The sequence below is a fragment of the Meles meles genome, chromosome 6 (genome assembly GCF_922984935.1).
Source record: "Meles meles chromosome 6, mMelMel3.1 paternal haplotype, whole genome shotgun sequence".
Lineage (NCBI taxonomy): Eukaryota > Metazoa > Chordata > Mammalia > Carnivora > Mustelidae > Meles > Meles meles.
Genome location: NC_060071.1, coordinates 91288330 through 91432508, shown reverse-complemented (window position 1 = coordinate 91432508; position 144179 = coordinate 91288330).

The window sequence follows — 144179 nt, the reverse complement described above, 5'->3', positions numbered from 1 at the left end:
TAAAGATCAGGATATTGTGCAAAATTTGGGGTGCAGAAAATGATGATATGCAGTCAGAGAATCAGGCCAAATCCAATCTTTGTTTTTGTTGTGAAAAAAATTATTTGTAATGGAGATATTTATTTATTTATTTCTGCTTTCTTTATGTAGAAAGTTAAAGTTAAAAGGATAGCCCTCGGGGCGCCTGGGTGGCTCAGTGGGTTAAAGCCTCTGCCTTTGGCTCGGGTCATGATCCCAGGGTCCTGGGATTGAGCCTCACGTTGGGCTCGCTGCTCGGCCAGGAGCCTGCTTCCTCCTCTCTCTCTCTCTCTCTCTGCCCGCCTCTCTGCCTACTTGTGATCTCTGTCTGATAAATAAATAAATAAATAATCTTTAAAAAAAAAAAAAAGCATAGCCCTCAGAATGGCTACTCAGTGATCTGTATAACCCTTGGTGAAGTTGATCTGGTCCATCAAGGAAAGGTGGACTAGCTGACTTAAAAGAAAACTTACGTGTTTTGTTTTGTTTTCTTTTGTTTTTATACCATAGTCCAGTCTGGCCCTGAATCTTACAGGATGAGAAACTAGATTTTGTTCACACTAGTGCTCAGAGGTGGATTGACAGTAACCGACATTGCAAGATGATGGTGTGAACCCAGAACACTTACATTTGGAAGGCCAGCTTATCTTTCTCCAGAACAAGAATTATGTGGAAAATAAAATTATAATCATAATGCCAATTTCTTAATTAATAATGATTAATAGCTATTATACGGACCAAAAAATTCCTTAAAATTTTTAATTCTCTCTCTAGTGGAGGAAAGGCATTGGAAGCCAATTAATTATTTATATTAGTTGGGGTACAGGTTAATATATTGCCTCATAAGATCTGTCCAAAATCCAGGAATAGTAAAGAATAAAACCAAATCACTAAAATAGTAAGAGTTTATTGTGCACAAAAGAACAGTTCACCAATTGGGAGTCTTCCAAAGCAGAGGTGAAGTTCAGAGACATGACGTTATAAGATGGCTTATGAAGTGAAATTGAGGAAGTTATTTAAACTTTATAATGATTGATTATTACAGTGTGGGTTTCCAGATGGCAGGGATCTAGTTAAAAGTGATTATTTTACACCACTTCAGGATGATAACTGAAGTTTTTATTTTATGATTATCAGAGGCATTTACAAGAAGTAATCTAAGTTTAGTTTCATTTATGTTCATGAAAGAATCTGGATTTAGCTTTGTTTACATGGCTTGAATGGCTTTATCTCCTTGAGGGATTTTCAAGTGCCGATCTCCATTTTATTTTATTTTAACAGACCCCAGAATACCATGGCTTTCAAATAATGATCCGGGACACAGAGGCTACCCAGCTCCAACAGGCCATCTAGGATCCAGAGTCTGTCTGTGGTAGCATTCCGTTATCTCTTGGTGCTGCTTTTATCCACTGTTTGGAGCTTCTCAAACCATCTATGTCCTCCAGCCTCAAGCAAGAAATAGGATGGCGGGGAGAGGTGAGGGTTACCTCTTTATTTTAAAACATGACCAGAAATTTCACATGGTACTCTGCTCATGTCCCATTGCCCTGAACATTATGACAAGATCACCCCTAGTTGCACAAGTAGCTAGAAAATGTAGTCTTTAAGGAGGTGGCCATGTGTCCTGCTAAAACTTGGATGTAGAGCCGAAGTGAGGGTTCTGTCATTAAAAGAACAGTTAGCAGTCTGTCAGAGTATGGTGTCTGAACAAGCCGGTGGAGCTGAATTAAATGCTTAGTAGAATCAGCTATCATAGGTTAGTAGAATCAGCTATAATAGGTTAGAGTACTCAGTCTCCTTCTTTCCTCATAGGCCTGTGAAGACTCCTTTGACAGGAAATGAGTATAATATAAAAACATCAGTAATGGTAATTGTACCCGCCACTTGAGGTTATTATGGGGATTAATCCTCAGGTCTCAGATATACCTCTAGAAAATCTTCCAGGGACCTCTTCCTTCTTTAGGTTCCTTATAGCACCTTGTATACTTTTTCAATCATAATATCCATCACGCACCTTTAAAATCACTTTTTTGTCTACCTCTGCCATTAGACTACTAAGCCCTGTAAGAACAGGGATTTTGTTTGTTTACTCTTTTTTTTTAGATTTTATTTATTTATTTGACAGACCGAGATAACAAGTAGGCAGAGAGGCAGGCAGAGAGAGAGGAGAAAGCAGGCTCCCTGCAGAGCAGAAAGCCCGATGCGGGGCTCAATCCCAGGACCCTGGGATCATGACCTGAGCTGAAGGCAGAGGCCACTGAGCCACCCAGGTGCCCCTGTTTGTTTACTCTTGTACCCTAGCTCAGTGCTTGACACATTATATAGACTCAAGCATTAGTTAGCCAACTGAATCACCGACTGAAATACTAGCCTGGTCCACTAAGGTGCTTGCAGGGGAAGGGGAGACACATTCCTGAGCAGCCAGAGACAGCAGAAGGGCCCAAGATACACGTTAGAGAGAATAGGATGCTGAACGTTTTTCAAAGAGTACAACACACCCACTTCACAAACTTGATCAGCAGCACCATGAATGTAAATAAGTTTAAAGAAAGAAGAGAATCTTCAAGCTGATTCAAATTAGGAAGAATCAGAAAATCGTTGGGCTCAGTAAGCCATCACAGCTGATTTGCGTAGGTGACCCCAGTTCTTTTACTGAGAGCAGACTGAAGGCTAGTTTTATCCCCTCCCTCATCACCTCAGGAAATTCTGGCTCTAGGTGAGCCCCACCACAATTCTAGGAAGAGCTTTGCAATCTTTTCCTTGGGTTTATGAATTATGCAAGACAATCTTAGGATGGGCATCTGAATGGCTGTGTGTCACTCGAGCAGACTGGTTTTGCATCTTCAAGGAGGGAAAATATGACTGTGAACTGTATTCATAAATATTCAGGAGACACTTTGCTGTGGAGTCTGGCTGGCATGGCTGTGGCTTGGCATATGGGCGGTCAGGTATAAAACGAGTGATAGGACACCCGTAGTGGTTATTGCCGTGCTGTTCAGTATTTTATAAAGTTCCTTGCCCCTCAGAGTTCTTAGAGAGGTGAGAGGTCCCACAGACATATTTTCCCATCCCCTTCTCCAACATCAAATAGAACTCCGAGTTTTGAAGAGAAGATTGCAGTTTTATCCCATCCTCTCAGAAACTTCCCATGGGGAGAAATTAACAGGGAGGCAGATTTCAGGGAAACATATGGAGATTCTTACCACCCCTGGAGCTGTCTAAAATGAGAGTAAACTAACTGTCTCATAAATACTGAAATTTGTTTCACTTTCAGCCGGAGAGAAGAAATTAAATCTCAATTTTCAGCAGTGATTTGGGATGGACAGGACGTGAAGACCTCTAAGTTCTATTCTGATTATCCAGTTCTATGATGTAACTTTTTCTTGATGACTCAGAATGATTGTACTGTACAATGATGCAGTGAGGTCCCCAGGGTCTGTGGGGTGAGTTCAGCTGTAGTTTCCTACAATGCGTTGCTCCAGGCCGCTGTGCTTTTGTCCTTGGTTTGTATCTATCCCCAAACCTGTCCATCCCCCAGACCAGTCAGCTAACACACTGCCTATCATCTCATCTGAGCTGAAACCTTTGGCAGACAAGAAGCAAATCTACTTTTGGTACATAAGACAAGGCTTTTTCTTAAAAATTCCATTCAATGACACTTTGGTGATATACGATGAAGATTTGGTGAATGAATGATGAGTGATTTCTTAGGAAAGAATGCTGCTCTCTATTTACTACTGTTGAGAAAGAATCTCTGCCCCAGGCATTCACTCAAAACCCAACCACAAAGATTTCTTGACCTTCTCTGAGGAAAACACCTTGCGTTCTTGCTGTAGCTGGAAATTTCAACTGTTGTTACCCTGTCTTCCAAATGCTTACTGATCAGTGAAGCCTCTATTTAAATATTATCTCCTGTGTGAAGCCTTCCCCAGGCATTATTAATTACTTCTCTTACACTCTTTTTAGAATTTTATATATTTTTTTATTATTTACCTTTAACATTTTATCATAATTATTTGATCCTGTTTATTTCCCTGGTTAACTCTGAGATTCTTGAGTATAGAGTATCCTAACCCACCCCTGTGTGATGCCTGGCATATCGTAGATGCTAGGTAGACCCTGGTAGCTGGATAACTGAGTGAGGCAAATTAATGTGTCCTCCTCCAGCAGAGAAAAACACATGGATTTAAGGCATTGATCTCAAGAGGCATTTTTGCCTACTTTCTAATTCCTAATTTTGTTTTAGATCTAAAAATCTGATGTCTGAAATAATGGGTCATACTGTACTATAGTGAGGGTACTTGGAGATACACACACACCCCCTCAAGAACTTCTGTTCAGGGTGCCTGGGTGGCTCAGTGGGTTAAAGCCTCTGCCTTCAGCTCAGGTCATGATCCCAGGGTCCTGGGATCGAGCCCCACATCAGGCTCTCTGCTTGGCGGGGAGCCTGCTTCCTTCTCTCTCTCTGCCTGCCTCTCTGCCTACTTGTGATCTCTCTCTGTCAAATAAATAAATAATATCTTTTAAAAAAAAAGAACTTCTGTTCAATTTTAAATCTTTTATATTTTGACGTATTTTGATAAAACATTTACTATTGCTTTAAGAATCAAATTTCTATAAGATAAATGTGTTGTAACAAAAGCCAATTCTATTACTTTATTTGAAACGACCGTAGATTTGTACAAGGTGCAGTCTAGAGAGAACTTCATGCTTCAAATTTGAAAGAATATGCAACTATAGAAGAGACTCATCCACAGTGTAATGGGTTGTTGGGCCCATTATGATGTGGACCACCACGTGCACCTGCAATCAGGGATGCAGAGACTGTCTCTTCCTGTCATCAAAGCATTTCTAATACAATGGCCTAAAAGCATCCAAAGCCTCAGTTCTTGAAAGACAGGTATGAGTTGGATTGTGTATAGACTTTGATAATGATAAAAAAATGAGAGAATAGGAGCTTAAAAATAATTATTTCTATTAATTAATGGCGTCTGCTTCCATGTAATCAATGTAGCTGTTTGACTGTGAGTTTCTACCATTTTCCTGCCTTACTGATTCACTGCTGGGAATTTTTTGAAACTTGAAGTATTGCTGGCAGTTCTTTCTCAGTGGGTAGGAGAAGCAGATAGAAGTAGCTTTTCGCCATCATCTCGCCCACCCTGGCTCATGCCTCCACCACCTCTGCCGTTTTCCTCAGCCAAGAAAGTTCTGCCCTCTGGACCTTCTCTTAGTATCTGAGGACACTCGTTATTGAAGAGTGATTCCATGTCACTTAGGCCAATTTGACAAGAAAGAATTTGACAAGAAAACAGAACTTTATATAAGCTACTCATTCCTAACCATGGATTTATAACAACACAAGAAATTTCCACTTATATCAGAGAATTGTTTTCAAAACAAAAACCATTAAAATTTGGTCTGTTCTTTTTAAATTAAACTTTTAGAACATAATTTAGAAAAAGGAATAGTGGCTTTTTGGATAAGAACAAGACAATTCTAAAGATACTTAAATACTTGTACAGCAACAATCAATGTTCTATAAGAAAAGGAACTTCTTACCACCTTGCCTTTGAGTAATCTCAAGTCATTTGAGATGGAAAGATAATACATTGTATAGATTAAAGATAGTATTTTAAACTTTTTAATTTGTGAAATGATTTATTAGAAAATTTGTAAATCGATTCATTTGGAATAATTTTTTTCCAATTAGATAATGTTTTACATGGGCTTGATCCACAGATCTACCCACAGAAAAAATGTTAAAGCTGTAGATGAATCCCACTAGGGACCCAAGTACTGCCAACATTATGATCCCCTTACACATGTTCATGATAATGTTGCCTTTTTTAAGTGACGTGAAATTTATCTACTTTCAACAATCAAAATAACCCTGTAAATTTTCCGACTGAAAATATTTTAGATATCCAAAGGAAAGATGGTTTCTTTTCATTTTTGTGGCACAGCTGTGCTGATGTCTTCAGTAGGGGCTTAGTCAGTCTATGGCGTGATCAAGCACTGAGCACTCATACATAACAATGTGTTAGATAAAAATGACGTGGATGGAACTAGAGCGTATCATGCTTAGTGAAATAAGTCAATCGGAGAAAGACAACTATCATATGATCTCCCTGATATGAGGACATGGAGAAGCAACATGGGGGGGGAGGGGGATAGGAGAAGAATAAATGAAACAAGATGGGATTGGGAGGGAGACAAACCATAAATGACTCTTAATCTCACAAAACAAACTGGGGGTTGCTGGGGGGAGGTGGGATTGGGAGAGGGGGAGCGGGCTATGGACATTGGGGAGGGGAGGCGAACCATAAGAGACTATGGACTCTGAAAAACAACCTGAGGGTTTTGAAGGGTCAGGGGTGGGAGGTTGGGGGAACAGGTGGTGGGTGATGGGGAGGGCACGTTTTGCATGGAGCACTGGGTGTTGTGCAAAAAGAATGAATACTGTTACGCTGAAAAAATTAATAAAAGGGGGAAAAAAAAAAAAAAAAATGGATTCTCAGTTGCACATTGGGATGCCTGGTGCATCTCTCCTTCACAATGTGAGACAAGGTCTGTTCCAGACTGTGGCCTTGCACATTCCTGAAGGTTCAAGTTCTTGGCTGTATTCCACTGACTTGGAACAGGGGCACCCCAGGGAGAGGATCCGAGGGGAGATGAGAAGCAGCCCTGCCATGGGGAGAGAATGGCAAAACCCGGAAGGATGGGGTCCGATCTCTTTTTACACACAGAACAGCCAGACCCTCTAAAGCTCCTTGTTGAGTATTTTTCAGAGATGGCATATTAGAGAGGTTTTCTCTTCCTTAATATTTTCCAGTTTCCCCCATGGCCCATCTCTCAAATCATGTATTTTCCTTGGTCGCCAATAGGTATTAAGCCAAGGTAGAGAAGAAGGAGCAGTAGAAGGAGAGAAGAAGTGAAATTGGGAGAGGATGTCAGACTGAATGCAGAGTCTATAGCAGGAGGCAAGGAGAATGTTTTGTGATGGTGGAAAAAGAAGTCCCTGGAAAATAAGAGAGAATAAGTGAGAGGACTAGGTGATCAGAGATTACCTCTATGAGTACTGCTAGAGTAACTCTCCCTCTATTATGCAAGGATTAAAGATCAAGGACCATATTCTTAGTACTTAAATGAAGTGGTGATCATGCATGTTGCATATCTGGGTGAGGGTTGACGTCTTTTATCCTGGATACACTAAACTAGAAGCTGTGGGATATCGTGCCAGGAACAGCTGCATCCCAAAGTCAATTCCTAGTCCTAACCCCACTGGACTTATCGGTACCCTGGGACACAAATGATCATTCTTGCAATACTTTGCAATACTTTGTTCACTTTGCTTCCAGTATACTTCACGTCCTGGGCGTCCTCCTATCCTACTAGCTGCACTTCTCAGTCTCATTTGTTAGTGGTGGGAATACTCAGTTCCTGAACATCTTACCTATTCATTCACTCTGCTGGTACTTCTGTTCAGTCTTGGGCTGATGACACCCAAATGTCATCAAAATGTCAAAAAAATATTTTTTTGTCTATCCAAATAGCCTATACCTCTTTGAACTTCAGCCCGTTACATCCAGCTAGCGACTCAACAGTTGCACTTGGCTATCTAAATAGCATCTCGAATCTCACCAAAACTGAGCTCCTGGTCACTCTATACACACCTAAAGCCTCCAATTCTAGCAGATGTCCTCATTTCAGTGAATGCCAACTGCATTTCTATTAGGCTATGCTAGGTGATGCTGCAAATTGAGTATTTTGCTGGATTCCAATAACAAAATTTGTTTCTGCTGCATATCATCAGTAGATCTCTTCGGATATAATCCACATTGGCTTTGCTCCAGAAACCAAACTAGCAGAGCAGCCTTTAGCTGGAGCCTTCCTGGCTTTGTAGCTGAGGAGAAAGTGACACGCATGCCAAACTCTAGCCCTCAAAACTCCTGCTTACTTATTATCGGTCACACAAGTCACATGGCCTCCCAGTTTCAATCAGAGGTGTGGTATTCTTCCACAGGAAGGAACTCTGCATTGAAGGAAACAGAAATACTTGGTAAACGGTAGAACAACCTGCGGCACCACTCCACCAGTCCCATAGTTAATCCCGCTAAAACTTGTGGCTCTTCTCTTTTTTTATGTCTAATCCATCAATAAATTAACCAGTCAACAAACCATTTATCAGTCCCAGAATTCTGGCTCAAACCACCATTTCCAGTTTCCTTATTGGTCTCCCTGCTTCTGCCTTGTTGTTCTAGTCTGTTCTCCATGTAGCGTCCAAAAGGGATCATTTTAAACCCAAGTCAGATCATTTTAAACCCAAGTCAGATCCTATAGGACAATAACATATAGAATATAGAATAATGTCTGGGCGTCTGCTCAAATCCTTCCACTAGATCTCCAACTCACTCAGAGTAAAAGCTACAATCATTTGAATAGCCTTTCAAATCTTCCCAAAATATGATCTTCCCATCCATATTGCCACTTTGACTCCATTGCCCTCTGCATCCTCTCTGCCTTACTCTTCCAACCACATGGACTCTTCTACCTTCAAATATACTAAGTACATTCCAGCCCCAGGACCTTTGTAGTTGCCATTTCCTCTTCCTGGAACTCACATCTCCCAGATATCCACATGACTCACTCCCTCCTCTTCTTCAGGTGCTCACTCATATGTCACTTTCTCAGTGAGTCTGTACCTGGCCAAGTTACTTAGAATTTCATCCCCAACCCCTTACCATGGCTCTCCTACTTTCCCTTTTTGCTTTACTTGTGTCCCTAGCACTCAGACCCATGTAACTTTTCGGTGAATTTTTATTATCTCACTCCACTAGAATACACAGTCCTTGACTGCATGGATTTTTGTCTGTTATATTCATTACTATAAGGACAATAACATATAGAATAATGTCTAGGCCAGTTGGCACTTCAAAAATATTTATTTAATGAATAAATTAATAAATGACACAAGCCATAGAAAGATTTGAGGAACTCAAACATAAAAAAGCAGGACATAAAGGAAATGCAAACACCTTAAAAAAGATGTAACTTAAAAGTCTGGAGAAAAATATGGTAAACTATAAATATTGAACAGTCTCTCTCTCGCTCACACACACACACACGAGAAACTTTGGGATATCTGCAGCAGACATTCACTGGACTAATGGTTAAGATACCTGAGAGTTAGCCTCAGCCTTGCCCACTAACACTCTGTCTGATTTTGTTTAAGTCTCTGGTTCATTATCAGTGTATTGGGGGGTTGGACAAAATTGTACCATCTCTAAGAGCTCTTATCACTCTTCCACAAGAGGGCTTCCTATTTCTTGGTTGAGCCAACAGAGTTTTGCTAGATAATTAAGCAGTCCATAGGCAATGATTTCAAAATGGAGTAGAATGGACTCAGCAACTGGACAGTGGATCCCATTATGAGTCTTTGAAAGGAGGCAAAATCCTAACCTGTAGCTGCAGAGCCCCCTGCAGATGTCAAACTGCTATTTCCCTATTTAATAATTTCTACATGTAAAGTCTTATCCTTATTCTATATATATATATATATATATATATATATATATATAACAGCAGCACAATGAAGCAATCTTATTCAAAATGGATTTAAGCAAATAGTCACAATACCCCTAATATGACCACTAGATTCATTCACTAGAGTACTTGGCAACTGCTTTATGCCAATTCCAAAAAAAAAAAAAAAAAATCCTACTCTGGAGATCATTGCACAACTCCAGTATAGTCCAAAATCTTTATTATAAGCTCACCACCTTTTATGAATCACAAAACCCCTCTGAAATTCAAACGAGAATGAGGCATGAGGATGGCTTGCTTTTCTGATGAAATATTATTTCCGTGTTAGCTATGGAAGCTAACATTAATGGAGCATTTCTTTTGTGTAGATTCCATGTCAGCCAGAACCTAATGGACCTCGTGAGATAGGCAGACATTATTTTTACTTCTATTTTGTACATAAGTATTTGAGTCACTTGTTATAAGCAAGTGGCAGAGCTGGGATTTTACCCAAGTCCCTGTGACTAAATATAATTATACAACAGAGAGAAGAAATGCTGGTCATTTTCTTCAGTTCATTTCTTGGTTTGCCCACTGATGTTCCATAGCAAGTAGGCTTCTTAGCCCTCAGAACCTTGGAGCCTGACTCTGCCCCACCCTGCCTCTGGCATGCCCTCTAACTGTAGACTTGAGATGTTGCTGAATGACGAATGGGCAGTCATTAACTAGTGCGGGCTCCTTAATGATCCATCTCCATTCTCTATTACCTTTTGAGGTACAAAAGTCAATAAAATGTATTCTTCCTTTCCAGAGAGGCTGTGAGAAATTGCGATCCCTTCATTCTCACAGATTCATAGGAAATCCCTGCCATTTGAAGCAGTTTCCACCAGAGTGGAAATTGGGGTCTCTTGAGTCCCCTTGGGGTACTCAAGACCCTTGGGGTCTCTTGAGTACCCTTCCGGTACTCCTCTGATTCTTAGGTCAAGAAAGATCTGTTCAAAGGACTCACTTTTATTACAAATACAAAACACACTACCTGGTTTTGAGACTGGTCTGTGTGACTGAGTCCTGATGTTGGTGCGTTAGCAGCCGAGGGGAGACTTCAGATTGGTGAAAGTAAACCTGAGGGTGAACACAGCACAGAGACCTCTGGCACTATCAATTGTCGCACTCAAATAATGTCAAAGCTGTTCATAAACTGTATTTATAATGTTTAATTCAACATACCTCAGTAAACAAATATAACTAAAATTTAACTATGAAAATCTTTATATTTAAAAATCTAAAAGTATGTTTCCTTATTTAATGGTAAGACATATGAGTCATCTCGTACAAAATTAGTCATGACTGAAAGACTAGCTTTGAATAATTATATTCATGACAAAAATAATGATATTACCATAATATAAATCTGCTCAGTAAAGGGCATGTATTCACATAATTTTATAGAGCAGGGAAATCAATGGTTCAGTAGATGTTTCTCAGCTGCTCCCTCAGAACAGGAATATTATTTTTCTTAAATAACTTCAACATTAGAAGATTCAGACCAATGATAACCTTTCACTTTGAATTTTGCTCCCAGGGAAAAAAATCTCTCGACATACATTATTTACGTTACCTCAGACATTCAGACATACTTTTACTTTACATTAACTATGGTTAATACAAATTTCTGCCAAGTTCAGATTGAGATCACTGCTTGCTTTGATGATTTTCATTGTTTATGTTAAAGGATCATACTAATTTTCGGTAAAATGTTGACATTTGGTCACATCATTCTTATTTGCAGTGGTTTCATATAATAATGTGTAAGTTACTAATATTAACAGTTTACCCATTTTTAAAGTTTAATTAGAATACCATGGGATGTACATAAGATATGAAAACACACTAAAGCACGCATATACAGTGTTGTGATTTTGGAGTCAGAAAAACCTGTATAAAAATCCATTAGACAACACCAATTTGCTGCATGAACACATAGAGCCTGGTAGTCATTGTAAAATATAAACACTGGTCTCACATCTCTAGGGCACAGAGTAAGGTCAACTGTCAATGAGGTCACTACAGGTCCTCTTGCTCAGAATCCTTTTCATGACAAGAATTTTAGGAGGACTCTCTTCCTCCTTTACCAAGTCATTTTCTATTGGTCTTCTAACCTCTTTTTGAGCCTATTTCGGCACCAACAGTACAGTAATACTGATGAAATGTGAAGAGATTTTGTGTCTTTCTGCTTGAAATCCATCCATCTATTCACCCACATATCTAGTTAGTCTTTATCATATTATCTTTGGCCATTTCAGTGGTTTGATTTATCATTCAGCTGCATAGTTTGATATTATTTAATATCTTATATATTCAAGGAGAAGTACAATTCATAAGATAAGGAGAGAATTAAAAATTAAAAAGACATTTTTCCATTCTTTACAATTTAAAGAAAAATTATATTGGATGAGAAAGCCTGCACCTGCATTAATCATTTTGTGATGTTTCAAGTTTTTAGATCTAGATATAACTATCTAAAATTAAATAAGTCCATGCCTGCATCACCATTTTTTAAAAATACAACACAAATCATTTCAAAATGGACCTTTTGCCCATCATGTACTAGTAATTCTGGCTTTATCATTTTATAAGAAGTCCACATATGATGAGATATTCTTGTAGTAGTGCTGACATGGACACAGATGCTTAATGTTTGTTAGATTGTCCATGCACTTGTTTGTCACTACAAAAGGCTATGCTGGAGTCTCTAGTATGATCTTTATTCTCTCATTCCAGTGTTAAGAGGCTTGCTCATATGTCCTAGACCTAGTCTAAAGGGAGCCAGGACCCTGGCTTGCCAAAAATCACTAAAAGGAAGCATATGCTTTGGATTTCAACATATAATGCCAAGCAAATTTAGAGAACAATGCACTAAAAACTATTTTGCACTGTGATAATATTTAAAAAAGAAAATAAGAAAAAATACAACCTTTAGAGCAATCAGATTCTCATATCCTCAGTGCACTTAAAACATACATAAAAATTAATTTATTCTCTTATTCTTTTCACCAAAGAAGCTGTTTCCAGGAAGTTATTTATTTTACCATAAACTCCAACAAAATATGCAGACTTTAAACAAGCCAGTAATTTTTACTTAAGAAACATAAGGCTGAATTCTGGAGAAGGAGCCCAGAGCATATTCCCCAGGATAGAGCTTAGTTTCCTTCTACCCAGCTGATATCAAGAACGGGTCCAAGGCCCCCTGATGGGCACTGTTATGGAGATGGGTCTTCCCTCTTTCCATGCTCTTCTTTCTTCCTCAGTAACATTACTCACCCCACTTGCTGCAGGATCCTGCTAGGATAGTATCACATAGATTCAGATGCAAACAACTCACCAAAGAGTTGAATTTCTTGAGTTTGCCAGAGATGTGCCCCTTAATAAGAGAACATAAATCTTAAATAAAAACAGAGCTTTTCAAACATAGTAAACTCCCAGAAACATCTGGAATCCTTGTGAAAAATACACGCTCCTAAACCTCTCTCGAAGATTTTGATTGAGCAGAACTTGGGTGGGGTCAAGGAACTCAGGTGACTGAAAATTCACCAAACTCTGAACACATTGACCTAAAGAATGACTCTTTTAATTGTAGACTTCAGGCTTCACTGAGTAAATCAAAGGTTTTTTCTGACAAAGCTGTTATCAGGTTGTGGTGATGGTTTTAAAATTGTTTCCTCCGGGGAATCTGGGAACTAGACTAGCATGTTTTGCAATTTCAGTACAAAATAACTACAACTGATCATCTGGCTTTCAAAAGATCTGGCTTCCAGTTTCCTACTTTAGCCAGTTTTGTAATCAGCAGATAATAAATGGTGGACCTTTCACAGAAAGCTAGTAAGTTCCTGCCCCCTTAAAATTAAATGTAGCTATGAGCATTAAAATAACTTCTATTTAAGACCATTTTATATACCAGTTAGAAGCTAGCCCCTGGTGTTTAATAAAACATTTCAAAAGAAACCTGTGCTGGAATTGAACATCTTAATTTCCAAAATAGAGAATAAGGATGGAAATAAAAATGATGATTATAGAAGCAAATTGAGTGTGACATAGAACAGTGTAGAGTCAGGAAATAATAGTTGGGAAGGATTTTTACTAAAGAACTTTGGCTTATTTTCCTGTTCTGAAATTTGGGACAATGGATTTAACCTTCATGTTGTGAATTGTAGGTGACAGAGTGACGTTCCCTTCAACATTCATCAAATATTAAATGAGTTTGGCCTTGTGTGAGACCCAGGGAGTTGTGTATAAGAGGACTATTCCATTTTGCATTCATAGTTTTAAGAACTTTAAAGAAATAAGTGGTAAAGAAAATCCAAAAATGGCATGTCATTATTTCTTTTGTTTACATGTTCCAAGAAATTTAGAATTAGAAAACACGTCCCATTCAACTCTCCTACAAGAGAAATAGCTTACTTAGTAGGATTGTGCAGTTTTATTATTATTATTGTTGTTTTATGAGCATAAACTTCATCATGGGAATAAAATAACATGCAGATTGTTCTTTAATATAACAAAAGATGTATTTGTTCTGAACTGGCTGCCAATTAACTGTGAGCCTGGGCAAGTGGCTTTGCCTCTCTAGATTATAGCTTCCTTGTCTGTGAAAAGAAACGGTCAGATTAAACAATTTTTAATATCCCTTTTGGCTATAACATGATGTAAAAGAGTATCTTGACCTGACTCCTGGTATGGTCAGGATGGTTGGGGCGCTTGGGAGGTTCAGTCAATTAAGCATCTACCTTTAGCTCAGGTCCTGATCTCAGGGTCCTGGTATGGGGCCGGGCATCAGGCTCCCTACTCAGTGGGGAGTCTGATTCTCCCTCTCTCCCTGATGCTCCCGCATGCTGCGTGCACACATGCTCTCACTTTCTCTCTCTCTCTCAAATAAACAAATAAAATCTTAAAGGAAGAAAAGATGGTCAGCAGTGAGTGTGATTTATAGAAGTTGTATGAAGAAGAGTTTATGCATCAGACCCAAATGCACTACATTACCTGGCTGGGTAACATTTTACAACAGCTTGAGGAGCAATGGCAAACACTTTGCAGCACTCGACTTAGCTCATTTAAACCTCACAACAAAATTAGAAAGTAGATGCTGTTAATATTGCCCTTTCCATTTTATAGACAAAGACTTTGAAGCGCAGAGAGATTATGCAGCAAGCCCCGAGTCACCAGCTAGTAAGTGGCATCGCTAAGATTTGGATTCAGACAGCCAGTTTCTAGAGAACGTGTGCTCTTACCCTCTATTCTGGATCACGTCTCTGCTAGATTGTATGAAGAACACGTGTAGATCTCATTGCTAAAGCTGCGTTGAGAGTGTGCTACGGCTGGGACTGGCTGAGATATTGATGTGGGATCAATACCTTTACTGAGAAGATAAACCAGGGTTACTAATCAGATCTGAAGAACTAGAAGTGCAAAGTCTCTTACAGTAAACCAAACTGACAGTTACACGGGGCACGGCCATACTGCGGCCAAACAGCTGTCAGGGGCCCTGTCCAGCCTGTGAATAGTGAGGCGCTGATCCCTCCAACCAGTTCTGATGTGGCCTCCAGTCTCATATCCCTCCAGGGTCCCGAATACATGGCTGCATTTGTAAAATAGACCAAGACCATGGAAAATGCTGTCACTCTGACTAACTTATAAACCAAACACACTACGTCTATGATTACTTTTTTACTTTTTTCGAAGGCTCAGGCTAATTTTTGTAACAGCATTGACAGTGAGTAGCCCAGTGTTGGGCTCACTTCTTGGAATTCTTTTCATGTTTCACTATGAAATAAATATATTTGAGGCTTACTTTTGGATTCTGTGTGTCCATATTTAATGCTAAGGGTCTCTCTCTTTTTTCCAATGATTTTCATTAGGAATGAGTGTTCAATTTTACTAAATATTCTTTTTGGCAGTTATCAATATTGATATATCTTTTTCTTTATTACATTAATATTAATATTTAATGAGCATTTCTATTATGGAGCCATACTTACATTTCACAACAGACCATGTAGGGCTGCTTTAAAATACACAATAAAGAATATTATTATAGTTTTGTAAATACAAAAAAAATTAACTTAATCCTACCAAACAAAATTGTACTAAGCTACAGTACAGCAGAAACTAATGAGGCAATTTTAGAATCATCTGGAAAAGGAATATCAGTACATACCCCTTTCTTCCTCTGTCACAGGTTCATTTCTCAGTAAGTTATCTCCCTAATCACCAACTGTACCTAAATCCAAAATAAAATAAAATGAAAAGATTTGCTCTTCGGAGACCTTAACTAACAGATTAGACCTTAACTAATCAGATTAGAAGGTTGCCTCTATACACGGGAAGATTCAAGATGTAAAAAGAGACAGCTCATAAGTATAAAGGCTCATTTTTTAAGAGAGATTAGACTGGTGTAAAGGAGAAAACTAGGTTCCCCTCAGTTTAGCATTATGTTTTTTGTGAAATGAATTCTTTTCTTAACACTCCTTTGCTCCCAGAAAACAGGTGAAATACGGAAGCTGTTGGCTCTGGGCAAGATTTAAGTTTTCATCAGGGCCCCTGGGTGGCTGGCTCAGTTGGTTAAGCGTCTGCCTTCGGCTCATGTCATGATCCGGGGGTCCTGGGATCGATCCCCTCATTGGGCTCTCTGCTCAGCGGGGAGCCTGCTTCTGCCTCCTCTGCTGTCCCCCTGCTTGTGATCACCTTCACCCTCTCTCCTGCTCTCTGTCAAATAAATATATAAAATCTTTTTTAAAATACTGGATTCTTATCTTATCTTTTCTTTTTATGGTTTCCAGAGCCTGGACACAGCAAATAGCAGAATGGGGGTACTTGCTTTCTTTACGGAAGATTAAGTGATTTTTAATGATTTAGAAGTTGGAATGCTTCCCCTGAGAACTCCAGTCCTGGTTGTAAGACAAGCTGTACCTCCTTCATAAAGAGAGAGCAGAGCGCTCAGCTCAAAAATACAGGTTTAGGACTTAGAAGACTGGTTCTGCCACTAACTAGCTATGGGACTTCAGGTAAGTCACCTAACCTCTCAAAGCCCTCAGTGTCTTCATCTGTTAAACGGAGATAATAATAACGCACCCCAGGGTGAGGCAGAAAATGTGAAGTACCTAGCTCCATGCCTAGTACATAGTAAAGTACTCAGTAAATGTTAGCTAGATATATACACATAGTCACGCATACATTATGAAATATTTGCAAAGCTTCAATAAACAACCAGAAATGTCTTGCTGAGTTCTCTTGTTCCAAGGATACAGTCAGCTTAGTGCCGGGAGACACAAGATTAGGTTGTAAAGCCAACTCTCCCAGCTCATCCAACCACTGTGGGCCAAGCACAACAGAACCTAAAAGCTTCAACGCCAGAAGAATGATTCTTGTTATGAAGATTTGCCAAAGGGCATATCCTCCCCGGTGAACCTTTATAGTACAGAGGTCTCCCTCATAGGAGAACCCGATTTCTTTCTGGTTTAGAAACCAATTAGAAATCTTTGCCACAAGAAAGAGCACATAGAAAGGGAGGAGAAAAAAAATGCAAATATTCTGCCCCCACCAAAATTCAAATATTACTATATTTAAAATGAAGTGTTGATCTAATCATTAACTGATGGAATTAAGTATTATCGCTAAGCTATGCACTGATAAAATTAAATATTGATAAAAAATGATTCCAAGAATTAATTTCACTGACGGGTGACAGACTAGGAAGGCAGCCTGGTCTGTGGTGGACTTCATTCTTGGTTTCACCTTTCTGAGTCTGGAAAATTCTCGTTGTGAGACCTCAGGAAAGGCATCCATGTCCTTAGGCCTACTTTGCCTCCACCTGTGAGAACTGGATGGAGAGAGGCAAAATCTCCCCGGCAGGTCTAGAATTCTCAGATTCCAAGTCCTGCAGGGTCATCCCACGGGGCAGCTTCAGACAGGAAGTTCCTTTGAAGCTGTGCAAGTCAGCTGACCAGACTCTCGGAGAGCCAGAATGAGCCCTGAGGACATCAGCTGGCTTTGAGGCTATGGCTATGGCTCTGGCCATGTTCCCTGCCCCTTGGTGCACTCATCCAGAGGGAAGAGGTGACCAAATTCCTTCCCAGGGATCCTGTGAGTCTTTGCATTTCCACATGGATGGCCCAAAGTGCTTGCCTTTGGAAAAAAAAAATTGCAGTTAGGTTCCATTTGGAAATGCCAAATTAGAATTAAAATGAATATTAAGAACCAGCATCTGTGAATCTTTTCTTAATGGATGTATAACTGGGTTGAAAGTTTCTGGCACATTTAGACTGCGTACTAAGTCACCCGACCATCTGGCTGGAGGACAGTTACGCAAAGAGCTGCTCCCCACCTGGGCACGCAGAGCATTTATATTAACATCCTGCTGGGAAGGCGCATACATAAACAGAGACTAGGATGGGTCCAAGGTCAAAAGTCAAAGAGATTTGAAAAACACTTGGGTTGTGAGAACAATAGCATAAAACTTGTTTCCAGTGAAAATTATGCTTGCAAATCAGCAAGGTTGAGGTAAAGAGAAGTCAAACAGCTGCAACAGCTGCGGGAGGAAGGTACGTAGAGTAGATCTCGGTAAGAGTCTTTAGTGTGGACTTAGCAGCATAACTATACTCATAATTTAACTGTCCTTTCAAAAACCCATCTCCCTGCAGAACTGCGGGTAAGAGATGACTTTGAAAATGTTCCTGATACCGGACAGGATCCTATTAACATGGCTGGTCACCATCGCTTGGGTTCTGTTTTTTTGTCAGTTGCCCTTTTGAAAATGTCTGTTTGCCTAAAAAACGTAGCCCTTGATATATAGTCCTCATATATTGTGTTTCAGAGATAACTCACACATTTACGTTTGATTACTTTTCCTTAATTAAATATAGATTTCCACAGCTCCCAGGTGTCTGGAATAAATCCGATAAAAACAAGATTCCCCACCCCCTTGTGCCAGGCTGAGCGCAGGCCAGCTTTGCATTGCTTATATTAGCAGGACAAGCTGCTGGAAGGTAGCCTTCCCTACCACACACCCAGTCTGTGCATGGGGAAGCCCCTCCTTCTGTGATTTCCTCCCCTTGCTCACTGATTCCTTTAACAGGAAACATAAGTAGACGTATGACTTAAATTCAGGTATCCTTGGGAGAGGGGATGTGTTCAATGGAATTCTAAGGTTCAAAGGGCCGGAGAACTAATCCCCTCTTCCATGCTTCCTAGAAGAGATTTTAACCTTTGTTGAGTATTTCTAGATCATCCTAAAAATGAAACAACAACAACAAAAAGCTAACTTCCCAGAATACTAGAAATGTGAGAGGTTGTGTTCAACTTTTTGATATTTCAGAGTCCATGAGTAGGTGGATGCCCTCTGTCACGGTCTCAGCTCCTATACCTTCTGGGAACACAGATTCCTGTCAGCTTCCAGGCTGTGGCTCAACCCACATGCCGCTCAACAGAACAGCTACTAATTATATGATCACCTGCGAATGCCAGGCATGGTTTTTTTTAATCATTCCTCACACATTGTCTCATTTAATCTTTATAACACCTCTGCAAGGAAGGAATGAAGGAATATTTCCTATTTTAAAAACAAGGAAAATGAAGCTGTGTTTGTCTGGGGTTTCCAAGAAATAGATACCTATTGGGATTCAAACTTGAAGGATCTTATTAGGGAAGATGCCTGCATGAGAGGAAATAGGAGGGGAGAGGGGATGTTGGAAGAGGTGCCAGACCGTGAGTCAAATCTGCCCTTGGGTGAAGGAGAGAGGGAGAAAGCATCCCGGAGCTCTGTGGTGTCTAAAAAAATTTCCCCAACTTCATCAGAGAGTCCTTGAGCTAAGAATCGTCGCCCAGGGAGTTCCTTGAGTCAAGCTCGCTAAGGTGTCCCTTCATCTCCCAGGGATGGGTCTGTGCGAGGAGCCCTGTGACAGATTTCAGTGGCTGGGGCTCTGAGTCCATCCTTCTCCCTGAGGTAGGAAGTCTACAGGCTCTTTCTCATGACTCCCCAGTAGATTCAATCAGCCTACTTTGCTCTGGATCTTACAGCCAGCTGCTGGCAGAGGACTAAGACTTGGCAGTCTAGGCCCTATCCCCTCACATCCAGACAAGTCTGATTTGAAGTCTAAAGGTGCCCACCCTGGGCTCAGACCTCTTCCATGTTCTCCGACTCACCCCAGCTTGCAAAGGCATGCCAAATGCAGCTGTAGGGCCCCAGGGGGCCAGAGTGAGCCCCTGTCAGAGGCTGCATTTTGCTACCCAGAGCACTGCTCTCCCACCGCTTCAATAATTTGTTATAAAACAAACAAAGTCACTGGGGGAATTGCTGCCAGTGGATAATGGCCTCCTGCTTTGCAATTAAGTGCTGACATTCAGCTTTGCCTCACCAGCCACGGTATATTGCTGCTTCCTGTCCCAATGTTCTCACCCAAGAGCGTTTTCTGCTAATCAAATTTATTATCCTATATAGCAGATCTCGACGTTCGTTTCTTTTTCAGCTTGGTGGTAAAGGCTTAGAGAACATAATTTTTAAGCTACCTGTTCTTTTTAGCCCAGCATTCATGTGGTCCACAAAGAAACACAAATAGGTTTAAGTATTAAAGCACAAAAGCTCCAAAAGTTAATGTTGGTAAGAAATCGGGATTCAGTCCTAGGGATTCAGGCACAAGACAGGCTATTCGAGTGGATAAGGAAGTGGAGACTCGTGAAAGTCCTTTTAATACCATGCTGAAACTATTCCCTACTGACCACTTGGCTCAGGTTCAAGTTCATAAACCGTACCTGGGCAATGACCTGTGGGATGCATTTCAGGATCTCCCCATTCAGACCTAACAGCGTCTTCTGGTTCTACAGTCAGGTTTCAATTCTTTTATCAGGAAAGGGTATTTCACGTTCCACCTATATTTCCCTGGTAGGTTCAGATCATTAACATACTAGTTACTCAAGAGTTGTGGCTGCTTCCTCAGCAGCCCAGGGGCTGAGAACTGCTCCCAGCTCTGAAAACCACACACGTCTTCCCCTGGGAAGAAGGGATAGATGGCATGCAGTACTTCCCACAGTTAGAGTGGTGTTTGAAGTGCCTGTCCAAGAGTGAGGACGATGAGTTTCTGAGGTCTCCGTTCCCTCATCTGTTACCTGAGGGCAGTGAACTAGGTGATCACATGAACCTTTTAGAGTCTGTGATGCTGTGAGAGCCAGGAGGTCTTAAGAAAGCTTCTATTTTCCTTCATTTCTCCACATCAGTTCCCTTTCCCCTAGTAACAGTCCTTCCTCACGGCTCCCCCTTTCTCTACTTGTTTTGGGTCCAGCCCTGGCATCTGCTATCCCCAGTCTACCATCACCCTTTCCTACCCCACCTTCTCATGCCACCCTCTTTTCCTCTTTCTCGCTTTGCTACCTTATAAACCAAATTCACCTCCACCCACCAGCCTGCCCCGGAGATCCATTTTGTTATTGCTTTCTGTCTTCTTTGCCAGAGCAAAACATAAGAAATTTGCTGTACAATTAAATGCAAACAAGCTGAGAAACTTAACAGGTTATGTTATATTCACGCTAAATTAGAAAAGCAAAGAGACTTCTTTCCTGAGCACAGGGGAGAAGTCCGTGTGTGGCAGAGTAGGGGATGAGGAGGAAAGGAACAGTCATTCACTGAGTGTCAAGGTGTCAAGTAATGCCAGGAAATACATGAGGCGTTCTGCTCTTTAATAAATTATTATATTGTTCTCTTAGATTTCAAAAACAACTTGTACCTCTTACACCACGCAAACACAATCAGATGTATAAAATAAGTTCTACTGTAGCCTCACTCTCCCCCACCTCCCTCTTTTCCTAAGATCAACCACAATGATTTCGTTATGTATTGATTTAACAAATATTTACTGAGTGTTACCCTCCATCAGGCCCTTTTATGATGTAGGTGTTTTGTTTTTTTGTTTTTGTTTTTCTTCTTCTTCTTTTTTTTTTTTTTCCCGGTATGAACTAAACAGACAAAAACCTGCTTTCCTGGAGCTTACATTCTAGTGGAGGAAGACAAGCAATTCAAAACTAAGTAAAATGAATTTTATATCAGAGACGATAAGTGCTATGTACAAAAGTAGAACAGGGAAGGGGATAAAGGGGCTAAGACAGGGGTCTGGGGCAGGTGAACAATTGTGAGTAATAACATCAGGAAACACCTTGCTGAGAACACCCTGAATGAATATAGAAAGTTAGTGTAGTAAGTAAATATATCTTTCTCTAATTTTCTCTGTGCTCATACAAACATTCCAGCTATAAATGCACACATATGGTTTGTCTGAATGCTTCTTACATAATGGAATTGTATTACACATATTACTTTGCAACTTGTTTTTTCCACCAAAAAGTAAATTATTTTGTATATATCAATACATATAGATCTAGTTCGTTCTTTTTAATAACTACATACTTTTCCGTAGTACGTGTGTACTATAATATACACAAAGGTTCCTCTATTGATGGAATTCCAATTATTTGTTTTCCACATTCTGTTTTATTCTCTTTGGAAATAAAAGTAATGCTGTAAGGTTTTCTAGGCTTTATTTGTTCATGCCAAAGTTCTAGATATTTTAAATATTCTTTTATTAGGAACAATTTAACCAGAGCTAGGTTTATTATTTCTTTTTCAAGAAGCAAAGAAGCAGAATTTCAGAATTGTTAAGTTGGTCTGCACTTGGCTGTTTAGCTATTAAGTGGAAAAACAAAGATTTCACCTCAAGACAGTATGGTGTCAAAAATACCATACTGTTTCCAAAACCACACCGCATCTCAGAGCTGAGAACGGAGCAGCAGTATCATCCCCAGGAGAGTGGGAAGAGCAAAAGCAAAAGAGTTAGTTTTTCATAGCACTGAATTTATTCAACGTAAGAACTGCCATTTATTTTGAGATTATGTCCTTCCCGTGTTTTTGGCATTAAATTCACTTGCTTTAATGAAATAAGGTGATAGCAGATGGTGGATGATACTGTCAAATGAGTTTACTTGGAAAAGAAAAACTTCTCAATCTTAGTTCGAATCCCCAAATATACCTACTTTAATGTTTCATGAACCCCTGGAATCACTGGAGTAGAGTATGGTATGAAATTTTCCTGGTCTACACAGCCCCACCTGACCTATGCCTCTGCCTCTAGACCTCAAGACACAATTTCCAAATTGTGGAAACTGAGATTATAATACTTCTCAACTCCTTACATGTAGAGTGTTTTTATTTTGCTTAAAGATAAGCTTGTGCCTATCCACAGATAATACTGGGAAATAAAAGATTCAATCAAACCCTTTGGAGGACAATGAAATTTCCAAGTTTGGGAGAAAATTGAAGCTGAGTAACATTTGGAGTCAAAGACTAAGCAACTCAAGTTTTAAATAATAATGTTGAAAACATTTATTGAGAGTTTATTTTATTGTCAAATGTATATTCTGTTCAATGTTTAGAAAACTTTCTCCTTATCTAATCATTTGACTGAGCTAAGATTTTGTGAACTATATATTTTTGAACTTGACTTTTAGTATTAGATAAAATATTGACCCTTGTGGTATATGGTATCCCTAAACTGAAGGAAACATCTCTTCAATAATTTTAGAAATCAGAGTCACACACAAGCTCAGAGAGATGAATTCTCAAAGTGAGAGTATTTGAAATTGAGATGTGAAATAAAGAAAGCATAAGAAAAAACAATTTCTTGTCCACAATAGCCAAACAATGGAAAGAGCCTAGATGTCCATCAACAGATGAATGGATAAAGAAGATATGGTTATTAATGGAATACTATACAGCCATCAAAATGCCTGAATCTTGCCATTTGCAATAAAGTGGATGGAACTGGAGGGTATTGTGCCAAGTGAAATAAGTCAATCAGAGAAAGACAATTATCATATGATCTCTCTGATATGAGGAATTTGAGAGGCAAAGTGGGAGGTTTTGGGGGGTAGGGAGGGAAAAAATGAAAACAAGTTGGGATCAGAAGGGAGACAAACCATAAAAGACTCGATCTCAGGAAACAAACTGAGGGTTGCTGGAGGGGAGGGAGGAGTTGGAGGGATGGGGTCGCTGGATGATGGACATTGGGGAGGGTGTGTGCTATGATGAGTGCTGTGAATTATGTAAGATTGATGATTCATGGACCTTTACTCCTGAAACAAATAATACATTATATTTTAATAAAAAAAATTTCTAAGGAACTAACCTAAGACAGTCCAATATGGTATAAAGTAGCCCAATAAAAAGATTATTTTTCATGTACATATAATAAAATAATACAGTGCTAGAAAAGAGGAGATATTTCTAGTAATCTATACTTAACTACGTAATCTCTTACTGGCAGAACAGTTAGATCCCATATTAATCTAGCATCTATTTTAACCAAGTGCACATGAAAAAACTACTCTGGACTTCCTGCTCTCTGTTGATTTGTTCTTTACTAGATGGAAAGTGTGGAGTTTAAGGATCACACCTTCCATTCGGTTTCATCAAATTAATGAATTTCTCTAGGAAAACGTCGAAGGATGTTTAAAGTCTGAAACAAAACAAAACAAAAGCCTTGATAAGAAGTGAATGTGAATCCAAAGTGACAATGTCTTTGAAACGCACGTGTAATTTCCCCAGAGCAGAAAGGAACCTAGAGTGCCTGCTTATGAGTAATTGCAATTATGTAATTGCAATTAATTACTCATTAATTATGAGTAATTGCAAGAAAGAAAATATCTAAACAAAGGATTCTGTAGGCAGCCTAGGCCCTGAGCGTTATAGTCCTAATCTTCTCTGTTGGGTGGAGTCAGCAATGTGGGCCAACTCTGCCACGGTCAGGCCTAGAGTCACTAAAGAATCAAAAAGCTAACTGAAGCAAAAAGGAAGGCATTAATATTGAAGGCAGTTTCTAGAAGCTCCAGGTGTTGTCATCGCTACTGTAAAATTAACACTGCTGTCTCAGAAGTACCACGATGGCTAGATTTAGCCCATGCACAGAGCACAAACAAAAAGCCCAACTTTGGCATTTTGCAAACATTTTATAACTAGAAAAACAAAAATAAAGAATGTAATAGCTTTAATCTTGGGATATTTAACATTGGAAAAATAAGAGTTCTGTTTCTGAAAATACTTTCTAGGTTTTCTTTACATTAAGACTCTGCCATAGGCCTTGTTTGGAAAATGGGAAATAAACTTGCCTTACTTTTTTTTTAGGGGTTCAGTTTTGTGTGCTAACGTGTTACTTTTCCTGTTATAAATCTGTTATGGTAGAGATGTCTGTTATTCCAAAAATAACCATGCAACTTGGTAGCTACTTACAGAGCAAGACTTAAGAGTATAGAGAAAATGAAATTAGAAGCAGATTTAATTTCATATGTGCTTAGGTAGAAACACTCTAAGTTTAAAGAAAAAGCTATGACTTCACCATGGATAGCAGAAGATAAAGTTTAAATCCTACGCTTCCCATTTGCCATGAAAGTCCTCATAAATCTCTGGAAATTCAATAGATGTTGCCAGAAATTTTCAACCTGCCTCAAGAAATATTCATAAGCAAGAAGACCCCTCTTAGGCTCGTCAAAAAGCTCTTAGGATCTGCATATGGTAGGTTCTCCATTTACCAGGTGCAGTCAATTTCTCTACTCCCACTGCAAATAAATAGTTGTACCTGCTTCTCTGTTCTCGTTGCTTAGTACAGATTATGTGGCCCACAACTTCTAATTGAAAGTATAATATGTCTTTATAATTTCTTTAGGTCGTTTCAATCGCTCAGTAATTGGTACTTTTACATAATCATGAAATTTGATCAACACAGGTAATGCTAACTGACGTCAGTAGAAAAAGTGGGGACCGGAAAAACTCCATGTTTACAGTGGGAAAACTACACAACAATGTTAACTACCTGTCTTTTAGAATGTCAGCCACCCTAAATCCATAGTTTTGAGGCTTTGGTGTGCATCTGGATCACTAGAGAAATTATTAAAGCTATGAATGTCAGGAACCCATAGATGCTGGTTCACATTAAGAGTGGGGCCAGGATTCCAGATTTTTCAAGATTTGTAGGTGTTTCTGATGAAAAATTGAGAAATGCTTATTTATTTATTTATTAATTTTTTATTTTTAAAGATTTTGTTTATTTGTCAGAGAGGGAGACAAAGACAGAGAGCAAACACAAGCAGGGGAATGACAGGCAGAGGGAGAAGCAGGCTCTCCACTGATCAAGGAGCCCCATGTGAAACTCAATTCCAGGACCCAGGATCATGACCTGAGCCAAAGGCAGATGCTTAACTGACTGAGCCACCCAGGCATCCCTGCTTTTCTAAATAATAGGTAGTGACTTACTTCATGAATTCCTTTCCAGAAAACAAAATGTACTCTCAAAATGGCATTTTTCCCCCTTCAGGAATTGAGTGCTTTCAAGACTCATTATTGCTTTTAAAAACTAAACAAAACTCTCCCCCCCTCCAGAAAAAAATTTTAAATAAAAGATCTATGTAACTCCATGTCTCTTCGTGTGACAATGCAGAGGAATACATATATAGAGACTTTTCTACCCATCACATAATTTAATTTAAAATAGCTAGGAATATCAAAGAGGAAATGAAGAGCAAAGCAAACACACACCAACATAAAATTATACACTTAATTAAAATAAAAATCAAATACAAAATAAACCATGTCCTCTCTTACGGTTTATTCTTTTAAAAGTAACAACAATGGGATTGCATTTAGGAGAAAAACAGACTTGGATTGAACTATAGAGCAAGGGTGGCTTTGTCCAGGGGCATGAAATTCCAAGCTTTCTTCGACATAGTCTGTCTTTACTCTTGTTTCAGGCAAAGCTCTTATTTGCCTTCCAGATCAATGCTGGGTTGCTAAGAGAAGATATTTGTGCTCATACACCGATCTTTCTTTACAGTTTCCTTTATACTTTTGCAGAAGTGGGCATTGTTGCAAACATTTATTAGGATCTAATTTCATAACATATACTAGACAAACATTCTATTCTGTTTAATTAATTCACCTCTGAGTCTACAGGTTAGCTAATTAAGAGAGGAATCTGTCAAAGTATTAACGGTTGGCATTAGTGGTACCCAGTTTTCCAACTGTATGCTGGGTTGCATGCACAATTTACCCTTCAATAAGAACCAGTTTCCTTTCCTTGAAAAAAATCTTTTCTGGTGGCATCTTTTTTTTTTTTTTTAACTTCTCAGCAACAGCTTTGTTGTCTTAAAATAACATCCAAGAAGAGTATAGATGTAAATGCATGAATTCAAAGACAAATCTCATGGGAATATGTAAAAGCTCTGAAAATTGCATGCAACTAAAATAGGAGAGGAAAAAAAATAAGCTCTTCTTGATTTCTCTTTTCTTCAGCAGCATTATTGTATACACATTAGAATGGGGCTTTTGTGTTTAAATTGACAGGCTGGTGTTTCAAGCCAAACCCGTGAAACACTGTCAGTGACAAAACCTCCTTCTTCATTGATAAAATGGTAGAATCTGAACAATGACTTGCCTTTTCAGTTGGTGTTGTGGAGCTAGCCCTTATCTTCTGAAGAACTCCATGTGATTTTAAATCTTTATTTCACTCATTAACCTATAGACGGTTTGTGTGTTTGTTTTGGTAAAATATAAGAACATAAAATTTAACCACACAGTTCAATGGCATTAAGTACATTCACGTTGTTGCGCCATCATCACCATCTGTCTCCAGGCTTTTCTTTCCTCAAACTGAATTTCCGTAGCCATCAAAAAATAACTCCTGTTCTCCCCTCCCCACAGCCATTGGCAGCCACCATTGTACTTTCTGTCTCTCTGAACACTGCAGGTTCCTCCTGTATGTGAAATCACACACTATTTGTACTTAGTGTCTGATTCCTGCCACTTAGCTTAATGTCTTCAACGTTCATCCATGGTGTAGCATGAGTAAGAATTTCACTTCCTTTTAAGGTTGAATAAGATTTCATTACAGGTATATACTACATTTTGCTTATTCACTCACCCATCAGTGGATATTTGAATTATTTCCACAGTTGGCTATTGTAAATAATGCTGCTATGAACACTATTGTACAGTTATCTCTTCAGTTCTCTGCCTTCAATTATTTTAGGTATGTACATAGGCGAATTGCTGAATCTTATGATAGTTATACGTTTAATTTTTTTAGGAACCATCATACTGTTTTCCTTAGCCATGGCACCATTTTACATTCCTTCTAACAATGCATGAGGGCTCTGATTTTTCCACATCCTCAACAACTTTTATTATCCCCCATTTTGTTTTGTTTTGTTTTGTTTCATTTCAATACTAGCCTGATATCATAATCAGTGTGAAACAATATCTCATGTTTTTGATGTGTATTTTCCTAATGATTAGTAACATTGAACATCTTTTCTTATACATATTGGTCATCTGTGTATCTTCTTTGGAGAAATATCTATTCAGTACTTCACTCATTTTCAATAGGGTTGTTTGGTATTTTGTTGTTGAGTTGTAACTCTTTATAAATCTGAGTATTAATACCTTATCAGACAGGTAGATTCTTCGCAAATATTTTCTCCCATTCTGTGGGTTGTCTCTTCACTCTGCTAATATTGCACTTTGATGTACAAAATTTTTGAATTTTGATGAATCCACTTACTATTTTTTCTTTGGTTGTCGGTGCTTTCAGGGTCATATTTCAAGAAATCACTGCCAAATCCAATGTCATAAAACATTCCCCCATGTCTTCTACTAACAGTTGTATAGTTTTTAACACACTATAATGTTTATATATAGTATAAGTCAAAGACCCAAATTCATTCTTTTGCATGTAGTTATACAGGTCCCATCACCATTTGTGGACAGACTATTTTTTCCCCTCATTGACTGGTCTTTAACACCGTTGTCAAAAATCATTTAATTGTATACGCGAGGGTTTATTTCTGGGCTTGTTCTATTCCATTAGTTTATATGTCTATCTTTTTGCCAGTCCCATACTGTTTTGACTACTATAGGTTTGTCATAAGTTTTAAAATTAGGAAATGTGAGACTTTCAACTTTGCACTTCTTTTTCAAGATTGTTTTGGCAATCTGGAGTCCCTTGAGATTCCATACGAATTATAGGATGGATTTTTTTTTTTTTTTTTCAAAAAAAAAGTTACTGAGATTTTGGTAGATATTGCATTAAATTTACCAGTGACTTTGGGTATCATTGACATTTTAACAATATCAAATCTTCCAATCCATAAACATGGATATCTTTTCATTTATTTGTGACTTGTTTTTATTCAGCTTAAATGAGCAATTCACTAGTTACCAAAATGCAGCTCTCTTATGTTGAAGATCTTGTTCCAAAAAACACAGGACATGCTACACCAGATAAAGGTTCAGGAGACAGAGAAGAAAATGAATAAATAAATAAGTGAAGACTAACCTGTTGATGAGCAACAGAATCACATTTCTTTCCTATAACCCACAGCTAGTCTTAAGCAACCTCTGTTTTATAACTTTCCTTCACCTATAAATATAACAAAACTGATGCAGCTTAATTTCAGTGTGTGGATGCACTGAAAATATTGATTTGTGACCACAGTTCTTTTCTTATAAACTGCAGGAGGCTTGCCCTACCACAATCCAGTTTAGCAAGTGGCCCTAAGGATATACCAACACAGCCTTGGAAATCTGAAAAAAAATCATATGTATCTAAAACAATTTATATATATATAAAACAACTCTTGTCCTTCCAGAGTTTAAAGTTTAACCTTAGAGGTAGAGAAATTAAGACAGGCATACAGGGGCGCCTGGGTGGCTCAGTGTGTTAAAGCCTCTGCCTTGTCCTGGGATCAAGCCCCGCATCAGGCTCTCTGCTCAGCGGGGGGCCTGCTTCCTCCTCTCTCTCTGCCTGCTTCTCTGTGATCTTTGTCTAATAAATAAATAAAATCTTAAAAAAAAAAGACAGGCATACATTCAGAGGTTTGTTTGTATTTAAGTAATAACATGTTTCAGTAATAAAAACCTAAACAGCATGGTGATATCCATGAGCTAATTCTATCATTTTTCACCTTTATCCTTACCTCTATTTAACTTTACCTCTGTTAAATCCTATTTTAGAAAATAAGTCTGTGGTAGTTTTAGATTATTACATAAAAAATCTAATAAAAGACTGTAATTTGGTTTTGTAATTTCTCCTTCTTCTTCTTCTTCTTCTTCTTCTTCTTCTTCTTCCTCTTCCTCCTCTTCCTCCTCTTCTTCCTCTTCTTCCTCTTCTTCTTCTCCTTCTTCTTCTTCTTCTTCTTCTTCTTCTTCTTCTTCTTCTTCTTCTTCTTCTTCTTCTTCTTCTTCTTCTTCTTCTTCTTCTTCTTCTTTTTTTTTTCCTCCTGAGAGCTGATAGTCTGATAGACTTGGGATTTGTGTCAGTCATTTTGTTGTTACTGTTGTTAGTCTCCGGACTGGAAATGAAAATACATTGTATACAGGTACATAATATAGTGGTCCTGAACTTTAAAGTAATTGCTTTTAGCTGTCTTTTATACATTTTACCTCTAATATACATGTAAACTAAGTTATTAAGATTTTAAAAATGCAAAACTACTTCTGGAAGATCCTTACATGCTTCAAATAGTTTTGTGTTGATTAACATAGAGGCCATTATTGAGCTGCCTTTGGGGGAAATGTTGCCAACTAAGTATATTTGCTGCTGGATCCCTACATTCATGAATAGCCTGCCACTGTCCATAATTTGACACTTGGAATTGAGTAAATCAATTACTTTTTTATAGTTCATGATATTTTAAAATCATTTTTGATGCCTGAGATTTCAAAAGCCATATAAAACTAAAGCATATGTCCTTTCAAAATCCTAGCAATCTGTCATTTAATTGACTTGCTTGTGTTTTTTTAATAGCAAAGAGCAAAAATGACTAAGATGATTTGAGAGTTCTCTGTAGTATATCACAATATTTTCTAACATTTAACAGGTATGACTTTATGAATAGTTTAGGACAATGTATAGCTTTTAACTTCAGTTTTTCTTAGCTTGTGTAATTAAAGTATGGAGCTGGTGCATAATTTAATGATGGTCCTCCCCACCACCAGCCACCACCTCCCCAGAATATCAAATGGATGACTAAATTCTTTAACACAGTGAACATTTGGTCTATAAATGTATGTCTAGAAACTAAATTCTCATGAGATTATATACAAGTCGATGTGTGTTTTAGAGGAAATCTGAATACTATAGCTGGTTTTATGATAAGGTTACAGTCAATTCTCTCAAGCTTAAAATCATGAGGGAGGTTTCAGGAGGATGCCCAATAGGAATAGCCCTCAAATTCTCTAAATCAGCCCACTGTAAGAAGCACATAGTTTGGGCCTGGGACTAAACTGCTTTCTCTAAACATAAGATTTAGTATAGTGCCCTGAGTCCAGTAAACCTAAAATCATGATATGATGGAGTTCTTTCTTTCTTTCTAATTTTTTTATAAACATATTATGTATTATTAGCCCCAAGGGTACGGGTCTGTGAATCATCAGGTTTACACACTTCACAGCACTCACCATAGCACATACCTTCCCCAATGTCCATAACTCACCACCCTCTCCCTACCCCCCTACCCCCAGCAAACCTCAGTTTGTTTTGTGAGATTAAGAGTCTCTTATGGTTTGTCTCCCTCCCAATCCCATCTTGTTTCATTTATACCTTTGCTACCCTCCAAACCCCCCACGTTGCATCTCCACTTCCTCATATCAGGGAGATCATATGATAGTTGTCTTTCTCCAATTGACTTATTTCGCTAAGCACAATACCCTCTAGTTCCATCCATGTTGTCGCAAATGGCAAGATTTCATTTCTTTTGATGGCTGCATAGTATTCCATTGTATATGTATACCACCTCTTCTTTATCCATTCATCTGTTGGTGGACATCTAGGTTCTTTCCATAGTTAGGCTATTGTGGACATTGCTGCTATAAACATTCGAGAATTTGAAGGCTAAACATGTGCCCCTTCAGATCACTACATTTGTATCTTTAGGGTAAAGACCCAGTAGTGCGGTTGCTGGGTCATAGGGTAGCTCTATTTTTAAGGAACCTCCATGCTGTTTTCCAGAGTGGTTGCACCAGCTTGCATTCCCATCAACAGGGTAGGAGGGTTCCCCTTTCTCCGCATCCTCGCCAGCATCTCTCATTTCCTGACTTGTTAATTTTAGCCATTCTGACTGGTGTGAGGTGATATCTCATTGTGGTTTTGATTTGTATTTCCCTGATGCCGAGTGATGTGGAGCACTTTTTCATGTGTCTGTTGGCCATCTGAATGTCTTCTTTGCAGAAATGTCTGTTCATGTCCTCTGCCCATTTCTTGATTGGATTATTTGTTCCTTGGGTGTTGAGTTTGATAAATTCTTTATAGATTTTGGATACTAGCCCTTTATCTGATATGTCATTTGCAAATATATTCTCCCATTCTGTCAGTTGTCTTTTGGTTTTGTTAACTGTTTCCTTTGCTGTGCAAAAGCTTTTGATCTTGATGAAGTCCCACTAGTTCATTTTTGCCCTTGCTTCCCTTGCCTTTGGTGATGTTCCTAGGAAGAAGTTGCTGTGGCTGAGGTCGAAGAGGTTGCTGCCTGTGTTCTCCTCAAGGATTTTGATGGATTCCTTTCTCACATTGAGGTCCTTCATCCATTTTGAGTCTATTTTCATGTGTGGTGTAAGGAAATGATCCAGTTTCATTTTTCTGCATGTGGCTATCCAATTTTCCCAACACTATTTGTTGAAGAGGCTGTCTTTTTTCCATTGGACATTCTTTCCTGCTTTGTCAAAGATTAGTTGACCATAGAGTTGAAGGTCTATTTCTGGGCTCTCCATTCTGTTGCATTGATCTATGTGTCTGTTTTTGTGCCAGTACTGAGTTCTTTCTTTCTATCCTTTAACAAAATTCAACCCATCAAATGTGTTAGTGTTCATTATGTTAGGTAAATGCCTAGCACCAAGGTAAGATGGATGGCATACAGTCTACCATCAATGGGCTCACAATTTACTGAAAGAGAAGGGCACAGAAATAAATCAACTATAAACATGCTGTAAGAGAAGGAGGTGGAAAGCGCTTCAGGTACCCAGCTAAAATAGCAACGGATTCTATCATCACCCCCCTCATCACTACCAACATCACTATCCATGCTTTATATTTAAGAATAAAACCCATCTGAAGTATTAAAAAATTAGAAGGTAATTTTTAGCTTTTCCAATACTTACAATGTGAAGGCTGCATGATGCTTGATGTTTAATATTCCAGTGTGTGTAAAACTTTATGTGGCCCTGAGCACTCTCTCACACACCTTTTGATGAATGATACTGGTGGATGATATGGTTATGACAATGGTTAGTGAGTTTAAGTGACTAGAGCACCATTTAATACTATAATCTCATGTTAGTGAATGTCATGTACTCTGAACAATGCACCATTACACAGACTATTCAACCTGACAAACTGAAAAATCTGACTGAAAAATTATGACTGTTCTTCATTTCAGATTTTTCCCTATGAAAGTAGTATGGTAAATATTCACCAACCATCTCCAGATACTACATTTTTAGCAACTGAAGTTTAAAGTTCAAGTTATTGCCCTGAAGGAAGTTTGATTCCATTTTGACTCAATGATTTTTCAGAGTTCAATTTTGGATTTCTCATTATTTCACTTTTCCTTCAAGTCAACTCCCCACCTCCCAACAGCAACCTGCTGCTGTACCTCCAAGTGGAAGAATTAGATTGGGGATCATTTCAGAGCCTACCATTATCACTCAGGATTAACTGAGAAGCTTTTACAATGGTGTGAAATAATATTTCAAATCTCTCCTTGTCACCCTCTATTATCGTGATCCTAACTACTGTAGAAAACGACATTTCTCAATTTGATCAGGGAAGAGAGAATATGAGACTAGAGGCAGATTAAGAGTCAGGTAAGTAGATTTAGACCATCATAAGTGGGTGGTATAGTAGTTAGCATTTATCAAACAGAAAATAGGTGCCAGGCACTGTGGGCAGGTTGTATATAACACATATTATGCTAAAAAATCTCATGAGGTTAGAATTTTTATCTATATTTTAATGTAAGATGAAAATTGAATCTCAGAAAGTCACTAAGCTATTAAGTAACCAATACCTGTATTCAAACGCAATGGGAATATTGAATGAATGGCAAGTTCAAAATAGAGGACATGGGATGTGACCGCATTAGAAGTCTGGATCCAAACTTCAGAGAATACAATACTAAAGTAAGAAACTGCGTTCAAGTAGGTGCATTGAAGGTGAGAAGGGAAGGCACATAACAGTCACAGCCCTCTATCCAGATCTCTGACTCCTCTTTAAAACAAAATATGTAAAGATGCTAAGTTAAAGGAGTCAGGAACAGTGATAAAAAGCAATAATGGTAGTTCAATATTCTAATGAGACAAGAATGGAAGATTACCTTACATAATCTAGAAGTAGGGAGACATTTATTAGCTTGGAAACAACCTGCCATTCATTGGGAACTGTTATAAAAGCCTAAAGAGAATGAACAGGCAAAAGAAGGGAGGATTTGTTCCCTTCCTGCCTGCCTATTTGAGCTTCAACATCAATCTGTCACCTCCTGCCCTTGGACTGGGATTTACACCATTAGCTCCCGTGGTTCCCAGCCCTTTGGACTTGGACTGGGATTATATCTCTAGCTTTTCTAGGTCACCAGTTTGCACACAGCAGATTGTGGAACTTCTCAGCCTCCATAATCACATAAGAAGTTTCTCATAATAAATCTCTTCACATATATATTTTATATATGAAGATATATACATCATATAAATTAAGATAGATAGAATATAAATATGAAGATATGTATGTCATACATACGAAGATGATAGATTGATAGATGATAGATTTTATTGGCTCACTAGATAAGTAGATAGATAGTCAATAGATGATAGATAGATAGATATCCTGTTGATTCTATTTCTCTGGAGAGCACTGACTAATACAACTTTGGTTATTTTTCTCTTGAATTCCTCAAGTGACTCATTTTTAAATGCTGACAGTCTCTACCCTACAGTGTTGTGAAAATTAAATATATACAAATTTATTTATTTAATTGTTCAGTCACTCATGTTTGTGGTTAACAAATATTTATTAAGCCCTAATTGTGTGTCAGATGCTGTGCTCAACACAGGTAAAGATACAACTCTAAAACAGTATGGATCTGGACAACCTTTCTATTTCCACCACCACTGTAATTCTTTATCTCAATTTCTAAATGATAACCATCCTTTCTTAACTGGTTTTCCTGCCTTCCATAGCTTTACTTCCTTCCCCTCAACCATTTCCAAATTTCTGATGCCAAAATGCCAGCCATATAATTCCCTAGCTTAAACCGTTTAATTCCTTGGTACAACATTTAAAATTATCCACAATCTCTCTCCAATCTCCTTTTCCAATTTTATTTCTTTACTATAATAAAATTGGGACTCCAGTTAAATTACACATGTCTTCCAAATATGTTCCAAGCATTCTGGCCTCATATCTTACACTATTTTCTCTGCTTGGAGTGTCCTCCTCTAGATCTGAATGTCCAAATCTGTCCATCTGTTACATGAAATAGTTCCCAATTTCTCCATCTCTTAAGTAAGTTATTCCTCTCTAAACTATAACATTTCATCTATGTTTCTCTTTTACAGACATGTTTGTACATGTCTCGGTTTTTTTTTTCTTGAACACAAGTTTCTTTTCTAATTAAACATCTTATTTTGAGATCATTGTAGGTTCAAACAGAGTTGCAAGAAACAATACAAAAGGATCCTGTTGACCTTTTACATAGTTTCCCAGTGGTAGCATCTTGCAAAACTATAGTGCAAAATCACAAAAAGAATATTGACATTGATATAGTCAAGACATAGAACATTTCCATCATTGCAAGGATACTTCAGGCTTCCCTTTTATAGCCACACTCACGTCCCTCCTGCTCTCACCCCCTTCTTAGCCCCTTGAAACCACTCATTTGTTTTCCATTTCTATAATTTTGTCATTTTGAAAACACCATATGAATGGAACCATATGACATGTAACCTTCTGTGATTGACTTTCTTGATTCAATATAATTCTCTGGGTATTCACCAAAATTGTTGTATGTATCAACAGTTCATTCCTTTTTATTGTTGGATAATGGTCTCATGGAATGGATGCATCATGATTTATCTAATCAGTCACTCATTGAAGAATACCGAGGTGGTTTCCCATATTAGTTGGATAAAGCTGCTATAAACATTCATGCACAGGTTTTTGTATGACCATAATTCATCATTTCTTTGGGATAAATGTCCAGAAGTGTAATTTCTGGTTGTAAAATAGTAGGATGTTTCACATTTTAAGAGATGATAAAATGTTTGCCATAGTGACTGTACCATTTTATATTCCCAGCAACAAGTATGAATGATCCAGTTTCTCTGCATCCTCACCAGTATTGGATATCATTGTTATTTTTTATTTTAACCATTCTGATAGGTGTGTAGTGATATCTTATTGTATGTATAATTTGAATTTTCCTGATGGCCACTTATGTTGATGGTATTTTCATGTGTTTACTTGCTTAAGTTTCTTGAGGAATTTGTAATTGCAAACCTTGAGGAGAGAAGCTTATGTTTTATAATCTGCGAAGTTCAATAAATTGTTGCTGAATCCATAAATGAAATCTCAGAAAAACTTAAGAAGTTCTAGGTGAGAAAATGAAGCATAAAGAAGTTGGATTGCTTGCCAACTGGTCTACCTATGGTAGAGTTAAGAGGTCTCAGTTCTTGTGTCTTAAGAATGGTGTTCTATCCTTACACCACCTGTTACTCCCTTCTGTGTTAAATCCAAAGGACTGTTAACTGCCTTTAACTTTCCTGATTCTCAGCAGCATCCCAGGTGGTCAACCATGCACAGCTTCCTGAAACACTATTCCTTTGCCCTTGGCAACACTATAGTCCCCAGGTTTTCTTATCTTTCTGGTTACTCCTGTTTGTCTCTTTTATAGATGTATATTCTCCACTGGGACTTTTTTTTTTTAAGATTTATTTATTTGAGAGAGAATGAGTGAGAGAGAGCATGAGAGAGGAGAAGGTCAGAGGGAGAAGCAGACTCCCCAAAGAGCTGAGAGCCCGATGCGGGACTCGATCCTGGAAGTCCAGGATCATGACCTGAGCCGAAGGCAGTCACCCAACCAACTAAGCCACCCCGGTGCCCTCCACTGGGACTTCTTTTTTTTTTTTTTTTAAAGATTTCATCTATTTGATATATATATAGAGAGATCACAAGTAGATAGAGAGGCAAGTAGAGAGAGAGGGGGAAGCAGGCTCCCCGCTGAGCAGAGAGCCCGATGTGGGGCTCCATCCCAGGACCCTGAGATCGTGACCCGAGCCGAAGGCAGAGGCTTAACCCACTGAGCCACCCAGGCGCTCCTCCACTGGGACTTCTTAAGGAGTAGTCATCAGTCTCTTTATCTGTCTTCCTCATAATTCCTCCTTGAGTGCTCTCATCCATGCCATGACTGTGAGTACCTCCCTATCAGTATATCTAACTCACTTCCTGACATCTCCATCAGCATGTCTCAAAGGCACCTTAGAACCAATGCATCTAAAACTTAACTCATTTTCCCCAAGCCTCGTTCTCTTTCAGTGCTTTTTGAAAGCAGTAAATGGAATCACCATCTGTTTTGCACTTAGGAAAAGAAGCCATCCTAGGATTTTAAGAAGCATAAGGGAGGTATCAGATTTAGATTTCAAAAAGTCCATTCTAGCTTCAGTGTGGCAAACAAATTGCAGAGGTAGATGGGGTCTTGTGAGTCTCACCAGTGTATTGTGCTCAAGACACTACAGAGCATCTGCACTGGTTTTCTGTCTGCTATCATAGTCTTGTACTTTCTTTGCAGCAATTAGCTCTGACTTTGCCTCCAGATCTCGACTTACTCTCCAATTTTCTGAGGAACACCTTTGACCTTGCTAAATCAAATCCTCTTATTATCACCCTGGCTGTGGTTATAAAATTTGTCATAGTTATTTGTGTGGTCACCTGTTTAAATTCTACCTCCAAAAAAAAGTTTACCTTCCATTAAAAAAAGACTATGCCTTCTTTTGTTCATACTATATCCTGAGCACCTAGCAACATACATATTGAAGGTTATTCATGAATATTTTTTGGAAAAACTGAAAGATTAATAAATGAATTCTGTGGAGAAACAGAGGTACACCGTAAGCTTCTAGGACATGCCCTGGGTCAATATACATTTCTACAATGAAAATGTAATATTTATTTGATGCTTGTAATGATTAACCAGACATACAGATTCTAAATCAAAGAAAGATTCAGTACAGCTTCATTTATTTTACAGACTTTGGATTGTTTGCATGTTCTAGGCATTTCTGAGTAAGTGTAGTGCATGACATATTAATATATTTTTAAGTATTTTCAAATTTGAAATGGAAATAAAGACATCGTCTGTAATTTTGAGCAAATATTGTCAACTTATCTTCAAAATACCTCAAATTCAACCACGTCTTTCTCCCTCCTATGCCACTCTTTTAATCCAAGCCACTATTTTCTCTTACCTGGACTTTCAGTTGAATTCACTGATCATTGTGGGGCATCTGGGTGGTGCAGTTGGTTAAGCATCCAGCTCTTAGTTTCAGCTCAGGTTGTGATCTCAGGGTCACGGGATTGACCCCCATCTCAGGCTCTGGACTCAGCATCGTGTCTGCTTATGATTCTCTGCCCAGCACCACCCCACCCCCCGGCTCACTCTCTCTCTCTCTCAAATAAATAAATAAATCTTTTTTAAAATGCATTTATGGGGCACTTGGGTGGCTCAGTGGCTTAGGCCTCTGCCTTCGGCTCAGGTTACGATCCCAGGGTCCTGGGATCGAGCCCCACATAGGATCTCTGCTTGGTGGGGAGCCTGCTTCCCCCTCTCTCTCTCTGCCTCCCTCCTCTCTGCCTACTTGTGATTTCTCTCTGTCAAATAGATAAATAAAATCTTTAAAAATAAATAAATAAAATTAAAAAAATAAAAATGAATTTACTTTTCATTCTGTTTTCATTTTAATTTCTCTGCAAATCTAGATCCCACTCAGCGGCTAGAAAGTTCTTTTTAGGATATAGATCAGGTTTATATCTTCCTGTTCTCCACTGAATAATCGTTTCCTGTGCAGGTCTTCTATTGCTGCATAATAGATCTTCTTAAACTTAGAGGATGAAATAGCAACCATTTTATTATGTTCATGAATGTGTAGGTCAGGAAATTGTACAAGGCACAATGAAGATTGTTCATCTCTGCTTTTCAGTACGGCTCAGCTGGGGTCATTTGAGTGGCTAATGGTGGCTAGAACAGCTCTAGTAGAGCCGTATGTCGGAGGCCATGCTTCTTCTGATGTCTGGGAGACTGGATTAACCCAAATGATTCCTCACTCACGTCTGGCAGCTAGGATGCACTGGACAGGACAAGAAGGGCTGACTGTACATCTCCCTATGTCAGACCACTTTCATGGCAGCTGATAGATTTCAAGGTGTCTGGGCAGAAGCTACAAAGCTTCTTAAGATCTTGTCATGGCCCAGAATATTACTTCTGCCACATTCTATTAGTTAAACACGTCACCACAGCCAGCCCAGATCCTAGGGGAAGGGAATTAGACCACCCTCCAATGGAAGGAATAGCAAATAATTTTTGGCCATTTTTAATGGTCTGCATTTCTCATATTACTTGGTGTCCTTACTTATCAAGGCCGTTTGAAGCCCTTCATAGTGAGTTTCTTGCTTTTTCTCCAATCTCATCATCCATGAATCTCCCCTTTGTTATCATTCTTTCTGGTCCTCAAATTTACCTATCATATTCCTATCTGGAGCCTTTTCATTTGCTGTTCCTCTGCCTGGAATTCTTTTCCTCTGTTTACTCTCTGCTTCCTTTAAGTGTCTGCATATATGTTGTCATCTTAAGAGAGGTCATTTTTGACCACGTTAAGTCATACTTAACGTTAAGTCATACTCCATTCTCTTACTCTTCTTCATTTCTCTGCATTGCACCTACCTATTATATAATATACTTATACTTGCTTTTCAGTATATTGTGTGTCTCAATTCCTGGAGTGTAAGTTCCAGAAGCAGAAACATTTTCTTTTTTATCTCTGTAGGCCCAGGGCTTAAAATAGTGCCTGGTACTTACTAGGTTCTCAACAAATGCTTATCTCATGAAATAAATGAGTAACTTTTAAAACCATCTGGAACCATGATTAATAACATCCTATCTCCATAAGAATATATACTGAGATATCATTTAGTTATTATACTTTGCTTGTATCTGAGACTATAAGGGAGGGAAAACCTCCTCTCTAAAGAGGCCGCTTGAGCTGACATAGATTCAGAACTGGTTCTCATTGAGAACACATGTTCTGATTCTTACCGGGTTCATGGAGGAAATGTAAAATGCAAGCTAATTAAGACAAATTTAAAGATAAAGAGTATGTTTTAAAAGGATTAAATATCCTAAGGCTGGATTACACATGATCTTAACCAAGAAAGGGAGTTTACGTGACAGGAAAATCACTAATGATATGAGCCACTCCTGCAAAAGGCATAGCTCTAAGAAGCAGGCTGGGTGATTATTAAAGAGTGTTCTTCAGAATGTGATTCTAAAATAGAATTAGGGTGCTGATTTTTAGAATGATTTATAATTGTGACTCATCTTATTGGCTATTATTATTGCTTTTTAAATAACTACTTACATAGACTAGTAATTATTTTGTGCAAGATCTGTGGTAAAGAAATTTGACTCACTTTCATTTATTATTTACTTCTTTGTAAGCGTTTTCTATATTACAAAACCACCTCCAAAAGAGTTATTGAGCAATAATTATTTGGGTCTTCTATGTAACCCTGTATTAATATTGGGAAGGCAATATTCTGTTTCCATCCAGTTGGAAAAACCCTGTGTCATTAATCTGCATGATATATTTAGACCACATTGAGACTGACCAGTCAGGAAATTGTTTATATAAATTCTTTGGTCTCTTGCCTAAAGAAAGAGATCAAATTGATTATCTGTGTATCGTATTATACTGCACTGGGGAGAGAGAGCTTCCAAAAATATATAGGCTATTAAATGCTGGGGTTACTTGCAATTGATGATTTCTAATGCTGATAATATTAATAGAACAGATACATCCAAGTCATTGTACCATGCTTAGAATAAAATCTTAAAGCTTTCCACCACAAACCAGTGTCTTGCAAAGTATAGTCTTTGCATCGTCTGCTCAGAATTACCTGGAGTGCTTGTTTAAAATGTCCAACTCAGATGTACTGAATCAGAATTTCTGCAGGTGTGACCCATACATTTACACTTTGATCAGTGCATACACACACACATACACTAGATACTTATGTACAGTAACAAACACTTTAAATTATGTACTTTAAAAACCATTATTATTATCCCAATGTAGCAGAAATGGGAAGTTATGTTCAAATGATAAGAGAGTAAAGATGAGCTAAAAAAAAAAATAATCATTAATGTCTACCATCTCTTCTCTTTTCATGAAAATCTTTGACTATGTCCCTGTTCCAGGACCTAACAACAAAAGACACAGTAAGTTCCCAGAAGCAGGGAGAGAATAAGAAAATGTACAGTTTATGGATCTTTGATGTCTAGTAGGACAATGCCCCTAGCCAGGTTGCAAATCTAAGACAAGGTAGAGGACAGTACAATGTGGCAGTTACAACTCTTGACTTTAATAGTCACAGTGATTTGAATTACCCTGATTTTGTCACTTGATAGCCTTTCTGCTTCCTCTTTTGTACTTCCTAACCCATTTTTCTATACCGCAGTCAGCCTGATCTTTTAAAATATAAATAGGATAAAAATCATTATTCCCGCTTATACAATCTTGATATTTTCTTATTTCTCTTAAAATAAAAACTAAATTCTTTTCTGTTCTTAACAAGACCTACTTCACGATCTGGTTCCTGTTTATTTCTTCAATCGCATCTAAAACATTTTCTCTTTGAGCTCTCTATCTTCAACTCACACCAACCTATATTTTATTCCTAGAAAATGCCAAGCTCTTTCCTGCCTTAGGAACTTTTCCTATTTCTTCTGCCTGAAATGCTCTGCTCTGACTCTTTGTGTCGATTTTGCCTTTTTATCCTTGTTTCAGCCTGAACACTGCCTTCTTAGACAAATCTTCGCTTCTCACACTATATAAGTAGGTACCCCCACCTGAGAAAATATATTTTCTACAATTTTAGTAGAATGTAATATAAAATGATCAGCTCTGGAACCAGAACACCTGCACTTAAAACATACTAAATCCTGGGGTGCCTGGGTGGCTCAGTGGGTTAAAGCCTCTGCCTTCGGCTCAGGTCATGATCCTGGGGTCCTGGGATCGAGCCCCACATCGGGCTCTCTGCTCCGCAGGGAGCCTGCTTCCTCCTCTCTCTCTGCCTGCCTCTCTGCCTAGTTGTGATTTCTCTCTGTCAAATAAATAAAATATTTTTAAAAAAAAACGTACTAAATCCTAACTTCTAACTAACTATGGCTATTATTACTATTTTATTATTATTGCTAATGTTTCACAATATATCCTCAGCTTATATTTGCATATTAATTACTTAATTTTTTTACCTTTTACTCTTTTAGTGTCAGCTTTCTTAACCGTAATAAGCTACATAACCTCACATTCTGGCTCACGTGTGTTCATCACTCTAAACCCTATTCATGGCCAAAGACCTCACAGAGGCTCTCAAAATACGTATTAATGGAAGGAGTGAATGAAAGGAAGGACCTAAGTGGTAGCTTTTCTTGTTGGATTACTATAGCACTTTTCATATATTTAATTGTGCTTGAAGTTCTACCTAACCCCACATGGGCTCCTTAAAGAAAGGAATAGTGCCTTAGTCATCTGAGACACCCAGATTCTTGGGCAAATGGTTACTTCATCAGTGTCCAGTATATTGAATTGTTTAAAGAATAAGGAAGCAAGAGGGTTGCAGCCAGCAAGAAGAGGGTTGTCCTTTTACCCACATGTAAAGCCCAATTACCTTTGGTTACACATAAAATCAGGCAAGTAGAAAAATGAGGAGATGAAAAGATGGCACGCACAAAAATATACAAATGTGGGCCATTTTACAAACTGAGGTACTTGGTATTATGAGTAGATCCAGTCAGAGAAGGGAGGGGGCACCTGCACTGAAGTTGATAATTGGGGGATTCCACCGAAGGATAAAAAGGAGTAAACTCATCAAGAGATAATGGTGTAACAAATTTAAATAAATATTAAGTGAGAATGTGAGCAAATATTTGATACTATATAGAAACATTTTTTTGCACCTGAGTCTTATGTACAAAATGGAGGTTTAAGAAATTTCAGTAGAAAGAAATAGCTTTCATGAATGAAAAATTTTATTTCAAGTATATGGATGCTTTTATTTTATTATATATATTCTAAAGAGAATCATATAATTTTTCACAGCAATTTTCTACTGTACTGTAACAAATTTTGAGAAGACTGAACTTCCTTCATATTCTGAACACTTACATAAGCTTGCATCCGTTATCAGCCTATACGTTGAGTTCTTTAGTGCACAGAAGTGTTCAAAAGTATTGGTTGAATAGTCAGACAAACTTGAATTGATTCCTTGCTTCGACATATGTTAACTGGTCAGTTTAGGTAAATTACTTAAAATTCCTAAACCACGGGCTCTCAATTTATAAAATTATGCTGGTCTTTATTTATGGGATTATAGTAAGAATTTAAAATAATGCATACACAAATTAGCTTATATGTATATGGAAATCTGTGTAGATAAATAAACTTTTTTCTATAAAAAAAAAAAGAGAGATAATGGTGAGTCAGAGGGAGAGCATATGCAAATGATACCGGAAGAAAGCCCTGAAGGAAACAAAAGAAGGTTGGCAGGCCTTGAGGGAAATAGTTTCCCAAGAAATCTAGGTATATGGGGATGGGCCCCAATTTTGGAGGACCCTGAGGCTATGTTAAAGTTTTTGGTTTCGAAATTAAAAACAAAGATACTTCAAGAATGCTTTAGGGGGAAAGTGAGTGGGGTAAGGTGGTGAAAGGGAAGATGGATAACTTTGCATTTCAGAAAAGGTCTCTTGAGGCACCTGGATGGCTTAGGCGCTAGGCATCTGCCCTCCGCTCAGGTCATGATCCAAGGATCTTGGGATGGAACCCCACATCGGAGCTCCCTGCTCAGTGGGAAACCTGCTTCTCCCACTCCCCCTGTCCACTCCCTCTCCTTATGTTCCCTCTCTCTCTGTGTCTTTGTCAAATAAATAAATAAAATAAAAGATCTTTGAATGATCTGTTATTAGATACATGGTTTTCAAAAATGGAGCTGGTTCTGACTTGAGATCCTGAAAAGTCATCGCCCTTAAATGAGCCCTTAAAAGAGCCTCCTCTCTACTTGGACCACAAGCTCTTCCGCCTTGCTTTCAGCTCTCTGAACTGGCTTAGCTCTCTCCAGGCCTGTTTCATAACCTCAAATTCTTCACTCACTTAGACGGGTCTCCTGATGTCTTCCTATGTCCCCAAAGTCCCCACAAAGACTGCCCAGATTCCCGACATCCACTCACCATGCAAGACCCAGCATAGTTTTTAGGTCCATCTTGTTCTTATTTGTGCATGTGTCATTTTTATCTGTCAAATCCTAGAACTAATACCATGAAAATAAAATGTAACCTCACATAATAATTTCACACACTGCTTAATTCTGCCATGTAGGTTCCTTCTATCTTCCCAACATCTATGTTATTACCTCCTCCAGGGAGGGAATGGATCATAGACTGCTTTTTAGTCTGTTGCAGTTCTCACATTTCCATGAAAATGGTTAAGTATTCAAGACATCCTTGAAGAGGCTTTGATTGGATGTTTACAGTCCTCTACTAGTACTAGAAGGTAGTTGGGGAAGACTTGATAGCAAAAATGGAAATAATCTGGAAGATTTGTATAAGGAGGTGAATGCTACTGGGGGTTAACATGGGACAAAATGTGAGTTTAAAAACTTAGTTGAGAAACCAAAAAAAGGAAAAAGTTTGGGGCAAGAAAATTTGAATGTAAGTTTAATCCATATTTTTAAGTTTTGAAAAAAACAATTTCTTCTTCACACAAAAGTTGTAGGGACAGTTCAGACAGTCCCCATTACCCTTCACTCAACTTTCCCTTTGAGACTGTGCAAATATACAGTTTGTCTTCAAACTTCCATCCACTACTTTTAGCATCCGTCTGTGGACTCTGTAACAATTATGTTTGCCTAATGACGATCTTCTATTTTTCTCATTCCTTCTGTATTTATTGATCGGAATTCTTCCGGAAGGACCGTTCCCTTCTCTCCCACTTTCTTCCTCATTGTCAATGAAAGAAGCTACCATTGATGAGAACCATTACTCCCAACAATTTATAGTCTGCTTTTCCGTGAGGCACTATCGTATTATTCTAGACTCTTAGAGATCTACTGTTAAAATCAATTCTCAGTCATGGTCAGATCAAATACTCTCAGGTGACAGGACAAGGTCTTATAACTTGCTTTGTGGATGACAAGCATGCTGTGGTACTTACAGGGACTTAATCAGTGTTTACAGATGATATCTGACAAGCAGGCACTGAGTGTAATGTGAAATGTAAATTAAATAGCAGAGAAGTATTTAGAATTAGTGTATAACGTCTGAGTGACCTTTCTCGGGTGTAATCACTTGGAGGGGCAAATGATATCATTTCCCTCATGCTGCAATGCTAATAATGGGCTTACTTGTGAAAATATGCTTTTACTCTTTTCAAATTTAATGTCCATACTGTTTTTATGTTTGTTGAATTATGAATCAATGAATAAGTCAAATGTTTGATCTCTTTATAAAACGATACCTTGTGTTGTGCATTTAAATTTTCAGTAGACTTTTTCTTATACCATTGCCAAACAGCATTCTAAGGGATACAACAGTATTGCTGTCTTCATTTTACAGATGAGAAATCAGGTATGGTAATTAATTGAATTGCCTGAATTTAGGCTCCTTGCTCCTTCCAGTAGGCCATTATATGAACTCTTCTTTATTTTTAGTCTCTAACTCATTGACTCAACAATTTTAATGGACAGTCTGCATAACAGTTTAATTTGTCCCTAAGCATTTGTGCCTAATAGGATTGTGCTTTACCACTAAAGGTTGTCATGATGAAGGTCAAGCTAGTTTTGTTCCTCACCACCAAGTGGTAAGAACCCAGATCCCCAAAGTCTTTTGGGGTTTGTAAGTGTCCTTTGTCCTCGAAGGGAAGCATGTTTACATGGACACAGGCATCTCCTGTCTGGGGTGTTCTCTGGATGATGTGTTGGCTGCTGTTGAGGAATGTTCTCATCCTAATCAAATAATTGTTAGCTTTTGCCTGTAGTGTGTGGATCTGAGGTGCTTATGGGAGTGGACAATTAACCATCAGTGTACACTGACTGCTGTCTTCAATTTCATTCCTCTCTTTTATCATTTCCCTTCTGACTTCTAGTCTGACAGGAGTGGTGAAATAGGGACATTTATCTCTTACTCTTGGGATTTTGTCCAAAATATTTTGATTTACCATAAAGCCTTTCCATTCCCTCAGAATATAAGCTTTCAAACTCAAAGTTAGAAAAAGACTCCTCTTCTTCTACCTTCTTGATTTGTGCTATCATTTTTTTTTTCACCTGAAGAAATAAGAACAGAATGATCTGGCTGCCAAACAGAGGAAAGGATCAAAATTTCAGAAAAAAACTGGAGGGGAATTTGCAAATATTTCATAAGCATTAGTTCTTCAAACACTACTATTGGCTTTCTGAATGATGAACCAGGAGAGATGACACCACCCAAAATAGAATAGATTACCTGCTATGTTGGACGATATTGAAAGGAATTGTACAACTCTGAAGAAAAGATCTGAAATAAAATGATGAGATGTGCATATAAAACTAAGCAAGTAAAATATAAGGTAATTAGTAACTATAGCAATACGAAAGTTGTATAAGGGAGAGTATTTCATCATAAGTGCTGTGTAGCTCAGCCATGAACAATATTTACATAGTAATGTGGATGTAATCCCTGAATATTAATTAAGCCAAAGCTGTGATATACATCAAATGACAGGTTGGGGAGTATAGGTTATGAGAGGGAGAGGCAAAAAGCAATGAGAAGTCTAAACCCTTGGGTCCTAAACCCTGATCCTTATTAGCACATTAGTAGAAAATTATGTGTGTACAAAGAATATGATACTGTGGACTCAATTGTGTCTTCCCAAAATTCATCTGTTGGAAGGAAACCTATCACTCAATGGGGCTGTATTTTGGAGATAAGGTATATGAAGAGTTGATAAAGTTTAAATGAGGTTGTAAGTATGAACTCTGATGTGAGGGGACTGGTGCCCTTATATAAAGAGAAAGAAACACCAAGTTCTTTGTCTACCATACGAGGACACAGAGAGAATCTCCTATCTGCAAACCAGGAAGAGAGTTCTCACTAGAAACCAGCCTTGCTGGACCTTGACCTTGGACTTTCCAGCTTCCAGTACTATAAGAAAATAAATATCTGGTGTTTAAGCAACATAGTCTGTGGTGTTTTATGGCAACTACAGATGGCATTTCATTTAAAACTCCTATCAGTGCCATGAGGTATCACAATCTCTAATTTACAGATGAGGAAACCAAGGCATTCAGAACTTGCCCAGATCATGTGGTGTTTAAATGGTGCTGCAGGGAGTAAAATGCAGTTTTTTTGACTTACAGTCAGCAGCTCCTATTCACCACAGAAGAGTCCTCTTATTTATTACAGTGCAGCTCATTTGTTAGCTTCTACTATGGGAAGCCTAATGGAAACATAAAATGATTGAGCTGGAGAAAGACTTTGGAGATTATGTAGTCCGACAAAGGAAGTGAAGCCCTGAGAGATCAAGTAATTGGCTCAAGATCACACAGCAAGTTCACAGAAAAGCTGGGCTTGAAATTCCACTTGACTTTAGTGTTCTTTAATTTTGACACACTCATATTTCAGTTACATTTTTAAAAAATGTACAAATTATTCCCTCCTAAGATTAAATCTATGTAGCTATTATGCAGGTCACAAATTTTATCTTCCAAAATAGAGGTTGCCCTTTAAAATTCCAATGGGATCTGCTTTCTGATGCCCTCTGATTAACCACACAGCACATAATGACCAATGTTTGTTTCAATCTTTTTTTTTTTAACATGATCAAACCTACTTCTTTTATATATGACTCTCTAACAGGACTTCGTTTGTTCAGGGGCTAAGGGCTTCCACATCTCTTGTTTCTATGCTAATTAAGATGTTGGTTTCTTCAGTCTTTGGATATGTGCAACAGGAGATTAGAGTTGCGTCTGCTTCCTAGATATCAGCAAAAATGGATCACAGTGCTGCCAGGAGACTTCCATTAGAGTCATAAATCTTCGAAATACTGTGCATTTTTCGGAGGATGAAGCCTGATATTTGGAAAGCAGTACAGTAATTTTCTGCTGACAGATACCCCACCAGGATGATAAAAGAAACGGTCTCAAGTGGGGAGCTACAGAGGACGCTCAACATCAGCCAAGTAAGAGACGCTTTTTGAAAATAATTGTTCTCCCTCTACAAAGCGGTATACATGTTTCTTAATAATATTATTTTATTTTCCTTTTCAAATTTAGTTCTGGTGCTCCATTTTGCAGAATATCAGAATTAAATTGAAAATGACAAAGAAGAGAACCATTTTTCCCTTCTTGCAACACAGCATGTTCAGTAGCTTGGGGATTCCAGACATGTTTTTTTAAATAGCAGAAGGAATTAAACTCAATAAGTAATGAGTTAAAACACGTCATATAAATTCATTTTTCTGTGATACTCTCTATGCAGTGGAATAGATGATACAAAACTGTGATATTAGTAGAGGAGCTGAAAGGTAACATTGATTCACTGCATGCTGCCAAGATTTAGATGAACCTTTGACTAGAAACAGCTTGAAGACATTGGCTTTTTTTTTTCCTAGTGTCTAGAATAAAACTGGGGCTTTAAAAAATCATTTCACAATATCGTTAAGTATTTACTCAGGTCTGAATTGTGCTTATTTTTTAGTTTATGTTTTAGAAATAATCAAACATAATTATATGATAATTCCTAGTAACACTACCCATGGGAAGCTGGTTATTAAACTATTTCATTATTCGAAATGCAATGTTTTTCTCTACTCAGGAGAATACAACAGAACAGGAAAGGTAGTAAGAAATAAGATAGCAGAGGGAAGAGAGAAATGGCAACCCTCTGTGCACATCATAATAAATTGGGGGGCTTTAAAAAAGCACAGGTGCCCCCCACTCTACCTTGAGATTCTGATTCATTTGCTCTGGTTTGGGGCTAGGCACGAATCTCGCTTAGCCTAGGTTGAAAACCATTGTGATAAGAGAATAAAGAAGCACACGTGAGAGCATATGCCGTACCTCAGTACTCTCAGCAGAATCACAGCGAATGGACATTCCTCTTTTCTGGAGGTTGACATTCTAGGTACATGGTGTCCTACACTTAGAGACTGATATTCTTGGATTTGGACAAGAAACTATTGGCCCTGCCCTCTGCTTGTTTTGTGAGCCCCAGTAAGTTACTTAACGTTTGGTGCCTCGATTTTCTCATCTGCAGAATGGGACTGATACCAGGTCACCCATATGATAAAATGAGATAATCCACGTAAAATGTTTAACTCCTAACAGCAAATTTTCAGTCTGTGTTACCTGAAGGCTCCCCTGGGAGAAAGTACTGAGATCATTTCTTTGCCTTTTCAGCACTTCTCAGCAGAGGTATTTATAAAGCAGCAACAGACAACCCCACCAAACCATGCTACATATTTTATAGGATTAGGAAAGACAAGCAAGTAGAAGGGTCATCTAATTACAACCGTACTCAGACTGCAACAGGATCCATCACATGGGACAGCGCCTTGGCTGCCAGGGTAAGAAGCATGGATGGTGCAAAACACTCTCTCTAGGAAAGCAAGCAAGCAAGCAAGCAGCTGGCGTAGATGTGTGTATGGCATTGTTGCTGTTGTTTAAATTAAAGAAAGTTGATTAGATATACAGGCTGAAAGGAAAGAGCCAAGAAAGAGGCAAGGGGAAACTACGGGCGAAGGAGGAGTATTTGACAGAGCGAGAACCTTAAGTGGCAGGAACTCATGTGGCAGGATCAGCCTGGAACACAGCAGAGGACAGTCTCACTTTGGTGGAAGGAAAGGGCACTGGGACGTGTAAAAGCAGATAAACACTAGGCGATGCAGGAGAGTGAGCCGAGCCAGTTCTCCCTTGATGGTCCTTATTTTCTCTGTGAAATATGAGCTGAGGTCATTGGCAGAGGTTGAAGAGGGAGGACGAGAGGAAGGGAGTGGAGAGTTTTCAATAGCTTTAGGGAGGTCCCAAGAGCACCGAGGTATCCCTCACTGCAGTAAGTCATTTAGATGGTATTCTTGATTTGTCTTCTTGGCAGATTCTTGAAAATTTGCAGCCATTTGGAGATAATTAGTTTTCCAAATAGATCCCACTCTGGGAGAACCAATATTGCATTCTTTTAAGGCAGGCTTTTATAAATAGCAATAAAACATTCTGCCATCTAACCATAAAGAAGAGACCTACATAAAGTCCTCCCTTCATTGAAAAGAGAGATGTTATCTTCCAAAACTGTGCTGCAAATATCATTCCCTCCAATACATTGGGTGTTCCTCCTAAATAACAGTCTTTTGGTGGGGGAAACAGAGGTTAAAAGATGCAGTTTTTAAACCAAGGAGATTTTTATTTCTATTTCTAAACAATTAACCTTGTTTTTCTTTGGGAGATGCAGATAAGATGGCTTTAACTAAAAAACAACAACAACAAAAACTATACAGAGGTGCCTGGGTGGCTCCATTGGTCCGGTGAGCGTCCAACTCTTGATTTCCATTCAGGTCATGATCTCAGGATTGTGAGATTGATCCCGGGGTTGGACTCTCCCCTCAGCTGGGAGTTTCTTGAGATTCTCTCCCTCCCTCTTCCGCTGCCCGGAACCCTGCTTCTTGCCATGCTCTCTCTCTTAAATAAATAAATCTTTAAAAAATTTTTAAAGAGCTACACAGTAAATCCAAAAAGAGAAGTCAAAAATGTAAATACGTATGCTAAAAGCCAATCACCTTTCCTATTTTTTTGACTTAACCGATAGACCCCCCCCAAAACATGTATTCTATGTTGTCTGAACTAATGAATAAAAGGTCAGAGAGCTGAGTATAGATAATGAAAAGAAGCATAAAAACAATTGAGAGAGATGAGGCAAGCATTGGAGCAAACCACTTTGCAGATGGAATTTATGCTGAAGGCCATACGCAGGCCAGAACTGGAAATACTGTTGAAAGCTTAAAAGGTACAGTGATAAGGAAACATAGCAAAGGCCATGAAGCAGCTCTTCGGGGGTCTAATCACATGTTTCTGAGAGGATTAGAGCTTCCACAAACACAGCCCGGCTTCAGAGCAAGGCAAAAGCAAAATGAAAGCATTTGCCTCCAAAAGAAAGCAGAGACCCACTTGATCTGGAAAAAGAGAATTATAATGTAAAAAAAAATAATAACTTTTTATAAATCGGTACTCAGTGTATCTCTTCATGTCATTATATAATTCAGTTCATGAAATATTTAAGGTATGTGAGCCTAGACCATGAAAATATGTAGAAGGTATACATATATCCACACGCGTAGATGTTATCAACTTCTTCCTTTGTCTGTTGTTTCATTCAAAGCATCTATAGGTAATAATCTACAGTAGATCGAGTTGTTCAAAAATATGGGATTGTAGGTCCTCACTGGCCAGCTGTCAGGTTTGGCCATATGACCTGCTCTGTTCAGTGAAATGTGAGCAGAAGTGGTATGTGTCTGTGCAGAAAGAAGTTAACATAACAGGCCTGAGGCTGCTAGACTAGGAAAGACTTGCTTGCAAGATCGGCCCTTGGGTAGTGTCAGGGAGCTTGGTTTGGGGAAAGTTCCTGTCATTCTCTGAGAAGACCACACAAACAACGTGGCTTATGCTGAGACCATGTTTTCCTTTGGGGAATCCAGAAGTGTGGTACACACTAGGCAGCGGGTGCCTACGTGACCATCCCCCCCCCAAAAAAAACCCTGGGTGCTGCATCTCTAATGAATTTCCCTGGTAAATAACACTGCACACACAGCGTCACAATTTGTTGCTGAAGGAATTAAATATATCTAGTGTGGCTCCAGTGGGAGAGCACTTTCAGAAGTTTGCACCTTGTTTCCTCCACACTTTGCCCCCTGAACCTTTTCCTTAGCTGATTTTGCCTCATCTTCCTGTGCAGCTCTGTAACTATATGCTTCAGTCCTATGAGTCCTTCCAGGGAATTACCAAATCAAGGGGTGATCGTGGGGACCCGAGACACAGTGTCACTTTTAGTTGTTTTTCCTCTCTCATGACAAGTGACAATGCTCTACCTGGAGGCTGCTTTGTCTTCTGGGTCTCAGACTGAAGATGATATGATAAAGCCATAGCCAACCTGAAGTTGCTTCATATGAGCCAAACAAACAACAACAACAACAACAAAAAGCTCAGAGATGATAAGCCGTAAGATTTTGGGGTTTCCATTACCATAGCAAAGCCTAACCTTTTCTGATGTATTTATGATCGTGTCCTGGAAGTCATATATATATATAACCAATATCAAGTGAAATAAGATGCTTATAATTCTCTCATGCTCTCCAAATCTTGTTTCACTTGACATTGGCCATCTCAAAACCCTATGAAGTACGGCAGCCAGGTGACAATATTTCTATGCTAGAGACTATCTAGGGGCCCTTATCTTTCCCCCCAATTCACATGACATTAGATAAATAAACCCAACATGAAGCACGGTTCCCAGCAGTGGCCCACACAGGAAGTAGAAGGACAGTGAATTAGTCACCACAACTTGGAACACTCAACAGTTACTCCTTCCATTTGAAGTTCTTATTCATGGTTACTGTGGGTTTTTTGTATTGTTGTTGTTTTCTGTCCATAGCACCTTTATTGGTTTCCGGCTGTCCATTGGTTTAACCTGCACTGGCTGATAATAGTGTCTCTGAGATAATCTCATAGGACCAGAGAATTAGGTATGATTTGTGCCACATAGCCCATCTTTTAAATCATACTGAATCTAACATAACCTTCAAAATTGGTAAAACTCAACTTATTAATTCTCTATTACCTGAAAACAAATCCTGTACCACTTCAAAATAAACTGGCTTGGAACAGCAATAATACTTATTATCTCAAACTGTTTCAGTCGGTCAGAAATTCCGGAGTATCTTAGTTGAGGGCTCTGTCTCAGGACTTCTTACTGGTTTGCCATCAAGATTTGGACCAAGGCTGCAGACATCTTCAGGCTTCACTGGGCCTGAAGAACCTCCTTTTATGGTGGCTTGTTTAAGGGGGCCAAGTTAGTGCCATCTCTTGCAAAGAGGTCTTAGTTTCTCACCACACGTGTTCTGTTGAGGGACTGCTTGAGTATCCTCATGACATGGCAAATGGCTTCCTCCACGGTGAAGGATCCAAAAGAAAGCAAGAAGAACCTACAATGCATCCCATGACTTTGTCCTGGAAGTCACACACCATCACTTCTGCCCTATTTTATTCATTAGAAGTGTGTTCCTAAGTTCACATTCAAGAGGAGAGAAATTAGGCTCCCAAGTTTTGAGAAGAGGCATGCCAAAGAATCTGTTAGCGTATTTTAAGAACACCACATCCATATAGGTCATAATTATTGCTGTTTATAAACATGTTCGGCTCTCCCTGACTCTGAGAAGATGGTGTGGACATTTACCTTTATTGCTCCTTATGATGGGTGGGGCCATGTGGCTACATCTGGCTGGTGAATCGTGAGTGGACTAGTCATTAAATACTTTGGAAAATTGGAGATTTATATGGAAAAAGGAAAGAAGACATCCTGCTCTATGTCATCCACACACAAAATGCCAATGAATTAAATAAGTAAAGAAGAAAACCAGCAATATGAAAATTTTCAAAGAAAAGTTACAATAATTTAGTACATTGAAGAAGGCAGGAATTTCTTAAGGTCCAAAAAAATATAGAGGTGAAATTTCTCTTCAGCAGAAGATATAACCAACAGGGTGAAAGGTAAGACACAAATTTGGAGGAGACATGCATAACCCATGTAATTAGCAAAGAATCTGGGGTGTATACAGAAGTGAACAGAAACCATAACAAAGAGAGTAATAAAGCAATAAAAAATAAGTAGATAGCACATACAATAAGACAAGTCACAGAAGAGGAGAGGCGTGATGCTCTATGTCGCAGATAGAGCAGGGTAACGCAAGCTAAACTTCAATGAGCTACCACTTCACATTTGTCAGACAGGCTAAAATTAATAAATCTGAGAGCATAAATTCTCAGCCAGGTAGAGGAGTTGCTGGTGTGAATGTAGATTGGGACAAGCACCTTGGAGAACAACAGAACAAGACCCAATAAACTCAGAGCCGTAAATAGTCTATGATCCAGAAATTCCACTTCTGATTCCATGTTTTTTACCTCGAAGAAGTACAAGGGCCATGTGTGTAAACGTGCCATGTTGATAAAATCCCCCCCAAAAAATAATGAGTGAAAAGGCAATTTGCAAAAGACGTTCATCATATCATTTATATAAATTTTAAAACATGTCAAACAATGCCAGATAGTGTTACTGAATAAATTCAAATGTAAAAAGGGTAAGAAAACCTGTATGTAGTTCAAGGTTGACGTTTCTCCTGGGAGAAAGAATAAGCCAAATGACTGGGGAGTGGAAGAGGGATGGTTTGCTCTACTTGGCACACTTTTTCTATTTTCTCTAAAGAGATTTGAGCAGATATAGCAAAACGTTTCCATCTGCTCAATATTCATTGTGAATGCTTGTTATTGTCATTTGCCATATTTGTCAATGTGTTTGGAGACTTTCAAAGTTGAACACCAAAGTTTTATTTTAAGAAAACCACTAGACTAGATTTTCTCAATCTCCTATTATATTAAAATCTGTGATTCTTATAGGGAGAGGGGTAATCCCTAAATTATGACAAGTGATTCATAAAATACTGGGCTTTTTAAATTAACCTACATTAGTGACGACTGTCAGGTGGATTCCATAGACTCACAGATGCCTGTGGCCCAGGAAAGTTCTTGGCCACCCAAAGTTTTGTCACTTACAAGATAATACCCTTATGTTAGTTGTGGAAAATAACATTCAAATCAGCTATCTGTAACTTTTTTTTTTTAAGATTTTATTTATTTGACAGAGATCACAAGTAGGCAGAGAGGAGGGCAGAGAGAAAGAGAGAGAGAGAGGAGGAAGCAGGCTCCCTGCTGAGCAGAGAGCCCGATGTGGGACTCCATCCCAGGACCCCTGGGATCATGACCCAAGCCAAAGGCAGAGGCTTTAACCCACCCAGGAGCCACCCAGGCGCCCCCTCTCTGTAACTTCTTAAAAGAACTGAAATGGTTTGACAAAACAGCTGATAAAATAAAAAGTCTTTTTCAAAGGAGGTACATTTAAAACCTTCAATTCCCTCTTTCCCACAAAACCAATCCAATCGCATTTGAACTATTAGGAATGAAAAATGCATTATAAATCTCCATTATCTCCTAACTTCCTCAAGAAGGTTTTGGAGAGAGTGGGAAACATGTGAATTATACTTTAATTATAACTGTCACTTCCCGGACACAGCTGGATTACAAAGAGCTGTGAAATTGCTCAATTTTTAAAAAGAAAAAAAAATTCAATAGTTCTAGTTTTGCTGACAAGAGAAAGGTCCAACTTTCTCTCATAGGAAAGAATTTTTAACCACATTTTAGGCTGGATGGGACTGAATAGTATAGATAAGCATCCAATCTTCCAGATGCTTATCCTGAATAAATCTCCAAAGTTTGAAGGGATCGCCTGGGAGCTAATCTTTTCAGCTTTGAGCTTGAGTCAGCCAATAATAACAATAAAACAGAGAGCTGATCCATTTCCCAGTTTTTCTCCCTGTTATAATACCAAGAGCCACACTAATTTAAGCTTCAGTGTTTCTGCATTGAGTGTGATTGTGTACGTGTGAGTGGGTGTGGGCCTGTGTGTGGATATGTACACCTTTGTCCAAAAAACACACTCTTCATCCAAGGGTACAGTATTGTTGTCTCTCAGTAGCAGAGGTTTGCAAGTCTCCTAAATAAGGACCGTGTTTTGGATCTGGGCTAAATAATGAAGGAATAAATTACTAAATTATCCTAGTCATAAACAGTCCATTCTAATGAGTCCAAACTTCATGATAATTTTTTAAAATCACTTTCTTCTATTTGCCTGTCATTCATTTATTCAATAATAAATCAATATTTACTGAGTCCCTGCCCTGAGCAGATTCTATATACGAGGCATTTCATAGTCAAGCAACTATGGGACTATAAAGCAACATGTCATTTCCTGTTTTCCATATCAATTAAATTGCAGGAAAATTAAGTCACAGATTTCTCAGTGAAAGATATGATTTCAGACATATATTTTCTGATCTGTGGAAATGGTGATAACTCTCCATCACTGTAGTCAATGTGCAGCCAGTAACTCAGCAAAATTAGAGTGAATGTGACAACAAGAGAAAATCAAAATGATTTGTAAAGCAAGAATTCATCACATTTTCAGGGAAAACCACACAGTATCCTGAAATGAAAGCCATTAGAGGGAAAATGTATTTCATTAGCCTGGTTTTCTAAGGACGGTTAGGTTATAAAACCAGTTGGCCTTGTTTTAATCCTTTCCTCCACCCTCTGCCGTATATCCTCATGTTATTACAGAAGTTTCATGATTGCCTTGGAATCTTTATGAGAAGGGAGAAAAAGAAAACTCAAAACATTTTCTGGAATATCGTTTGACGGAACGGACTATATTTGACCCTTCACTTCCTTCCCCTTAGAAATTTCAGCAGAAACCCAAACCTTCACTTACCTCATAAACATACTGTATACAGTTACACACAGTGAGCGTGTGAGTCCATACACGGTACAGTTATACACATCCATACACAGGACAATATGATGATATTAATTCTCAGACTGTCACCACACTCATGCGACAAACTGTGGAAGACTAAACATTTATGTGTGTCTGTGTGGGTATGCATGTGTGTTAGGACGGCTGTACGCATGCATGTAGAGAGAGACAGAGAGAGAAAGAGAAACAGAAAGACAAGACTAGGGGAACAATTTGAAATAATACAAAACAACAATCCTTTGTGGATTAGTTGGATCTGGTGAAAATAACGGTAGAAATTGGGAGGTAAAAAGAGAAAGAGCAGGAAATGACTAGTTTTTAAATAAATGAACTGAACTGACAAAGAATTGATAGAGCTGGGAAGAGTTGTAATACTACTACTAAGGAAGCTGTAAATCTATGAGTAAAGTGGTCAAGGAGGCGATCTTGACACACTGTTTGGAATGACAGCACCGTCAATGGATGTCCTGGAGGCTCGCTGTTTCTCCCAGGGTCAAAGGTACTTTGCAGAGCTACCTGAAGCCTATAAAGTGCTGTGTTTTCGAACTCTAATATCAGAACACTAAAAGAAAGAAAATCCTGCATCTGCAAGTTAAAAGGGCATGCATATCCTGGTGGAATCAACAATATGCAGAATCATGACTACTGCAACACAGTTTGGTAAAATTATTAACCTCTAAGTTTGAGAAGGCACTGCCATCCGTGCCAAAAATAAAGCTGCCAAAGGATGACTATAAACAGGTCGGTGTTGGATTACTAATAAGAACTTTCCTATTCAGATAGCAGGGGAAATATTATCTATGTGTATGTGTATTTATATGTGTGAGGGAAATATCGAAAGAACGTGCACTGTATTCTTTTAGTGGTGTTGTAGCAGTGATCTTTGGGATTTGGAGATGATCCCATGATTTTATTGTTGCTTATGTTATTTCCTAGTTTTTCAGCAATGTGTATATTGATTTGTAGTAATAAAATGTTATTAAAATGAGAATAAAATAGCAAAAGCATAAAAAAAAATGGATAAGAAGATAGTGGTTGGGGCACCTGGATGGCTCAGTCAGTTGAGCATCCAACTCTTGGTTTCAGCACAGGTCATGCTCTCAGGGGTTGTGGGATCGAGTCCCACATCAGGCTCTGTGTTCAGTGGGGAGTCTCCTTGAGGATCTTTCCTACTACCCCTCTTGTGCTCACTTTCTCTCAGACAATTTATAAAATCTTAAAAAAAAGAAAAGAAAAGAAGACAGGGGAACAGACTCTAAAAGACACAGGAAAATATATAAATAAAATAGATTGGTTTTTTTGAGATTAATTTATTTGTTTAAAAGAACAAGAGAGAGAGAGAGAGAGAGAGCAAGAGCGAGCATGTGAGTGGGGCAGAGGTAGAGGAAGAGGGGGAAAGAGAATCCTAAAGCAGACTCCTTGCTGAGTGTGGAGCCTGACGTGAGCCCTATTCCAGGATCCTGGGATCATCACCTGAGTCAGAATCGGCCACTTGGCCAACTGAGCTACCCATGCACCCCGAAAATAGTTTGATTTTATTTTATTTTTTTTTAAAGATTTTTATTTATTTATTTGACACAGAGAGAGATCACAAGTAGGCAGAGAGGCAGGTAGAGAGAGGAGGAAGCAGGCTCCCCGCGGAGCAGAGAGCCCGACGCGGGGCTCGATCCCAGGACCCTGAGATCATGACCTGAGCCGAAGGCAGCGGCTTAATCCACTGAGCCACCCAGGCGCCCCAATAGTTTGATTTTAAATGCAACAGACACCCATGTGTTTTGAGGGGAAAACAAATAATTGGAGAAGTCATTTAAAATGAATGACAGTAGTGGCACCTGGGTGGCTCAGTGGGTCAAAGCCGCTGCCTTCCACTCAGGTCATGATCTCAGGGTCCTGGGATCGAGCCTCACATTGAGCTCTCTGCTCAGCAGGGAGCCTGCTTCCCTCTCTCTCTCTCTGCCTGCCTCTCTGCCTACTTGTGATCTCTGTCTGTCAAATAAATGAACAAAATCTTTAAATATATATATATATGGGGGGCGCCTGGGTGGCTCAGTGGGTTAAAGCCTCTGCCTTCAGCTCAGGTCGCAATCCTGGGAACGAGCCCTGCATCGGGCTCTCTGCTTGGCAGGGAGCCTGCTTCCCCCTCTTTCTCTGCCTGTCTCTCTGCCTACTTATGATCTCTCTGTCAAATAAATAAATAAAATCTTTTAAAATATATATATATATATATATGAATGACAATAAACATCAAGGCATTCTGAAAACAGATCTGATAAATACAGCTATAAATAAATTACAAATGCAGAATATAATGATTCCAGTATTTGAAGTAAAATAGAAGGCTGTAATTTAACAAAATTCAGGAAGTGCATTCCAGAAGATAGGAGAAAAAAGATTGATATTTCTTCATCTTCCATAGGATAGAGGTAATAGTGTCTATCTATGGATGATAAAATATTAAGAACTTTGAGATATTTAAATGTACAAATATATCACAAGGAAAAGCAAAACATTAAAAATATGGTGAATCAAGGAAAGGTTGATAATATTACCAAATTACTGTAGAAAATTATGATAATTATAACACTACTAATCAGAGTTTTTGGAATATAGCTAAAGCAATGTTCAGTGGAAGTTTATACTATGTTATTCAAGAAAAAGTATTAAAAATAAGTGAATAAAATGAAAAAAATGAATGTGGAACACAAAAGTGTCCTAGGAAAAGTGTTTTAGTAAAAATTAAGTAAAGATAAAAATTACTTCAATGAAATAAATAAAATAAGAGTCATAATCAACAGAGACAAGAGGGGCTTCTAGGAGGAATGGAGAAAACAATGGACAATGGATAAACTGCCAACAACTCTGATAAAGAAAAAGGAAGAAAGCACAAATTTGCAGAATTAAAAATAAAAAATTGAAGAATAATGATTAGCAGAAAATATTTTATAAAGCTCTCCACTTAAATTTGAAATATCTGGATAAAATACATATTTTAGAAAAAAATACTACAAAAATTAATTCCAGAAAGCTAAAATCAAGCAATTACATATAAGAGTATGATTAGATTCTGATAAGAGTCTGTTAAGAACTTGCCCTCTAATGAAAAACAGAATGTTTTAAAAACAAAAAAGCTGGGGCGCCTGAGTGGCTTAGTGGGTTAAGCTGCTGCCTTCGGCTCGAGTCATGATCCCAGAGTCCTGGGATTGAGCCCTGCATCGGGCTCTCTTCTCAGTGGGGAGCCTGCTTCTCTCTCTGTCTCTCCCTGCCACTATGCCTGCTTGTGCTCTCTCACTCTCTCCCTGACAAATAAATAAAGTCTTTTTAAAAATTAAAAAAATAAATAAAAATAAGAAAACAGAACATATCTGTATGGGACAAATAAATTTCAGTGTCATTTATGTTGTTCCAGACTATAGCAAGTGAAATAAAGTCTCCAAGTACTTTTTTTTTTAAACTAATGTTGTACCTTAGTAGGCAACATTTTTTTTTTAAAGATTTTATTTATTTACTCATGAAAGACAGAGAAAGAGAGAGGCAGAGGGAGAAGCAGACTCCCCAGCGGGCAAGGAGCCTGACATGGGACTCCATTCCAGGACCCTGGGATCATGACCTGAGCCTAAGGCAGATGCTTAACTATCTGAGCCACCCAGGAGCCCTCCAAGTACTTTTCTTAAAGCAGCATAATGTTGTCACCCAAACTTAACAAGGATAGCCCACAAAAAGAAACACAGACCAATCTCATTTATAATGAACAACGAAAATATTCTAAATAAAACAGCAAGTACATTTCACTGGTACTTTTAAAGATCAGTATACCATAAGTAGGGTTTATTCAGAAATATAAACATGATTGATAGAAACCAAAAATAGGAAACCAATTAATATAATTAACCATTATAGTAAAACAAAAAATGATACATCAACCCTATAGATAACAAAAAGTAGTACTTAGTAAAATTCAAAAATTCCTGACTAAATCTGGAAGATACTTCTTCACAATTGGTATATATTTGATAACAGATATTTATTAAAAGCCTGTCAATAAACAGTCTTAATGGTTAAACATCAACAGTTCAAGAACAAGGTGAAACAATTCTTTAAATGTTTTATTCATATTGTTCTGAAAGTATCAATCAATTACCTAAGGAAAAAAATGAGAGTTTTAAAGGAAAGGAGTAACAAAATTATGTACAGATGATATGATTATATATCTGGAAAACCCTGAAAAATCAAAGGAAAGAAAGAAGGAAGGAAACCACAAAAAAATTTGTCAGTTAGCTATTACAAAATTGGTATTCTAGGGGTGCCTCGGTGGCTCAATCGGTTAAGCATCTGCCTTCAACTCAGGTCATGATCCCAAAGTCCTGGGACTGAGCCCCACATCAGGGGGTCTTTGCTCAGCAGAGAGCTGCTTCTCCCTCAGCCTCTGCCTGCCACTCCCCCTGCCTGTGTTCTCTCTCTCTGTCAAATAAATAAATAAAACCTTAAAAAATAAGTGCGTGGCTAAAATAGAAAAAAAATTGGCTAAAATAGAAAAAAATGGTATTCTAAAAGTCCAGTCACTTTTCTATATAAAGATGCTATTTACCAACACCAACACTCATGCACACATAACACTCACATACATCCTAGTAATAAACAAAAAGTGAGGATAGAACCTCAAAATTTTCATAAAAACATAAAAATAGGAACTAATGGACATATATGCCATTTATAGGATTAAGAATATTGAAAGTAAACATCTCTATTTCCTATAAATTAACCTAAATATTTGGTGTGATATCATTAAGAATAACAACATTTTTTGATAAAGAGATAAACTATTTTTAAAGTTTAATTGCTGGAGGACTTTTTGCTAAGTAAAATATGCCAGGCACAAAAGAAAAGTATTGCATGGTCTCGCTTATATGTGGATTCTGAAAACATTGGTTCATAAGAGAGAGTAGAACGATGGTTACCAGAGACAAGGAAGAGGGGAAAAGAGAGATGATGGCCATCGGGTACAAAGTTGTAGTTGTATAGAATGAGTAATTTTTTAGAGATCCAATGTGCAGCATGGTGACTTTAGTTTAAAATACAGTGTGATAAGGGCACCTGGGCGGCCAGTTGGTTAAGCAACTGACTCTTGATTTTGGCTCAGGTCATGATCTCAGGGTCTTGAGATGAGCCCCAAGTCAGTCTCTGCTCTGAGTGTGGAGCCTCCCTGAGATTCTCTCTCCCTCGGCCCTTCCCCCTGCTCTCATTCTCTCAAAACAAAACAAAAAAAAAAAGGTAAATAATTTAAAATACTGTTTTATATACCAGAAATTTGCTAATCAGGTGCTTTCATCACACACACACACACACACACACACACACACACACACACACAGAGGCACATAAAAATGGTATCTGTGAAGGAATGGATATGCTAATTAGTTTAATTGTAGTGATCATTTCACTGTGTTTATGTAGATCAAAACATTATGTTGTCTACCTTCAATATATATAGTTTGTCTTTTTAAAATTGAATTGTATTTAAAAACAAAGTTTAATTGAAAAACATAAAAATGTGAGAATATCCAGAAAATTCTGAAATAAAATTGTAATAGGGGAGGAGGAGAAGAAGAAGGCCTCGGTAGCCAGAATATAGAGTGGTTACAAAAAGTCCAGAAATATATACAAGTAGATATGACAATTCACTATACGAATAAAGGTGGGAATAGGAGAGATTATGCAATAGATTTTGATGGGACAATCATCTACTTAAACTAAGAACAAAGCTGAATTTTTCCTTCTCTCCTTATAGGAAAATAAATTCCAACTGAACTAAACATTAAAGGAAAAAAATAATGAAAGCATAACCACAATAAAGAATATATCCCAAATTTTCAAAATCCTGAATTTGAACAACTTTTTATAAATTAAGATTAGAAAATCCAGAAACCATAAGAGAATATGTTGGTAAATCATTCTTCATGTAAAGCTAGAACTTCTGTGTGGTTAAAACCAAGTAATGTAAACAGAGAGACGAAAAGCCAAAACACAAACTGGAGAACATTTGCAATATATATAAAAGTAAAACACTATTTTCTTTAAAATATAAAACTCGGGGCACCTGGGTGGCTCAGTGGGTTAAAGCCTCTGCCTTCGGCTCAGGTCATGATCCCAGGGTCCTGGGATCGAGCCCCACATTGGACTCTCTGCTCAGCAGGGAGCCTGCTTCCTCCTCTCTCTCTACCTGCCTCTCTGCCTACTTGTGCTATCTGTCAAATAAATAAATAAAATCTTTAAAATATATATATATATATATATATATATATATATATATAACTCTCCTAAAAATCAATAAAGAAAAATACCCAAAATCCTCTGAAAGATATAACTTTAATAAGCATTTCACTGAAAAATAAACACATATGGCTTATATGCAGGTAGAAGGATGCTCAATCCCTCTCATAAATAAATGCAAATGAAAGCAAAATAAAGATAACAATCTTTAGCTGCCAGATTAGCAATAGTTTGATAGTATACAGTCTTGGCAAGGTTGTGAGGAAAAAGGCATTATCACACCCTGGCAATGGGTGTACACATTGTCATAACTTCCTCAGACGGCAATGTGATGGTATCTATAAAAAGTCAAAATGTGCACATCCTCCAACTCAGAAATTTGGTCTTGAGGAATTTATTCTACAGACAGACTTGCACATGTGTGCAACTGTGTGAAAGTACCAAAAAAATGTTTTGAAGCCTGTATATATAATATATATATACACATGTATATATATAATATACACACACATATACATATACACATATGTATATGCATATATGTGTATATGCGCATATATATGTATATACACATATGTGTGTGTATGTGTGTGTGTGTGTGTGTGTATATACACATATATATATATATATATAAAATCACTGGGAGCAACCTAAGTACTAAAATCGTTAGAAGGTTAAGTGGGCATGAGCCCTAAGTGTCTACTGCCTGATCTAATATCTGGGTGGTTCCACCACTTACTAGCTCTGTGGCCTTCAACAAGCTCCTAACCCATCTGCCTCAGTTTCCCAATCTGTAAAGTGGTGCTAAAAGGAGTATCTATTTCACAGGGTTGTTAGGATTATGTGAGTTAACACATATAGAGTACATAGTGTTGTTATGTACATTAAAGTATATATACAGGTATTCTTTATATATACATATATGTATACAGACACAATCATAATATTATTAAATTATTTTTAAGACAGTTTAAATTCATTGCTGATATGGAAAAATCTCCAGGATATACTGTTATACTCAGAAAATAAGCTAAAGAACAGAGTGGATCCTATGCTCCTATATATGTCCAAAAATGTATGTTTTACATAAAACTCCAAAAGGATCTATCCTCAAATAGATCCCACAGACGGTTCCTATACTCAAGTCCATCTTAGTGTTCAAGTTACTTGCCCTTCCTTGGTCTTTCATTGTTATACACAATTAAAAGGCTAACTATTTACAAATACCCTCTAAATGAGCCATTAAAGTTTATGAAAAGTTGAAAACATTTTAAATTATACTACTACTCTATAATTCTGTTATCACTCAGTTCTTTTCAATGGGGAAATGAAGACGAATAGGACAGCCAGGCCATAGCACCTGTATTCATTTTCTTTCGCTGAGTAACAAATGACCACAAACTTAAAACAACACACTTTTATTATCTTGCAGTTCCCATAGGTCAGGATTCGGAGCACAGCTTAACTGGGTGCTCTGATCAGGACCTCATAAGTCTGCAGTGAAGGTGCCCACTAACTGTATTCTCTCCTGGAGCATGGGTTTCTTCTCCAAGCTCTTAGGTTGTTGGGAAAACATCTGTCCTGTAGTTGTATGATTAAAGTCTTGTGAGCAGTTGGCTATAGACTGCTCTCAGCTCCTAGAGGACAACCTTGTTCCTTGCCACAAGTCTCCTCCATTGACCATCCCACAATAGTCAGCTTACTTTTTTTAGGCTAGCCAGAAAACCTCTCACTCTGACATGCTGAGGAGTTTTAAATAACAGCACATATCCCAACACCTTTGCCATATAATGTAACTTACCCAAGGGAGAGGCATCCCTTTGCCATACTCTATTGGCCTGAAGTAACAACACGTCCATCCTGCATTCAAAGGGAAAGGTTCTACATGGGTGTGATTGATGCCTTGAGGTCATCTTAGTGTAGATCTGCCACAGCATCCTACCTGAGAAGTCAATCAGGAAAGTTGGAGAGTTATTATTGGGAAATTCTTGGTGTTTTTTTTAAATGTTATTCCTTCAAATGCCAACATTCGAGAAGATGGCAGCCACCTGTCCAGAGATAGGGTTGGGAGATCATAGCCAAGGGCATAGGTGCTTCCAGGCCACAGGGTCTCCTTATCCCTTCCTCATCTCCTTTGCAGCCCCCTCTAGAGGCTCTTCTTTCCCCAGTCAATGAATTTATCTGACAGAGATCAGAATTATCAAATTCAGCTGAGCCCTGGAAGATTTAATTAGTTGCCTTCCGGGAGTAAGTATCTGTTTTTGCTTAGAAGTTGGTAAAATAATTATAATAATAATAATTATTATTATTATTATAATTAAATTCACTTTCTGTTGGAAATTATTATATGCTTGTTAATAATCTGTATTTATTTATAAGTATAATTTAAATATCTACATAGCTTACACTTAAGAACTACAGATGTTAAAAAAGGCTACGCATTTCAATAGAGATATAAAGGAAATACACACTGGTTTCAGTGAATGAAAACACTTCCATAATTGGCTTTTATTTTGGTTTCTACAGGACTGAGCAAAGTCTGAGAGGAAAGGGATCTTGAAGGCCTCAGAGCCTCTGAGGTCAGAATATCCATCTCTATGAATGTGGATCACTATTCAGTTACTTAGATCTGTCATTTGAACAAAACGACTGCACTACTTACAAATGAAGTTGACATTTGAGTGAAACTCCAAATAAAGCTATTAGCCTGTACCCAATTCTCTTAAAATAATCCTTAAATCTAATCCAAGTGCTAGGGTTGCCTGTTCCTGGGTGGTAGGTAAATAAATGGAAGCACAGTGCCTGAAAATGACCATTTACAGTGATTTTCTCCACAGATTCCTCCTCTGTTTTTTTTTTTTTTTTTACCTGAGTTAAAAGTCAATTCTTCCCCATTAGTCCTTTGACCTTAACCTCACCGAGTCTCAGGTTACTTACCTGTAAAATAGGGGTAATTGTACAACCTAGAAAGTTCTCCAAACTTAAAGAGATACTGCATGCAACTGTTCTTAACATCACGTCTTGTGTACAGTAAATGCCCATTAAGTGATAGCTATTGTTGATAACACTACATAGAAAAAATGATTCAGTCAGAATCTTGCATGGACAAGTCTCTACTATCCCATTAAGAAGAGATAGATAGATAGATAGATAGATAGATAGATCGATCGATCGATCTAGATAGATAGTCTCCTTAGATATATATAGATATCTCATATATATATATAATATATATAAAATCTTTGTGCGTTTGGGTGGGGGATGGAGCTTGAATTTTGAAGTACAAAATGACATAATGCTGATAGGTCTGAACGTTTCCCTATGTGCTAAAATTATGTTACTCTTCTTTAATTCAGCCTCCTCTTACATTAAATGTTACCAAATAAGAGCAGTTTGATTTGCTATTTTCTCAATCCCATTTTGCACAGTTTGAGTTCCTCTAAAGGTCTGTGTATCTTGAAGTCTTTCTTTTTCTCGGTTTTTCAGCTCAGTCTCAGTCTCTCCCCCAGCCTCCCTCTCTCTTTGTCTCTCTTTCTCTCTCCCTCTCCCCACAGCACCTCTCTGGAGCTGAATGGCATCAACTCCACACCCTCATCTCCCTCAGCCCCTGTGGATTTGATCATCTCATTATTGAAATACAGTGTCCTTTGTTCACATCTATGGCAGATATTAACATTTTTATTGGAAACCAAAGTAATTCACTTACTCTGTGAATTCTCCTCTGCTGTAACTGACAGAGGAGACCCTCTCGCCAAGTGCAGTCATTTTAGAGGCTTTATTACTTTCAAGAGGAAAAGGGTCCAGGTTAAAATGAGGTTAACAGCTTTGCTGAAGGGCAGGATTCTATATACAAGAAAGTCTTTCCCTCCCTAACATAACCCCGTGTTGAACTCTGTGATCTCACTCCACAGAACCGTCTGACAAGGCGTTCAACGCACTCACAGCAGCAAAACCCCAGATCTGAACTCCTGGTGCCTGAGAGCAACCGTTCTTGGGACCAAATCAGAAAGTCCCCCATTGTATGCACAGTGTCCAGGGCAATAACCAGTATTGTGCTTTTTTCAGCTGGATATTTTTGGACCCTAGGAGTAATCGGGAAAACCACATCCTAGGTCGTTATCAAAATTAAAGGGCCCAATTGCAGCATTATCTACTAGGATTCTGGGAGCAAACAAATCACTGCTTGGCCTTCTAGGAGCCTCCACAGACTCCCCTTGGAGGCTTCCCGGCCCTATTGGTCTGAATTAAATTGAGGCAAAGACACCCTCAATATTATCACTAATTTAAGGGATGTACATTTGATGAAATGACCCTGGACATGTGGGAGATGCCTGGATATTAGGCTTGTCTCAGGGTCCTACATCTCACACGAGCTAAGGTAATTTGAAACACCTCAAGAAACCTTTCTTCTTCTCAATACCCTCCTTAATCTAGCAAGAAGAGTGACCTGGAATTCAGAAGACCCAGGTTTTAATGTTGCCAGATCACTGCCTGGCTTTGAACTCTTCTGAAACTCAAGGGCTTCAATGAGGGATATAATGGGTATTAGAATGCCCAACCAATCTAGTTGAGTTTCAGCATATGAGCAAAATGGGGACAACCTGTTACAGCCATATCTTCCAGTCCTCTCCCCAAAGTCCTATTCAGGATCCATAAATCTCTTAAAGGCCAGATCAGCTCAGAGACTTCTCAGCACGATTCTATCAGGCATACCTGTGCACCCCAGGGAGCACAAGCAAGGACTTCTGAGCCTTACCATATGGAAAAGGGGACCAGAGCCTGGCCAAGTTCTCAACAGATGCCTAAAAGTCATCTGGTGCTGGTGGTCCAGGAGGAATTTATGGAGAGAGAGAGAGAGAGAGAAGGTAGGTCATGATTAGAATAGTCTCTTCTTTCTCTTGTCTCTCCTCTATTCCTGCAGACAAATATAAACCACCATCCTGGTCTTTGAAATTACAAAGTTAAGACATCCCAGGTAATTTCTTTTAAATCTGGGCTCTTGAACTTAGATAAGGTAAATGTACATATGGCTTTTTCATAAGATGATGAGTTATTCTAAAAATAAACATGAGCTAGAAGATGTGAGGGATCCAGGAAAAAGATTAGACTTTTTTCTAAAGGAAATCTACCAGACATGCAGACACTGGAGGCATCAGTATCAGAGTTCAAGCTTCAGAGAGGCCTTAGTTCTGGAATGAGACTTAATCCTAATGGAAGTTTAGGCTGTGAGGCGAAACTGCTTCTCTGGCAGCCTACAGTAACTGTGGCTATTTTATGTGTTTGCTGATTAATAAACATATCAGAAGAACCTACATCTCTTATTCTAGTTCCTTTCATAGAAGTGTACATATCAACCCTGATGGGGCAGTCTAACAGGGATGGTCCCCAGAGCTCTCATACTCACAAAATGGATTCTACTCTTTATCTCTCCCACCACGTACCTTTTCCTCTTAATCCCCTCAAACCCTATTGCGTTCTTTAGAGTTTACTGATCTCTAGCATATCTCCAACTGTCCCAATGAAAAAATAAGTAAATAAAAATAGGAGAAATCATTAACTTTTCCTCAATCTCACGTTCCCAAATACAATCACTCATCAGATCCTGATGATTTGAACGCCAAAACATATCTTGATTTCACATCCACTTCTCTTCAGCTATGCTTGTATCTATTTTAGTTAATGCTACAATCATTCCTGACTTTGCTTTTTTGAATCTAGACTGCTGTGGTGTGTAAACTGCCCTGTTATATTTTGTATCACTGAGACAGAAAAAAAAAAGATACCAGTTAATCGAACACATGCTGCTAATGGTAAGGTGAACCCAGGCTTCAGAGATAATAATATATGAAAAATGTATGTTTTAAAATTAATATAATACAGTACTTTCCGACCTCTTAATAGCTCTCTCTGTGTCTATTCCTGCCCTCTGCCATTTGATTCACATTCCATCTAGAATGTTTTTTCAATAATAGTATCATGGCAATGTCTCCCTGTTGACAGCACTTCAACCCGTTTCCCACACATTCACGACCAAGCCCAGCAGCACTGGTGTAACATCCAAGGCTCTGCTGGTTTCTCCAGCTCTTGAGATTCTTCTCTTTCTCTGAGTTCCAGCCATGCAGCACTCCCTCCAAGTTCTGAAAACACAGAAACGCAGTCCTGTCCAAACTTCAGATCTTTGTACATACTCTTCCCTCTGCGGCAACGATCTTCTCACTCTTTAAACCTCCATTCAAACTTCACGTCTCAGCTAGCTCAAAAGTCATTTCCTCCAAAAGCTTCTCCTGATTTCCAGAACAGGCCTAGGAGTCTCCCATGTGTCCCCAGAACACCCTGTGCTTAACACACATTGCACCCCATGAGATGGCCTCTGTGTCAGTTTGTGTCTCCCTCCAGACCACAGAGTCCTTGAGACCAGAGACCGGGTCTTGGACACTAGCACATCCCCCAAGTTTCTCACATGGTCCCTGACATCTAAATGTTTGTATAGAATTGACAGTGCATGAGGAACCAATGAGACGTTGCCAGCCAAACAATTACACCAGCCATAGGATTTTTCTTAAAAGAATTCACAGTGGATTAGCTATCTACCACCTGAACCAAACCCCAAATCTCCATCACAAGGTTCTCGCCAATGGATTCAATATGTTGTGAATTACAGTCCTATCCCAGCTAGAGTTAGAGGCTGTGGTGTCTGTAGGGAGACGAGCTTCAAGTTGCAGAGATAAAATTAATACGATTAGGAAGCCAGTTTAAAAACAAAACAGTTACAAAGAAAAGCCATGCAGGGCCAGTCTAGAAATACCTAGCTGTGTGTGGCAGGTACAGCTCATTGCTGGTGCTCAGAAGAGAGACACACCAGGCAAACTAGAAATCACAGGATTCTTTGAGGGAATTAAACTTGAATAATCTCTAGAAGCTCTTCATGTGTATTATTTCATCCAAATTTCACACCTACCCATTGTGGTATTGTCATTACCACTATCATACAGAAGAAGAAATAAAGATAAAGGCAGATAGACAAAGATGATAGACAGGCTTTTAAAGAAAATATGAACACAATGAGATAGAAATAGAAAGAGACCCAAATGGAAATTATAGAGCTGAAAAATATAGTGTCATAAACAACAAACTCTCTAGATAGGATTAAAAGAGATGAACACTGCAGGAAAGAAAAATCGGTGAACCTGATGACATAGCAATATACATTTACATTATCCAATGTGAAGCTTAGGGAGCAAAGTGCCTGGGAAAAAAAATGAACACGGGCCTCAGTGATAATACAAAGCAGTCTAAAATACAAGTCAATGAGTCCCAGAAGGAGAGGAGAGAGAGGGGAGCATAAAAATATTTGACTAAACAAAGTTTAAAGTTTTCTTTTTAAAGATCTTATTTATTTATCTGAGAGAGAGAGAGAGAGAATATGAGTAGATGAGTAGATGGAGGGACAGAGGGAGAATGAGAGGGAGGAGAGGCAGACTCTGTTGAGCATGGAGCCTGACATGGGGCTTGATCCAGATCCCAAGATCATGACTTAAAGCTGAAGTCAGATGCTTAACTGACTAAGCCACCCATGTGCCCAAGGTTTAAGGTTTTCTAAATGTGATGAAAATTATAAATATACAGACTCAATATACTCGAACTAAAAAGAGTGTAACACAAACAGAACCATACTAGTATACCAATATCAACTTGATGAAAATCAGTGATGAAGATAATATCCTTAAAGTACTCATAAGGCAAAAAACCCCATATGGCATATAAGAAAAACAAGGAATTGCTATAGATTTCCCATCAGAAATAATGCAAGTGATTGGACACTAGAAAAACATCTTCAGAGTTTCAAAAGTAAACATTGTTCAACCTGGAGTTCTATATCCAGCAAAAAGATCCTTGGAAAATAAAGATGAAATAAAGACATTTTCAGACGACAAATGTTGAAAGGAATTTATCACCAACAGACCTATTTGAAAAAAAAAAGGTAAAAGATTTCTCAGGCAGTGCATGCCAAGAAGTGATTGTAATGATAGGTCATGGAATTTAAGTTGGGTAAGGGAAGGAGGAATGTCAAAGGGACAATGTAAAGAGGGTAATTAGTAGATTGGTTATCTAGATGGTGTCATGAGAGTGTTGAAACTGAAGTTCTAGAGGAAATGAGGTAAAAATAAAACAGGACTATCAAAAAATAGAATGTGGGAAATTAGAAATATTAAAGGATTTGTAGTTATTGGTAATTATGAGGTTCAAAGTAAGGACCAGAGGGTTGGAATTTCTGTTGAACATGGCTGTTTGGAGAAATGATATGAAACAGAGATCTAACCACAAAGATGCAATTTTAGCCACCAGGACAGAAAAAGTATCTGAATCTTTTTTTCCTGCTGGTACTTGTTTCTGGCCATGATCTCATAGCTGATATCTACTCACTGTCTCAGGTTCAAGAGCAGTGGTAGGCCGCCTTGAGTTCTGACTTTACGGTAAATACTTTAGAGTGAGTGATGTGTTTGACAAAGTAATATAAGAAAAGAATCACATATCATCTATTGAAGAACTGTTAAAATTAAAAAAAAAAATTTCAGAGGGGGTGGGACAAGAGAGGGAAGCAGCCTTTAAAAGCTCTATGGGGGAAATTGCAGCTCATTCAGACCCATAGACTGTCATCCCAGCAAAACCTTGGCCAACCATTCAAACATCCTGTCACTAAGGACATGCTTTCATTTCGACTAAGTGGTGCAGAGTGACTCCTCTTCAGCTGCAGGTCACTGTGACTTTTTGCTGAGAAATTGATGGATTGCAAACACTGGCTGAAACAGGCAAATGCCAGGCTCAGATATAACTCTGTGGACTGTTGCAGAAATTCTCCGTTTTCAGAGTAATAGCCTTAGACTTCCTCAGGATTTTTGTATATTTTTTTTCCTAAGATAAATAACCACATTATTAAGGAAGAACAGGGAAATCAGTAGTGGCGTGAGGAGAGGGAAGAATGGGATGACTAGAGAATCTAAGAATGGATTTCAAATTAATTGTGTTCAAATTGTGTTCATCCATTATTCCAAGACTATGATTCTAATCCTTCTGAAAAAAGATTTTTTTTAACCACCAAGACAGAGTAAACTGAAAACACGACAGATGGACCTCTTTTCTGTAGCTCACGATTAGTTCCTCCTAAAAGTGATCAGTCTAAATTCTATCCTCTGTTCTAGAGTTTGCTCAAGTTTAGTTCCCTCAGGGAGTGATATGACTATTCCAGCTTGCCCTGGTGTGTCTCTCTTCTGAGCACCAGCAATGAGCTGTACCTGCCACACACAGCTAGGTATTTCTAGACTGGCCCTGCATGGCTTTTCTTTGTAACTGTTTTGTTTTTAAACTGGCTTCCTAATCGTATTAATTTTATCTCTGCAACTTGAAGCTCGTCTCCCTACAGACACCACAGCCTCTAACTCTAGCTGGGATAGGACTGTAATTCACAACATATTGAATCCATTGGCGAGAACCTTGTGATGGAGATTTGGGGTTTGGTTCAGGTGGTAGATAGCTAATCCACTGTGAATTCTTTTAAGAAAAATCCTATGGCTGGTGTAATTGTTTGGCTGGCAACGTCTCATTGGTTCCTCATGCACTGTCAATTCTATACAAACATTTAGATGTCAGGGACCATGTGAGAAACTTGGGGGATGTGCTAGTGTCCAAGACCCGGTCTCTGGTCTCAAGGACTCTGTGGTCTGGAGGGAGACACAAACTGACACAGAGGCCATCTCATGGGGTGCAATGTGTGTTAAGCACAGGGTGTTCTGGGGACACATGGGAGACTCCTAGGCCTGTTCTGGAAATCAGGAGAAGCTTTTGGAGGAAATGACTTTTGAGCTAGCTGAGACGTGAAGTTTGAATGGAGGTTTAAAGAGTGAGAAGATCGTTGCCGCAGAGGGAAGAGTATGTACAAAGATCTGAAGTTTGGACAGGACTGCGTTTCTGTGTTTTCAGAACTTGGAGGGAGTGCTGCATGGCTGGAACTCAGAGAAAGAGAAGAATCTCAAGAGCTGGAGAAACCAGCAGAGCCTTGGATGTTACACCAGTGCTGCTGGGCTTGGTCGTGAATGTGTGGGAAACGGGTTGAAGTGCTGTCAACAGGGAGACAAAAATGTAGCCAAAAAATCAGGCATCTTTGTCTCATTTCTCTGGTGCCTAGAACAGTGTCTAGAACAAAGCTTGCTCGTAATGAAATTGTTGAATGAATAAACAAAAGAATGAATGTATTCATATGTCAATAACAAACATGGAAACTTCCAGTATCATTGCCAAGACAAAGGCGATTTTAAGCATATGGCATATCGCTGTATTGTTGTACAATTTTTATCCCATTCTCCTTCAATCTTCCCAGAGGTTTCAGCTCATTTACCACCATTTGGCTCACATTGATCTGTTCAAAGCATTCTCTTATCCACATATTTGAAAACACGTACTCCTTCTGTTTTGGAACAAAACCAAAAATTAAACGACCAATTGGTAATATTAGAGATGGTTTCATCATTATCCATAGACATAGGTGTATTTTGTCTTAATGGCCAATATAATTGTCTTCACAGACTCCTGTGGAGCACTCTGCATACTGCCCAAAGTATAACCTACTTAGAAGTTCTTAACAGAGTGCCTTAATCTGGGGTCTTAAGGAAATAATACATTCCTAAGAACACCAGTACCTTATTTTGGGTGTGTATCACTTCTTATCACTTGTTACCTTAAAATGTATGCTGCTTTGAGTAGAGTGAGTTCCCTGACCAGGGGTTCGTCTTTCTCCTCCTTGTGTTATTAATCTCCATCATAATTCAGGGTGTATCGTAGATGCCCCGTGCATGTTTGTTAAATGAATATTAAACTATCAAAATTCATTTGCTGAAGGCCCTCTGAGGGAGGAATCTCATTCAGGAGGCAGGACACACCCATAAAAAAATATGAAGTAGCAAAGCCTGGAGATAAGGAGTCTATCCCCAGAGTGCTTAAACTGTCCCAGTTAGCTGTACTGTGCAGGGCCCCAGGATACAATGACAATTTTAGGAAGAAAGGTAAAATATCAGAAGTGGGTTTTCCACTTATGTATACTGTGAATATGCTAAAGAAAAGAATATATTTGCAATGTTGAATTAAGGGAAAAACAGAATCATCTAAAAATGTGTTTTACTTTTTCCTATTTCTTACCTAAGGCAGTTTCCTAAAATTTGTTAACCACACAACAGAAGAGGTATGTGAAGCAAATGCTAAGGCATTCATTACTATTTAGCCGAAGTCTAAAAAGCATTATTATGAGTATATTTACAGTATTTTTCAAAGAAAGGTGGCTTTTAAACTCTTTTTTGTGTTTTATCATAAAATCTCTCGACAGCATCTCTCTAGAAAGAATTAGGGACAAGGATTCAGAAGATTGAATGGTAGGCACAGTTCTACCTTTAAATAGCTATGTGAGGGGCGCCTGGGTGGCACAGTGGGTTAAAGCCTCTGCCTTCGGCTCAGGTCATGATCTCAGGGTCCTGGGATCGAGCCCCGCATCAGGCTCTCCGCTTGGCGGGGAGCCTGCTTCCTCCTCTCTCTCTGCCTGCCTCTCTCTCTGCCTGCCTCTCTGCCTGCTTGTGATCTCTCTCTCTGTCAAATAAATAAAATCTTTAAAAAAATAATAATAAAATAAATAAATAAATAAATAAATAAATAAATAGCTATGTGATTTGGGTTATGTCACTTTACTAAGGGTTTTGGTTTCCTAGCTTTAAAATGAAGGCATGTTCTGAGATAATTACTGAGTTTCTTCCAGGGACTAAATTCCACGACAGCCTTTCTAGAGGTCCACAATTTACAACTGTAAAGCAAGTCACAAATAGAATTCTTTAAGAGTCAAACTCCAGGTGAAAGACCTCTCGATTCATTCTGTCTTTAAGGATTCTGTTCCTTCTCCATGTAATCAAAAGTGAGATCAGCCCAAGGGATATCCAAGAACAATGCATCATCAGTGCTATGATTAAGCGGAGAAAGCCCCCAGAGCTGACTGGCTGTTGTATAAATCACAAATTAAAACTTTGTTGTGGATGACATTCGTAGTCCAAGAATAGCCTTCTCCCATAGGATGTTCCTGGTGATTACTATCAGCTCACACCGAAAAAGAGACATGTCTATTCTAGGTCACATTGGTTGTATCCGTCAGTTCCTGGCTGCAAGCAAGAGAAGGAAACTCAGCTATATCTAAACAAAGAGGTCAGGAGGATATTGGCAGCTCCCGAGGCCAGGCTTGGAGAGCAGGCAGAAACCCAAAGAGGCCTTGAGGTTGTGTAGCTTGAGCCACAAAGGATTCATGTCCTACCGCAGAAAAAATTTGTTCCTCGGGCCCTACTTGTGACCCCTCTGACTCCAAACTTTCTTCCTACCTTGACTCACTCACAGAAACACTGTAGGAGCTAGGGCCTCCTTACTCCTGGCTGAAGCAGGGATTTGGTGCTTCAGATTAGAGGCCAGAGCAGGACTCTGAAGTCAGGCAACACCCACCCTTCCCAGGCCAGGAGCAGTAGAAAAGTCTGTGAAAGGGACATGTGTGCCTAATAAGTGTGTGTTGGGGGCAGGGGGAAAAGAGTGAGTGCTCAATAGTAAAAAAAGAAAAAGGAAAAAGAAAACAAAACAAAAAAAGCAGATCTCCATATATTGTTCAAAATATTAATAAAAGAAAGCAAATTATATATGCATATTTGTTGTTTAGTGGATTAAGTGGAATGTAATAATCACAGATTAAAAGCCATTGCGAATATTTTAATATGATCTGCAAATTTTTTACCTTTTAATTCCATAGGTAAACATGAATAAATTCTTTCAGTAAAAATTCAAATGTTACTTAAATATATAGAGTAAAAATTTTAAATATTTTATACCTCTCAATCCAGCTTTTAAACTTTTACACCCCCGAATCTAGCTTTTTCCTAAAGGTAACTATCACCTTCCATTTGTTGTTAAATTTTCTGGAACTTCTTCTATTCATTTACAGATCTATATAAAGGAAAAGATAACATTGCATAATACATTTATACACAAACACGAATGTGAAATAATATATTGCATATGTAGGTATGCAATGTGTTTTTTTCTACTTAAAATATGTAGTGAAGACCTTTTCAGATAAATCCCCACAGACCTACCTTACTCTTAACTGTTATTTAGCATTACATTGTCTGTTATTCAGCATATTCAACTACTAAATTCATTCCAAACTGTTAATTCAAATGTGAGCAAAGCACTAAACCGTTGTTTTAAAGCACTTAGCAGGGTGTGTGTGTGTACTTTCCTTTCCTTTAAAATGAAGCATTATATGGGGCACAGGTTGAAACAATACTGTATTTATCCAAGTAAAGTCAACATTTCTCTCCTGCAGGAAGGAGGGAAAAACGATTCATATTGAAATCTGCTCATAGCTTGAACCAGTTGGATGATTTTAGCTGTAAGTAACAGAGATCCAACAACAACAAAAAAAATGGATAAAGCAATTAGGGTGCTTGTTGCCTCACAGGAACAGAGTGATATCAACAGGGTTCCGTCTTTCTCACCTCCCTCCTCGGAACATTGACTCTTTTCTGCCATGGGAACATGTCTGCAGCAGTTCTACGGTTTTCATCCTTGTGCAACAACATTGAAATCCATTTAAAAAGCACAAGCCACTGTTTTATTATTTTTTTTTAAGATTAAGGAAACATTTCCCAAAAGCCCCCAAATAAACTGTCATTTGAATTTAATTGGCCAAGACTGTGTCATATGTTCACACTTGCAGGCAACACAGCAAAAGGAATAGAATGACCACAACTGGCTTACACTAGAAAACATGGGCCGCCCCACCCCTTTGCAGCTGAAAAAGAGCTTATGAAACATGGCCACCCCATACCTGAAAGAACGCTGGGTTTCATTAGCAAGGGAAGAGTTGAGGTAGAGAAGATGACTGTGCTGTAAGCGAACAACGATGTCCCCACCACAAGCTTCCCTAGAAGAATTCACGACGCACACAAGTCAGGGTCTTTGGAAAGCCTAAGTCATTAGTAGGCCAAGTAAGTAATGTCTCCTGTCCTGAACATCAGGGCTGCAGAGTTAACAGGACAGTGAGGAGGTGGGAACTCAAAGACCCACTTCAAACAACAGCTCCAGACCAGGGAGCAGAAGTTCCGGCTTTGCCCATCCCACCCTTCGTCATTCCCTCCTCATCTCTCCCACTGCAAAAACAACTGTGAGACAGAATCCTGGAGGGTGAAAACAGATGTTCTCTCCGAAACAGCAGCTTAGCAGTTCAGTCTAAGGGAAACATATGTCTGTATATATGCAATGTGTACACATACGTCTATGTTCATGTATGTGGGTGTGATTTTTTTTAAGGCCGTATTGTTCAAGATTTTATTTATTTATTTATTTATTTATTTAGAGGGGGAGAGAGCATGTGCATGTGTGAGCAGGGGGAGGGGCAAAGGGAAAGGGAGAGAGAGAATCTCCAGCAGACAGTGTGGGGCAGGGAGCCCAGGCAGAGCTCGATCTCATGACTCTGAGATCATGACCTAAGCCAAAATCAAGAGTCCAGCACTTAACCAACTGAGCCACCCAGGTGCTCCTGAGGTTTTTATATTAAAAGTTAAATGAGTGGTAGGATTAAGTAGGAATGAACACTGGGTGTTGCACGTAAGTGATGAGTCACTGAATCCTACAACTGACAGTAGTAGTATGTTAACTGTATGTTAGCTAACTAGAATAAAAATAAAACCTTGGAACGGAAAAAAAAAAGAAAAATAATAAAAAATTCAGAAAATAGAGGCAAACAAGAAGGAAAAATTTTAAATTACCCCAAATCTTTCAGCCAGAAAGAAGTACTGTTGATATAGGATTATACCATTTTATATTTAAAAACTCTTTCTCACGTCAATGTTTGTTTATCCCATCAAGGAAAATTAATTCAAAACACAGATTTTTCTGTTGCCACAGACTCACTTCTCAGTATCATTCCTAAAACTCACCAATAAAAATGTTGAAGTGTCAAAAAAAAAAAAAAAGTTGAAGTGTCTGCTTTTGCAAAACTTGTGTGCAAATTTCATCACAATGCGATGGAAGCAACCAAGCAAAATAAAACGAAACACAAATGATTCCTCCGTAAATAGCAGTTCTGGCAACACTACTCTAGCACTGTGCTAGCAGGTTATTATGAAATGCACGATAATATAAGTTCTGACTCACCAAATTTTATCACCCAATCTATAAGGATCTGAGCCTTTCCCAAAGCAGCTATATCTCTAACCCAGATGTTCTACTGGCGTTCTTTCTTCCTGGGCCTCTCCAGTAGTGACTGGCACCTTCTCTCTACCCGATTTTTGTGCCAGCCCACGACCAACCAGCAGCAACGCGACATTAAACAGGAATGATACCCAGCAGCACTGTTGGAAAATGGAAATGAGAGTCTTCATTAATTTAGAAAATCCAGGACTGCATATGAACATTTTCTGCAATAATTTCTCTCCCTGATTAAGTCAATAACTAAACCAGTACTCACAGCCATATTATCCAGACCATTTGCTTTGATCATTTCCTCTGGTTAAAAGCAAGCATTTGTTCTTTCACTCTCAGGCTCTTAAAAGTAAAGAGACAAGTTTAGATCAAAAACGAGTAATGCTCAGTCCTCACAGAAATCCAGAAGACAATTCCCCATGTTTCGACTGAGTGGCCCTGAGCCGGCACATACATGCTAATAGCGTTTTGGAAAGACAACGGACAATGCTGCAGAAAGAGGCTTTGGCCAAGTTACAACATAGATGTAGTGCCACTGTATACGCTGTGCTGACTGCTGGCATCTGTTCATGGACCGTGTCCTTGCCAAAGCTATACCATGAGAGTATTTTTAATAAGGACATATAGACACGGTGCCCTGAAGTCAAAATATTTTATCTCCTAATAAACACAACCTCATGGATCATTTTGACAATTAAAAAAGAGAGAGAGAGAGAGATTTGGGGGTAGAGTTAGGAAAACTCACTTTACCGAAGTTCAAATAGCGAAGTACTTTTTTAAATTCTCTCTACCGGGGCGCCTGGGTGGCTCAGTTGGTTAAGTCTGCCTTCGGCTCAGGTCATGATCTCAGGGTCCTGCGATCAAGTCCTGAATTAGGTGCCCTGCTCTGCAGGGAGTCTGCTTCTCCCTCTGCCTCTGCCTTTCTCCCTCACTCATGTTCTCGCTCATGTTCTCCCTCATTTTCTCTCTCTCTCTCGCAAATAAATAAAATCTTTAAAAATGAAAATTTTAAAAATTCTCTATACCACAATCTACTGCCACAGTATTAAGACTAATAAATGGCAATAAAGTCTAGTGTTGTTGACCATAAAAGAAGCTTCTAAATTACAGTTTGAATAATAATTACACATGTGTTTATGTATATGGAGCTGCCCTTCGTGTCACATTTGATATCTAATATTATGGAGTTGCCTATAATTCATGCTTCCCAGCAAGGCAGGTCTTTTTATGTCAGAAACCAAATGTAAGATGGCTTCTTCTTAAATGTCCACATGCTCCTTGGCACCTAAGTTTAAATTGTGTATTATTCTTGTGTGATTCAACAATCTGATTATTTTTTGATAGAAATTTAACGTAAATGGCACCTGGGTATATTTAGAGTGGCCTATAGCTAGAGTCCAACTATCATAGACAACATGCTGGCATTTGCTTGGAGAAGATATAATTTTCTTTCTTTTTTTTTTAAGATTTTATTTATTTATTTGACAGACAGAGATCACAAGTAGGCAGAGAGGCAGGCAGAGAGAGAGGAGGAAGCAGGCTCCCTGCTGAGCAGAGAGCCCGATGCGGGGCTTGATCCCAGGACCCTGAGATCATGACCTGAGCTGAAGGCAGAGGCTTTAACCTACTGAGCCACCCAGGCGCCCCGAAGATATAATTTTCTAAAGGCAGGGATCAGCCGTAGCAGGTCACTAAGAACTGCTCAGGAAGTCAGTGATTCCTGGAAGATATAACTGGTGTCTTAACACCCTGGAAGTTTTCCCAGACTACTTGGCTAAAAGAGATAAAGCCCAGTTTATGCCCTTGCTCAGATGTATTTCTTTGCTGATCATGGAAAATGGGAGCAAGGGAGGATAGTGCTTTGGATTTGATTTTGCAGGGGGCAGAGCAACTCTCTATCCACTCAGTCGGTCATCCAACAAATACTCACTGGGCATTTACTATGTACCCAGCATTGTATTAGAAGCTAGATATAATGATGGTGAGGCAAAACAAATATTCTCATATGTTCATGAAGCATAAGGTTTAATGGATAAGGTCAACATTAAGCAAATAATCATACAAATAAATACGAAATTGTCACTATGATAAATGCTGCCCATGAAAAGTGTATAGTATTTTCAGGGCTCAGAGGAAGGATATTTGGCACAGCTAAGGAAGTAAGGGAAAGCTTCTCTGGAGAAGAAACAATTGAGATAAAGTCTGAAAAGTAAGTGAAAATTATTAAGTGAAGGAGGAGGGAGCTCATTCCCTACATGAGGAACAAATGTGAGGCGGCCCCAGACAGAAGGAACACACATGCGTGGAGGACTGGCAGACCAGGGTGGCTGAAGCAGAGAAAAGGAAGACAGGCTCTTGTAAGATGAGCCTCAAGAGGGAGAAGGAGGTAGGAAGGTACAAGACCTTGTTTACCAGATTAAGGGCTCATATGTTAGCCATGTAGACAAAATTAGGGCAAACATAACTTTGGAAAGAGGTAATGGATGCTTATCAAAGGGATTAAAGTAAACACATTGACTTCCTAGTATTATGTACAAGGAACAACACGGAAGTCTGAAGAAGACACCAAAGGAATACAACAATCCATACCCAGAACCCAGAAGCAGCCCGGCTAAGATTAGGGAATCTGCCCCATGTTGTAGAAGAACATCTTCACACGATACAACGATTTACTGGAGGAAAAGGTCATGCAAGATGACAAGAGGGAATGGAATCTGGGAAAAACTTCATGGGAAAAAGCTGACAGTCAATACAATTTCTGCAAGTAGAAATGAAGGGTTGTGGGATAGGTATTCTTGACAAAAGCGTCAATGTGAACAAAAACCAAACTCCCAAAGTGGCCGATGCTGGCTATCTTCAGAGGAAACAGTAGAAATTTCAGTTAAGTTGTGATACAGGTCATGTATGGAGATGGTGCAACACAGTGATGTCTTACATTTAAATAATGCTCTACACTTTTACTAAAGTCTCTGATTTACAATCTATAAATCTCCAAAACTAAATACTATGAGAGAGATAGGGAAGCTTTAGCAATTATTCCCACTTCATTTAAATCTAGAGAGGGTAAATAATTTGTCCAAGAACATACAATTAGCAAATGACTGACCCAGGATTAAAACACAGATCACTCAAGTTTCTACTCATTTAGGATTCACAAATTTCAGTCATTTAGAATCCACCTTTATTTTTTGCCACATCTGCATATCGCTTTACTGCTATATACTTAACTGTTTCTCTTTCAATTAACTTCACTTTTTCCTTAAAAAAATTTTTTTAAGGAAACCTTATGTCACTCCCTAAAACGGAAAACCAGTATCATTTGGCACAAATGTAATGGTAACCATAAACATAAATGCTTTTAAGAACAGAACAATTCTAGATACTATAGTCTTTAAAAGAGCCTGAGAGGGGCACCTGGGTGGCTCAGTCGGTTAAAGGTCTGCCTTTGGCTCAGGCCATGATCTCAGGGTCCTGGGATCCAACCCCATGTCAGGCTCCCTGCTCGGCCGGAGTCTGGTTCTCCCTCTGCCCCTCTACCCTGTTTGTGCTCTTTCTCTCTCAAGTAAATAGGTAAAATCTTTAAAAATAAAATAAAAGAGCCTGAAACATCAACATTTCTTTGTTAAGAAGAGAGATTAGCAAGTATTACAAAGGTGTTAAGAAAACATGCTGGTGAGGATATGGAGAAATGGAAACATTTCAAATGCTCCTGGTGGGTGGGAGTATAAATTGGGACAACCGCTTTGGGTAGCAATTAGGCAATGTTTATATACTATATAAATATATATATGTGTGTATGTGTGTGTATGTGTGTGTGTGTATATGTGTATGTATATATATGTGTGTGTGTGTATATATATGTATATAGTAAACATATATACTGCAAACAGTATATATTTATATTTACTTATTTATACGCATTATTTTGAGTACAGAAATTCTACTTCTAGATATATGCCCTAGAGCAGGGATCAGTAAACTCTTCTCTGTAAAGGTCCAGATGGTAAATATTTTAAACGTTGCAGGCCATACATTCTCTGGAGGAACAACTCATCTCTGCGTGGTAATGCAAAGAACAGTAATTGATAATATATAAACAAATGAGCATGGCTGAACTCCAACAAAACCTTATTTATAGACACTAAAATTTGATTTTCTTGTAGTTTTAAGGACTGAATCATTTTTAAAGCTTTTTTAAAATTATGAAATGTCAAACACATGAAGAAAAATGTAAAAATATTAATATGAATACACATGCCCACACCCAGATTTTTAATACTTACTGGGTTGGTTTTGCCAAAAAAGTAAATCTCTAGAAGAAGGTGATGAATCTGTGGTACAAAAAAATAAAAATAAAACACTGAGAGTATTTTGTGTGGAAGTTTTCAATATCCAGTGTTTTTAGAAATGTCATTGACTTTTGGTACACATATGAAATATGTAAATAACTTTTATAATAAAATAGCTGGGAGGTTTAAAGAAAATAGGCAACAGGGTTCCTTGAAAAGTTAGTGCTATACAATAAATGAGTATAACTATTACTAAAAGGCAGTGACATTTTGAAATGTTCCAATACTTGGTGTTAGTTGTTGAATATTTATGGAAATTACTGCCTGTCTTTTGTCAAAACAAAACAGAATTTCCTTTTTCTCCTTTTATCTCCTCTATCACAATAGCAGGACTCCAGTTTTTGATGAAATTTCATTCATATTTTAATCATTTGGAAGTATCAACAGCTGAAACTTTTTAAAATATTGAATGTTGTTTGTTTGTACTTGATACATAATTATGTATGGCAAAGATGACAGTAAAAATATGTCTAACAAATATCAAGGGCTTACAATATGCCAACAGTGTGTTCAGTATTTTAAAAATAAGATCTCGTATAATCCTTGTTTAACCCTGTTACGTACATTTATTACTGTCTCTGTTTTGCACATGGGGACGATGGAAAGAGCTCAATGTGACGGTAATGTAGATGGGCCCAAAATGTGAAGTTAGGGTGTAGGGTGGCTTGGAGTTTAAAATGAGTCCTTGTTAGTCCAGCGGGAGTCCTTGTCTTTAGTCACTCTGCAAGTACACTGTCTCAAAAAATGAAAAACATCTGTAAGTCAAATTCTGTCATACGAAGCAAGGAAACATCAAATTTTATTTTAACATTTCTCAAAATAAATCGGCCCTTACTAGATTTTCGAAACCCTTTGGGTCATAAACACTCCATTATAATATGTTTTATCGTAATAAGATCTAAGTATTCGCCACAATTCAATTTCACAGCTCTAACTGCACACTTGGAATGTTCGCATGTTAAATTATACTAAGCAGGAGGGCTAAGACAATTTAGTATACTCCTGACTGCCATGCACTTGCTAGAACTTAAGGAGATTCTCTTTAAGAAAACACTGTCTCTGAATGCACATCTCAGGAGACCTAGGATGCCCCCAGTAAAGAGGGTGCTGTTTCCGGTATTCGCAGAACGCTTCAGCAACTGACCAGTGTCTGGTCATGTGCTCTTGCTTGCCCAGCACAGAAAGCGCTAGCAGTCTCTGTGAGAGGTCCGGCTGCCACTATTATGTTACTAACAGGTAAATAGGTGTCAGGCTGAGTCAGCACAATTCCACAGATTATAGACCGGCGAGTCCGGAACTTGGCTTGCTGTCTTTGCTTCTCACCTGAGATACCTGGTCAATGATCTAGTAAGAACAAATGGTCCACTGTGTAGTCAACTATTTTGTGGTATTACAACCCTAAAATTGCAGCAGCTTACAACATTTACTCTTTTACATAAAGGAGGCAGGTCAGCTGCAGAAGTGTTGATGACATAAAGAACCAGGTAGGATTACTTAGGTAGAGCTGGGTCCACCAGGCCAGCTCTGTGGGTCCACTCCTCTCAGAATCCAGACTGAGGAAGCAGCCAGACATAGGGCGTGGTGTTCTTACAGTGAAGGGCAGACAGTCAAGGGGAAATGGAGACATCACACAAGCTCGTTTAAAGCCTCTGCTCAGACATGACTTAACTAATATCCCATGTATTGCACCAACTAAAGCAAGTCACAATACCACGGTCAAAGTTAAGGGGGAAAGGAAGTATACTTCACCTATAGAGAAGATACTGAGAAAATTGTGGCCATGAGAAAGCATGCAAAAATTCTTTAGTGGGAGGAAGGTAACAATTGGGAACAATAGTTCAATTTACCATAGCAGGAAAAACATCAAAGAAGAAGGTGAGGGGAGATATATATATATAAATATATGGTATCTACATGGCACACTTGGAATGTTCACATATATATATATATGCCATACAGACACAATATAGACACATACATATATTTACATTCACCTATACAATTTATAAAAATTATAGTATCTAATTTTTACTAGTAGAAAAATCAATTTTTCTAAAATTACATCCATCACCTTTATAATATTTGGGGGGAAATCTCAAAGCCCCTTCATCTTACATTTCCACATGGAGGGACTTCCAGCATTTCTCAACCTCCTCATTCACTCCTTCTAGGACTGGCAATAATAGGAGCATTTAGAAGTGTCTGGGAATTCACGATGCAGATCGTCTGGGCTCTCTCCGTAGCTCCTCTGCTTAGTAGGAGAGTACGCTCTGATGTATCCTCTTTCATGAGGAAAGAGGTCTGACCTGCCCAGCTGTGCCAGTGACTAGATGGATGGATTTTATCCAGAAGGAATCTAGCAAGCCTACGGTGACCCCATAGGTAGTTATATCTTCTGCCCAACTGTTACTAGTAATTCAAGATCCATCTATCTGACTTCTATGTTCATTTCTCAGTTGGTTCCACCTTAGGCAGGGAAGGAGAGTGGTCTTTATTGATCCCCCTCCAAACTCTAGTAATAATAAGAGCAATAATAATAATATAAATATTTATTAAGTACCTACAGCTTAAATATAGGATCTCATCTAATTATCACAATAAGCCTAAAATTGTTAAGTTTACTCTATAGTTGAAGAAACCCAGCCTCAGAAGAGCTGTGTGATCCTCCCAAGGTCACATAGCTAATAAATAGACAGACTGAGTTGCAACAGCAGCTTTATTGGAAGCCAACACGGAGGAGCTCTATCCCAACCCAGACTGCTTCCACGCATTGTAAAGGTGGGGGAGGAGAGCACAAGAGGCATGAAAAGGCAGAACTTCTGGTATGTCAGGTATTTTTATTTTCTTGGTTTATCTTTCAGCAAATTGTACTCTTAATAATTTAGACATGTTTTAATGTAGAGCTTTATCATCTTCTTGTGAATTTCAGTAATTTACTAAGATAGCTTGAATTTTGTTCGAAGACAACAGTAAGATAGGGTTTAATTCAAATAAATTAGTGCAAACATTTATAAATATCTCTATTTTGATATGAAGATATTACTAGTACAGAGAGGGGTAATGACCTCTCTGTGAATTTTTGTCCAAGACCTGGACCTTACAATGTTTTCTATCATGCTTAGGTTCTTCCGTGACTGACTGTTTTCAAATTGTGATAATTGGAGGTGTGACTTCTATCTATATAATTATACAACTCGTGGATTTAGCCAGAGTTAGGGTAAAATAATTTTCACCAGTGACAGATAGTGGGATTTTTATTCTTTATCTGATATTTTGATATTTACCTGATCTTTTAGAAAGGATATTTATGTAACTTTTTAGGCTTCCTGGTTTTAATTTTGATGACAATATGATATCATGTCTCTTTTTCTTTAAACCCTGGGATTAATAAAACGTATTCCTAGAGACTTCCCACTCACATAAGTGTTATTATCTCAAAATCTTGATATAGGGAAACACCACAGACCTCAATTCCTTTTGCCCTTTTCTCTGTGTTACTTGTCAAACCGTTATTGGAAATGAGCCTCTGACCTTTTTTTCTCCCACACAATTTCTAATAAAGATGCTGCCACACGGCCGTATCCTAGTAACTAGGTTTTACACTGAGAAAAACGATTAAGAAAGAGTCCAAGATAGGGCTGGTTTCGAACATCAGCAAAGGTAATTTGCTAGTCTTGCTCTCTTTTTCAATTTCCTTAATTTAGATGAGTAACTCATCTAAGCTTAATGTTCTTTCTGATAAAAATACTGTCCTATGGACCCAAATTAGTATATTTGCTTTTGATTACCTTGCAGAACTATTTGCTCTCTTTTCTAAAAAGCTCAATAATTCATATAAGGCTCAGAGGAATAAAATCACTATGTGTGGCTGAAAAAAAATCCCAACTCCCCTGCTGGGGTTAAATGGCAGGCTTCAAAGAATTTTTTAAATAAATAATCAAGAAAGATTCTCCATCTTGCCTCTGAACTACCGCATAAGCAGTTCCTTAGTCCTCCGACTTTGCAGAGACGCGGAGCAACAGTAGTTTCACAAGCAGGTAGCGCCCATCACAAACGCCTGGTCTTCCACCGAGGGCAGACCTCCAGCAGGCCTCCGTGGGACTGGAGTCCTCAACTTACAATGTGGGGGCTTGCTTTTATACTCCTGAAGTCGGAGAGTACAAAATGTACTCTTTCCAAGCAGATGTGAGCAGAAGAGAGGCAAGAACATGCAAGCGGGGCGCCTGGGTGGCTCAGTGGGTTAAAGCCTCTGGGATCCTCAGAGTCCTGGGATCTAGCCCCGCATCAGGCAGTCTGCTCAGCAGGGAGCCTGCTTCCTCCTCCTCTCTCTCTCTGCCTGCCTCTCTGTCTGTCAAATAAATAAATAAATACATCTTAAAAAAAAAAAAAAAAAGAAAGGAAGGAAGAACGTGCAGGCACCGTAGAGAAGAGCCCTCTCTGCTCTTTGAACTGTCTGCGGGGCACAAGAGGAGAAGCGCGGTAGGCGAGCCCTGGATGGGCGGGTCGCTGTGTTAGGAGATGGCACTTTTTGCTTCCCAGGTCACAGAGGAAGCCAGGCACCTCAACCCAACCCTCGCTTCTTCCCAGCCTGAGCCTGGTATGCCTCTGGGATCAGGAAAGCCATATTCAGGCAGAATGCCGGTAGCTTTTGGTTGTGAACACAAAAGCAGTTTTCCTGAAACCGCTCTTCTCTCCTGTCTGCTGCGCTTACCTAAACTTGGACCCTTGTGATGGCGACTCACTGGGCTGGCAGGTCTGTGGGTCGGATCCCACGTGCAGCTGGATTCACTCATCATGAGAATCACACTTCTCCAAGAGAGTCTTCACTGTAACGAGCCTAAAGAGATTTCTCAGAAATGTTGAGTCTGGCCTAGAGGTCTACTTTTCAGTGCTTTGGTAGTGCTTGTTCTTCGTCTCAGTGAAATCAGCCTATCTCGCACCAAAGGGACCGTGGACCCCGCGTTGGCCAGTATTTTAGCTACAGTGGGGTTCCTTACCTAAATGGTTCAGACATCTGCTTCTGTTCTTTCTTCCTTTACTGCAAAAGGGCTCCATATGTCTTGTTTTAGCACAGTATGCTTGCAGCCACAGCAGATTAAACAATGCCAATTGAGAACCATATGGCAAAATATGAAAATCCAAATCAAATTTATATCCCTGTAATGCAAGATTTCTTGAATTTTAGTTTCTCACACCCCATCATTATGTGATATCTGCATTCCACCTGTAGTGTGAGTTGTTTCATATTTTTCACTAAGTTGACCCACAATTTGTACTCCTGAAAATTAACTTCAAAGGAAGCTACTGTAAGTGTAATATGTCATTCATCATAAATAAAAAGTAAATATAGGGACACCTGGGTGCCTTTTAGGGTTAAGCCTCTGCCTTCAACTCAGGTCATGGTCCCAGGGTCCTGAGATTGAGCCCTGCATCAGGCTCTCTGCTCAGCAGGGAGCCTGCTTCCCCCTCTTCCTCTGCCTGTCTCTCTGCCTACTTGTGTTCTCTCTCTCTCTCTAATAAATAAATAAATAAAATCTTTTTAAAAAGTAAATATAAAATAAATATATGATCATTAGAATTTGAAAATTTTCATGCCCCCGAAAGTCATCTTGCAAACCAACAGTGGTTGCATACCATATTTTGAAAACTTTTGGTGTACAGACTTAAAATTTACACATTTTTCTAGTAGACAGTAATTCATTTAATTATTTACAAAAATCAGTTATAACCGTCCTTATTTTTAGAGATGAGAAACAGGCACATGCTCCTATATATATATATAGAGAGAGAGAGAGAGAGTTTTCATGCTGAAAGAGACACTGACATTGATTTTATTTGAGGCCCATTTTTTCTAATTTTTCACAGCAGATGTGTGACTTGCCCAGGATCATTTGCGGTCTAAAAGCCTGAAATTCCAAGGTTCAGATCTTTTAGAACAGTGCCTCTTTTAATTGCTTCCATGCATACCGTAAAAATAATCCTTCTTGTGACTGTCCACATTTTGGTTGCACTAAAACTGTGTCAAAATCATGTATTTGAATTGATGATTGAACAATGAAAAACAATTCCTCAAAACATAAAAATTTTATTTGGTAAGGCAGATGTTACTTTTCTTTCCATTTGGCAGATAAAAAAAATCATGCATTTAAATAATGTGTCCCAAGTCAAACATGTTTCTATAAAACTAGAAACAAAAAAAGTTAAAATTTTTATAAGACTCAAGTGGGGTTTTAAGATAATGCTTTATAAATTACATTAGAAGACAGCACCATTTTGAAATTCCTCCTAGTAAAAAATATATTAAATTATAAAAACAGTTTAAGTGGAATAAAATGCCTTAATGATTTCTTCACAAAATTAATGAAGAGGTAAATTGTAATCATCTAAAGCAAATAGTGAACCTAAAATTTCAGATAAGACAACACTCAGATTACTAGTCAAAAGGAATAAAAAGGTATTACATAGATGTTCAACAAAAATATCCAAAAGATAAGAAAAAAAAAAAAGACTGGCATGATTACCATGCCATTAAACATCACATTAATTCATGCTACAAATAAGTAGGTTTTTAACAAATGACCATGGCCTCCACACTAATTTAGTTTACTTCTGAATATAAATGTAATATGGGAATTTACAATCTCTAAGTGATAGAGAAGAATACCAAATAAATATTGCTCCAGCACTCCCTCTTCCACCCTCCTTTTGCTTACTCCTACTTTCCATTTCCATTCCCCAGAGATAATCACTGTTGAGCTGCTTTTTACACTCTTACTGAAAAATTTGTTGAATATTTATATTCTTTGTGTTTAGCCAAATAGGATCTGAAAATATTTAGAGCCACACTACTCTAAGACACTTTTTATTGATCCCAGATATCTTTCCATGTCATCCTTTACCAATCTTTTATATTCTCTTAATTATAGCAAGTGGTGTGTTGAAGGTATGTGCAACCATGTATACCAGTGGTTGGCAAATATTTTTTCTGCAAAGGGTCATATTTCAGGCTTTGTGAGCTATATGATCCCTCTCACAGGTACTCAGCTCTGCCATATACAATACATCATTGATGGGCATGGCTGTGTTCTAATAAAACTACAGAAACAGGCTGCAGACTGGATTTGGCCCAAAGGTCATAGTTTACTCAATCTTGACTTATATCAGCAGTCATGTAATGGTAGAAACAGTTATTTCTTGTTGCCATGAAGACAAGTGCCATTATGGAACTCTATAATACACATACATTTATTTGGTCAGGGTAAAAAGAACCTACTACTGAGTATTTAAAATATTGCCTTAAAAGCAAGAAGACAATTTTGTATATTCTGGCTTCTTTTCATCAACTCCATGGAGTCTACCTATGGGCAAATGGATATTTTCTGTCTGGGTCCATTTATTTTCTGGGTCTGTCCCCCTACCCACCATTACAGCAGTGGCTAAGTGAAAAATGCAGAGGCTCAAATCTATTATTGCATCTATTCTCTACTTCCCTGTCTTGTGTTATCTAGAGATTAGTGACAGGGCACTGTCCTTTTGGGAGAGAATTGTTTTAACTCAAAGGTTACATGTAAATAGAAACACCTGGAGAAAAACCAAATGGAGAGTAATGAAATGCCTGTCTTTTTCTCTTTTTTTCCCCCTTTTTGTCTTTTTTCTTTCTTTCTTTCTTTTTCTTTTCCTGAGACTCTTTTTGGCTAGTTGAGCTTATCAGCAGAATAGTACCAGACAATAGGAAGTTTCTGGGATCAGCTTTTAGCATTTAATTAAAGACGTCAAGGATACTTTCTATTAGCTACTTCAAAGGATAGAGAAGTTACTACTCTCAACTGCAGGTAATTTGGGAAAACATCAGAACATCATATCAGATATTATTACAGAGGATAGTGGGCACAATTTCTTCCTCTTCCTTGAGTTAAATGTTTATACACTGGCAAAACGCAGAGTTAAGCAGGAGCCTCTGTTCCTGCCCCTTTACAAATGTCTCACAATCAGTCCCTGCAGATATAAGAACTTTAACTCCTTTTTCTTTTCCTTTTTTGTCTAAAGACTTTACTTATTTATTTGACGGAGAGAAACAGCAAGACAGAGGGAGAGCGAGTGGACACAAGTGCAGAGGGGGAGGGAGAAGTTGGCTCTCCACCAAACAGGGAGCCTAATATTGGGTTTGATCCCAGGACCCTGGGACCATGACCTGAGCCAAAGGTAGATGCTTAATGACTGAGCCCCCCAGGTGCTCCTCCTTTTTCTTTCTTTATCACTGAAGTGCCCATTAGAAATATTATTACCGGTGACAGTATCTTCATTTCCTTTCTTGTGCTTAAAAAAATAAAGTTGGGGGCACCTGGGTGGCTCAGTGGGTTAAGCCTCTGCCTTCGTCTAGGGGTCCTGGGACTGAGCCCTGCACTGGGCTCTCTACTTAGCGGACAGCCTGCTGCCCCCTCTCTCTCTGCCTGCCTCTCTGCCTGCTTGTGATCTCTCTCTGTGTCAAATACATAAATAAAAAGAAATCTTAAAAAAAAAGTTGAGGCAGGTGTCCAAGATGGCAGCACAGGAAGATACTGAACCCGGCTCTAACGATGAACACACCAAATCTATAGCTACTTATGCATCATTGCCATCTGAAAACTAGATGAACTGCTCTGCACAACAAAAGATAAAAGGAGCACATTGATTCAAGTAGCAGAGGCAGAGACATAACCTCACAAAAATAAAACCTGTTCCCCAAGCATCAACACCCAATAGGGAGAGGTCTCACCAGGCAGGCATTTCTCCTGGAGGAGCAAAAGTTGGTGCCCCACATCGGGCACTTTGGCCTCTAAAATCTGCGCTAGAGAACCAACCCCTCAGAACATGTGGGTTGGAAATCCAAAGGAGCAAATGTCCAGGGGTCTGAAAGTACTATTGGAAACTGAGATTTCCCTCCTAGAGGGCTCTGTGTTGTCTCACTGGCCCTAAGACCCAATGAGAAAACAGCAGTTTGAAAAGCATCTAGATTATAGATAAGGGAGACTCATTTGCTGATCTGGGAACATTGACTGGAGGGGCAGGAAATACCTGAGACACTCCCAGGAGATGGAGGCACTAGCAGACACCGCCGTTGCCCTTTCCACATAGCCTGCTAGCACCCAGGAGGGTGCTGAGCTCAGATGCAGCACCATCCTGCTGCCTTGCTGGGACAGGCAGGCATGAGCTGTTCCAGTACTTGTTAAGGCCAGAGAGTGCAAATGGTTGCAGTACGCTCCCACCCTGCATCTGGGACTGGCAAGTGCAAGCAGTCGTGGCATTCTCCAGCTCCCAGCCTAAGCCAGCGTGCATGCATAGACATTACTCTCCCACTACATTGTTAAAGCCCGTAGGCATGAGCAGTCAAGACAATTTCCCATTGCCTTTGTGAGGCCCACAAACATAGCCCACCCACTATACTCTCAAGCCGCCCTGTTAAAGCCAGTGAGCACGTCTAATCCAAACAGGGGACACCTGATTACCTGGCCACGGTAGCCAAGAGACCTGGTGTTCTAGAGCTCCATGGGTCTCTAATAATCAGAAAGACCGTTCTTGGCAGGCCAGTAGCCCTAGGGCAATGCACAGCTAGCAGTCTGAAATGCAACTCCAAGTTCCTGTGAAAAACACCCTATTTACTAGTCTGGAGCTTTAGTCTGAAGGACAGGCTTCAGGTTTCCCAAACATCTAAAGGTTAAGGAGGAGCTTCCCAGGAAGTAAGCAGGAAAACACCATCCTTGTGCACAACCTTGGTCTTCTTACAACACAACGAGACTTCCCAGAGGTTGCTTATACATCCATTAGGAGTTCCCCGGGAAAACCTCCAAATCTCCTGGGCTAGAGGCCAGCAGGGATTGCACATGGGGTCCCACAGGACTCTATATGTTTGTCTGCTTTGAAAGCTGTTCCCTGTGGGTCTGGTTTCCAATCAGCCTGCAAGCAGGTGATAAGTGAGACTTTTCCGGTTGGGTCACTGACATGTCTTGGCACACCCTCAACCATGAGGATATATCAAGAATAAATCAAGTGGTTTAGACAATCACAAAGGTTTAAGTGACAACCAAAAGGCTTGAACATGGTTGAATAACAAGGATCATCACCTACACAAGGCCACTACGAGACAGAGAGGTAGCTATTTTGCCTAATGCATAGGAATAAACACAAGGAGTCAAGCAAAATGAGGCAACAGAAATATGCTGCAAATGAAAGAACAAGACAAAACATCAGCAAAGAAACTTAATTATACAGAGATAAGTAATCTATTCGATAAGGAATTCACAGTGATGGTGTTAAAGATGCTCACTGAATACAGACAGACCAGATAAGGACATATTCAAAGAAAGAATGTTATAAGTCAATATCCCTCGTGAACATATATACAAAAATCCTTAACAAAATATTAGCAAATCAAATACTGTAATACATCAAAAGGATCATACACCCATAATTAAGTGGGATTTATTCCAGGGATGCAAGGATAATTCAACATCCACATATCAATCAACATGATATGCCACATAAACAAAGTGGAAGTTAAAAATTATATGATCATCTCAAAAGAATTTGACAAAATTAAACATCTATTTATCATAAAAGTTCTCAACAAAGTGAGTATAGAGGAAATGTACCTCAACACAACAAAGACCATAAATGACAAACCCACAACTAACATCATATTCAATGGTAAGGAACCAAAAGCTTTTCTTCTAAGATCAGGAAAAAGACTAGGATACTTACTATCCCCATACTATGTTTATTTAACATGGTACTGGGAAGTCCTAGCCATAAAAATTAGGCAAGAAAGAGAAACAAAAGGCATAAAAATTAGAAAAGAAGAAATAAAACTGCTATTATTTGCAGATGATATGATACTATATACATAGAAAACCCTAAAGTCTCCATCAAAAACCATTAGAACTGATAAATGAATTCAGTAAAGTTGCAGGATACAAAAGTAGTTTACAAAAATCTGCTACATTTCTATACACTAATAATAAACTATCAGGGAGAAAAATCAAGAAAATAATTCTACTTATAATTGGATCAAAAAGAATAAAATACCTAGGAATAAATTTAACAAAGAAGGTAAAAGACCTGTACATTGAAAACTATAAGACACTGATGAAAGAAATTGAAGATGATACAGTTAAATGGAAATATTCAGTGCTCATGGATTAGAAGAATTAATATTGTTAAAATATCCATACTAACCAACACAATCCACAGATGCAATGCAATCCCTATAAAAATTCCAATGACATTTTTCACAAGTGAAAGCAAGTAATTCTAAAATTTGTATGGAACCACAAAAGACCCCAAATCGTCAAAACTATCTTGAGAAAAATAAATGAAGCCAGAAGTATCATGCTCTTATCCCAAACTATGCTATCAGCTATAGTCATCAAAACAGTATGGGATTGCTATAAAGACAGACACATAGATCAATGGAACAGAATAGAAGGCCAGGAAATCAACCCATACATAGATGATCAATTAATCTATAGCAAAAGAAACAAGAATATACAATGAGGAAAGAAATGTCTCTTCAATAAATGGTGTTGAGAAACCTGGAGAGCTATATGTAAGAATGAAACTGGACTACTTTCTTCCATCATATGCAAAAATCGATTCAAAATGGATTAAAGACTGAAATGTATGACCTGAAACCATAAAATTCCTAGAAGAAAACAATAAGTTCCTTGATATCTTTCTTAGTATGTTTTTTTATTGAAATATAATTGATACACAATGTTATGTTAATGTTTACAACATACTGATTCAACAATTCTATATGTTACAGAATAATCACCACTTTAAGTGCAGTCACCATCTGCCACCATACAATATTACAATATTATTGGCTGTATTCCCTATGCCATTATTTTTCCTCTCTAGAACTTATTTATTTTATAACTGCTTAAGTTTGTACCTTTTAATCTCCTTCATCTATATCACTCATCCCTTCATCCACCTCCCATCTGGCAACCACCAGTTTGTTTTCTATATTGAAGAGTTTGTTTGGGTTTTGATCATCTATTTTTTTTTTTAGATTTCACATATAGGTGAAGTCATACTGTATTTGTCTCTGTCTGATTTATTTTGCTTAGCATAATACCCTCTAGGTCCACCCATGTTGCCATAAATGGCAAGATTTCATTCTTTTTTAATGATTCAATAATATTCCATTGCATATATGTACTACAGAGGTAGGGATGGTGGGGGTGCTAAAATAGGTGAGGAGGATTAGAAATATGAACTTCCCATTATAAAATAAATAAGCAATGAGAATATAATATACAGTGTGTGGAATATAGTCAATAATATTATGTTAATTTTATCAGGTGAAAGATGATGACTGGACTTACTATGGTGACCACTTCCCAATGTATACAAACCTCAAATCACTAGAGTATACAGCAAAACTAATAAATATTGTATGTCAATTATACCTCAGTAAATTAAATAAATACATGAACAACCAAAAAATAGCAAAATAAAGTCCTGTGTGCTTGTTTCACCATCATGGCATCAGACAATGAGGCTTAGGTTTTTGAATAAATATCTTTGTGCTTGAAATTTATTGAGGTTATGATTGACTGTCTTACCTTCAGAATCACTGCCTGAACTAGGTCCCAAAATAACAAAGGAGATATAAACACCATGAAAAATTACCAGTACAGCAGTTAATATGAATCTGGGTTTGAAATTTAACTTGACTGAAATCCATTCAGGCTCATTAGACTCTAGCAATGTCATGGTTTGCATGGCTGTCACTTCTGTCATGAGCTAGGTTATCTCAACGAATGGCATCTGGCATATCCTACCTGATAAAAAAGAAAAGGTTATAGCACTTTCAGTGCTTGTCCTCTCTGAGCCCCTCCCACTTATCTGGGAAATGCCTTTCTTTTCTCTCTAGTGTCTCACCCCCTTTTCCACAGCAAGACTATGAAACCCAAGGATATTTACTCAAATTAAGAGTGTCAGTCCTGATTATTAGTGATTCAGAGAAAAGACATCAGAGAATCTCATCAGTTCCCTGCAATGCATCCTTCTTTTTTTTTCCCCATTTTATTTATTTTTTCAGCGTAACAGTATTCATTGTTTTTGCACAACACCCAGTGCTCCATGCAAAACGTGCCCTCCCCATTACCCACCACCTGTTCCCCCAGCCTCCCACCCCTGACCCTTCAAAACCCTCAGGTTGTTTTTCAGAGTCCATAGTCTCTTATGGTTCGTCTCCCCTTCCAAATTTTTTTTTTTAATAAACATATAATGTATTTTTATCCCCAGGGGTACAGGTCTATGAATCGCCAGGTTTACACACTTCACAGCACTCACGATAGCACATACCCTCTCCAATGTCCATAGCCCCCTCCCCCTCTCCCAATCCCACCTCCCCCCAGCAACCCCCGGTTTGTTTTGTGAGATTAAGAGTCATTTATGGTTTGTCTCCCTCCCAATCCCATCTTGTTTCATTTATTCTTCTCCTATCCCCCTAACCCCCCATGTTGCTTCTCCATGTCCTCATATCAGGGAGACCATATGATAGTTGTCTTTCTCCGATTGACTTATTTCACTAAGCATGATACGCTCTAGTTCCATCCACGTCGTCGCAAATGGCAAGATTTCATTTCTTTTGATGGCTGCATAGTATTCCATTGTGTATATATACCACCTCTTCTTTATCCATTCATCTGTTGATGGACATCTAGGTTCTTTCCATAGTTTGGCTATTGTAGACATTGTTGCTATAAACATTCAGGTACACCTGCCCCTTCGGATCACTATGTTTGTATCTTTAGGGTAAATACCCAGTAGTGCAATTGCTGGGTCATACGGTAGTTCTATTTTCAACATTTTGAGGAACCTCCATGCTGTTTTCCAGAGTGGTTGCACCAGCTTGCATTCCCACCAATAGTGGAGGAGGGTTCCCCTTTCTCCACATCCTCGCCAGCATCTGTCATTTCCTGACTTGTTAATTTTAGCCATTCTGACTGGTGTGAGGTGATATCGCATTGTGGTTTTGATTTGTATTTCCCTGATGCCGAGTGACGTGGAGCACTTTTTCATGTGTCTGTTGGCCATCTGGATGTCTTCTTTGCAGAAATGTCTGTTCATGTCCTCTGCCCATTTCTTGATTGGATTGTTTGTTCTTTGGGTGTTGAGTTTGCTAAGTTCCTTATAGATTTTGGATACTAGCCCTTTATCTGATATGTCGCTTGCAAATATCTTCTCCCATTCTGTCAGTTGTCTTTTGGTTTTGTTAACTGTTTCCTTTGCTGTGCAAAAGCTTTTGATCTTGATGAAATCCCAATAGTTCATTTTTGCCCTTGCTTCCCTTGCCTTTGCCGTTGTTCCTAGGAAGATGTTGCTGCGGCTGAGGTCGAAGAGGTTGCTGCCTGCATTCTCCTCAAGGATTTTGATGGATTCCTTTCTCACATTGAGGTCCTTCATCCATTTGGAGTCTATTTTTGTGTGTGGTGTAAGGAAGTGGTCCAATTTCATTTTTCTGCATGTGGCTGTCCAATTTTCCCAGCACCATTTATTGAAGAGGCTGTCTTTTTTCCATTGGACATTCTTTCCTGCTTTGTCGAAAATTAGTTGACCATAGAGTTGAGGGTCGATTTCTGGGCTCTCTATTCTGTTCCACTGATCTATGTGTCTGTTTTTGTGCCAGTACCATGATGTCTTGATGATGACAGCTTTGTAATAGAGCTTGAAGTCCGGAATTGTGATGCCACCAACTTTGGCTTTCTTTTTCAATATTCCGTTGGCTATTCGAGGTCTTTTCTGGTTCCATATAAATTTTAGGATTATTTGTTCCATTTCTTTGAAAAAAATGGATGGTATTTTGATAGGGATTGCATTAAATGTGTAGATTGCTTTAGGTAGCATGGACATTTTCACAATATTTATTCTTCCAATCCAGGAGCATGGAACATTTTTCCATTTCTTTGTGTCTTCCTCAATTTCTTTCATGAGTACTTTATAATTTTCTGTGTATAGATTCTTAGCCTCTTTGGTTAGGTTTATTCCTAGGTATCTTATAGTTTTGGGTACAATTGTAAATGGGATTGACTCCTTAATTTCTCTTTCTTCTGTCTTGTTGTTGGTGTACAGAAATGCAACTGATTTCTGTGCATTGATTTTATATCCTGACACTTTACTGAATTCCTGTACAAGTTCTAGCAGTTTTGGAGTGGAGTCTTTTGGGTTTTCCACATATAGTATCATATCATCTGCGAAGAGTGATAGTTTGACTTCTTCTTTGCCAATTTGGATGCCTTTAATTTCTTTTTGTTGTCTGATTGCTGAGGCTAGGACTTCTAGTACTATGTTGAATAGCAGTGGTGATAATGGACATCCCTGCCGTGTTCCTGACCTTAGCGGAAAAGCTTTCAGTTTTTCTCCATTGAGAATGATATTTGCGGTGGGTTTTTCATAGATGGCTTTGATAATATTGAGGTATGTGCCCTCTATCCCTACACTTTGAAGAGTTTTGATCAGGAAGGGATGCTGTACTTTGTCAAATGCTTTTTCAGCATCTATTGAGAGTATCATATGGTTCTTGTTCTTTCTTTTATTAATGTGTTGTATCACATTGATTGATTTGCGGATGTTGAACCAACCCTGCAGCCCTGGAATAAATCCCACTTGATTGTGGTGAATAATCCTTTTAATGTACTGTTGAATCCTATTGGCTAGTATTTTGGCGAGAATTTTTGCATCTGTGTTCATCAAGGATATTGGTCTGTAGTTCTCTTTTTTGGTGGGATCCTTGTCTGGTTTTGGGATCAAGGTGATGCTGGCCTCATAAAATGAGTTTGGAAGTTTTCCTTCCATTTCTATTTTTTGGAACAGTTTCAGGAGAATAGGAATTAGTTCTTCTTTAAATGTTTGTTAGAATTCCCCTGGGAAGCCATCTGGCCCTGGGCTTTTGTTTGTTTGGAGATTTTTGATGACTGTTTCAATCTCCTTCCTGGTTATGGGCCTGTTCAGGTTGTCTATTTCTTCCTGGTTCAGTTGTGGTAGTTTATATGTCTCTAGGAATGCATCCATTTCTTCCAGATTGTCAAACTTGTTGGCGTAGAGTTGCTCATAGTATGTTCTTATAATTGTCTGTATTTCTTTGGTGTTTGTTGTGATCTCTCCTCTTTCATTCATGATTTTATTTATTTGGGTCCTTTCTCTTTTCTTTTCGATGAGTCTGGCCAGGGGTTTATCAATCTTATTGATTCTTTCAAAGAACCAGCTCCTAGTTTCATTGATTTTTTCTATTGTTTTTTTGGTTTCTATTTCATTGATTTCTGCTCTGATCTTTATGATTTCTCTTCTCCTGCTGGGTTTAGGTTTTCTTTCTTGTTCTTTCTCCAGCTCCTTTAGGTGTAGGGTTAGGTTGTGTACTTGAGACCTTTCTTGTTTCTTGAAAAAGGCTTGTACCGCTATATATTTTCCTCTCAGGACTGCCTTTGCTGTGTCCCACAGATTTTGAACCGTTGTGTTTTCATGATCATTTGTTTCCATGAATTTTTTCAATTCTTCTTTAATTTCCTGGTTGACCCATTCATTCTTTAGAAGGATGCTGTTTAGTCTCCATGTATTTGGGTTCTTTCCAGCTTTCCTCTTGTGATTGAGTTCTAGCTTCAGAGCATTGTGGTCTGAAAATATGCAGGGAATGATCCTAATCTTTTGATACCGGTTGAGACCTGATTTGTGACCCAGGATGTGATCTATTCTGCAGAAGGTTCCATGTGCACTAGAGAAGAATGTGTAGTCTGTTGCTTTGGGATGAAATGTTCTGAATATATCTGTGATGTCCATCTGGTCCAGTGTGTCATTTAAGGCCTTTATTTCCTTGTTGATCTTTTGCTTGGATGATCTGTCCATTTCAGTGAGGGGAGTGTTAAAGTCCCCTACTATTATTGTATTATTATTGATGTGTTTCTTTGATTTTGTTATTAATTGGTTGATATAGTTGGCTGCTCCCACGTTAGGGGCATAGATATTTAAAATTGTTAGATCTTCTTGTTGGACAGACCCTTTGAGTAGGATATAGTGTCCTTCCTCATCTCTTATTATCGTCTTTGGCTTAAAATCTAATTGATCTGATATAAGGATTGCCACCCCAGCTTTCTTCTGATGCCCATTAGCATGGTAAATTGTTTTCCACCCCCTCACTTTAAATCTGAAGGTGTCTTCACGTCTAAAATGAGTTTCTTGTAGGCAACATACTGATGGGTTTTGTTTTTTTATCCATTCTGATACCCTGTGTCTTTTGATTGGGGCATTTAGCCCATTAACATTCAGGGTAACTATTGAGAGATATGAATTTAGTGCCATTATTAGTCTGTAAGGTGACTGTTACTGTATATTGTCTCTGTACCTTTCTGATCTACTACTTTTAGGCTCTCTCTTTGCTTAAAGGACCCCTTTCAATATTTCCTGTAGAGCTGGTTTGGTGTTTGCAAATTCTTTCAGTTTTTGTTTGTCCTGGAAGCTTTTTATCTCTCCTTCTATTTTCAATGATAGCCTAGCTGGATAGAGTATTCTTGGCTGCATGTTTTTCTCGTTTAGTGCTCTGAATATATCATGCCAGCTCTTCCTGGCCTGCCAGGTCTCTGTGGATAAGTCTGCTGCCAATCTAATATTTTTACCATTGTATGTTACAGACTTCTTTTCTCGGGCTGCTTTCAGGATTTTCTCTTTGTCACTAAGACTTGTAAATTTTACTATTAGGTGACGGGGTGTGGACCTATTCTTGTTGACTTTGAGGGGGGTTCTCTGCATCTCCTGGATTTTGATGCTTGTTCCCTTTGCGATATTAGGGAAATTCTCTCCAATGATTCTCACCAATAGACCTTCTGCTCCCCTCTCTGTTTCTTCTTCTTCTGGAATCCCAATTATTCTAATGTTGTTTCGTCTTATGGTGTCACTTATCTCTCGAATTCTCCCCTCATGGTCCAGTAGCTGTTTGTCCCTCTTTTGTTCGGTTTCTTTATTCTCTGTCATTTGGTCTTCTACATCACTAATTCTTTCTTCTGCCTCATTTATCCTAGCAGTGAGAGCCTCCATTTTTGATTGCACCTCATTAATAGCTTTTTTTATTTCAACTTGGTTAGATTTTAGTTCTTTAATTTCTCCAGAAAGGGCTTTTATATCTCCAGAGAGGGTTTCTCTAATATCTTCCATGCCTTTTTCGAGCCCGGCTAGAATGTTCAGAATTGTCATTCTGAACTCTTGATCTGACATATTACCAATGTCTGTGTTGATTAGGTCCCTAGCCTTTGGTACTGTCTCTTGTTCTTTTGTTTATGGTGATTTTTTCCGCCTTGTCATTTTGTCCAGATAAGAGGATATGAAGGAGCAAATAAACTACTAAAAGGGTGGCAAAGACCCCAGAAAAATGCGCTGTAACCAAATCAGAAGAGACCCCTAATTGTGGGGGGGAGAAAGGGGATAAAAACAGGTTCTGAAAAAAAAAAGAAAAAAATTTTAAAAATAAAACAAATAAAAAATATAAAAAAGAAAGAAAAAATATATATATTTAGATAAACTAGTCAAAAAACGTTAAAAAAGAAAAGGGTAAAAGCTTTAAAAAATTAAGCAGAAGAAGAAAAAAGAAAAAAGAAAAAAAATGAAAAAAGAAAAAAAAATTGAAAAAAGAAAAAAAAAATTGAAGTAGCCGCAAGACTAAAGAATCATGGGGAGAAAGCCATGAGTTCTGTGAATTGCTCTCTCCTCCTCTGGAATTGCTCTGCTGTCTTAGGAATTGAACCTACTTTCCTTGATAGATGAACTTTGTCCTGGCTGGATATTTTGTTGATCTTCTGGGGGACAGGCCTTTTGTAGTGACTCTCAAGTGTCTTTGCCCGAGGCGGGATTGCACCACCCTTACCGGCGGCCAGACTAAGTAAATCGGCTCAGGTTCGCTTTTGGGAGCTTCTGTTCCCTGAACGCTTTCTGTAGAGTTCCGGAGGACAGGAATGAAAATGGCGGCCTCCTAGTCTCCGACCCAGAGGAGCCGAGAGCCTGGGGCCCCACTCCTCAGTGAGCCCCCAGAGCACAGCACCCAATCACTCCCGTATCCCCAGCCTCTAGCCGCGCTCCGAGGTCACCCAGCCCGCGACCAGTTCAAGGTAACCCCGAGCTGAGAGTTCAGTCCTCGGCTCTGTCTCTGCAGCCGGCTTCTCCGTTCTAATACCTGCGAGCTCTCCGACACTCTGACACCCCCGATCCTTATGTGACCCTGCGGGACCTGGGGCCACGCTGACCCCGCGTGGGCTTCACCCTGGTTTAGCCTCTGGAGCAATGTCCCTCAGTGGAACAGACTTTTAAAAGTCCTGATTTTGTGCTCCGTTCCTCCGCCGCTTGCCGGGAGCCGGCCCCTCCCCCCGCGGTCTATCTTCCCGTCGTTTTAGATTCACTTCTCCGCCAGTCCTACCTTTCAGAAAGTGGTTGATTTTCTGTTTCTAGAGTTGCTGTTCTTCTTCTCTTCGCTCTCCCGTTGGATTTGTAGGTGTTTGCAATGTTTAGATAAGCTATCGAGCTGATCTCCTGCTACCTGATGTAGTCTCAGGCTGCTACTTCTCCGCCATCTTGACTCCTCCCCCGCAATGCATCCTTCTTAATCATGTTTGCTGCTAATGCTACCAAAAATGATGGAATCTGGTATAACATCAGTGATCCAGGTATGAGCCTCACAGAAACTGGGTTTTTTGGTGGCACTTTCTCAGTAGAGCACAGAAAAAAAAAGAAGTTTCTCTCTCCAATATGATAATTACTTCAGGCCTCCCCACACAAAGCTTTATAGGAAACTGAAAAAAAGTCTCCCTAGAAGATGACCGTTTATGTTAAAGCCTTGCAATTAGCATCCAAGAGAGATTAAGCTGAAGTAGGAAAAAAAAAAGTGAATTATATCAGTCAGGTTAACATCACCAAAGAAAAGATGGTAGGCCAGTTTGAATAGCCTAGAATAGGACACCCTACTGTGCTGGCATGGCTGACTTTGCAAGTGCCTCCTGCTCAGAACCTGTATGTGCTCATCCAGAAAACCACAGAACAACAAAAGGGCTTTTTCAATAAGTCCCCATGTTAACCCAAGGAACTCATTTTGGATATGGACTGGAAACATCTAGTTTGACAATGGACATAGATACACACACACACACACACACACACACACACACACACACACACACAGAAACCATTGTTTATTACGTGGAACTGTTCCACCCAAACTGCCACAAAGCAGCTGACCCCAGTGTCCCCAGGAACTGGCTGTAGGTGATGAAACCACCCCTTCTGGCTGCTTTCTACATAACCTTTCCATTGTCACAGAATAGAAACCCATAATCAAGGTGTTTGACAATAGATTATCACCCATCTTTCTCAGTGCCGTTAAAATAGAAACAGGGAATTAAAAGTCCAGAACAGTCAGGGGTAGGATCCTTGCCTTACATCTATTTTATCAAAAGGAACTACTCAAATGGTCTTCCCCAAACAAAAAGGTCTTCTCCAGAGTATCCTCAACCCCCTGCTCTCTAGAAACTTTTATGACAACATCTCAAACTAAATACATACGTATTTTTGAAAGCTTCACATCTCCAGGGATTCCATTACACAATAAAGTTGTGCAGTTATGTAGCTGTCTATCTGAGCAGACTAGCAGAGCAGAAACTAAAATTTCTGCTACTGAGTTGGTTTATCACTCATTTTAGGTCAACAGTATACAATGAACAAACTCTAGGATATTTGTTTATTTTAGAAATACTGAGAAAGTAAATATAAGCTTTCTGCTTCATATGGAAAGCTTAGCTAATGGATTTCTAAATTTTCTTCTGACCAGTAATCTCAGCAGTGGTCAGATCTATTTCCCTCCTGCTCATCCTCACCTTGAGTGACCTTAATAGTATCTCCTACAAGGTGCCCTCCAGTGAGAGCGTGGATCATTTTAAACAGTTGTGTTCAAAAACTTCCCTTACCTGGAGCCCAGATATGCCTCTTTTTGATATCTACATCTGTCTTTGTCCTCAATTGTTGGGTTCACCCAAAATAAGTCTAATCTTACTCTCAGGTCATAGCCATTTGAATATTGACAGCCAGCTACCAGGTTCTTCATAAGATTTCCTTCTCCGGCCTGAATATCTGATTGTTTCAACTAATCATCTCATTATATGTTTTAAAGTGACTTCATCATCTTTTTTTGCTCTTTACCAGTGTTCAAAGATAAATTGAGGCATATTAAAAATTTTAAGGGTTTATTCAGGCAAAAATTAATTGGAATCAAGCAGCACAAAAACCAGGAGTAAGAGCACTCTACCAGCATGAACCAGGGAAAAGACCTCTGTGGAGAGAGTACAGAAGCAAAGACAGGAAAGTATCTGATTGGTTATAGCTTAAAGCCTAGTTGGCTGTTTGTACCTGGTTGTCCTCAGCATTTTGATTTCATAACCTTGAGGCATTTATTGGCTTAGATTTTGGTTTGCTTACGTAGGCCACCATGGCACTAGAGTCACATCAGTTGAATGGCCTCCTTGTTTAATTAAGTTAACACCAGACACACTTCAGGGGAGCACAAACATCCTTAGTTGCAGGAACACTGCATTAGGATATTCCATATAATTGATCATAATACTAATGCTGATGATAACAACAAACAGTAATGTGTACCAACTATATGCAAGGACGGCTCTGAGTGATTCCCACGCCCTAACTCTCTTACTACCTCAATAATCCCAATGTAAGGCTGGGTTCTCCATCTTCCCATCCTGTTTGCCATCAATATCCTATATATAGGATATATATTCTGTATAGCTGTTCGCTATACAAACATTCTTGAAAACATAGTCCATCAAAAAAGTTGATGTGAGATGTGCAGAAATGCTGGGGACAATTGTCTCCCAAGAAATACCAGGAGGAAAACACCACGATCTTAACCTACTATCCATCTAAGAGGGAAACAAACTAGAATATAATTATAAAACACAATGAGAATTTCTATAATATGGGTAAGACTAACAAGATGCAGAAACGTATAAAAGAAGGCACCAATGACTGGTTAAGACTCTGAGCTCACTGAAGGTGGCAAACATGCTTTCTCATGATTGGTGTCTGTTAAGTTTTCTAGAATTTAATAAGTTCATAAGAACATTTGCAAAAATAGGAAGAAAGGTAGGGTAGGATACCTCATGACCATAAAATTTACCTGCATGAAAAGGATATGAACTATTTTGTGCAGTAAAAATTTGAGTCCTAATGATTTTAAACTTTGGCAGAATGATGATGATGCATTTGCAAAATAGCCTTAAAAAGTCAAATGGCCTAAAAAAAAAAAAAAAAAGCCAAATGACCTTTTTATTTTCCTCATTTCTTTTATAGCAAATGACAAAGCCCAGTAACTGGAACACCTATACATCATGCTTGATATTCAGGTTAGTATATTTGAATAGTTACTGAACTTCAGAAACATTTTCAGATGAGTATTGTAAATATACAACATGAAACATGCGTTTACTCAATCTGCTGCTTTATCTAGAAGGTCCTTAAAGCTCATGTGCCTCTTTAGCACTGAATGTGTGGCTTTTGCTCCAAGCAATCTCGTTCTATAAGTTTCAAGTTAAATCTATTGTTATATCTTATTTTCTCCCATACTCTATTCTCCACAACAGAGGTAGAATGTAGAGTAACATCTCTGACTCACTGAGTTTCAGTCTTGGACATTCCAGAAAACTATGAGCAAAGGTACTTCTGTCAGACTAGAAAAGGACTAGCTGTATTCATGATATATAGTACGATATAAAAAAATAAAAGATAAGAAAGGACAACAGGGACAAAAATGAAAGTTCAAAATCTTCTCTACAACCTTTTAACCCCAAGAGTACTTTAAGATTCTATCTAGAAAAGAGAACTCAAAGATTGAGAAAGCCTATCTTCTAAATCATTCATTACTCTTTTCTTTTAAACACAGAGGGAGAAAATATCCTCTCTTGTTATTAAACATATTTGACAGAGGACATAAAAAAAAAAAAAAAGCTTCTCCATGTGTGGGCCAATAGCATCTACTTCACACACCACTGAAGCTAGTCCACAGCCTTACCTATTCTCTATTCTCTACTCTGTATCTGTCTCATTCCCATCAATGACTAAGTAAACAGGGACCACTGGACATGAGCCCAATTCAGCTGAATAAATGATTATTGTATGCTTACCATATGCACTAATATGTTGACTGCAGGCATTCAAAGACAGGGAAAACATAGTCCCCACTTTCAAGAGCTTGCCTTCCCATCCCAATGGCTCCTTCCACCTAAACATTTATCCACATCCATACCCTCTTTCCTCTCTGAGTCTGAGCTTACTTGAGGCTAAGCCTTCAGACAGAATTCTTAATTATAACCTTCCCTCATTCTTCACATCCCTTGTTTATAACGCCATCTGATTTTACTTTATAAACCTCTTACTTTTTATTGACTGGGTTCAAAAGTGGGCAGAACTACAGATGAGACAAGAATGACAGAATATTGACAAATGTTGAAGCTGCATGATGAGTTCACGGAGGTTAATTATACCACTTGCTCATTTTGTATATATTTGAAATTTTCCACTTTAAGAGGCTTAAAAAAGAGGTATGCCAAGCAGAAAGCAGAGAACTGTTTAGGTACTGTAGAACTCTTTTCTCTCTCAGTGACTCTGGTCATTTTTAATGTAAATAAACACAATTTTTTCCACACCTTCACTTCTTCCTTATTGAGGCTGATGTTAATTCTGGGCATAAGAGAAAATCTGAGCAGAAGCAGAGTATCTAAATCAACACATACCTAATTAGGCCTCACCCTTGTTAAAAATCCCTTGTTGGCTCTTTGAGGAAAAGTTCAAACTCTTTAAAATGGCATTCATGACTTCACAACTTCCCACCTTATCTCATTTATCTTCAACTTTCTCTCCCTCAATATTTGCCCATATCACTCAGCATGAGTACATCAACTACTTCCACGTCAGTGAACTTGCCATGAACTCTTATATGTACTATTCTCCTCTACCTGGAGAGACATCCTTGTCCTCCAGGTCTCCCGTCCAGTTCTCATTCATCTTCATCACTGTGCCAAAGTATAGCCGAACGTGGACTGTCTTGCCCATCTCACACTGGGTCACCCCTGTCGGTTACTCGTAAGCATCCCCCACTACATTGCGAGCAGCTTGGTGGCCGCGTCTGTGCCTCATTTACCTTCCTAGTCTCAGCACCAGCCTCATGATTACAACTCAGTAGATGTTAAAATTTTGCTGAATTAATCAATGAACAAATATAAACAAGATCCTAAAGACATAGACATATCATACAGAAACATATATGCTAAAGACAAAAGTGTATCATGTAAAAACATAAATATATGTTACATCTGAAAAAATTAAGAAGCACCAGAAAGTTTCCTGGTGACTAATTTCAAAACAAAAGAATCTCCCGGTGCCTAATAAGACACTATTTTAGGGGACATGGTGATGATTGAAGCAATGTCCCCGAGCTCACATAACTTACATTCTATTTAAGGTATATAGATGATTAGCAACTATAGAATGTAATGTCAAGTAGTGATAAGTGTTATGAAAAAAAACTTAAGGCAAGATCAGGGTTGGCAGGGATGATAGCTCACATAAGGAGGTGAGTATAAGCTTCTCTGGGGAGCTAATATTTGAATAGAAACCTGAATGAAGAGAAGTAACAAACCAGCTGATAAATCAAGAGGAAAAGCAATCACAATACAGGGCCCCAAAATCAAACAGGCACAGAACTGGGAATTTCAGTAACTAAGAATCCTTGTGCCAAAACCTGAAATTCTACCTCCAGAAAGAGATATCCTTTGGGGTCCTACAGGCTTTTCTTTCTTTACCATTTTTCTATTAATAAGCAAACATGGCTGGGAGCAGCGACATTTCAAGTGGGGATTAATTAACAACCTGCAGAGAATAAAACAAGCATAGGAGGGTGAGGTGTATCGGAGAACAAGTCCCTGAAAGGGAGGACCAGCATGCAGTGAGCCATGCCCAGGTCGCTACTGTACCTATACTGGCTCTGGAGAGAGACGATGGAATACTGAGATAACCTGCGAGCAGGTGAGATGGGAAACAAGGTGATGTTGCTGTGTCCTGTCCTCCCAGTTGTGCACACCACATTTCCTGTCCCCACTTTGTCCAATTAGAAAGCTTCCTCTAAACAACGTCAGGGTCAGTGACGAGAAGGACTGTCAACTCTGAGATGCTATCAGTCACTCTAAAGAAAATAGAAGAATCAATTTTGTTTGACTTTGAGCAAATGACTCTCCTATGGCAAGGCAGAAAAATGTGGTCCTTGGGAGTCCAGGCAGCTGTTGAGTTCATAGCAATGACTTTGCCACTGATACCTCTTAGCAGTGACAACAACTAACAGGATGGCCAGGAATACAGGCTCCAGAGGCCGAGATCACTCACCCTGTGAAAGGAAAAACACTTTCAGACACTTGGAAAAATCAACAGAGTGGGAAGAACAAGATAAAGAAGCTGAGAGCTCTAGCCAACGACAGGGATATCGGAACATCAACCAGGAAAACACATTGTAGATGGAAAATGGCTTACCGCGCCCACAGCTGCAATGGTCCAATTAAGGTTTGCACCCCTTCCATGAACAGAAAGAGCCTTAACATCCAGAGTCCCACCACAGACAAAGCACTCGATAAAGCCCAAAGTGTCTTCTACCCATCCGATCTGACTTAATCCTGACAAGCACCCACTCGGGTTATCAGGCACGGTTCGTAGATAAGGCAACTGAGGCTCAAAGCCACATCCACAAGGGGTAGAGCAAAAGCAGGCACCTGGGTTATGTCATTTCACGTCACAGGAGTCTGCCTCTGGAATGTGATCACACAGACTGGAGAACTCTCCACTTTGCTTCTTAGTTTGCAACCCCCCCCCACCCCGCTCTAACCAGTTCACCCACAACCCCTGCTGTGTTTCTGTCCTGCCTACCTGGCAGGACATGCTGAGAATTTGAGCAGAAGCATCAGGACGCCTGGTCCCTGTGACTCGGGGTCTGTTATTTAACCTTGCTGCCTTTCTCCTTTCCAATCTGCAAATGAGGATTTTGGTACTCAGAGTCCTTGAATCAATGCTGGTCCCATAGTGACAGCTCCGTATAGTTTGCCATTAGAATCATATTCTCTTCCCCATCATGTTCACACATGTCCTCACATGGTCATATGACTGGTTCTGCTATGTCAAATCCTCCTTTTCTTGCCCCCAATTCTGCCCCGTACTGCCCCCTGCAAAATCATACAACCTTCCGCTTAGGAACAACCCACTCTCTTCTTCCTCCCTTTCTATCCCTCTGTGTTCTGTCTGCCACTGCCCTGGCTGACGGGGCCCAGGGCAGGGCCAGCCTCGCCACCCAGACACTTCCTGGAGATAGAGTTCAAAAACACATCCTGTGAGACTGCTGCCAGCCAGGGAACAAGACGGCTTGCTGAGGGTTTACAGAAGACAGAGAACACAGAGACTTACAGCAGGTGTCACTTCTTTAGAGGCCAAGGACTCTGGAATGGCTTAGGAATAATAATGAGCTCACTCTTAAGCACCCATTCTTATATGACTGCTTGGAAGCAGAAGAAAGCTATGCCAGCTAATGTTTCAGGCTAATTAAAAGCATGTTCACCTGCCTTATCCATCTCATCCCACTCCTTCCTGCTCGCCCAGGCCAGATGATGTCCTTTTCCTTTGACACAGGCCCCATCTTCTCAGAGTTCATCTGCCAGCACACAATCACTCCCTCTCTCCTTCTGTGTCTTTCTCACCCTCTTTCTCCCTCCCTCCCCCTCCTTGTCCTCCTCCCTCTCTCTCCCCACCTCCCCTCCTCATTCTCCCTCCTCCCTCTCTTCCTCCCTCCTTCCTTCCCTCTGTCTCTCTCCCCCCTCCCCTGTCATCCCCCACCTTCTGACTATTCCCAGGTCCTGGGCATTCCCTCTAGAAGAACAATCTCTTCAATGACCCAGACTATAGAAGGTGAAGAATCAGTCATGTCCAAATTGACTTTGAAAATGTCTTTATGCAAGTACACTTTAAAAAAACAACCTACTACTCCTTCCTGAAAGATAAAACATCTAAAAAGTAAAACAGGGGTGCCTGGGTAGCTCAGTGGGTTAAAGCCTCTGCCTTCGGCTCAGGTCATGGGATCGAGGCCCACATCAGGCTCTCTGCTTGGCAGGGAGCCTGCTTCCTCCTCTCTCTCTGCCTGTCTCTGCCTACTTGTGATCTCTGTCTGTCAAATAAATAAATAAAATCTTTTAAAAAATAAAAATAAAAACAATCCATATATTTCATTCTGTCCGTTTCTCTCTCTCTATATATATATCCAGGTTATATATATATATATATATATATATATAATTACATAGTTAAATAGTTATATATGTATTATGAGGGCTTTCATAGTATACATCTGTGAAATTACTGCCGGTCCAGGGAGAGTCACTCAGCACTTTCTGTATCTTAGTGAATGAATTATTGCAAAAAAACAAAGTGGTAAGTCTGGGAAGAAAAGAGAGGAAAGATGGAGCATAGCTGAAAATCAGTCCTCCTGCTACATCAGTGTGGCGTCATGCCCATTAGCACAGCCTCGCATCATGGAACTGTGTTCCTTGATGGTGCATAGCAGGAAACAGTATACTTCTAAAACTGAAAATATGACTGTGATCACAGCAGAAATAAATCTCAAGGGCTGAGCCACATGTCTTTCATACCCAGACCCTCTGGAGTCCAGTACAGTGACTTCTACCCTGGGAAAGCTCAACAGAATACTTACTAAGGGTGGTGATTCCTAGTTGTATAAACATTCTCGACAGTGACAGCATGCACAGGGATTTCAAGCCCAAATGGTCACTGGTGCCAGTAATCACTGCACACAAGTGAAATGGGCCAGGGGAGAACTGTGGCAAGCCAGGGTGCCAAGCCCTCCCCACCCCATCCCCCCTACCCCCCCGCAGGAGGCAGGGTCACTGTTCTGCACCCGCTGATGGCCGCTGTGCAGGAACACACATCTAAATATGCCCAATACTTTGGTTTTTCAAAAGAAGCCTTAACTATTGACAACGAATTCAACTTTTTAAAAAAAAAAAATCCAGAGGCAGAGCAAACAAAACATATCTGGAGGCCCTCACCTTGCCACCTCTTACCATAAAAGGTTCAGGGGCTTGGTTGACACAGGACAAAGTTATTTATCATCTGGCTACTTCTATTTCTCTATCATAAAACAGGGATAATTATAAAACCTTCCTAATAAGATTGTTACTACATGGTAAGCATTTGGACTGCATGGCACACAGTAAGCATTATTATTCAAAATTATATTTTCCACACCTGTACTGGGATTGATGTGAATGAAACATGCCATGCTATGCATGTTCTAGGTCCCAGGTTTGATTGCGTCATTGCAATAAAGAACCTCACCAGTTGGAAAAGAGCCGTCCTCTCACTTTCACAGTTCGTACTGTAGAGACAGAGTCAGAAAGGAGTCCGTTTGTTGTCCAAGTTTACAAAGTCATCAACGGGAACAGGAAGCATCTTGTCACCTCAGCCATGGGTATCCCATTCACTGGGATGACCTCTGCTGTTGACTTATGATCATACATTTTCCTTGTGGTTCTCCATGCTTTTGCTGTGTCAGAAAGACAAGATTAAGGCAGTGAACAACCTCAACCCATAAGAAGTATTTAGTGCTGGGCAGACTATCCATTGGTATTCAGTTTATCTTTCAAGCTAATTTGCAGAGTTTCGCTACAGGCATCCCGCTCAGCATCACTTAAGGACACATTTTCAAATTGGATCTGGCAAAGTAAACATCCTTGAAAAATAGGAAACCATACTCCAGAGGCCATTCTAAAGCATGGGTATTCAAACATAATAGCTCTTTGGTCCTCAGAATGTGGTCCTGGGGTGGCCGCATCAGCATTACCTAAGATCTTATTAGAAACACAGAATCTGGGGCCTCACCAAGACCTACTGAAATAGAATCTTAATTCCCAGGAGATCTCTGGGAACATGAAAGTGTGAGCAATACTGCTCACTGAGTTATCCCTATCATTTCCTGAGTTTGTGTGTGATCAGGGGAAGGGATAGGAAAAAGGTTCACTTTCAAAATTATAGGTAAGATTTTTACTATTTGATAACCCACCGAAGGTACAAAAAAATGTCAAAAACCAGTCCTCATCATCTGTTCAATGCTAGACTTCTAAAGATTCCAAAAACTCCAAAGAAACGTAGAAGTTTATCCTAGACTTGAGTCCAATTTGCTTATTTAAGGGGAGCTTCTGGCTGGGGTACTGACATAGCCTCCCTGCTGAGACCTGTTGCTTGGACCTTTCCCACCAAGGAAAGAAAGCGAGTGCATAACTTTGTTAGAGCGGCAACAAAATCAGAGTGAGGTGCAAAGTGCAATTTGCCAGGAAATATCTGACCACTGACAGCCTCACTCACTCCCAAGGGATGACAGAAGCAGGTAGGTCATCCCTTGCTTTTACAAAAATGAGGAGAGGAAAGAATGAAGGGAGAAAGGATGAGAAAGAGAGACAGAGGCAGTAAAGAAGAAAGGAATTGAAATCATTGTCAGGATGTTTACTTGCTTCCCACACTTTTGTCTTCTCTTCTAGCCATCGAAAAGTGGCGGCTTCTATGAGCTTTCCTGGGCTACTCATCAGCAAGAGAGGCACCCTGCCAATGAACCTCTGGGTGGTAGGTGAGAAGAGACACAGGGTTTTATGAACTGGAAACCCACTTCACATGGAGGAAAATCCACGAAGCTTCCTCCTCCTCCTTGTTTAGACCCTGGGAAGGCAGGTTCTATTCATTTAGTAAGGTACCCACCTCCTGCCTTATGATCAGACAAGGAAGGGATTAGTGTTGGTCCATTCCCTGACGATTCCCTACACTGTCCTGCCGGCACTGCTGCATATCACTGGACACTCTAATAGGCAGCAGAGCACATGACCAGCCATCAGCACAGCCCAGTGGCTCTCACTGTAGGGAAAGTGCCAAAATCTACTCTCTAGGACAAAGAGGTTATAAAATCAGCTCGCTGTGTTTTAAACATTATCTTAAATTTTCTCTTTTGTAGAAAAGTACAGATATTTTTGGGAAAATAACACTTGTGTGTACACATACTCCTTACTTGAAGAAATGTCTCGGAGAAGAATTCGTAAAATTGTAAGTTTAGTGGAACCTGGGTGGCTTAGTCAGTTAAGTATCTGCCTTCAGCTCGGGTCATGCATGATCCCAGAGTCCTGGGATTGAGCCCCGTGTCGGGCTCCCTGCTCAGCAGGAAGCCTGCTTCTCCCTCTCCCTCTACCACTTGCCCTCCTTGTGCTCTTTCTCTCTGTCAAATAAATGAAATCTTAAAAACAAACAAACAAACTGTAAGCTTACTAGTACCTCATCCAGGGGTGGTATAGTGGACCACTGCATGTTTGTTGAGTTGTTCATTAGCTGTCACCGCAGTCAACAAATATTTTACAATATATTCTATGAGTGAGGCACCCTGATAGATCACCTAAACCAAGTTGCTCATAATCCTTCTGCGAAGAGAGAGTGAATGAGTCATGTTAATTCCATGTTGTTACATGACCAGTATAGGAGAGCCTCTGTGTAAAACTAGTTCTCTGTGGAACACATACAAATAAAAAACTAAAAATATAACACGTTCTAGTTGAGAATCATTTTTCTTTTAATAATTGAGCCTTCAGGCACATTTCCACAGAAGGCCTTGTCCCTGTACCATAAGTCATTTAAATTGAAGAAAAGATTTTGTCAGCTCAACAGAGCCCAACATGCAGGAAAGCCAAGACTGGCTGAGAGAGAGCAGAATTTCAACATCTGCAGAGAACCTTGTTGGGCACGAACCATCATTTCATCCATTATTTTTTTTTTAAAGCAACTCTTAAATGATTTCCCTCCTGAGCATGAGGAAAGGGACCTTTTTCCTAGATCCCAGAGCAGGAAGCACAAGAAATTAGAGATCCCTCAGTTCTCTCCCTGATGGGTGTTCCCTGTCTTAGCTCCCGTGGGTTCTCTTTGACACAGATCCCTGTTTTCACTCTAAATGCCTCCCATCATGCCCAGCCCATAATAGGAGGTTCAGAATTATTTTTAAATTAATAAGAAAATGAATGTTTTGCCAAATCAATCGATGTTAAGTAGAAGGCAAGGCTGTACCTTCAACCTCGCATAGCCTTTGCCTTGCTGCTTTTGCTGGCCAAGACCCGAGCTAGGTGTGGGTATCACTGAAGAATGAAACACATGCTACCTCTGCTCTGGCTTGGAACCCAGGAAAGAGCCATACATTTAAAGCTGAGGAGCCAAAAACTTTCTAACAGGAATGACTCTGCAAAGAGATAACATTATTATCAAATGTACTTATTTATTTATTTGAAAGATAGAGAGCGTGAATATGAAGAGCAGGGAGAGAGGGAGAAGCAGTCTCCCTGCTGAGCAAGGAGCCAGATGCAGGGCTCAAGCCCAGCACCCTGGAACCATGACCCGAGCCAAAGGCAGACGCGGAATTCACCCACTGAGCCTCCCAGGTGCCCCTCAAATATATTTCTTAAACACTTCTAGCAAGTGGCACTTCCTTGATGGTTTGGGAGGAGCCTGGAAAAAAAAGCTGCTCTCAGTCATTACTCTAAAATGTCACAGCATTCCTTTCTAAGTGGCGCCTGTGTCAACTACTCTGCAAATGATGGGAGTGCCAGGATCAGATTTCCAGGTAAACTCTGGAACTGCACTGAAACAAGGAGCCCTGAGCTTTGTTTACTCGGTATCACTGGCAGCAGTCCAGCACCTGGCAGGTAGGGCTGATTGGGCAAGTTGTCCATTGATGAACAAATTAGGAAGCATTCTCTTAACTCTCAAATGTATAAATAATTCTTAAATGCCTAGATATGAAAATAATAGTGGGAAATGACTCAAAGTAATGGAAAGACATTCCATGCTCATGCATTGGAAGAACTAATATTCTTAAAATGTCTATACTACCCAAAGCAATCTACACATTTAATGCAATTTAATCCATTTCGCTTGCCCTGCACTTCTAAACACTGCTGTATATTCCATTACATATATGTGTAATGGAATACTATTCAGCCATAAAAAGAATGAAATCTTGCCATTTACAACATCACAGCTAGAGCTAGAGACTATAAAGCTAAGCAAAATAAGTCAGTCAGATAAAGATAGATATCGTATGATTTCACTCATATGGGGAATTTAAGAAACAAAGCAAACAAGCAAAGGAAAAAGAGAGAGAGAGACAAACCAAGAAAAAGACTCCTAAATAGAGAACACACTGATGGTTACCAGAGGGGAGGTGGGTGGGGGATGGGTGAAATAGCCGATGGGGAATAAGGAGGGCACTTGTTGTGATGAGCACTGGGTGATGTATGGAATTGTTGGGTTATTGTATTGTACACCTAAAACGAATATAACACTATATGCTAGCTATGCTGGAATTTTAAAAAACTAAAAAGCTAAAAATAAGTAAACAGCAAAACTAGATTACATCTGAGTATGGTTTAAAGAAAGATTGTTTCAAATATGTTGACTAACTAGAAAAGCTAGAAATCCTTTTCATGTCAATAAATTTTAGTAGCCTTGTCCCCCCAAAAGTGTCTACAAAATGTTTTCTTTTTGTCTTGTTTGTTCTTTGACTATAATAAACAGGACCCTCCCGCCCCCCCCCAAGAAAATAATACAGGGGAAAGGTACAATTTAATATAGGCATCAAAAAACTTTTAATACAAAAGATTTGTGGAAAGAAAAATACTGAGTTAAAAAATTGGAGGAACACACCCAAAAACAAAGTTGTCACAAAAATTAAAGTAAAGCTTTTAGAAGCATGTTTGGTCTATAGAAGCACGACATGTATTTGAGATCATGGTGATAATGATGTTGACAACAATGATGATGCTTTCATTTCCTTACAAAGAAGTACTTTTCTAGCAACCTTCAGTGACATAAAGAGATAACATGTTGCCTTTTGGTGGGAGGCCAGTGTGTAGATACATAACTGAACTCAATTCTTCCCCTCCTCCCTGTGTCCATGCTGTTCTTACTTATTTGGCCAATGGAATGGGATGTTGGAAGTGACAATGGGCCAGTTCCATGTCTAGGTCTTAAGAAGCCTTGCATAGTTTTGCTTGCCTTCTTGCACCTCTCACAGTGCCACAGCAAGGACATGTGCTGGGAGTCTGCTGGGCGAAAGAGTTGAAGAGATACATGCAGCAGACCAGAAGATCTGGAGCACAAGCTGAGTGCCTTGGGTATTCATTGCTATGTGTCCTTGAAGTTTAGTAACTGTTTGTTATGCAGCAATCGTTAGCTCTAGTCCATATTATCCTGAAATTAAGAGAAATAAGCCACGAACATAATATATAATAAAACCTTGACTATAAATGCGAGCAAGTTATGTTCAGCCAAAGGGTTGTGTGTATGTGTGTGTATGTATAAATTTATGGAATTGTTATTTTTATAAGTGAAAACTGTTTAGACACAGCAATTCTATATGGTTCAACCCAAATATTCTGTAGTATGTGCATTGTGATCGTTATTTAAAAACATTCATTTACCACCTATTAATGAGCGTTCCCTAAAATTAAATAAGGAAGGGGTTTTCAAAGTGCCTGGCTCATAGGTGAGACTCAATACATATTCATTGAAAAGGTTATTGAATAAGGACCAAAAAAATCAAGCAACTCCTTATCTCTGCATCCTATTGGAAGAAATTCTCTAAGTGTTTCATACATTATTTATTCACATAATCAATTTTATGCATGATTTTTAACTGTTCAGTTCTTATAAGCAAACTGCTGTGGATAAAGGAAAATGGGTCAGTATTTTATAGATCTTGAATAGCAGGTAAACTCCTATAGGAGTTCTATTTCCAGTGGGTACTAGGAATATTACTCCCGGTTATATCTAATTCAAGTATAAATGTGTTGAATATTGAGAGGAAAGCCTTTCTCCTTCTTCAGAAAGTAGGTCAAAGAATACATGTCAACCTTCTATATTGTCAGGATGTGGAATGAACCTAAGCATCAATTTACTTTTATCAAATATACTTGCACCTTGTAGAGATGCCCCAAATCAAAACTTCGCTAACAGTGGCCAACAACCCAGTGAATAGAGAACTTCAGATTTCTGTTCCTGTCAATATCTGGGATTAGTGCTACTGTTCCATTCTCTAGAGCCAATCTAGGCCTCACAAATGGACTGAAGAAAAGCATCTCGTTCCACTTCTCTGAACCATTTGTGCCATGCTTTCTTCGCACTGTTTCCTCATTCAAACACATGTCTGCGTATTTACCAAATCTTCGTGTCCCATCATGCTGTTTAGCTTAAGCATCTCATCATGTTGTTTAGCTTAAATGGATCATCTGAGACTGAAATAAGTTGCTTACAAACATAGGCTGGCTCTTTCATTTTTAGTTGCCATGAAGAGGCTTTACTATTGTGAAATGAGCAACTGTTGTCATGCTGCTTTCTCTCACTGAGTATAAAGTACATCCATTTTAGTAACCATGGTTATTACCAAAATTGTATCCATTTGAATTATCTGCATGTCTCCTTTTTCAAGGAAAAGGACGGACGAGCATTCACTCCCATGCCTGAATTTCATTTTTAACCCAACAGTGCCTATTCTAAAAATAGATATTGATATACTTTTCATCATCTGCCACTTGCTTTCTCGCCTGAAATCTAAAAAACAATTGGGCTCAAGACTCTGTGTTCTGGTCAAGCAGGATTAACAACTGGACACACACACACACACACACACACACACACACACACACACACACATTTATTTCACTCTTGCTGCCATAGTAACAGACCACTTTTCTCCAAGCTCTTAGATATCTAGGTACTCCTCACACATGCTCACCAACTTTCTGGGAAGTAAGTAGAAAAGGGTGGCAGGTTAGAACAAACCTTTAAGATAAATAAGGTGCCATTCTCCTCAAATCAAGATATGTAACTGTTCCTTCCCTTTGCCCCCTGTCCCTCACTGCAGAAGTCAAGGATCCTTAACCAAACTGGCTACAGGCCAGCAATGGCTGGACAAGCTACTGTACTGTGTTGTTGAGGAGCCAAAGTGGCAACTAATGTCAGTCCATGCTACAGGCAAAGTCGCAAGGAAACAAAATACAGCAGATGAGCAAAGACATAAAAAATAAAAAAACAAAAAAAATTTTTTAAACTCTATTTTTATTCCAAATAAAGAATTAAGAAACATCTTTTGCTATTTGGCTATGCCAGGTTTCAAATCTAGACACCAAAACTAGTATCTGTATCCAGCTAATTCAAGGGGACCTTCCTTCTTAGGATTTTTAAGTGCAATACCTTAAATATCGATAATCCTTTATCAATTTTAAACCCTTTCACAAACCTGATCTTATCTGATCCTTGCAACAACCCTCCATAGAAGTTTCTGTGAATGGTTGGTGCATTTTATAAAGAAAGAACCTGAGGAGCCAACATTAAATATTTTCCAAGATCAACTTCTTAACTCTCAAAGGAGTGTTTTTAAACTTTGCCAGCATTTACCAAAATTGATTCTGTAGAAAAACAATCATGTGAGATCCTTCATGAAAAAGGTATTACACAACATATATTCACATTGTAAAGCCTGCAGAAATCCTGAAAATAAACTAACTCAAGATTTCCTTAACTTATTGTGTGTTAAAACAAACAAACAAAACCCATTTGTTGCTTAAAATCTTTAAACATCTCCTGAATTGCTTCATAGGTCATATTTTGGAACTTTTTGAGCACCTCAACGACCAAGACTATATCTTATTTAATGGTGTGTTTGGGTGATATTATGGGTTGAACTGTGTGTCCTCTCCTAAATCCATATACTGAAGTCCTAACCCCCACGTGTTCCCCACCCCCATACCTCTCAGAATGTGACCTTATTTGGAAAGAGGGTCTTTGCAGATATAATTAGTTAAGAAGAGGTCATACTGGAGTAGAGTGGGCCCTAACCCAATGGTGTTCTTAGGAAAAGGAAAAAGATAGATATAAACACGCACACACAAGGAGAACACCATATGAAGATGGAGGTGGAAATTAGGATGGAGCAGAAGTCAAAGAACACCAAACATTGACAAGAAAAGAAACATAGAACCGATTCTCCTTCACAGCTTTCAGAAGGAATCAACACTGCTGACCGCTGGATCTCAGACTTCTAGCCTCCGGAACTGAGACATGGTAGATTTCTATTATTTTAAGCCTCCTGGTGGGTAGTACTTAGTTACAGCAGCACTGGGAAACCAATAGAGGTGGCAAGTACAGAGTATAGTCATTTATTTCACAACTTCACCACATAGTTACTGTCTCTATTCAGGACTATGGGCATGGGGGAGGATAATGTCTCCATTCTCATAGAGATGACATTCTGGTGAGGGATATAGAAAACAAATAAACACACAAATAAACAAATGTCAAATAATATTTGTCTCCAATTGTGGGAGGAAATGAGGGTCAGAGAGACCTCCCACAAATAGAGTGTGTTTTACCCATGAGCACAACAGGGAATCCCAGAAAGCCCATTCCCTTTAGGATAGAACCATATGTCCTGCCAGGGCTCAAAAGCACCATCTCCAAATTGTATGTAGCTAAGTAACATGAAATGCTCTTTTCTGGTTCTTGCTTGCCAAAAAATATGAGATCTTGGCAGAATGCAAATACGGGATTTGAAGTTAGGGAACCTGGGCTGTGTTTCTGATTTGCTTTCTGTGAAATCCTGGATATATTAATTTACACATCTGAGTCTCAGTTTTCTTATTTGCAAAATAATACCTACTCCATAGGAGTATTGTGAAGAATGACTGGTGTTAAAGAAAAACAGTTGCAATTTATTTACTTCCTCTGAATCTTTAGCTGGCCCCATCCCATAGGTTCTAGACTTTTCTCACATAAACCTGAAGTTTTTGTTTTGTTTTGTTTTTGTGCTTCCTGGTTGGTTTTTGTTTGTTTCTGGTTTGGGTTTTTGTTTTTATTTGTCTCTAGATGCCTAATATATCTACTCACAGGTTCTGGGCTTTCAATCACATTTGGATGTCAAGGCAGGAAGTTGTTGTTCTTTATGTTTCATGAAATGTCTACTAGTACCTCTATGTTCCCACACCTCCACACCTCCCCCATCACAAACACATAGATGGGTAACTGGGGCTAACATGCCTTTTCCCTTGAGAGTGACTCACTGTAGGGCTGACAGGGTTGTCTAAGTAATACAGGCCTCCACACATATATAGACACCTGATACCATCTGCTTTTCCCAAATGCTGCTATTCCCAAATATAGTATGACTCGCTGCTCACTCATGCCCAGAAACCTCTCAGTACACTCTCCACTCAGTGACTATTCATTTATCTATGGATGGACACTTGGGTTGCTGCCCTATCTCGGCTAGACTATAAAAGTTATTTGAGTCCTTGAAGTGAAGTTTTGTCAAAATTCTTGTCAAGGAATATTAGTGATATTTTTCAATGCTTAGAACAGGTTTAATCTGTAAGTTGTAAAAGAAATTGTAAAACCTGTTTAAAAGTAATTGCGGAAATTTCCTAGATTTTTATTTAGAATCATAACATTTTCATTTAAAACCAAACACTTCAGAAAAATTAGAGTTTCATATTATTACTTTAATAAATCAAAGCTTTATTTTTAAATCCATTGTAACCCCTAAATAATCTCTTGTGGGTTTAAACTGCCATCCAGGACACCAGAAGAACCTGAATGTTTTATCATTTGTCATGATTCCTTTATGCCCGTGGACATTTTCGGTTTCCCTACCAACTACCAATTCTGATTATAGTAAACAGAATTTATACGAGACCCACAGAGTCAGCCCAGAAGCCATAGTGGGGAATTGTTACATTCACATTTGTTTGGCTGTAGGGGTATAGGAAGGTAGGACATACAGACTTATAAGGGACTCTGGAGTCAGAGGGCCTGGATTTGAAATCTGCTCCACCACATACTATCATCTGAGACTTCTGGCAAGTTGTTTAACTGCTCTGTATCCAGTTTCACCACCTCTTTAAGTTCCGTATTTAATTCATAAGGTGTTTGTGAGGCTTACATCCTGCCACAGTCTTGACATATTTTCCTCAGCACCTGACACATGATTAAGGTTCAGTAAATGTTGGCTGTTGCTTGTTGCTATTTACTATTATTATCATTAGCAAAAAAGAAAAAAGATATGGATTTCAATTTCACTCAGCTTAAATGATTGTCAAAATTTACCATGAAGACAATTTGGGAGACTTCTAAATATACCTTTCTATATTTTAATTGCTATGACTTTCCAGGGTCTCCAGGGCTGATGATTTAGCCTGAGGAAAATACCTGGTTTAAAAAGAAATGAAAGAAAAAAGCATTGGCACCAGTCTTTGATTTCAGGTTTAAACCCTAAGGCCCTGCCCTGTAGATTCTCTGGTTTCAATTACTTGGAATATTAGCAATTAACAGACTAAAGTCTTGCTGTTTTTTGACGTTTGCTTGAAGAACAAAAACAGCTTTAATGGCTTTGCTGGGATCATACAGGAGCCTCTCTCTTGAGCCACTTGGCACTTGAATGTGAAGACTAATATGGGGAGTGAGAAGTATTTCTAATCGTTGCTTCCGCCAGCATAATAGCAATTACTTTTCTAGCCCTTGCTATGGGCCAGCGCTGTTCTTCATACATTGACTCTTTAAAGTATTGTTAGGAGATACTGCTTTAGAGACACTGACTTTATTCACTTGTCAGTATGTTTATCCTCCGTATTTCGAAACAAGTGTTTCAAAAAATATCTAGGCTAAATAAAATCCCACAGAGCAAACATCTCCTAGGCCGATAAGAATGAGAGGGCACAAAATGGTCTGCCTAGTGATTACTAGAGGTCAGCTATAGCTAGTAAAGAGTCTGAAGCTGAGAAACAGACCCTACTTTTATCAATAAATTGCAAGACACCAAAGTGGTCACCATGACTCAGATCCAGTCTGACACAGGGAAGCTGAACTCAAACGTGCCCCTTTGTTCAGAGGAGCCATTTTTCACTTATTCTTCCCTCTGCCCTCCAGAGAAAGAGACAACCCTTGTGTCAGGAAATGACAAATGTTCTGAATTTTCCTAAAGACTGAAGGCATTTATTTAACTAACCTGTGGTTAACGTATATATGTTCAACCAGGATTAGGGAGAAAGCAAGGTCTCTCAAATCCTACACAAAGAGCTGTAAACTGTCACAGGCTCGGTGCCCCCTGGTGGAGTATGATGAAAGTCATCTTCCTTTTCCTCCTATCTCCTAAAAAAAGTGCCTAAGTTCCTATTACACTCACGTTATATATCCATTTATTCCCTGGCTTCATCTGGTCTTTTTTTTTTTTTCTTTTTCTTTTGAGAGCTAGAGAGAGAAAATGTGTGCTCATGTCTGGTGGTGGTGTTGAAGGTGGGGAGGGGACCCAGGGCAAGGTTGGAGAGGGTTGGGGGAGGGGCAGAGGGAGAGAGAATCTGAAGCAGACTACATGCCCAGCACAAAGCCTAGTGGGAAACTTGATCTCATGACCCTGAGACCATCACCCAAGCTCAAATCAAGAGCTGGACACTTAACTGACTGAGCTACCCAGGTGCCTGTGGCCAAAACTTTTTTCCCCCTAAGTTTACATTTATTTTATCTTTCTGTAATTTTGTAAACAAACTTAATTCTTTCTGGGGAAATAAAATGTATCATTAGTAAACAAGGCTGATGGTCACCCTATGGGACATCACCTCAGCTGCCAAGGGTGTTTACGGCTAGCATCCATCCTTTCTGATCCAATCTGCCAACGACTGGGTCATATCAGTAATTAAATATTTTTCACATAAAATCTACCTGTGCTTTTAAAAACTGTTGTTCTTTAGGGTTCTCAAAGACTAAAGACTGCAAAGAAAATCACCCCCAAATTGAAAATACATGTCTCAACTATATTCATATATATTATACAAAGTATCTGTGGGTTTTTTAAAGATTTATTTATTTATTTTAGAGAGAAAGATAGAGAAAGAGTGCACAAGAGCTGGGGGAGGGGGAGCAAAGGGAAAGGGAGAGAGAAAGAATCCCAAGCAGATTTCCTGCTGAGCACAGAACCCAACAAGGGGTTCAATCTTATGATCCTGAAATCATGACTGGAGTGGAAATCAAGAGTCAGATGCTTAACTGACTAAGCCCCCCCAGGAGTCCCCAAAGTACCTGTGGCTTCTACTAACAGCCGTGATGTTATGTACTCAACTCATCACTGTCGTCTCCAAAACCTCTATAATCACTCAAAGTCAGAATTGCTCAAAAATAGGAAGATTCTGCATCTCTGATATAACTACACCTCATGATTCCAAGTCCCATCCAGGATCCATAGATGTAATTTTCCCATGTCTTTTAGAAGGGATCTTCTCACTGTTTATACCTACAGGATTACAGTACTGGCCTGGTCACTGTTGATTTGCAGAAAACAAAAATTATTTTCAAAAAAAAGTTTAAGAAAAAGAGATTTGAGTGCTTATAAAATCACTGGTAGAGCTAGAAGAACAGGCTCCAAGTTGGCCTTTGGGGAATGGAGCCCATAAAAACACTTCAGAACTAATCTGCCAAGGGAATTACTTCCTTTGCCACAATCAGCAAATAAGGCAATCAGGAAACTGCCACTAAAAATTTTGACTTCAGGAACACACAGTCTTGGCTCTGCTCCAAGTCCTACCTCTTGACACCTACAAAGCTAGTGACTGGACACAAGAATTCCACTGTGGAAAAACCCAGGGTCTCCACTCTGTTTTCTAGAAGAAACAAGAGAGAGGGAAAAAAGTAGAAATGTGGTCTCTCATTTCATGCAAGGGCATTTCATTGGCCAGATCTAATCACATCTGGACCCTTATCAGAGGAGTCCAGGAAAGAAAATTTTAGCATTCTAGTATAGTTTTACCAAGCAGAAAGGCATATTAGAAGAGCATTTTTCAAATTCTATGTTGCAAATTACTTGTGGATGATAAATCAATTTATTTAATGGCTGTGAAATCAATTTAATTTTAATGAAATGGAATAGAGTACATAGTAAAGAAGGATTGTTTTGCAATGCCTTTTACTTCAGGGTGTGTGTGTGTGTCTGTGTGTATTGGGTTACAATGTAAAAATGATCGTATGGTCCGTAGGCCTGGGACCAAAAAAGTTTGATATTCACTGCACTACAAGGAAGGTAGAACAGACTTTTTGAACACTAATCACAATATCCAACATAAACTCTGCGAGGATGAATTAATATCTAAACTAATTGTGTTAATTTTCTATGGCTGCTCTAACAAATTACCACAAATGCAATGGCTTAAAACAAATTCATAATGCTGTAGTTCTGTAGTTAAGAAGTCCAGAAGGGGTTTCACTGGGCTAAAATAAAATGTTAACATGGCTGCATTCTTTTCTGGAGGCTCTACAGAGGAACCCATTTCCTCCCCTTTTCCAGTTTCTAGAGGCGGCCCACATTCCTTAGCTCATGGGCCTCTTCTTCCATCTTCAAAGCCAGCAATGCCAGGCCAGCTTTATCAGGGTGCCCCCTCTCTGGTTGTCTTCTCCCTCCATCATCACATATTAGGGACCCCTACGATTACATTAGGTCCACCTAGCTAATCCAGGGAAACCTTCCTATTTTAAGGGCAGACAAAGAGCCACCTTAATTCCGTCTTCGACCTTAATTCCTCTTTGCCATGTAGCCAAACATATTCACAGGTACCAGGGATTATGACATAGACAACTTGAGGGGGAGGGAACATTATTGCTTGTACCACACTAACCCACTTAAATTAAGGAACATGAGAATGTCTATGTATCCTATAAGATAGAAAGGTTCAACTGATCTTCCAATACAAAACTCTCTCCTTTCTGCTGCTTTCAGAGTCAAGTTAGATGAGGAAAATGCAAGATATTCTTACATGGCAATGCATATATATATATATAATTTCCTTAGTCATTTAGGATGTCTCCTGTCTGTTCCTTACTATGCATAATATGGAAAATAGCTAGTTACCTTTGGTCCCTCCCCGCTTCTCCCCAGCATTAAATTTGGATTACCATTTTACTTCACCTTAAAACCAACAAGTCTTTTAGCAAGATGACACTATACTTTATATATGTACCCTGTTCCTCTCCCACCATTTTCTAGTGTTTGTGCCATACCGATGTTATCGGAGCATCACTGTCCTATTATATTGTTTCCCTTAATGTCATCATTTAGTCTCAGTTATACAGTAAATGTATATTCGATACTCACAGACCAGTATGGAGTCCATGCTCACCAATCCCTTTAGTTGTCTGAGATTTCTCAGGAATGATGTTGGAAATAATAACTGCTGAGTTCTTACTCATTCATAAGAGTATATCTACAGCATTTATGCTTGACAGTTTGTTTGACAGAATATAAAACTCTTGGCTTACACATTTCTTTCCTTGAGTATAGTAAATGTTACTATTTTGCCATAAACTGTTGCTGCAAAAAAACGGAAAAAAAAAAAAAAAAAGCCCTGTTGTTTTAAGTATGGCTCCCCCCGGCACCCAGTAAGTGACCTCAACATCTTGTCTAATAACTCAAAAAGTTTTGTTCTTATTCTTATTAGTCCAGCAGTTTTATTAGTGTATGTCTCAGTGTTAGCTATTCTGGGACAATTTTCCCATAAACATAGTGTTATTTCGAGACTCCTTTAATTTCAAGAAACTATTCTTGAAATGTAATTTTTAGTATTTTTTGTCACTTTTTTTTGCTTTGTTTTGGGGGAACTTATATATACTGCATTTATTGTCAACATTAAATAGATCTGTAACTTTCTCTAAAGTCTTTTTATTTTTGTTTTCCAAATGTTTATTCTTTTTGTTTTTCTTTTTCATCATCTATTTGCTATTATCTGTAACTTCTTCAAATGCACTCTTTAATTCTGGAATGACTTTTTTCTTTTTTTTCCTAATTAGTTTTTTCATTTGGTCAGTTTCTTTTTCAAATCTTTCTTTTATCTAATGCTTTTATCTCTGAGTTTTCTATTTCTAATTTATGCTGTTCTTTCATACTGTCTTAAAAATATTTTAATTTCTTCCAGATTGTTTTCAAAAGAGTAATTTTTTTTACATGATTGCCCATAAAAATGTGGCTCTGTTTAGTACTCCCTTTTTCTTATAATGAATCAGCTCAAGATGTGACTAAAGTCCTTTACTGCGGCTCATGTTCAGGTGAGACAGATTTGCCTGTCCTTTTAGATGTCCCTAAGTGCCAAGTTAAGGGGTGTTACGGTGACTTCCTTATTTTAGAGCTTCCTTTTATGTCGTTATTAAGAAATATTAACAAATATGGTTTCATGGCGATTCACAGACCTGTACCCCTGGGGCTAATAACACGTTATATGTTTATTAAAAAATTTAAAAATTAAAAAAAAATATGGTTTCATACTGGGTGCTTCTTTGTCTCTTTCCCCCACTTCCATCTGGACTTTCTTTCTTCTCCTAGAACTCTGGTCCTGCTCCATTTGCTTTCCAGTCTCTGTAGTGGGTTCTCAAGGAAAGTCTTTTTCCAGAAAGAACACATTGGTCTGTTAATTTTAAGTTCGTAGGACCCAGAACTCTCCATCACTGTCTAGCCAGCTCTCTCTCCCTCACAGGAGCAGTGGCACTTGCAAAACCCCCCTCCCGATATTTGCTATTATCAGAGGAGCCTGTTGAGCTTCCCACACTAAAACAGGAACATGCTCCTTTCTGACCTCTCTGGCTCTCTCTTTGCCTGACCCCGCTGTCTCCCACACAGTTGCTTATATAGTAGTTTGTGTTGCTATTATTGGTTTGCTCTTTGTATTTAGGAGTTCATGGAGTGGCTCATTCTTCATTTTTTTAGAAGTTTCCATATTTTTTGTTGTTGGTAGTGGTAACATTTTTTTAATCTACCTTTTTTTTTTTTTTTTGCCAGTTTCTGAGGGGAAATCTAGAGAGAATCAAAAGCTATGTCATCACTATCTTGTCTTCTCTCTTATTATTTAAATTGCACGTGAAGGACTCGAAAATTCCCTTTTCCTTCATTGGTATCTTTTATAAGACCTCAGGCTCCACATATCAAAACATATCTCAGAACCACAATGAGATACATTCTTCCACCACTGCGTTGAATATTATTGTTTTTAAAAAGAAAGAAACAAAGACAAAGGGCTGATATCTAAGATCTATAAAGAACACTTCAAACTCAACACACACAAAACAGATAATTATGTCAAAAAATGGGCAGAAGACATGAACAGACACTTCTCCAATGAAGACATACAAATGACTATCAGGCACATGAAAAAATGTTTATCATCATTAGCCATCAGGGAAATTCAAATCAAAACCACATTGACATACCACCTTATACCAGTTAGAATGGCCGAAATAAACAAGACAGGAAATAAGTGTTGAAGAGGATGTGGAGAAAGGGGAACCCTCTTACACTGTTGGTGGGAATGCAAGTTGGTGCTGCCACTTTGGAAAACCATGTGGAGATTCCTTAAGAAATTAAATATAGAGCTACCCATTGACCCTGCAATTGCACTACTGGGTATTTACCCCAAAGATACAGATGTAGTGAAAAGAAGGGCCACCTGTACCCCAATGTTCATAGCAGCAATGGCCACAGTCACCAAACTGTGGAAAGAACCAAGATGCCCTTCAATGGACGAATGGATAAAGAAGATATGGTCCATATATACTGTGGAGTATTATGCCTGCATCAGAAAGGATGAATCCCCAACTTTTGTATCAACATGGACAGGACTGGAAGAGATTATGCTGAGTGAAATAAGTCAAACAGAGAGAGTAAATTATCATATGGTTTTGCATATAAGAAATAACATGGAGGACATGGGGAGATGGAGAGGACAGATGAGTTGGGGGGAAATTGGAAGGAGAGGTGAAACATGAGAGACTGTGGACTCTGAGAAATAAATGGAGGGTTTTGGAGGGGATGGGGTGGGAGGTTGGGTGAGCCTGCTGGTGGGTATTATGGAGGGTACATATTGCATGGAGCACTGGGTGTGGTGCATAAACAATGAATTCCGGAACACTGAAAAGAAATTTTAAAAATAAATAAAAATTTAAAAAAAGAAAGAAAGAAAAACAGAAAATAATAAGAACTGGCAAAGATGTGGAGAAATTAGAATCCTTGGGCACTACTGGAGGGAAAGTAAAATGCTGTAGCAACTATGGAAAATGGTATGGCAGTTACTCAAAAAATCAAAAAAAGAATTACCTTATGATCCATAAATTTCACTTCTGAGAATTGAAAGCATCATGTAAGGTACTTGTAAACCCATGTTCATAGCAGTATTAGTCACAATAGCCCAGAAGTCAAAGCAAGTGAAGTGTCCTGAATGAATAGACAAAACATGGTATATACATACAGTGGAAGAATATTCAGCCTTAAAAAGGAAGGAACTTCTAACCCATGCTACAACACAGAGGAATCTTAAGAACATTATGCTACATGAAATAAACCAGTCCCCAAAAGACAAATATTGTTTAATGCCACTTATATGAGATATCTGCCTAGAGTTGTCAAATTCGTAGAGAAAGTAGAATGGTTATTGACAGGGGTTGGAGGAGGAAGGAATGAGGGGTCATTTCATGGGGATAGGGTTTTAGTTTTGCAAGATAAAAACAGGTTTGCAGATTGTACAACAATGTGAATATACTTAACCCTAATATCCTGTACAGTTAGATTAAGATGGTATTAAGATGGTACATTTTATGTTCTATGAATTTTAAAATTTTTAAAAAATCATTTGTTTAATTTTTTAATATTCAAGATCTGGTATGTCCTCCCCTATCTCATTGAGAAGGACGTACAGTTACCTAGTGTCTCAAGGCAAGAAGGGGTCTAGGAGTCATTCTCAAGCCGCCCACTTCACACGCAACCCATCATCCTATCCTGTTATTCCTGATAGCTCGGTGAACCTACTCACTTCTCTTCACCCCCACTGCTTTAATCTTCAGTCTTCAGCCTGCACTGTCTTCCTCCCACCAATGTATGTAACAATCCAATCACCATACTTCTGCCAGAGTGTTCTAAAACAGAGAATGGATCGCACCACTTCAGGGAAGTCCAAACTCCTTAAACAGGCTTACAGACAGGGACACATAATCTCATCACTGGTCATCTCACCACTGCATCCATCCCTTACTTTCATTATGGCCCAGTCATACCACAGACCTTGAGGCTGGACTAGGCTCCAGGTGAATCAGGCGCTCCTGGTTTTGAGAGATGGTCATATAGGTCAAGGCCATTGCTCTTCTGTCTTCTTATGCTACTCAGCCATAATCTTTATTAAATGCTTTTTGATTTGTGCTGCAAAGTCTTCAGCCATGATTCTCCAAGCCTAGCAAGGACATTAATATCAAGAAAGAAGCTATAATGGAGTTTTAACAATATAATTCCCCCAGGGAAAAAAAAAACAGAACATATTTCAGTCTCTGAAATGTTCATCTTTTTATAAAATGCAGTAATGAAAAGATAATTTGATCTTCCAGACATTCCAATCACATTTTCCACAATCTGTTCTCTTGTGCTCTCTATTGGTCTTACTTCCTGTTCATATATTAGTAATAAAAAATAATAATAATAATTCCCTCCCTCATGTTCAACTCCACATTACTCTGACTCAGAAGTTTTCTTTTGCAACTTCATCTTATTTCCTTAGGTCTTAATATTTTTTCCTCTTTTATCGTCTCCCATTAATCTCTAAGTCCTCTCCTTAATGCAGCTCCTCAAGGTTAATGTGCTTCACCAAGCAAGGGAATTGGGCTTGTCGGTCTTTCTTGTCCCTCTCTTGTTCTTGGTTGAGGTGTTATACTTTGTTTTTTGAGAAAAAAAATAAAGAGGAAAAAACATTCCAAATAAATTAGGGAACTGCTTACAATTGCTGAGCAAACAGAAGCTCCTAAACTCAATGATAAAGTCCCAAACTCAGTGGATTTATATATAGTCTTCTTTTTTCCAGATAGCACTCTCATGGGAACTGACAGTTTCTATTCAAATCTTTAATGCTTCTCTCCCTAATCCCCATTCTCAGAAACTCCATCCACGCTCGAAACTTCAACCCTAAATTTCATCCTCCCTATTCACAATACTTTATCACTGGGCCTGACATTGCACCCAAGATCCAGTATTTCCAACCACAATTAAGATGTTTCTATATGAGGTTCCTGTCATTTCCATAATCACAGAATTTCTAAATTTTATTCCTGCTCATCTAACACCTCTACTTTTTGTTTATAAAGTTACCAAATACGCAAGTTCAAGTTATCCTACTAAGCACCTAGGATTTTTCTCTATGATACGTGCTGGGAACAGAGAAAATGGAATTTAATCCTCACCCTGAACACATTCTCAATCCAGCCAGGAAGAGTGACAAACTGGAGGGGGGGCCCAGAGTCTGGAAATGGTCTCACAGAAGGATTCCCTCCCTTAATCCCTGATAGTCAACTTTTCACCAAGTGTTACCCTATTATAATCTAATGTTTGTAAAATTCATCACTGACACCAGGCTTCTTTCCAACTTGAAATCTTGAAGTTGTATTTCCCATATTCTTCGGTAGTGAATCTGAACAGAGTACAACCTACGATTCTTTGGTTTCACATCAGCTTCATTTCTCCTCTCCACAGGGCTGCCAGATCATCATATCCTGTCTTGGGTACTCCAGCATACTCCTTTCAAATTGCTTCCCCTTCTTCCAAACCATCCAGGGCATCAGACTATACTTGCTACAGTCCTACATTCCCAAAGCTATTCTCTGATTCAGGAACCTACTGTGGGCTTGTTGCTGTTACAGCAAGGAGTCTTCAAGGCCAACCAAGACCCCACTCTGGCTTGCCAAGCTCATTTCCCACTAATCCCCAAAACCCTACTCAGGAGTGAGAGCCAAGGCTCATTTCCAAATGTGCACCTTTAATGAGCACTCTTACCCTGCCAGCTCTTATGAATCTCCTCAAATTCTGCCTGGATTTTAGGGACAAGCCCAGGTTCTACTTCTTTTCTGACAACTGTGACCAAACCTAACTGTTCTTTCTCTGACTGCACCAGAGCTCTACTCCAGATTCCCCAAATCACCCAAGGCTCTAGTTAGAAATGGTTTTGTCTCCTGTACTGTAAAGATTAAAAAGCCAATCAGTAATCCTTTGTCTTTTTTGTCATATAAACTCTTTTAGCATATTTTGGGTTCTAAATCAGGTAAAAAAGGAGGAGAAATGGCCCAGTCTTAAAAGGACAAACATTTTTTAATTTAAGGTATTTGCGACGATATTCGGTACCTCCCAGGTTACAAATGGAATGGAGAACACACTGCCTTACCATGTCAGCCCCCAGAAAAAAGATTACAGTAATAATCTTAGCCTTCTCTTCCCATGGAAGGACCTCCTGATATAATAAAAAGTGTGCAGAGCTAAAGATCTGTATTCTGGTGCCAGTTCTAATAGGAGTCAACATCAGAAGTTACCTCACATCTGTGCCTCACTTTCTTTGCCTGTAAAATAGTGAAATTGAATGAGAGGATTCTCTGAGGTTCCTCCTCGTTCTCAAATTTTTATGTACATGGCACTATATACATGCTGATTAATTAACCAGTGATCAATAAATAAGTCCTAAGTTGTTACTTGGGATAGATAATTTTATTTTAGCAGATCTGACACTTTCAGCAAAATAAATGACTCTATAATATTTTCTCCGGCTCTTCCGAAGAAAGAATTTGGGAGAGGAAAAAAGAATGCATGCTGAACCCAATAGACAGTTTCTTCTTCATAAAATTGACATGTCTGCCCATGATTATTACCAATTATTATTATCAATAACATGACTATCAGGTAATATAAGTCACATATATAGTCATGTAAGAACAAGAATTCAAACATTTTCATTTCAAAGCATCCATTGGTCCAACTATAACTCAAAGTTGTTTCTGGGTCCAACAAATAACACTATTGGTTGAGTAAAGACATTTTTGTGATTCTTTTTCAAAAACTGTTTCAGAGCTCCTGCCGTAGTCATAGAAGTTGTAGGAGCTCACTAATTACTGGCCCAAGGAGCAGGAGTTCAGGAAATTAAAAAAAAAAATCTGACTAAAAATGTCACAGCAACTTTGCTTTTTCTAGATAGCAGAAAAGGCCAATGGAAGCAGGTGTTTGAACTCTGAAGAACAAGCTTCCAGAGAAGCAGTAACCCAAGGGCTGAGTAATGCCTCCTAAAAAATGAAAGATTCAGTGACCCACAGGGGAGAACATCCCAGCCTGAAGGTAAAGGGCAAGATGTTACATATTTTACTGGAGTGACAGGTACAGCTACTACAGAGAAAAGCCATCTTGTTCAATCAGATCTTTCTTTATCATCCCTTATGTTACAGGGGTGAGATCATGAGCATAAAACAAAGGAAATTGTGAGAGAATATTTTCAATCAAGAAGCACTCAGTGAAGCATGTAATTAAGTGGAAAACTGTCAATGATTGCTTATTGTATCTGCACAGGACAGGACATTGGTTTAATGGCTTTATATAAATGGGAAAAGACAACTTGGTAATTGACTTAGTACAACAGTAGACAATGTAGAAAAGATACTTCTGGAGAAAGAATAAATGAAACAAGATGGGATTGGGAGGGAGACAAACCATAAATGACTCTTAATCTCACAAAACAATCTGGGGGTTGCTGGGGGGAGGTGGGATTGGGGGAGGGGGAGCGGGCTATGGACATTGGGGAGGGGAGGCGAACCATAAGAGACTATGGACTCTGAAAAACAACCTGAGGGTTTTGAAGGGTCAGGGGTGGGAGGATGGGGGAACAGGTGGTGGGTGATGGGGAGGGCACGTTTTGCATGGAGCACTGGGTGTTGTGCAAAAAGAATGAATACTGTTACGCTGAAAAAATAAATAAAAAGGGAAAAAAAAAAAAAAAAAAAAGATACTTCTGGAGACAATAAGGTATTGAGTACAATCTCAGGGGTGCTAAATATTTAGGAATACTGAACACTGAAAAATGTATAGTATTGATCAGATATTGTTCTTTAATATGCATATTTTAAAACAGCAATGATTTTCCAGAGTTTATAAAATTGGCTGACCTGATCGTAAACAACTAAGTTCCTCTCTTCCATTTACACCAACAAGCCATTTTTTTTCTTCATTCTAGAAGAGTTTGAATAAAGCTTCTCTGAACAGTCTTGCAAAACCAGATGTAATGTATTAAAGGAGAACAGGAAATCAGGAAAGACCGTAAACCTCAGGTGAGTACTCATATTCATTCTCTTTATAAACCACACAAATGCCTCCTTTCCCTCGAAATTAAACCCACCGTAACTTCAAAAAACAGTGTAAAATTTTTAAGGTCAGAAATTTTGTTGCATCTACATCTACCTATAAATAGGTCATTGACTACTTATTGGAAATATTTCAGAATATAGACGAGCTTGTTGTGGTATGAGGAATTGAAAGCTTTGGCTGCTCTATAATGTCTCAAACTAAAGAGAAGGGGGAAAAAATGAGGTGACATCAAAACTCAGATCCTGGAAGTAATGATATCATGATGAGGTCATGTTAAATTAACTTCCCATTCTAACCTAAGAAGCCATAACCAAGTAGTAAAGAAGAATTTGGGAGAAAGAATAGTGGCAGACGAGGATGAACAGGTATGAAAGCTATGTAGCACAGGATCCCTGTCCTCTCTCCCTCCCTCTTCTTCAAGACTTCAATTCCTTGTCCTTTTGCCCCATGCCAAAAATTAACTGCTGTTAGTTGCATTGAGAATAGACTCGTAGCATACAGACAGCTAGTGAAGGGAAGATGATAGGGAGGGCCTACTGCTTCACAACATGAATCCATTGTGTAGTAAACAAAAGTAGAGAACTAACCAGCCAAAAAAAAAAAAAAAACCAGAAAAGATCACGTAATATGGAAATAACTGTTAAGTTACTCTTCACCCCTTAATTTCACCACCTCAGTTTTTCCTGCATTTTTTAAATTTTTTTATTGAGTATAATTGACACACAATGTTTTATTAGTTTCAGCTGTACAACATAGTGATTCAACTTCTGTACACTATGCTGTGCTCACCAGAAGTGTACCTACCATCTGTCACCATAAAACCCCATTACAGTATCATTGACTATATTCCCTCAACTGTGCCTTTTATTCCCATGACTTACTCATTCCGTAACTAGAGCTCTTGTATCTTCACAGTGGGATGAAGGGAATTGGTATTCATTTGACAAATGTTTATTATTATTAGAAATACCTTCGCTATTACAGAGATAAAACCTGGATGCCCCTAAAAGGATTTGTACTTTAATTTTAAAAATTCAGGCTCTCCTTCCTAAGAAATTATGTCTTCTGGCTTCCACATCACCCTCTTATTCTGCACTCACTTGTCTAAGCACATCATTTTTGTGTCCACTCTAGTGCTTTTCCTCTAGCTTTTTAAAACTTCTTATATTACAGGCTATCCTTGTAAGGGGGATATGCCTTCTTCAAAAATTTCAACTACCGTGGGTTTTTTGCAGTTTACTTACCAATCTAGAATACCAGAACCCAAGTATTTATTAAATTCCATTTCCTTATTTCCATTGCATTCTGGACCATCTCTTCTTGACTATCCCAAGTCATCTCCCACTCAAAATGTCTGAAAAGAAACTATTTTCCTGTTTCCTGTATTCTTTTCCCTTTTTCTACTCTCTTAGTTTTATTTCTTCCATGGCAAACCTCAAGACAAGAATTCCAGTGCAAATAGTTTGCTTGGAAGGTGATCCGGAAGAGACTGTTCAAGAATTAGAGTAGTGAGAGCAGAAAGGGAAGGCAGTAAAAAGGCTTAGTTGTCAAACAAGTTGCCACTGTGGGAACCCAGGGCTGTTTCCCACCAGGGAAGTCTGGGAGTAGAATAGGAACCTCAGAGTAAGCCCATCTATGGCACAAGTGTGCCAAGGTATTTACACAGAATTCCTGTCAAACAATGGGTAGGGCTGTCACTAGGACATCATTTTCCAGTATTTCCTATCTCCCTGGCCCTTGTCACCAGAGAAAGCCCTCAAGCTTTGGAAACCCCTTCAGCTGGAAGGTTGTGTGCTATGGTTATGAGTGGAGCACCAGCAAGTTCTCCTGACTCTTTGTTCTGCATCTTGGCCAGTGACACTATACCACCAGGACCCTAGCTGGAAACTACAATCAGCTATGATTTCTCCCTCTTCTTCATCCCCCACACTCACTCAGAAACCAAGTCTATTGATTTCACTCCCATCTTAGTGTTAACTTTGTTTCCCTTCCTCAATCCTTATTCTATTGTCTTACTTCAGTGCGTCGATGTCTCTTCTAAAATATCGTCATGAATGGATCCCATCTGGTCTTTTGTTCTCCAAGCCCCTCCTTTGAGCTGCCAGCAGAATCGCCCATCCTTTACACTACTCCTGGAGGGATAATAAAAGTAATAACAGCCAACGCATACTAAATGCTCTCTCTGTGCCAGGCACTGGACTAACTATGCTACATGCATTATCTCACTTGATCCTCAAAACAAACTTGCAAGGTGATGCTTTATATTCCCATTCTACAGATGAGGTCACTGAGGCTTAGTGAAGCTAATAAAGTCAGAGCTGATAAGATCAGAGAAGGAGTCTGACTCCAGAACTCTGGTGCTTGACAACCATGGATATCACCACCACACCCAGTCATCTGTTTAAAATGCAAATCCAGTTATCTCCTGCCCCAATTAAAAGCTCAAATCCATCAATGGTTTGCTAACACTTTAATTATTGAAGTCTTAACTTTTAAGCATGATATGATATCATGTCATATACTGGCCTCAAGTTCCCTTTCTGGCTTATCTTTATTCACCTGGCCTCACATAGTATTAGTTCATAAATTTAAGCCACAAAAAACAGGAAGCAGAGTGTTTGACTAAAACATGGGGTTGCTTTGAGGAGAGTCAGAGAAGATAAGCCGGTTCATATCACAGAGGCCTTCTATAAATCACTAGATCAAAGAAGCTATATATCTTTCCAAAAGGCATCCACCTGCCCCAGTCATCAACATTTCTGAAAATGTGGTCGGGACTTTCAGCTTCACATGGTCAGGAATGGCCTGAGGCAGACGAGAGGCTGGCTGACCTACAAACCTGATGACTGAACCCTTACAGTCACCAGTGGGTATTGTCTGGCTTCCTGCTGTTCGCTTCACCCACCTCCCTAAACACTACCCTTCTCTCCAGCCATTCCAACTGTTTCTGGTCCTACTAGGTCATTTCCTGCTGCCCACATTGCCCTTTCTCTGTTCAGAACTCAAAAGGGACTCAGTGTCTTTCAATCAGCACTGCCCTGTATTCTTACGAGGTCTTTTCCTTTTCCCCTGAAGGTAGGTAGAGCCTGAGTACAGAAGGCGATAGAAGGCATCTTATATGTGACTGAATGCCCTTCAGCACCCAGAATGTAAATGATTTGCAGCAGACAACTGAATGGATGAGTTAGATGGCCTATGAAAATTCTTTCCAAGCCTGTGTTATTTTAAACCCAAATGTCCTCACAGTTTGAATGTATGGGAACTTGTAGTAAATTACACATATCACTGTTGAAAGAATATTAAATTCTGAAGGTTACCTCGGGTCTAATTAATAATAAGCAATAGACTATATTTCACATATGAAAGTGACCCACTATCAGTAAAGCAAACATTACAAAAGTTAAATATTCACAGGGCTAGCCGTTATCAAACTAAGTGGTGTTATGGGTGGTTAATATTGCACAGGACAATTCTGTTATCCTTTTAACAGAATACTAATCACCCACCACACCCCTGCTGGCTTCCCTGCACCACCCCTTTATGAAAACCTGTTATGAGGCCTATTTCCCTGACAAGGGCTAAAAAATGACAGTAGGTAAATAAAAAAATTACATTTCAAAGAATTTTTTTTCCCAATGTTGAAAGTGTATGAAGACTGTTGCTGTTGTAGTTTTGTTGTCTATTCACACGGTTAGTCTCTTCATGTAGGGCGATTAAAACTTTCTCCCCTCAACAGAGAGATGGATATGAAATCATATTTTCAGCATGGAGTCACTATTTTATCATTGACGTGGGCAGAGAACAACGTTCAGTAGAGGCCATGTATTCCTGCTGTGAAATGTTATGCAGCGCAGAAGTGGCAGAAATGGAGATGGGCCTTCATTAAAACCATGACGCCAGCCAATGGCTGGAGATGGAAGGCAGCTTCCTACACAGGAGAGATCTTTAGGGATGAGTAGGAGACAGAAGCTCTTGATGGCCAACTCACAGTAGTACACTGCAGCATAATTAAATCAGCTCCAAGTTTCTTTGGTTCAAAATCAATTTTAGGGAAAATTCTGTTTCAGAGAAGATAACTCTAATCCCCTGGGATGTTTCTGCTAACATAAAGTCCATTATCAAAATACACACTTAGCAAACCAGACTAAGTGATTCTTTTTTAAAGTATGGTTCTCAGAAACAGTGCTTTACTTTTGGTTTATTTGTGGTAATAATACTCTGTTATTTCTAATTTTATATGCATTGCTAATGTAAAAATTATATACACTTGAAAGAGGTAATTCTTATATTTAATAATATGATTTAATAACAATAATCTTGGCCTCAAATTCCATATGATACTCATGAAGCTGGAGAAGTTAGTATATGAAAAATTAAAGAGAAGGAGAGCATAAGAATATCTAAAGTAGCTATCTTGTACGCTGGTATCAAACACAGACTGAAAAATTATTTTGAAAACCTAAAGATAGTCACTAGTAGAATGATGTATACCTTCCAAATAACCAGAAAGATTAAAGCAAATAAATCATAGTTTATATAGAAAATCATTTGGGAAAACTATATCAATTTCAGCCATGATCCAGCAATTCATTTCTAGGGACCAACTGAGAAAATAAACACTGATGCACAATGGTTGGAAAAGATTGGGGTGGGGGTGTGGAATCTATCTGTGATGGACTATGGGGACCATGAGAATGTGCCTTATAGACCACCAGCCATGGGAAATAAAATTGACCAAGGGGCCACGTGGCATTTTGAAATCCATTATTGAATTTGCACACAGGCCACATCCTCTGAGGCCTGCTTCCAACTAGTGACCAAAGAGACAGGGTACTAGGACAGACCCATTCCTGGTCATTCTGGCATGGCGGTGTGAAAGTTATTCCAGCCTTCCCTGGCTCCCTTCATATTTTCTCTCACACAGGAATTTCTAACAAACACTTGCAGGTTTAATCACGTTTGTCATCTGCTCCTGGGAAAACTCAGACTAAGACACATTAAAAACCTGTTTTGAAAAGATAACCTCACTTCCCACTCTTAATTTTAAAATAAATGCTCACAAATATTACACTTCAAAAAAAAGCAAGATGCAAACTCCATGCCCAAAGTTAGCCAGATATTATGGAAAAATAAAAGAAAAAGACACATTCACATGAAGATATATAGATGATGGAATGCATAGAAAGATATTAGTGTTAAAATTAACTCTCTTTTATAGAAATTTTGTAAAAATTTTATGATGGTTTTAGTTTTCTTTTATGTATTTTTCTGAGTATTGTAAATTATATAAAGTGATAATTTTTTTTTTTTTTAATTTAAAACATGAGCATCACAGGACACTTGGGTGGATCAGTCAGTTAAACATCCAGCTCTTGATTTTGGCTCAGGTCATGATTTCAGGGTCATGAGATAGAGCCCTGTGTTGGGATTAACACTTGGCACAGAGGCTGCTTAAGATTCTCTCCCTCTTTCTACCCCTCCCCTACCTCACTCCACCCCCACCCCTGCTCACACTCTCCTTCTCAAAAAAAAAAAAAAAAAAAAGTAAGCATCACATTTTTTAAAATTTAGATTTTATAGAAAAGTAAATAAAATGTTATTTGCTGCTACAGACTAAATGCTTTTATCCCCTCAAAAATTCATATATTGAAACCAAATCCTTAATGTATTCATATTTGCAGGTGAGGCGAGGTCTTTGGAGTGATTAGGTTATGAGAGCAGAGTCCTCATGAATGAGTGCCCTTATAAAAGAGACCCCAGGGGCGCCTAGGTGACAGTGGGTTAAGCCTCTGCCTTCGGCTCAGGTCGTGATCTCAGGGTCCTGGGATGGAGCCCCGCATAGGGCTCTCTGCTCCGCAGGGAGCCTGCTTCCCCCTCTCTCTCTGTGCCTGCCTCTCTGCCTACTTGTGATCTCTCTGTGTCAAATAAATAAAATCCTAAAAAGAAAAATTAAAAGTGAAAAAAATTTAAAAAAAATAAAAGAGACCCCAGAGAGTTCCCTTATCTCTTCTGCCACGTGAGGATACAGGAAGAGATAACCATCTACGAAACAGGAAGTAGGCCTTCACTAAACAATGACTCTGCCCATGCTTTGATCTTGGACTTCCCAGTCTCCAGAACTGTGAGAAATGTATTTCTGTTGTTTAATCCACGCAGTCCGTGGTACTTTTAGCATAACAAACTGAACAGACTGAGATATTGGCTAAGCATTAAAAATGGATAAATTGAGACATATGATATTTTCCTGAAAAAAAAATCAAAGGTTTTTCATTGGTTTATTTTAAAAATTGGAACTTCAAAGAGAAAGGTAGGTTCTTTGATTCCTCAGTACTTTGATGAACTTGAATATATGTGTTGGAATCACTGTCTTCTTGATATAAACTATCTACTGCAAGTAAATGAACAAATAAATGTGCCACTCTTGGGAGAATCTCTAGAAAAGAAAAAAAAAAGAGACATGGAAACCTTGCTGTTAATGTAAGGCAAAATGGGGTTTCTACCAAGATTTTACTTCATTATGAGTTATAGAGATGACTTGTTTTTGAAAGTTTGGGGGGGGTGGAGGAGGTGGAACATGTGTGTATGATTGGGAGAGGTGCTTTTTGGAGCAGATATAGAAAATATAATTTCACTTTCAAGCCAACTCTCACAGTAGTAGCTACCTATGTTGAAAAGGATTCTGAGGCAGTGTATGATTTAGCTGAGAAGAGTGATCAATGAATGATGTCTGCCTAAATGTGGAAGGGAACGTATTTGTCATCTTTGGGGTGATATGATAGGCAATGTAGCATTAATCTAGTAGTTTTTCTGTCAGTGCCTTATGTGACTGCTATGTGAAAACTCTAAGTTCTGTCATCCTATTATTGATTAAAAGCATTATGTTCTTATGTTTTATTGAAAGCATGTTGAGTTTGAGGTTAGTTTGCAAAACAGACTAAAGCAGTTGAGGAGTTGTTGATACAGAGTAGATTATTGGTTGTAGCCTGTAAATAAACTCGGAACCATGATTTAGATACTAATGAGCTATGTTTTGAAAACTGATCATCTTTATGTGTGTAAAAATTTTTTCTTCATGTTCACACCATACTAAAATATTGTTTATAATACAAATTATCTGGCTGCAGTTGTACCATTTGTATTTTTAATATATGTCGTGTTTTGTTTTGCTTACTTTTAAATCAAACATGTTGATGGACTGTGACTTAACAAGAATACTACAACTATCCAGGGATACAGAATGAGGGTATTTTATATGTTGTTATTATTATTATCCAGAATGGAATCTAGAAGTATTAGCATTCATCTCAATGTCAAAACAGGATCTCCAGCATTTCACAGTGTGGAATATGGACTAGCTCATTAGTCAGATGGGAACTTCTTCACAATGCAGCTTTCTGGTCCTCATGCTCCATTTTCTCAAACAAAATCACTGGGAGCTAGCATCTAAAAACTTACATTTTTAACGAGCATACCAAATAAATCTCATACATACAAATTTGAGAACTATTGACTATTCCAAGACACTCTCCCTACTTTGCCATTACCATTATTATTGTCACCAAAAACACCAGCAGCACCTAGATTATTCTCTATTCCAAACATAATTCTCCAGATCAACTCCTGAGAAACAGGTGTGCTTACTCCTAACCCTGAATATTAATAATCCTCCCTAGAGATGTCATCAGTAGGCTCCAAAAAACTTGGGAAAATGTTGCTGGTCGGTTTACTTAACACTAGGGGCTTCTCTATTCTTGTGTTCTTACTAGCACAACCTGTCTTCTTTTGGAAATTGACATACCTTTCACCAGGTGTGAAAATAGCTTGAGAAGCATTTCCATTTTGATGGATATGAATTATGACAGGTACTTTTTATAAATCTGACTTGAAAAGTAATAGTAGCAGTGGGAATAGGAGTATTCGTGAATAGCAATTGCCTATATTGACTGCTTTCCCTATTTCAAGCCCTGTGTGCTTTGGTTTCAAATATCTTTGCACTTGCTTTATATATATCTGGGTGGGTAGTTGTATTTAGATCTTGAAGTTTAAACCGTTTCTTTCACATACTTTTCATAGTGTTTTTCCCCAGGCAAAGCACTGTTCCTTCACGTCTTGCCCTACACTCTTATTCCCAAACAGCAAAAGAGAAATTTGAAGGAAGCCTTTCTCCTTATGATTCTCAACTGAAATACTGTCATTTTAAATGACACCTTATCAGCAAATCCAAAGGAAGATACCTAAAAAGAAAGTGTCATTTAGGATGATTCATGGCATTGATTATTCTTGGCTGAGATAGGAAAAGACATAAAACAAGGAATGCCTACCTAGGGCTGTTTCCTGATACATCAGGCTTCCAGGCTATACCAAGACTCTTCCTTCCACTGAGAACCCTATGAATTTCCTACTAGTTACTACAGTGGCTGAAATTTTGGTCCTTTGACACAGGGAAAAAAATTATTTAAAGTTTTGAACAAACACCAGCTCTGGTTAAAAAAAGAAAAAAAAAAGACAGATGACTCCATGAAATATGCAACAAAAGCAGTCTCTAGGGTCTTTTGAAAGTTAAAGAATGTGAGAGATCATTACAGTACCATTTGGCCCCTGAGGTTATGAGTCTGTCAACATTTCATTTCCTGGCTTCTACATTTTTTTCCTACTTGGACAACACTAGTGTCCTACACTATAGGAAAAAAAGTTTTGTCCAGAAAACTGCCTTTTCAAAAATTTATTTATTGTATTTATCAGGGGATCACCAAAAAAAAAAAAAGTTGGTTTGTTTTCTTTTTTAAAGATTTTGTTTATTTATTTGAGAGAGAGACAGAGTGAGAGAGCATGAGAGGGGAGGTCAGAGGGAGAAGCAGACTCCCCATGAAGCTGGGAGCCCTATGTGGGACTTGATCCCAGGACTCCAGGATCATGACCCAAGCCGAAGGCAGTCGCCCAACCAACTGAGCCATCCAAGCGCAACACTTCTTTTGAAATACTTCTTTTTGCCTTTAAAACTATGTATGTGATGAGGTGGCACAGTATTTTTTTTTTAAGATTTATTTATTTGAAGAGGAAGAGAGATCACAAGTAGACAAAGAGGCAGGCAGAGAGAGGGTGGGGGGTGGGGTGGGGGTGGCGGGGAGGAGCAGGTTCCCCGCAGAGCAAAGAGCCCAGTGCAGACTCGATCCCAGGACCCTGAGATCACGACCTGAGCCAAAGGCAGAGGCTTAACCCACTGAGCCACCCAGGCACCCCAAGTATTAACATACTCTTTTAAATCAGGAAAACGCCCCCACTTACCCCATCTTTATCTCTATCACCTCTGGTGAACAGATTCTTAAATCCCTTGAGAAAAAGGGCTTGTTAAACCTTACTCGGAGTATTCAGTAGAGTCAGGGTCCCGAATGAGAGCTGAACCAGTGCTAAGGGTGCAGGCCTGGGAATCAGGAAATCTGGATTCTGATTCTACCATTAACAAGCTGTGGGATCCTAGGTAAGACTGTGGATCAATCCAACCAAAATCTGTTCCAGCCTTTGGGGGTGGGATGCTGCTGTAGAAACACACCCTGCCAGCTGGCCGTGTTTCCAAAGGCTGTCTCCATCCTCAGCCAAGGCCTCACTGGTGTTCAGTGATATGTTATCATAGGGAAGGGAAATACCTACGAGTTCAGATTAAAACAGAAAGATGGACAAATGGGTCTTAAAAGTGAGTAAGATGTCAAAGAAGAGCTTGTTTAGAGAGCATGGCATTCACTATGTGATGCATGAAGCTCGGTCTTTTGAGATCGATCCTGGGGGTCATTTCATTCTTGATGAGATAACTGACCCGAGGGACTCCATGGACACATGTCAGGTGGCTGAGCGTTCCCTGGAACTGTAGGAAAAATTAGGCTTTTTCTTGAGGAAAGGAATCATCGCATCTTTAACCTTTCCATAGAGGTTCATGATCAAAGTTATATTTATATACTATATAAAGAGAGGAAAGTGACACCTTATTCCCATGAGCCTGGAAGACAGTCTGTTCATCTTTGAATCTATAGTTCTATGCATGATATACCCTCCATCTGATATGCACTCAAAAAGGGTTTCATGAAAGAATTGAATGGATTAATGAATGAAAGAACAAATGCACAGACCCCATTCAGGAATAAGTTGCTAGGCACGGAGAAGCATCCTGTCTGCCTTAAGTAGCATAGCTAATCAGAAGCCTCAGTTCCTCAAATGAACTGTGATCTCTGCTTCCCCACAGCAATTTGTGAACAACATCCCTCTGCTTTTCTTTCTACTAGATGCAGTGCTGAGTATTACTGCCCACGGCCAATTAACTTCAATGGAAAAGTGAAATCCATCATAATACTCATTTTTCTAATGGAAAAGTTAGAAGCAATCTTCTCTGAAATAGAGATGCATGACAAAGTACTTCCTGGAATAGAGTTGAAAAGGAGAGCACTATTTCTGGACTGCCATTTTGGGGTTACAGGAGCCACTATGGAGCCAGAGACACTTGTCCATCAGGCCACAAGCCAAAGCCTTTGGGTTTCAAGTCTGCCCATTTAATTGACAGTCCATTAAATGAGACTGCTTTGGCCCCTGCTCATAACCCAAGAGTCCGGGTGTCTTTGGACTACTGACTGCACTCGCTGTTTCCACTCTGGTTCCATTCTAACCAGGAGCTGTCTTTTTCATGCTCCCATTGCTGATAATTCTGTTGCCCTGACCGTGTTCCAGGCAGGCTCCACTGATGGAACTCTCAGAGCTGCCCTGGATATATGGCTACTTGTCCGCATTCTTCAGAGTCTAGATAGACTCTGCACGGGAAAGCCAAGTTCCTGCTTTCATCTTTCTACCTGCAATCCAAGACCACTGTTGGAGTCTCATCCAGGAACCAGGGAAATTTCCTGCTGATTCTGTGAAAATGCCAGTGAACTTGTGCTGCCGGGGTGGCTATGGAGAATCTACAAAGCAGTCCAACTTCTCTTTTGCAACTTCTGTGTGTAGACCAACTTTTAAAAATTTAAAGCTCTGTCTTCCGGGGCAGCTAGTTGTGCCTAAAAGATGGGGCTTGGGGAGGAGTGTTCCCTTACTTCAACTGAAACTGAACCTGAATCTGAATGAAACAGGATACAGGATAAAGGATATAGCTCAATTGTAGTAAAAAATCATACAATCAAACAAGACTTTCATGGGTCTGGTGAAGAGGCACTTTTGCTGTCTCTGTGACATTCAAGAATACTCACTTTACATGGGCTAATGTATCTGTCTACTGTCCTCAGCTCAGCTTAGTTCACCTTACCCTGCCTAAATCATTCTACAACTATCAATTAAGTATCTAATCTATG